Genomic DNA, 132,903 nt, shown 5'->3' with positions numbered 1-132,903 from the left:
GATAGACAGAAAGAAGAAAGTGTGAAAGAGAGAGGAGAATGGGGGGGGGGTGGAGGGGAAAGGAGAGGGGTGGGCAAAAGGAGCTGGGGAGAGAATAGTGAAACAGAGTGGAAGAAGAAGAGAGAGTGAAAGCAAGAGGAGAGGGGTGAGAGAAGAGAGCAGGAGGGGAAAAAAAGGAAGACAGAAGGGAAGGAGGAGAAAGACAGAAAGAAGGAGGGAGAGGGAGGGAAAAAGAGAGGAGGAGCAAGGGGGAGAAGGGGTGAGAGAAGAGAGAGGAAGGCGGAGAGAGGCAAAAAGAAAAGGAGGAAGAGAAGAGAGATTGACAGAAAGAATGAGGAAGAGAGAGTAAAAGAAAGGAGGAGGAGAGAGGGAGAAGGGAGGAGAGAGAACAGAGGGGTGAAAGAAGAGAGCCCAAGAAGAGAAGGGAGGTAACAGAAGGAAGGGGGGAAGAAAAGATAGAGAGTAGGAAAAGGACAGAAAGAAGTTAGAAGAGAGAGTGAAAGACAGAGGAGGAGAGGGGAGGAGGAAGAGAGAAGGGGTAAAGCGGAGAGGGGTAAGAGAAGAGAGCAGGGGGAGAGTGACAGAGAAAAGGAAGGAAGAGAAGAAAGAGAGAGGAGGAGAGTGACAGAAAAGAGGAAGAGAGGATAAAAGAGAGAAAAGGGAGGGAGAAGAGAGAGGAGAGGGGTAAGAAGAGAGAGGAAAGCAGGGGGAGAGAAGAGAGAGGGGAGGAGAACAACAGAAAAGAGGACGAGAGAGTGAATGAGAGAGAAAGGGGGAGAAGAGAGAGGAGAGCAGGGGGAGAGAAGAGAGAGACTGAAAGAAGGGGGAGAGAGAGGAGGAGAAGAGTGACAGAAAGAAGAAAGAGAGAGAGAATGAAAGAGACAGAAGGGGAGGAAGAGGAGAGGGGAGAGAAGGGGAAGGGGGAGAGAAGACCAAAAGGAGAGTGGGAGAAGAGGAGAGGAGATAGAGGTAGAAAGAGAGAGGAGAGCACAATAAATGAAGAGGGAGAGAAGGGGGTGAGAGGGAGAGAAGGGAATAGAGAGTAGAAGAGTGAGTAGTAAGGGGCGTAAGAGGGAGACAGAAAGAGGGGGAGGATGTGAAAAAGAGAGGAGAGGAGGGAGAGATAGAAAGGGAGAGGAGAGAGAGGGGGAAGTGGGATAGAGGAGGGAAAGATAAAAAAAAGAGAGGAGAGAAGGGGGAGAGAGAGGAGAGGGAGTAGAGAGTGAGAAGGGAGGGAGACAGAAAGAGGAGGAGAGGAGAGGGAGTAGAGAGTGAGAAGGGAGGGAGACAGAAAGAGGAGGAAAGAAGGGGGAGAGAGAGGAGAGGGAGTAGAGAGTGAGAAGGGAGGGAGACAGAAAGAGGAGGAAAGAAGGGGGAGAGAGAGGAGAGGGAGTAGAGAGTGAGAAGGGAGGGAGACAGAAAGAGGAGGAAAGAAGGGGGAGAGAGAGGAAAGGGAGTAGAGAGTGAGAAGGGGGAGAGAGAGGAGAGGGAGTAGAGAGTGAGAAGGGGGAGAGAGAGGAGAGGGAGTAGAGAGTGAGAAGGGGGAGAGAGAGGAGAGGGAGTAGAGAGTGAGAAGGGGGAGAGAGAGGAGAGGGAGTAGAGAGTGAGAAGGGGGAGTGGAGAGGGAGTAGAGAGTGAGAAGGGGGAGAGAGAGGAGAGGGAGTAGAGCGGGAGAAGGGGGAGAGAGAGGAGAGGGAGTAGAGCGGGAGAAGGGGGAGAGAGAGGAGAGGGAGTAGAGCGGGAGAAGGGGGAGAGAGAGGAGAGGGAGTAGAGAGTGAGAAGGGGGAGTGGAGAGGGAGTAGAGAGTGAGAAGGGGGAGAGAGAGGAGAGGGAGTAGAGCGGGAGAAGGGGGAGAGAGAGGAGAGGGAGTAGAGCGGGAGAAGGGGGAGAGAGAGGAGAGGGAGTAGAGCGGGAGAAGGGGGAGAGAGAGGAGAGGGAGTAGAGCGGGAGAAGGGGGAGAGAGGGGAGAGGGAGTAGAGAATGAGAAGGGAGGGAGACAGAAAGAGGAGGAGAGAAGGTAAGACAGAGAGGAGAGAAGGAGTATAGAGGAGATAGACTGACAGCCCAATTTGTGTTAGCGCTGAAAGGGATTCTAATCAGTAAAGCCGGATATGACAAATGTAACCAGCCTGCTGGCAGATCTTTGCATCCGTCTTTCCCATCAGTGATTGCTTCCTCCCTCACACGTTGGTTCTATGAGGATCAGTCCATTGAAGTGGAGTTGGATATCTGGCAGTATATGCCCCCCTTAGCTCAGGTCTAGGTTTTGACTTACTGTATGGCGCAGTGCAGGCAGCCCCTGGGGACGGGCATATTGGCCTTTTATAATGACCAACAATAATCCTTGGGTTGATCCCCCGTCTATAATTGGATTTGGATCCGGCTGCTCCCGGGTTTCTTTTTTCTTTACAACTTAAATATAGCCGTGATGTCTTGTCTGTATTCTGTTTCCGGCTGGGGACTTGGCCGGGACACACAATAAGGACGGTCACCTCCTCCTCACATGAGATCTGACTACAGGACAGGTGGGCTTCTTCATCTGCCCCGTCCTGAGGTCCCAGAAATGCTGCTGGAGCACTACAACACCCAGCATGCTCTACTCAGATAACATACATCTCCATAGGACCACATCATATTTCTTACCATCACCACAAATATTTTAAAGTTCATTAGGCAACACACTGACAAAGAAATGGAAACCGCGGCTTTGAAAAGTGTAGATGCCCCCCCTATGTCTAGAGTCCCTCTTTATATAGAGTCCTTATATGTCTAGCGTCCCTCTATATCTAGAGTCCCTCTTTGTCTAGAGTCCCTCTTTGTCTAGAGTCCCTCAATGTCTAGAGTCCCTATATGTCTAGAGTCCCTCTATATCTAGAGTCCCTCTATGTCTAGAGTCCCTCTATATCTAGAATCCCTCAATGTCTGAAGTCCTTCTATATCTAGAGTCCCTCAATGTCTAGAGTCCTTATATGTCTAGCGTCCCTCTATATCTAGAGTCCCTCTTTGTCTAGAGTCCCTCTTTGTCTAGAGTCCCTCAATGTCTAGAGTCCCTATATGTCTAGAGTCCCTCAATGTCTAGCTTCCCTCTATATCTAGAGTCCCTCTATATCTAGAGTCCTTCTATATCTAGAGTCCCTCTATATCTAGAGTCCCTCAATGTCTAGAGTCCCTCAATGTCTAGAGTCCTTCTATATCTAGAGTCCCTCAATGTCTAGAGTCCTTCTATATCTAGAGTCCCTCAATGTCTAGAGTCCTTCTATATCTAGAGTCCCTCTATATCTAGAGTCCCTCAATGTCTAGAGTCCTTCTATATCTAGAGTCCCTCTATATCTAGAGTCCCTCAATGTCTAGAGTCCCTCTATGTCTAGAGTCCCTCAATGTCTAGAATCCTTCTATGTCTAGAGTCCCTCTATATCTAGAGTCCCTTAATGTCTAGAGTCCCTCTATGTCTAGAGTCCCTCTTTATATAGACTCCTTATATGTCTAGCGTCCCTCTATATCTAGAGTCCCTCTTTGTCTAGAGTCCCTCTATATCTAGAGTCCCTTAATGTCTAGAGTCCCTCTATATCTAGAGTCCCTCTTTGTCTAGAGTCCCTCAATGTCTAGCATCCCTCTATGTCTAGAGTCCCTCTATATCTAGAGTCCCTCTATGTCTAGAGTCCCTCAATGTCTAGCGTCCCTCTATGTCTAGAGTGCCTCTATATCTAGAATCCCTCAATGTCTGAGTCCCTCAATGTCTAGAGTCCCTCTATATCCAGAGTCCCTCTATATCCGGAGTCCCTCTATGTCTAGAGTCCCTCTATGTCTAGAGTCTCTCAATGTCTAAAGTCCCTCAATGTCTAGAGTCCCTCAATGTCTAGAGTCCCTCAATGTCTAGAGTCCCTCAATGTCTAGCGTCCCTCTATGTCTAGACAGAAAATCATATGTGACACTTCCATCATTATGTGCCATGGATCTGTGTTATCATTGTGGTGCCCCCCAATCTTGTATGATACCACAGTGGCCAGGGCAGCTGTCCCTCCTGCCCACCCCCTGTCCAGGCCCTGGTTCTGGACATAGTCAGTGGAAGCTAGGAGGAGCTGCTTGGAATATTTATGAGGGCCTCAGCCAATCGCTAATGAATTCCTGATGTGCCTGTGCCCTGATGTGCCCCAGTCCCTGATGTGCCCTGTGCCCTGACGTGCTCCATGCCCTGATGTGCCCTGCCTCAATGTGGTGTGCTGTGATGGGCTCTGATGTGATGTGCTCTGTACGTGTTATGCCCTGATGTGCTGTGCCCTGTACCCTGATATGCTGTGCCCTGTACCCTGATATGCTGTGCCCTGTACCCTGATATGCTGTGCCCTGTACCCTGATGTGCTGTGCCCTGATGTGCTGAGCTCTGTACGTGTTATGCCCTGATGTGCTGTGCCCTGATGTGCTGAGCTCTGTACGTGTTATGCCCTGATGTGCTGTGCCCTGTACCCTGATATGCTGTGCCCTGTACCCTGATGTGCTGTGCCCTGATGTGCTGAGCTCTGTACTTGTTATGCCCTGATGTGCTGTGCCCTGTACCCTGATATGCTGTGCCCTGTACCCTGATGTGCTGAGCTCTGTACGTGTTATGCCCTGATGTGCTGTGCCCTGTACCCTGATATGCTGTGCCCTGTACCCTGATGTGCTGTGCCCTAATGTGCTGAGCTCTGTACCGTGCCCTGATGTGCACTGTACCCTGATGTGTTGTGCCCTGTATGTGTTATGCCCTGATATGCTGTGCCCTGTACCCTGATGTGCTGTGCCCTGTATGTGTTATGCCCTGATATGCTGTGCCCTGTACCCTGATGTGCTGTGCCCTGATGTGCTGAGCTCTGTACCGTGCCCTGATGTGCACTGTACCCTGATATGCTGTGCCCTGTACCCTGATGTGTTGTGCCCTGATGTGCTGAGCTCTGTACCGTGCCCTGATGTGCACTGTACCCTAATTTGTTGTGCCCTGGGCCGGTCTTGATGAAGTCCAGGGCCACATTTTTGTCCCAGTCCAGCCCTGGAAGCACCTGATTAGAGCCATAGGCTGTGGGCAAACGCGGGCATACACTGGCCATACACTAGAAGGATTTCATTAGAAAATGTTTCTTCTTGTAATTTTCTAATGGTTAGTGGGGGCAAAATAAAAAAAAAAAAAACATTTTTTTAAAAGCAGGATGGAAAATGAATGAAATGTGTCTGTCTCTTTGAGGTTCTTGCGTCCAGCCCCTTGAGGATGCGCATGCGCTGCAGTGCGCCGTTAGGGGGCCGTCTGAAAAAAAACATGAAAACACAGCTGGCCTCCGCCGCATGCACTGTAGAACGCCTCGCGCCCCCCTGGGATTCGTGACATGGATATCCCACAAGGCTGCAGGCAGCTGTTATATAATTCCCGTCTAGGTGAGGGAGGGGGTCCCGAGGTATTTTCCTTTCCCAAAAAAATAAAGGCCCAGATTCTCGTAGATTGGCGTAACTTAGGGCGCGCGTAACGTTTTTTATTTACGTTACGCCGCCGCAAGTTTTTCAGGCAAGTGCTTTATTCACAAAGAACTTGCCTGTAAAGTTGCGGCGGCATAGCGTAAATTAGGAGGGTAGGGGCGTGTAGCATTTAAATTAAACGCGTTCCCGCGCCGAACGTACTGCGCATGCGCCGTCCCTAAAATTTCCCGGCGTCATTCAAGGACGTCATTGGTTTTGAAGTGGACGTAAATTACGTCCAGCACCATTCACGGACGACTTACGCAAACAACGTAATTTTATAAATTTCGGACGCGGGAACGACGGCCATACTTAACATTGGCTGCGCCTCATATAGCAGGGGCAACGATACGCCAGGAAAAGCCTAACGTAAACGTCGTAACTTTACTGCGTACGTTCGGGAATTCGCGTATCTAGCTAATTTGCATACTCGACGGGGAAAACAACGAAAGCGCCACCTAGCGGGCAAAAAAAAAATGCAGTTAAGATCCGACGGCGTAAGAGCCTTACGCCTGTCGGATCTAATGGATATCTATGCGTAACTGATTCTAAGAATCAGTCGCATAGATACGACAGGCCCAGATTAGGACTTACGACGGCGTACATGGCGTTGCGCCGTCGTAAGCCCTTTGAGAATCTGGGCCAAAACCTGTTCAGGAGGAGGGCAGGAGGGTCACAGGAGAAAGTGGATGGTTTCTTGTGTGAGGGTTTTACCATTCCGCATTGGACTAGAACAAGGGTCTCCAAACTTTCTAAACAAAGACCCAGTTAACTGTCCTTTAGGAGTAAAAAAATGCACCATCTTTGTAATTAGGGGCAGAATAGTGCCCCATCATTGTTATCAGTGTGAGGAATAGTGCCCCATCATTGGTGTCAGTGGGAGGAATAGTGTCCCATCATTGGTGTCAATGGAAGGAATAGTGTCCCATCATTGGTGTCAGTGGAAGGAATAGTGTCCCATCATTGGTGTCAGTGGGAGGAATAGTGCCCCATCATTGGTGTCAGTGGAAGGAATAGTGTCCCATCATTGGTGTCAGTGGGAGGAATAGTGCCCCATCATTGGTGTCAGTGGGAGGAATAGTGTCCCATCATTGGTATCAGTGGGAGGAATAGTGTCCCATCATTGGTGTCAGTGGGAGGAATAGTGTCCCATCATTGGTGTCAGTGGGAGGAATAGTGTCCCATCATTGGTGTCAGTGGGAGGAATAGTGTCCCATCATTGGTATCAGTGGGAGGAATAGTGTCCCATCATTGGTATCAGTGGGAGGAATAGTGTCCCATCATTGGTGTCAGTGGGAGGAATAGTGTCCCATCATTGGTGTCGGTGGGAGGAATAGTGCCCCATCATTGGTGTCAGTGGGAGGAATAGTGTCCCATCATTAGTGTCAGTGGGAGGAATAGTGTCCCATCATTGGTGTCAGTGGGAGGAATAGTGTCCCATCATTGGTGTCAGTGGGAGGAATAGTGCCCCATCATTGGCATTAGCAGTCTCATCGGTGTTCATCAGTGCAGGATATCAGTGCCCATCAATGCTGCCTTATCAGTGCAGCCTCATCAGTGCCTCTTCATCACTCCCCATCAGTGCAGCTTATCAGTGCCCATCAGTGCTGCCTCATCAGTGCTAATCAATCCCACCTCATCATTGCAGCCTCATCAGTGCCCATCAGTGCAACTTCATCAGTGAAGTCTCATCAGGGCCCATCAGTGCCGCCTCATCAGTGCCCATCAATGCCACCTCATCAGTGAAGTCTCATCAGGGCTCATCAGTGCGGCCATGTCAGTGCCCATCAATGCCGCCTCATCAGTGCAGCCTCATCGGTGACCATCAGTGCAACTTCATCAGTGCAGCCTCATCAGTACCCAGCAGTGCAGCTTAATCAGTGCATCCTCATCAGTGCCCAGCAGTACAACCTCATCAGTGTCAATCAGTGCAACTTCATCAGTGAAGTCTCATCAGGGCCCATCAGTTCCGCCTTATCAGTGCCCATCAATGCCACCTCATCAATGCTGCCTCATCAGTGCAGTCTCATCAGTGCCCATCAATGCCGCCTCATCAGTGCAGCCTCATCAGTGACCATCAGTGCAGCCTCATCAGTACCCAGCAGTGCAGCTTCATCAGTGCCCATCAGTGCATCCTCATCAGTGCCCAGCAGTGCAACCTCATCAGTGTCCATCAGTGCAGTTTTCATCAGTGCCACCTATGAGTACTCATCAATGCTGCCTCATCAGTGCCTCTTCATCACTGCCCATCAGTTCAGCCTCATCAGCATGCAGCAGCGCAACCTCATAAGTGCCCATCAGTGCAGCCTATCAGAGCTCATCATTAAAGAAGAAAAATTACTTATTTGCAACAAATAAAAGTGTTTTTCTCTTCAAAATTGTTGGTATTTTTTTCATGCCACCAACAGAAAGCTCTATTTGTCTCCAAAAAATAATAAAAATGACATTTGTGTGCAGTGTTGCATGACCGCGCAATTGTCATTTAAAGTGCGAGGGCGACTGAAAGCTAAAGATTGGCCTGGGCAGGAAGGGGGTGAAAGTGCCCGGCATTGAAGTGGTTAAAGAAGAACTTTACTGGAAGCTCACTAAGAAATGTCAGGGTGGCATTCTGTGCCTCAAACCTTGGCTGTGCTGCTGGCTCCTCCTGCCTGAGAAGAGAGAACAATGGGGTGGATTCAGGTAGGGGCGCGCACTCTTACGGAGGCGCAGCGTACCGTTTTAACGCTACGCCTCCGTAAATTACCTGCGCTACGCTTCATTCATGAAGCAGTAGCTCCGTAATTTGCGTGGGCGCTCCGTAAAAATGGCCGGCGTAAGCGCGCGTAATTTAAATGATCCCGTAGGGGGCGTGGATCATTTAAATTAGGCGCGTTCCCGCGCCGAACGTAGTGCGCATGCTCCGCCTGGAAACTTTCCCGACGTGCATTGCGGCAAATAACGTCGCAAGGACGTCATTTGCTTTAACGTGAACGTAAATGTCGTCCAGCGCCATTCACGATTCACTTACGCAAACGACGTAATTTTCAAACATCACGACGCGGGAACAACGGGTATACTTAGCATTGGCTGCCCCTGCTAATAGCAGGAGCAGCCTTACGCGGAACCCGACGAACGCAAACGACGTAAAATGCGTACGCAGGGCGCGCGTGTACGGTTGTGAATCGGCGTGAGTATGCAATTTGCATACTCTACGCTGACCACTACGGGAATGCCACCTAGCGGCCAGCGTAAGAATGCAGCCTACGATACGACGGCATAAGAGCCTTATGCCAGTCATATCTTAGGCTGCAGTCGGCGTAACAAGCTTTCTGAATACAGAAAAGTCGTTACGCCGGCGCAACTAAGCAATTGCGCTGCGTAACTATGGATACGCAGACGCAATTGCTTACTGAATCCACCCCACTGAGCCCAAGAAGACGTCTTCATAGAAAGCCTGACATAGCCGGTGCTGCCGCCTGAGCTTTGATCCCGGATGCCAGTCATTGTCCCAGGCATCTGTCTGTTTACTGAGATCGGATGCCAACCGAAGAAAAGAGCAAAAGGTCCCTTCACATACTTCTTCCAGATGCCAACACGCACTTAGCTGCCATGGCAGCGCTCCTTGAAAGGCATTCTGTAAGTGGGTGACACGATGACTTAATGCTTTAATGGCAAGAATAGCCGTCCCTGCCACCCCCCCACCATAATTCACCCAATCCTTCTGTCCAGCACACGGCATGCCAGCCGTCTAAGAAAGAAGGTTGGGCATGCTGAAACCTGGAAAAAATAATCATTATACGTTTATATAGCTCTGGCATATGCCATATTGCTGAGCCAGTCTCTGCGTCAGAGGAGCTTGCACTCTAATGTCACCCCCACAGTCACACGCTATTATTATGATCAGGGCCGATCCTAGGGTCACAGGCGCCTGGGTGCAGAAATATTTCTGGCGCCCCCACATGGGCGTGGTCATTTTACTAACTCCTCCCCTTTACAAATGTATCTATGGCATAACTCAACCACAGAGATGCTCCCGCGCAAAGTCTTTATTACCCTGGGATCCTTACATGATCTCTTAACAATAAGCAAAATACAGGAGGAGAAGCAGAGTACATTATTGGGACCTGGAGGGGGCCTCTGTGATGGACACAGAGAGGGCTTCTGTTAGAGAGTCTGTTAGAAAGACCCCCAGACATACTACAGACATAGTACATGAGATGGTCAGAGACTGCAGACATGATACAGGAGATGGTCAGAGACCACAGACATAGTACAGGAGACGGTCAGAGACTTCAGACTTAGTCCAGGAGAAGGTCAGAGACTGCAGACACAGTACAGGAGATGATCAGAGACAGCAGACACAGTACAGGAGATGGTCAGAGACAGCAGACACAGTACATGAGATGATCAGACGGCAGACACAGTACATGAGATGATCAGAGACTGCAGACATAGTACAGGAGATGGTCAGAGACCACAGACATAGTACAGGAGGCAGTCAGAGACTGCAGACATAGTACAGGAGGCGGTCAGAGACTGCAGACATAGTACAGGAGGCGGTCAGAGACGGCAGACACAGTACAGGAGATGATCAGAGACTGCAGACATACTGTAGTACAGGAGATGGTCAGAGACTGCAGACATAGTACAGGAGATGGTCAGAGACACATCAGTTCTGGACGGGCACACACCTATGCTCAGAATCCCATGAAGTATGTGTCACGTACCTAGGGTTGCCACCTCATCCCTTTAAAACCGAACACATATTAATTACACAGGTTCTGTGGCTAATTAAGGTGGTAATTAGACTCATTTGGTGCCTTATCTGCATTAAATCAGCCACAGAACCTGTGTAATTCATATGTGTTCTGTTTTAAAGGGATGAGGTGGCAACCCTACACGTACCTGGCGGTAGAGCCTGATGTGCGGAGGACGGCCTCTCTTACAGCTCTGACTCCGAGCCCCGGGTAGAGCAGACAGAAAGCGCCTGGCAGGATCGCTGATAAAGTCAATGGGCTGAAACCTCTGAAGGGACCGCGGGAGGACACCGGTATAGGAGAAGACCAGGAGCAGCTGTTAGCAGATAGCAGGGGCGACTTCGTGCAGGAACACCACAGGCAGGAGAGCAGATGAGGCTGCAGATGGATGGGTGCTCAACAGGGGACTCAGAAGGACTGGAGAGATAGTGGATGCAGGCAGGCCGGGTCATACACTAGCGGGCGCGTCAGGGACAGAAGCGAAGGCAGGAGCGGAGTCAAGGTGCAGGCCGGGTCGGTATTGGGCTGGCAGCGAGGTAGCAGGAGAGGCAGGCAGAAGCAAGGTCAAACAAGCCGGGTCAGGTACAGGTAGAAGGCAGGAGCGTCAGGGACAAGCCGGGTCGGTTAACAGGAACAGGAATCAGATACCGGAATCAGGATACACAAACGCTGTAGAACGGACAGCACCTGAGTCCGGGAACTGACCCAGTTTAAATGGCCAGTCTGGCACCAAACGGTCATGGGGAGGACGCCTTGGCGCGCGCACGTGCACACACACGCGCACGGGCGCGCGTATGCGCACCAACGGCGCTCTCACAGGAACTGGAGTCACTGGCCGTCTTCTACGGCCGCCATCTTGGACGTTGGCATGCCCTTCCTGACAGTATGTTAATATTTAGCAAGCCAAAGCAATTACAATACCTGTTTAAGAGCAATTATATGTATCAGGTTTTCCTGTAGAACTACAAGTGAAATAATTCCGCGTTCCACGGTGGAACGCATGCGATCGCCGGCCGATGACGCCATTCCGGTTCCAGCGTGGAATGCATTACGGCACTGAAAGCTCCTGTTACACACAATCGCTGTGTTGCCCAGTTGTGCCAAGGGAGGGTTCGAGCCAAACTTCTGGGGTTGATAGGCAGAGCGTAGGCCCAAAATCCAAACCAGCAGCTCCTACGGGGGTAGTGCTACAGAAGAATGCTTATTGCATGCATTTTTTTTTTCTTTGCCTAAAGTTCCACTTTAATTGGTGACCTTCCTTTATCCAAGTAGAGTATGAAATAATACACAAAGTATGAAGGCCAAACACGGCCCATATAAGGCAGAGCAAACCAGAACACAAATATGTCTTCATAAGCTATATGCAGCGAACCCCATGACCAGCCTGAGCCACGGATATAACCCACTTGAGCCTCTCTAACCCCGCTCAGAGTTCCTTGACATTTGTCCCTTAATTCTCCTCCACCTGGTACAAATAGCACATGCCATCTCTATAAATGTTCACAGCTCCTTCGAGGGGACAGCAGGAGGAATGGCCACCACTTGCCAGACCCAGGACAATGGGTGCATGCCAGCTGCCAAGAAAGTCCGCCCGACCAGCGCTAATCCACAAAGGATTATCCAGTCCAGAATATAAAATTGCAAGAGTTCTATTACACCAGGAGACTGTTTACACTAGTCCCTGCACCACAAGAGCTGACAATCTAATCACCCCCCACAGTCACACAATGGGGTAGATTCAGGTAGAATTTACGCCAGCGTATCCATAGATACGCCGCGTAAATTCAAATCTGCGGCGGCGTATCTACTTTCTGTATTCAGAAAGCTAGATACGCCGACATTTGCCTAAGATACGACTGGCGTAAGTCTCTTACGCCGTCGTATCTTAGGGTGCATTCTGCCGCTGGCCGCTAGGGGCGCTTCCGATGTTGTCGGCGTAGAATATGCTAATTACCTAGATATGCCGATTCACAAACGTACGTGCACCCGGCGGTAGTTTTTTACGTCGTTTGCGTAACTCGTTTTCGTCGTAACGCTGCTCCTGCTATTAGGAGGCGCAGCCAATGTTAAGTATGGACGTTGTTCCCGCGTCGAAATTTTAAAATTTTACGGCGTTTGCGTAACTCGTCCGTGAATGGGGCTGGATGCCATTTACGTTCACGTCGAAACCAATGACGTCCTTGCGACGTCATTTAGCGCAATGCACATCGAGAAATTTTAGGGATGGCGCATGCGCATTACATTCGACGCGGGAACGCGCCTAATTTAAATGATCCACGCCCCCTACCCGGATCATTTGAATTAGGCGGGCTTGCGCCAGGGGATTTACGCTACGCCGCCGCAACTTTACAGGCAAGTGCTTTGTGAAGCAAGCACTTGCCCGTAAAACTTGCGGCGGCGTAACGTAAATTTCATACGTTACGCCGCCGCAGATTTGCCCGATTCTACGTGAATCTGGGCCAATATTATTAGCACTTTTTTATGGCTCTGACAAATTCTACAGAGAATGCTGAGCCAGTCACATTAGTCACGCAGGGCTCGCGTAACGTTGTGAATCGGCGTTAGTATGCAATTTGCATACTATACGCTGACCACTACGGGAACGCCCCCTAGCGGCCATCGCAAGAATGCAGCCTAAGATATGCGGGCATAAGAGCCTTATGCCACGCATATCTTAGGCTGCAGTCGGCGTAACGAGCTTTCTGAATACAGAACACTCGTTACGCCCGGGCAAGTAAGCAATTGCGCTGCGTAACTATGGTTACGCAGGCGCAATTGCTCTCTGAACTTGGGCCACTATTGGTATATATGTGAATATCAGGGTAGAGCGTATTTCGGAGATATCGGTCTCCGGAGTTCTCTGCGCGGTGAATTGCTCGGGATAAGCAGCTCACATGCTTCAGTTCATTTGATGCTGTCATTGCAGAAGAGGTGGAATTGGACACCGAGAAGAGAGTCAGAGGTTAAGCAAGCTGTCTGCACTCCATTTCCTTCCTAGAGGTGATAAAGGAAGAGATCTGAGGGCCGCACTTTATTAGAAAACAAAAATGAAATGTCACTTATCACCCTGAGAGAGACATATATATAACTAGACTGCAGTGTGCAGCGCCCGGGGATACAGAGGAAGGTTCCTACTAAAATATGATCTGACCAGAAGGGAACAGGACGAAAGATTCCAATCCGAAGACTGGCTCTTCCATCCTGAGATTACCCAAATGTGATAGTGTCTCATCTCCTGAAATACTCTGCAGTGCTGGAGGACTCTGTGGCCCAGGGCCAGATTCACAAAGAGATACGACGGTGTATCTCCTGATACGCCGTCGTATCTCTGATTTCCGTCGGTCGTATCTATGCGACTGATTCATCCGCATAGATATGCCTAAGATCCGACAGGTGTAAGTGACTTACACCGTCGGATCTTAGGCTGCAATTCCAGGCCGGCCGCTAGGTGGCGCTGCCGTGTCTTTTACGCGTCGAATATGCTAATGAGCATTTACGCCGATTCTGAAACGTTTGCGTTCGGCTTTTTCCGGCGTATAGTTACCCCTGGGTCTATGAGGCGCAGCCAATGTTAAGTATGGCCGTCGTTCCCCCGACGAAATTTGAATTTTTTACGTCGTTTGCGTAAGCCGTTCGCGAATACGGATGGACGGAATTTACGTAAACGTCGAAACCAATGACGTCCTTGCGACGTCATTTGAAGCAATGCACGCTGGGAAAATTTCCGGATGGGGCATGCGCTGTTTGATCGGCGCGGGGACGCGCCTGATTAGAATAGTACACTCCCCCTAGCCATGGAATTTGAATTCCGCCAGGGGATTTACGTTACGCCGCCGCAAGTTTTGAGGTAAGTGCTTTGTGAATAAAGCACTAGCCTCAAAAACTTGCGGCGGCGGATCGTAAATCAGATAGGTTACACGGATCTAAAGATCCGCTAACCTATCTGAATCTGGCCCCCAGATTCTCGTAGAATGCAGTAAATTTGGAGCGGGCGTAACGTATCTCATTTACGTTACGCCGCCGCAAGTTTTTCATGCAAGTGCTTTATTCACAAAGCGCTTGCGTGTAAAGTTGCGGCGGCGTAGCGTAAATCACCCGGCGTAAGCCCGCCTAATTCAAATTAGGCGGGTAGGGGGCGTGTTTCATTTAAATGAAGCGCGTCCCCGCGCCAAATGAACTGCGCATGTGCCGTCCCTAAAATATCCCGGCGTGCATTGCTCTAAATGACGTCGCAAGGACTGCATTGGTTTCGATGTGAACGTAAATGGCGCCCAGCCCCATTCACGGACGACTTACGCAAACAACGTAAATTTATAAATTTTGACGCGGGAACGACGGCCATACTTAACATTGGTTGCGCCTCATAGACCCAGGGGCAGCTTTACGCCGGGAAAAGCCTAACGTAAACGTCGTAACTTTACTGCGTCGGCCGCGCATACGCCCTAGAGGCTTAAAACAAACTCTTTCTGGTGACCAGATGCACTCGATATCACACCCAGAGAATTCCCAACTCATCGAAGAGTAAGCATTTTACGCCCCTTCCCTTTTCTATGGGCACAATGGAAGGCGGACATCAGCTGTATGTGTGCCAATGATGTTGGCTGGGTTGGCGGGTATTTTATGGTAGGTGTTGGAATGGTGGTGGGATGGTAGACATCTCTCCCCACCTCCTTCTCATAACACAACATCCGTGCATGTTATCTCTGTCAACCGTATATCCCTCCTAAATGGTGCAGTTACTGGCGGATGTTCAAGCACCACTTTGTCACCTTTTAAAGATAAATAAAATATTATCATCTGTCGTCGTACGTTCCGAAAACGAATAATGACTGCAAATGAAATAGTGCCATCGGTAGTGCCTTCGGGTATTAGCAGCTGCAGCTGTTTACAGTCTGTGAAAATTCACCATTCAATTACCGGCCCCTTGGACATCTCCTGGCTCGGCCCGCCATGATTCACGCGGCAGTGCGGCACTCAAAATCTCCTTCAGCCTGACTTTGACAGCGGAGTTATTTGTGGACCTTTTATAGATGGAGGCAGCGGTGCCAGGAGAATCGTCCAGGAAACACGCAGCAGATGGCGTCTTGGTAACACGATCTCCTCCTCCAGAACTCTGAAGAATGGACTTCAAAGGGCACGGTGTAATGAGGAAGGATGACATTGTGCGGCCACAAGACTGGACCAGCCGATAAGAGCCGCCAGCCTGCCCCCAGCAGAAGGAAGGGCGGGGGAGACCCCTGAAATGGCAGTGTGATCGTGGGGTCATCAATATAATAAAGGGCCACAAGAGGCCCTTAGAGGCTTCGATAATCCTGCGGGAAAAAAGTTTTTTTGTACTTACAGTTTTGGTGTCTTGCGCGGCGTCCATCGGCGGCCTTGTCGGGTCCGGCGTCCGTCTGCGGCTTCGGGTGCCCTCTTCGTCGGGTCCGGCGTCCTTCTGCGGCGTCCTCGCGTCCTCCCCGCTCGTTTCCCGTGCCGACATATACAGAGCGCAGTACACTCGTGTATCGTCGGGCAGGCTCGGCAACTCTCGCGCTGACGTCCTGTACGTCCAGGACGTCAGCGCGAGAGGACCCGAGACTGCCCGACAATACACGAGCGCACTGCGCTCGGTATATGTCGGCGCAGTATTCAAACTCGGCGCAGGAAAGCGGGTATCTGCGTATACCGCGCACCCACGATTTTGCCCTGATTTTCAGGGCAAAAAAGTGCGCGGTATACGCCGATAAATACGGTATATATAAATAAGCCACTCACTGCATGCACTCCAGTGATGGCTTCATTGCATTTTTCAGGGTGCTACACTACGAACCTGCCTATAGCCACGCTATAGTGAGGTTTCCCAAGTGTCATAAGTGATGTTATGCCCAAGTGTCATGAATAGGTTATTAGAAGGGCTTGAGCTATTGTCTTCTCCTCCTGAAATGCACAATTGAGTAGAGCCGGACCCCTGCTCAGCAGCCCAACTTGGATAATATAATTCATTAATGGTAGTAGCCCCTTTCTCCATGTAAGACACCAGATCAAGTCTTGGCTGAAGCCCTAAAGCAGTGGTCATCAACCCTGTCCTCAGGTCCCACTAACAGGCCAGGTTTGCAAGATAACTGAAATGCATCACAGCTGATATCATTTGTGCTCAGTGATTGCAGTATTCTAGTCTGCATCTCCCCCAAGGTAATACATAAAATCTGGCCTGTTAGTGGGCCCTGAGGACAGGCGTTGATGACCACTGCCCTAAAGGACCCCCTTGGTCTGGGTAAGATGACCCCTCAACCTAGCTGAGGTTCTAACGGATTGATTAAAAGGACTCATCCTGACCCCAAGAAGGTGATTTACAACCCCCCCCCCATAACCCAACAGAGGCTTTAATGGGTTCTCTAAGATGACCTGTCCAGACTCTGAGAAGATGACCCCATAACCTAGTTGAGGTTCTTATTGGTCTCCTTAGGAACATATGTTGTGACCCTGAGAAGGTGATGACCCTCCATCTCCCATTCAGGGCTCTAATAGGCTCATTAAGAGGACCTGTCCTGACCCTGAGAAGATATTGATCTCCTGTAACCTACCAGGGGCCCAAATGAACTAATTAAGATAACCTGCCCTGAACCTTGAAGAGATGACCCCCAAAACCTAGTTGAGGTCTTAATGAGCTTATTTAGAGATCTGTCCTTGTCCAAAGAAGGTGATGACTCTCTCATAGCACAGCCAGTGTTATGTCATATTATACTGTAATAGGCTCAGTCCTGTCCTTACCCACTGATAACAATCTGTGAAGTATCCCATACACTGGAGAACCTGGGGGATAAACCAAAGTGTCACCCTCAGTACTGAGAGTTCCTATGGGTGCAAGTATAGGACTGAGATGACACCCATGCATACCTCCCAACTTTTTGAAATGGGAATGAGGGACAGCTATAGGCAAAAATATGCAGGCATAGGACACACCCCTTCACACGCCCCCTTAAAGCGGATGTTCCGCCAAAAAAAAATATTAAAAGCCAGCAGCTACAAATACTGCAGCTGCTGACTTTTAATATTAGGACACTTATCTGTCCTGGAGTCCAGCGGCGTCCGCAGCAGAGGACGAGCGATCGCTCGTCACCCTGCTGCTCCCCCCTCCATCCACGCTGAGGGAACCAGGAAGTGAAGCGCTGCGGCTACCCTACGGCGCATGCGCGAGTCGCGCCGCACCCGCCGATTGGCTCCCGCTGTGTGCCGAGTGTTCCCAGCACACAACGGGGGGGGGCGACGGGATGTGACGGAATGCCCGTCTTTTGCCCGTGAATGCCGGGCCGGAAGTGGGTGCAAATACCTGTCTTTAGACAGGTATCTGCACCCCCCTCCCCCCTGAAAGGTGTCAAATGTGACACCGGAGGGGGGGAGGGTTCCGATCAGCGGGACTTCACTTTAGGGTGGAGAACCGCTTTAAAGGAGAATTGTACATATAACAATATTGGTTAAACCCACAAGAGCTTTTTTACCATTACTATTCCTTTATATTGGCTTTTAGAATTTATAAATGCAGCAATTTAGAAATCGGATGAAAGGTTTAGCACTGGGAAACACTTTTTGATAGATAAAACGTGCATTTTATACATATATCTATATAGATCAGACCAAAATGAGGAGGAATGAGGGACAGAGGGACATTGCTCCAAATCCGGGACAGTCCCTCCAAATCCGGGACAGTTGGGAGCTATGCCCATGGCCTGTATGGTGAGAGGGCGAGGAGGGGGTAAGTGTAAGATTGGAGAAGATGACATTTTTCCAGTGACTTCCTATGTCTGTGAATCCTCATAATAAGAGGAAGGTGAATCATCATGTTTAGTGCAGATTTTTGGCTGGTACTGTAGTTGGAAGTGATGTATAAGTTCACATACAGACAGAGCTCTCTATGTGTCACTGCCCCGCCTACTACAGGTGACTTTCCCATTGGTGGGTGCGTTGGCAGGGAGCGTGTCCTTTCTTCTGCTGCCAGTCATCGGAGGTGTGTGATAGATGGAAGATCTGCGGCAGCCAATCACCTTCCACCCTCGCTATCACCTGATGACTTTCACCCAATAGTCTTCTCATGAACATAAAGTGTCTCCATGTGGCTTCGGAAAGATGGCTGCCGCCAGGTAAAGTCTCCCTTCGCTCCGCCCACCTCGGAAGCTGAAGTAGATCTGACAGCTGTCATTAGGCGGACACGCCCTCCCCGTTGACGTCGGCGGAGCTCCCACGGGGAGACCTTTGGTTTGCCAGCATGGAAGTGGGCGTGGCGCGCCGGGGTCATGTGATGGAGCGGAAGATGGCGGCGCTGTGCTGAGGTGATGGTGGGGATGCAAGAGGCGGGGGAGACCAAAAGTATGTTCATCTGCCGGGCGCTGGAGAGGATCCTCACCGACCGGGAGCTCCGCAAGACCCAGCACGGGCAGCTCAGGAGAGCCTGCGAGGTGGCCCGGGGTGAGACATCCCCCACAATATGTACCCCCCCTCAGTACACCCCCCCTATATACTCAATGTATACCCCCAATATGTACACCCCCCTATATACTCAATGTATACCCCCAATATGTACCCCACAGTACACCCCCCTATATACTCAATGTATACCCCCCAATATGTACCCCACAGTACAGCCCCTATATACTCAATGTATACCCCCAATATGTACCCCACAGTACACCCCCCTATATACTCCTCTGTATACCCCACAATATGTACCCCACAGTACACCCCCCTATATACTCAATGTATACCCCCAATATGTACCCCACAGTACACCCCCTATATACTCAATGTATACCCCAATATGTACCCCTCAGTACACCCCCCTATATACTCAATGTATACCCCCAATATGTACCCCACAGTACACCCCCCTATATACTCAATGTATACCCCCAATATGTACCCCACAGTACACCCCCCTATATACTCAATGTATACCCCAATATGTACCCCTCAGTACACCCCCCTATATACTCAATGTATACCCCCAATATGTACCCCACAGTACACCCCCCTATATACTCAATGTATACCCCCAATATGTACCCCACAGTACACCCCCCTATATACTCAATGTATACCCCCCAATATGTACCCCACAGTACACCCCCCTATATACTCCTCTGTATACCCCCAATATATACCCCACAGTACACCCCCCTATATACTCAATGTATACCCCCCAATATGTACCCCACAGTACACCCCTCCTATATACCCTCCTACATACCCCTCAAATAATATCTCTCTCAATACACCCCCCTATATACTCCTGTATACCCCCAATATGTACCCCACAGTACACCCCCCTATATACTCAATGTATACCCTCCTACATACCCCTCAAATAATATATCTCTCAATATACTCCTCTGTATACCCCCAATATGTACCCCTCAATAAACCCCCCTATATACTCCTCTGTATACCCCCAATATGTACCCCTCAATACACCCCCAGATAATATATACCCCCCCTATATATCCCTCAGACACCCCCTATAATATACCCCCTCTACATACTCATGTGTACCCCCAAATAATATCCCTCAACCTATATCCTCCATACCCCCTAAATAATACCCCCCCCCCCTATGTACCCCTCTGTATTCTTCACAATACATAGTCCCCTCAATGTATACTCTCCAACACAACCCCCCAAATAATATACACTCCCCTATATACCCCTCCTGTATACTTCCCAATATCCTCCTACATACTCCTCTGTGTAAGCCACATATACTCCTCTGTAATCTTCCCAATACACACCCCTCCCCCCGATACCCCTCAGTACACCTCTCAATGTATACCCTCCTACATACACCTCTATATATACACCTCACAATACATACCCCCTATTTGTGTATACAGATACCCCCGCTATACCCCTCTGTATACTTCTTAATACATACCCCACAATACAACTTCTGTATACTTTCCAGTACATATCCCACTAATAACCCCCAGTATACCCCTCTGTACACACCCCTCTGTATGCCCCCTGTACTCCATACACACACCCCTCTGTGTACCTCCGCTGTACACACCCCTCTGTGTACCTCCGCTGTACACACCCCTCTGTGTACCTCCGCTGTACACACCCCTCTGTGTACCTCCGCTGTACACACCCCTCTGTGTACCTCCACTGTACACACCCCTCTGTGTACCTCCACTGTACACACCCCTCTGTGTACCTCCACTGTACACACCCCTCTGTGTACCTCCACTGTACACACCCCTCTGTGTACCTCCACTGTACACACCCCTCTGTGTACCTCCACTGTACACACCCCTCTGTGTACCTCCACTGTACACACCCCTCTGTGTACCCCCCCCCCAGTACACTGTATATACCCCTCTGTATACCCCCCCCAGTACACTGTATATACCCCTCTGTATACCCCCCCCAGTACACTGTACAGACTCTTTTACATGCCCCTGTGGACACACCCCTCTTTATAACCCCTGTACATTATACATACTCCTATGTAACTCTCTGTATATCCATTTGTATGCTCTACACACTCCCCTATGTACCCCCCTGTACACACCTCTTTGCATACCCCCCTCCCCCAACATTATACACACCCCACTGTGCATGCCCCCCTATGTACCACTCTGTACACTGTGCATGCCTCCCTATCTTCCTCCAGAGGGGGTGAGGTACACACAGGAATGGGGGGGGGGGGGGGGGGGACGGACGGACACATAGTAATAGAGTGGAGCAGAAATACCGGAATCTCTGTACTAAAGTTCTCATCATAGGAAGAAGACACGCAGTTCTCCAAAGGCCGACGCGTTTCAAGGGGTTTCCCCTCTTCTTCAGAGCCGGGCCTTTGGAGACCTGTGTGTCTTCTTCCTATGATGAGAACATTAGTACAGAGATTCTGGTGTTTCTGCTCCTGGTTGTACCGATGGTCATGTTTGTGTGAATAACAATTGCTCTATTTTATTAGTGTACAGAGGTAATGCGTTGGGCCGGTGCTCCCTCTGTGTTATCCCGATCCTCTCCTATACATCGTCACTGTGCCAGGCCTACGGTTCCCCCTCTCCCACATTCCTTCTCTGACTATAGTTGTGGGAAATAAATGTCACAATCGGCGTGGTGTCGGCGCGGTGTTCAGGAGCAGATTCTGCTTCCGCTCTGCTGGTTTTACCGGTTAGGCCAGTTCTTCGTGTTCATCGCGTTCATCGCTCACCGCGGGGATTCCGAGACCTTTTCAAAGTGTTCCCATTCAGTCATAAGATATCGCCCCTGGACAGGTATTTCTACAGCCGAGGGGATCACACCTTACCTGTTCTAGTAATTACTGGGATCCCAGTAGTGATCCTCATCCTCTGATGTGTACATCACCTGATATCTCCTTCTGGTATAGAAATACTGGAGCCAGGTAGTGATCCTCAGCCTTCAGTTTGATTTATTTATTTGTATTTCCCTCTGCTATTGTAATAATGGAGGGTGCAGTGATCCTCATCCTCGGGTGTGTAAAGGAAGGCAGTAGTGATCCTCGGGTGTGTAAAGGAAGGCAGTAGTGATCCTCAGGTGTGTAAAGGAAGGCAGTAGTAATCCTCGGGTGTGTGTAAAGGAAGGCAGTAGTGATCCTCGGTGTGTGTAAAGGAAGGCTGCAGTGATCCTCAGGTGTGTAAAGGAAGGCTGCAGTGATCCTTATCCTCAGTAGTGATCCTCAGGTGTGTAAAGGAAGGCAGTAGTGATCCTCAGGTGTGTCAATGAAAACAGTAGTGATCCTTATCCTCAGTAGTGATCCTCAGGTGTGTAAAGGAAGGCAGTAGTGATCCTCAGGTGTGTAAAGGAAGGCAGTAGTGATCCTCAGGTGTGTAAAGGAAGGCTGCAGTGATCCTCAGGTGTGTAAAGGAAGGCTGCAGTGATCCTCAGGTGTGTCAAGGAAAACAGTAGTGATCCTTATCCTCAGTAGTGATCCTCAGGTGTGTAAAGGAAGGCAGTAGTGATCCTCAGGTGTGTAAAGGAAGGCAGTAGTGATCCTTAATGCTCAGTAGTGATCCTTAGGTGTGTAAAGGAAGGCAGTAGTGATCCTCAGGTGTGTAAAGGAAGGCTGCAGTGATCCTCAGGTGTGTAAAGGAAGGCAGTAGTGATCCTTATCCTCAGTAGTGATCCTCAGGTGTGTAAAGCAAGGCAGTAGTGATCCTCGGGTGTGTAAAGCAAGGCAGTAGTGATCCTCGGGTGTGTAAAGCAAGGCAGTAGTGATCCTCGGGTGTGTAAAGCAAGGCAGTAGTGATCCTCGGGTGTGTAAAGCAAGGCAGTAGTGATCCTCGGGTGTGTAAAGCAAGGCAGTAGTGATCCTCGGGTGTGTAAAGCAAGGCAGTAGTGATCCTCAGGTGTGTAAAGCAAGGCAGTAGTGATCCTCAGGTGTGTAAAGGAAGGCAGTAGTGATCCTCATTCTCAGGTGTGTAAAGGAAGACGGTAGTGATCCTCCTCATTCTCAGGTGTGTAAAGGAAGACGGTAGTGATCCTCCTCATTCTCAGGTGTGTAAAGGAAGACGGTAGTGATCCTCATTCTCAGGACTCTTCAGGGTACATTACCTGTTATCTCCTCCTGTTATAGTAACAATGGCAGACAGTAGTGATCCTCGTCCTCAGATTTGTCTTATTTGCACCTCTGGCACCCCTTTATCTCCGATGCATTCTTACCAGAAATGAAGATCGGAGAGCAGTCCACCTATGGAAACTGCTGGTAATACCATTTATTCAATACTCATTTATGTAATTTAAAGAGTAAGTGAGTGAGAAACTTGTATAGCGCAGCACATGTGAACTGAATCGCCTCAGGGCGCTAGGTATCCATTCCCTAATGTATTTTGCCTTCAGAATAGATGAGTTTATTCCTGAAGGGCCTGGTGATTCACTTCCATTCGGATGCTGACTGGTAGTGCGTTCCACAGTCTAGGTCCTTGGACTGCAAATCTTCGTTCTCCTTTTGGACTTGTATCTGGCCTTGGGTATCTGGAGTAGTTTTTGGTTGGTGGAACGGAGAATGCGATGGGGGTTGTGGCATTTTAATTTTAATTGTTCGCATAGATATTGGGGGGCACTTCCTTGAACACATTTATGCGTCAGACAAACTCCACTTTTGTTGAAGAAAAAAATATTCCCCTCCAGCCACAGAACAATGTGCAAAATACCACAAAAACAAACGTTAAGTTTTTGACTATAAAATCTGGAAGCTGATTGGCTACCATGCACAACTGCACCAGATTTTGCACTCTCCAGTTTTAGTAAATCAACCCCTTAGTCTCTCAGCGCACTGCTGATGGGGCAGAGCAGACAGAGCTGACAGTGACCGGCTCTCTGCTAGCCGAAGACCGAGAACCGAATGATCAGCGGTCTTTGATCTCTAGGTTCTTGGTCTTTGAGGTGGTGGGGGACAGATGCAGCTTCAGATTGGGGGGGGGGGGGGTGTGTAGGAAGGTTCAGCGATCATGTGACCATTGTCCTAGCGATCACCGATCTTTAGTCCGCACCAAGAGCCGTCTTCCGCAGCTCAGTCTTTGCGTTGGGTGCACAGCGAGCACCGAGTACCGTTGTTGTAGGAAGAGACGTTGTCAGATGTATTATACTTATCTGTAGATTGTTGTGGAAGTAATTATTTACGGAGAACAAGGAGGTGAGTGTGTGACTTGGTGGGCCTCTAGCTCGGTATGTCCGGGGGGCCTGAGAAGAGAATACACTGTCACAAACAATTCAGTGGGAAGCTTGTCCCCTTACACTGGTGGCCGGCGGGAAGCTTGTCCCCTTACACTGGTGGCCGGCGGGAAGCTTGCCCCCCCCCCCCCTTGCACTGGTGGCCGGCGGGAAGCTTGCCCCCCCCTTGCACTGGTGGCCGGCGGGAAGCTTGCCCCCCCCCTTGCACTGGTGGCCGGCGGGAAGCTTGCCCCCCCCCTTGCACTGGTGGCCGGCGGGAAGCTTGCCCCCCCCCTTGCACTGGTGGCCGGCGGGAAGCTTGCCCCCCCCCCCCCCCTTGCACTGGTGGCCGGCGGGAAGCTTGCCCCCCCCCCCTTGCACTGGTGGCCGGCGGGAAGCTTGCCCCCCCCCCTTGCACTGGTGGCCGGCGGGAAGCTTGCCCCCCCCCTTGCACTGGTGGCCGGCGGGAAGCTTGCCCCCCCCCCCTTGCACTGGTGGCCGGCGGGAAGCTTGCCCCCCCCCCCCTTGCACTGGTGGCCGGCGGGAAGCTTGCCCCCCCCCCCTTGCACTGGTGGCCGGCGGGAAGCTTGCCCCCCCCCCCCCTTGCACTGGTGGCCGGCGGGAAGCTTGCCCCCCCCCCTTGCACTGGTGGCCGGCGGGAAGCTTGCCCCCCCCCTTGCCCTGGTGGCCGGCGGGAAGCTTGCCCCCCCCCCTTGCACTGGTGGCCGGCGGGAAGCTTGCCCCCCCCCTTGCACTGGTGGCCGGCGGGAAGCTTGCCCCCCCCCTTGCGATAGATGTCTGCTGTTCATTCTCCTCGGAGGTATGAAGACAGACGTGTGCTTGGATCTGATGTAACGGGTCCCCTTGAAGCAAACTGCAGTGGGCATTGCAGCAGCGCTCCAGTCACCTACATAAGCAGGTATTGCCGTGTCCTCTGCCGTGTTTGCTCTGTGCTGGAAACCTTATCTGATGTTTGCTCTCCCTGCTGCTTGTGGTTTCATGGCACAGATCCTCTCTAATGCTCTGCCAGGCCGGTGTGTGGATGAGGCCTGCAGATACTCTAATATTTTGAAGGTTCGTGTGCTAATGGCCACAAATACTCCATAATACTCCTTCCAGATCGGTGTGTGTGACTGAAGGCTCCGAATACTTCAATACTCTGCAAGCTGCTGTGTGCCTGATGGTCACAAACACTTTGCCTGGGTGGTGTGTGGCTGGGGGGCTCTTCCAGGCCGGGTGTGTGTGACTGGGGGGGGGGGGGGCACTTCCAGGTCCGGTGTGTGATTAAAAGCTGCAGATAATTTATAATAATCCTCTGCCTTTTATAATTCTCTCAGACTGGTGTGTGAAAATGGCGCTGAAACTCTACTATAGCCTTTTTCGACCCTTTTACACCAGGGGATCCTTAAAATGATTTCCAGGTCTCAGGGGCGAACACTGTCACAAACAATTCTGTGGGAAGCTTGCCCCCCCTTGCACTGATGGCCGGCGGGAAGCTTGCCCCCCCTTGCACTGGTGGCCGGCGGGAAGCTTGCCCCCCCCCCCCCTGCACTGGTGGCCGGCGGGAAGCTTGCCCCCCCCCTTGCACTGGTGGCCGGCGGGAAGCTTGCCCCCCCCTTGCACTGGTGGCCGGCGGGAAGCTTGCCCCCCCCTTGCACTGGTGGCCGGTGGTAAGCTTGCCCCCTTGCACTGGTGGCCGGCGGGAAGCTTGCCCTGGTGGCCGGCGGGAAGCTTGCCCTGGTGGCCGGCGGGAAGCTTGCCCTGGTGGCCGGCGGGAAGCTTGCCCTGGTGGCCGGCGGGAAGCTTGCCCTGGTGGCCGGCGGGAAGCTTGCCCTGGTGGCCGGCGGGAAGCTTGCCCCCTTACACTGGTGGCCCGCGGGAAGCTTGCCCCCTTACACTGGTGGCCGGCGGGAAGCTTGCTTGCCCCCTTACACTGGTGGCCGGCGGGAAGCTTGCCCCCCACCCCCTTACACTGGTGGCCGGCGGGAAGCTTGCTTGCCCCCTTACACTGGTGGCCGGCGGGAAGCTTGCCCCCCCCCCTTACACTGGTGGCCGGCGGGAAGCATGCCCCCCGTTACAGACGGCTAAAAAGATCATTGGTTTAATGTTGTCTCTGCCAGGAGGAGTTGGCCCCAGAATCATACAGGCACCATCAGATGGGTCAAACAGCTCAAGGAACCCCTAGCAACCTCTGGAGGAATCCTAGGGTTCCACAGAACCTGGTTGAGAATTGCTGCTCTAGAATATTTTGCCAGGCCAGTGTGCATCCGAGGCCCACAGATGCCCTATAATTCTATGCCAGTCTGGTGTGTGAGGACATTGAATACGCTTCCAGGCCAATATGTAACTGAGGTCTGCAAATACTCTATAAATCTCCTCCAGGCCAGTGTGTGACTGAGGTCTGCAAATACTCTATAAATCTCCTCCGGGCCAGTGTGTGACTGAGGGTTACAGATAATCTAGAATAATCCTCTGCCAGGCCAGTGTGTGACTGAATGCCACAGATCTTCTATAATACTCTGCCAGGGCGTTGTACGACTACCAGCCGCAGACACTTTTAGAATATTTTTTTTCGGGGGGTCCCTTTCACACTGATCACTCTTTCTACTCTTTTTGCCTTACCAAAGGCAGAAGAAAAATGCATGACTGTTAAATCCTATGGCAATCCTCACACCAGTCAGTTGCACTTGTAAAAGTCCTGCACGGTGCGTGTTCGGCGCAAGGAAAGAAATACTGTACACCCAAAAATGCCCCTCCCTATTAAAATGAGTAGAAAACGTGGCAAAAGCGCACCCGTTGTTGCACTTTTGGTGTGGTTTTTTTTTTTTTTTTGTCGTAGCCCATAATATATGCTAATATTGTTTTCGCCTTTTTGTTCTCTGAGGTTTTCATTGCCATTAATCCTTCTTTCTGTTGCAGATGAAATCAGGACTGAGCTGGAAGCAGAGAAGTAAGTGTTTCCTTTTTATCTTGTGTACATAGAGTTGGGGGAGGGATCCAAAACGAGACCCTCCAGCGCCGCGCTGACAGGGCTTCCATCTTCACCCGGTCTTCACCGTAACATGCATTGTAAGGTTGGATTCACACGTGTGTGGCGAATTCCAGCTACGTTTTTTTTTTTCTCTGTGGATCAGCTGAGCGTGGGGGGGGGGGGGAGGTGTAGTGAGGCAGGGGAGAAAATTAATTGTTACAACGGAATGCATCTGCGAATCAGATGCGTTTCCGTAGAAGATTATGTGCCTGTAGTTCGCACCGCAATGCCCAGAAAATGCACACATTTTTAAATGTCCTATGAATTGGAATGTGGTGTAAGCCCGCATCCAATTCGCATAGGTGTGAACCCAGCCTGATGCTGTTTACACACGATCGGATTTCTGATGGAATAAAATCTGATGGATTTTTTTTCATCGGAAATCCGATGAAGCTGACTTTCATCAGTCTTGCCTAAACACTATCAGACTATTGGGAGCTGCGGTGGCTCAACGCGATTGGCACTGCGCTGACAAGCCATTCACCTCTGCAGCTAGGGGTTCGGATCCCGGTCTTGGCTTCATGTGAATTGAGTTTGGTGGTCTCAGCCCGGCTCCCGGTGGGTGTGCTATGTGAGGTAAGCCTGCGCTTAGTACGCCCACCCCCCTCCCACAAAAACCACCACACCTACACACGCACTCTAAATTGGGTTAACACACGCACTTTGACCACGCGGTCTCTAAAAGAGAGGCGAAGGACTAATGGGGCTGGTTGAGCGGGCTAATCCTCTCACTCCCTTATAGGGAGTCCCTCTGCCCCGTTGGGCTTCAAAGCGGAGCAGGTAGGGCGGGCTGTGTGGGAGGACCCCCTCACACACCCGCCATTGCCACCCGGGGCATGGAGAAAGGTGGCAGATTGCCTCTGGGGGAGGCCTGCCTACTCCCAACTCCTGCAGTCCGGCTCCTCTCTCGAGTACACGCACAAAAATACACTTAAAAAAAAAAAAAAAAAAAAAAAAAACACTATCAGACTAAATTCCGACCGTGGTGCCAAAACGCGGTGACGTAAAACACTACAAGGAGCCGAAAAAAAATTAAGTTCAATGCTTCTGAGCATGCGTCGACTTGATTCTGATCATGCGTGGATTTTTCTCCGATGGAGTTCCACACAGATGATCTGAATTTACTATCGTTTTTTTATCTATAGGAAAAACCTAAAACTTGTTCCATTGTTTTTTTTTTTTTTTTTTTACACCGATGGGGGGGCCCACACACGATCGCTTCCTCCGATGAAAAGAGTCCATCGGACTGTTTTCATCACATAAACCGATTGTGTGTACACAGCCTTAGAGTTTGTGTAAAACGAAGCGTCTAAATACCATTTTTGCAGATATCTTCAGGCCTGTCACGTGACTCCTGGCCGCCCTTCTACTCTGATCCAGTGGGAGGAGCCGAGATCTCCCGCTGACGTCTGCCGGGAGGTCACCTGACCGTCCGGCTCCTCCCGCTGTAGCCTTTGGATGGGGAGCGGAGAGTGGCCGGGAGTCAGGTGTCAGGGCTCAGCCACCATGATATACAGTGGTCAGTTTACAGGGGGGGCGGCAGAAACTGGCAGGATCAGCCAGGTATTTCAGGTCATACAGGGGGCCAAATCGCACAGCACAAGCACTGTGCTGTAGAACATGCTTTAACCACTTCAATACCGCACATAGACATATGACGTCCACAGAAGGGATCTCCCATCCCGGGTGGACGTCGTATGACGTCCTGTACTTTGTGCAGTGATATCTGAATGATGGGTGCAGCTAGAGACATCAGTCAGATATCATTGTGTTCGGCGGCGATCCTGCGCACCATAAGAACAATCATAGCGGCGGTTCCACCGCTTGATTGTTCTTATAGGCGGCGGGAAGGGACACCCCACCCCCCACCGCCATCCGGTGCTTCTCGGGCCTCTCCCGTGCCATCAGGGGCCCGGAGAAAGAATCGCCCAGCGCCAGATAGGAAGCATAGAGATGACTGGTGACCATCTGACATCATGACCGTCGGAGGCCCAGGCACGATGTGATGACATTACGCCCGGGTACCGGAATTTAAACAAAGCCGCAATTGCGGCTAGTAAGCATGAGTTTGTGAAAAAAAATTCACGATCTCATGCTTTCCAGCCTGGAGGAGAGATGCGGGGTCTTATTGACCCTGCATCTCTCCTTAAAGTGGACCTGTCACACACCTTTCCTATTACAAGGGATGTTTACATTCCTTGTAATAGGAATAAAAGTGATCAAAAAAACTAAATGTAAAAAAAGTGTGTATATATATATATATATATATATATATATATATATATATATATATATATATATATATATATATATATATATATATATATATATATATATATATATATATATATATATATATATAATATGCTGATAAAACAAAGTCTGTGTTCTCCAGATCAGTCCTAAGCCCTGGGGCCCCTCACCATGTGTAAATGATAAATCTGGGTGACTCAAACTGTAAACACGGTTATATGTATACACACACGGTATGATAAAATGTGTGTCCATTCTAGTGAATTTGTTTGTGTCTCAGTTACCAGGTAAAGTTTATTTATTTTTATTTTTTGTACAGCGTGTGACTCTGAGACGCTGTTTGCACAATGGGTGTGAATATACGGGGTATTTAATCTTTATCTTGTGATGCCTTTACTCAAGCTCTGCAGACTGTTTATATATCTCTGTTATCTTTCCTGCTCCCGGTATCCGTGTGCTGGGCACTGCCCGCTGTACAAGATCAATATTGGGGGGGGGGGGGGGGGATAAATACAGATGTGTACTTTCCATATCTCATCTCTGTCTATATCTCATCCTTCCATTGCAGACATGGATCAGAACCGCTGTCCAAACCAAAATTCATTGAGGCCGACAAGTATTTCCTCCCATTTGAGCTGGCTTGTCAGACAAAGGCCCCCCGCATTGTCAGCACCTCCCTGGACTGCTTGCAGGTAAGGTCTGGGGTAACTGTACCCCTGTATCGCTCTATGGAAGATAAATGTGGCGGTTCTTGCTGGATTTAGGTTTTCATGTTATGACAATCCTTTGGAAAGAATTACCGTATTTATCGCGGTATAACGCGCTCTGGCGTATACCGCGCACCCCCAAAGTGGCCCCCAATCCTGTGGGAAAAAAAGATTTTTTGTTTTTTTGTACTTACAGTTTTGGTGTCTTGCGCGGCGTCCATCTGCGGCCTCGTCGGGTCCGGCGTCCTTCTGCGGCTTCGGGTGTCCGTCTTCGGCGGGTCCGGTGTCCGTCTTCGGCGGGTCCGGTGTCCATCTTCGGCGGGTCCGGTGTCCATCTTCGGCGGGTCCGGCGTCCATCTTCGGCGGGTCCGGCGTCCATCTTCGGCGGGTCCGGCGTCCATCTTCGGCGGGTCCGGCGTCCATCTTCGGCGGGTCCGGCGTCCATCTTCGGCGGGTCCGGCGTCCATCTTCGGCGGGTCCGGCGTCCATCTTCGGCGGGTCCGGCGTCCATCTTCGGCGGGTCCGGCGTCCATCTGCGGCGTCCTCCCGCTCTTTTCCCGCCACGACTTTGAATACTGTGCCCGCATATAGCGAGCACAGTACACTCGTGAATCTTCGGGCAGGCTCGGGCGCCTCTCGCACTGACTTCCTGTACGCTCAGGACGTCAGTACGAGAGGCGCCGAGACTGCCCGAAGATTCACGAGTGTACTGCGCTCGCTATATGCGGGCGCAGTATTCAAACTCGTGGCGGGAAAGCGGGTATCGGCGTATATCGCGCACCCACGATTTTGCCCTGATTTTCAGGGCAAAATAGTGCGCGGTATACGCCGATAAATACGGTACTCCTTTTTGCTTTCATTTCTTCTGCCTAGTTGTGTGGCCAGGCGGCTTGAGCTTGGTAGAACATTTATCGACATGGAACTGGGAAGCAAGGGTTAAAGTGGTTGTGAAGGCTGAAGGTTTTTTACCTTCACTTGAAGAGTGAAAAAAATTCAGCTTAACGGTACCACTTAAGCCCCGGACCAAAATGCAGCTAAAAGCCCAGGCCAGGTTTTGCGATTCGGCACTGCGTCGCTTTAACAGACAATTGCGCGGTCGTGCGACGTTGCTCCCAAACAAAATTGACGTCCTTTTTTTTCCCACAAATAGAGCTTTCTTTTGGTGGTATTTGATCACCTCTGCGGTTTTTTATTTTTTGCGCTATAAACAAAAATAAAGCGACAATTTTGAAAAAAATTAAATATTTTTTACTTTTTGCTATAATAAATATTCCCCAAAAAAAAAAATATATATATATATATATATATATATATATATATATATATATATATATATATATATATATATATATATATATATATATATATATATATATACACACACACACATACACATACACATACACATACACATACACACACACACACACATACACATACACATACACATACACATACACACACACATACACATACACATACACATACACACATATATATATATATATATATATATATATATATATATATATATATATATATATATATATATAATAAAAAAAAAAAAAATTTCCTCCAGTTTAGGCCGATACGTATTCTTCTACATATTCTTGGTAAAAAAAATCGCAATAAGCGTTTATCGGTTGGTTTGCGCAAAATGTATAGTGTTTACAAAATAGGGGATAGTTTTATTGCATTTTTATTAATTTTTTTTTTTTTTTTTTTTTACTACCAATGGCGGCGATCAGCGTTTTTTTTTTTTTTTTTTTTTTTTTTTTGTGACATTATGGCGGACACTTCGGACAATTTTGACACATTTTTGGGACCATTGTCATTTTCACAGCAAAAAATGCATTTAAAATGCATTGTTTATTGTGAAAATGACAGTTGCAGTTTGGGAGTTAACCACAGGGGGCGCTGAAGGGGTTATGTTTCACCTAGTGTGTGTTTACAACTGTAGGGGGGTGTGGCTGTAGGTGTGACGTCATCGATTGAGTCTCCCTATAAAGGGGTGACACATTCGATGCAGCCGCCACAGTGAAGCACGGGGAAGCCGTGTTTACGTACGGCTCTCCCCGTCCTTCAGCTCCGAGGAGCGATCGCGGGGGGGTGGCTAGAAACAAATAGCCACCCCCTCATCCCGGATCGCTACTGACCGCCGCATGGCAGGGACATATGGGTACGCCCATCTGCCTGTACGTGCCATTCTGTGGACATGTATATATACACGTGGCGGTCGTTAAGTGGTTAATCACCTATTTTTAGCCCCCCCATTGCAAGATATGACTAATAATTATATGTACCTCCGGGAGCCCCAGGAACACACTGCCTAAGAGAGCGACTTTAAAAAGTTTGAAGTTGAGATCTTTTCTTTGAGTCCAGCGACTTAGCACTACTTTATTTTTATTTTTTGATAAGCTACTAAGCAAACACCGTGTCATACTGTATAGAGCATTGAAGGCCATTTCCTGACGTGTAAGCTCTGGCACAGAGAAACCTAACACTTTATGACTTTTTATGGGTCTCTGAGAAGGCGGCTGTATAACGATCTCCTCTTCTTCTTGCAGAAATTGATTGCATATGGGCACATCACCGGAAATGCTCCGGATAAAGGCATCGCGGGGAAACGACTCATCGACCGCATAGTGGACACCATCTGTAACTGTTTCCAGGGCCCCCAGACAGATGAGGGTGTACAACTTCAGATCATAAAGGTACAAGAATTTGTATTTTATTTTTTTACGATGAGCGCTGTTTGTGTAATCCTACCCTGTCCTCTCCCTGAAAAACACATTCTCTTCTAAAACACGCCCTAAAAATAAAAATCACCTCTTACCCGAGCAATCCTTCAAGTTACAATTGAACTGCATGTTGCATGATCCATCCATTTTTAGGGTGCAGCATGTAACATGTTCCCAATGCTGTGGCCGCTGCCCACCCCTCCATGTGGCAGCAGTACAGGAAGAAGTTTCCCGTACCAACTGTCACTTTTTTTTAAATCTGCATGGCCATGCGGGGCTTCGCCCACACAGCTCTGCATGTGAATGAACTGCAGGCCCCGACACCTTAGCGGCTGTCGGCTTGTAGTCCTCAATTAACTACCGCGGCCTTGTGGAGCCTTAAAGTGGTAGATCTCCACCACTTTAAGGTTGCCTACACCTGCTTTACAAGCTCCAAAATAAAAATATAATGCACATTTTATTTTTATTTTTTGCAGTCCTTTTTCTTTTATTTTTAAAGGTAAACTTATCCTTTTACCTCTCCAAGGGACCAAGTTCATATAGCATAGAGCGATCAGTGCTGTTAGGCTATGTCCTGTGCACAGACATGCACACAAAAAAAAATAAAGGAGATGTAGAGCCAAAGCTCTTGACCCTTCTTCTCCTGGGTCACAGGAGTGCAATTAGATCTGCGCTCCTGTGACCCAGATTCAGCCGACAGCAGGCGTCACTCACCCGCTCCAGACTCCTGGAAAGATCCCGACTTTATTATCGGGATCCACCCTGATACCTGGACTGGCAGCTGACTCAGCCTCTCTTAGTGAGATGCTGAAAGCCTGAGTCAGATGCTCTTGTCCCCTTTACAGCCTGGCGCCCCAGTGAGCACTGGAGGGGCAGAGAGCCGATGACTGACACTGAAGACCGAGCAACCAGCGGTCTTTGATCGCTCGGTTCTTAGAGGCGACGGGGGGGACACATGCGATATGTATGTATGTAGGTTTTTTACTATTCCCATACGTCTTTCAAATTTTAACATTTTCCACTAAAACACAAGTAGGTAGATTCAGAAAGAGTTAGGCCGGCCGGCTTATCAGTAGATAAGCCGACCTAACTCAGAATCTACGCCGACTTATGTTTAAGCGTATGCTCAAACAGAGATACGCTTAAACAAATCTAAGATACAACGGCTTGCGCCGTCCTATCTTAGATTGCAATATTTCGGATGGCCGCTAGGTGGCGCTTCCATTGCGGTCGGCGTAGAATATGTAAATGAGGAGATACGCCGATTCACGAACGTACGCCCGGCCGACGCAGTACTTTTACGCAGTTTACGTTGGAGATAGGCTGCCTAAAGTTGGAGCTTAGCCCTCATGGAATAGTAATGTCAAGTATGGCCGCCGTTCCCGCGTCGAAATTCGAATTTTTTACGTTGTTTGCGTAAGTCGTCCGTGAATCGGGATTTACGTCGTTTACGTCCACGTCGAAATCAATAGGCCCGTGTGGCGTACTTAGCCGCAATGCACACTGGGAAATGTAGGCGCCCGGCGCATGCGCAGTTCGAAAAAAGACGTAAGGTCAAGCACTATTAACATAAAACACGCCCCCCCCAAACACATTTGAATTAGGCGCCCTTAGGCCCGCCGATTTTGGCTACGCCGCCGTAACTTAGCAGGTAAGTACATTGTGAATCATGTGCTTGCCTAGCTAACTTACGGCGGCGTAGCCTAAACACACTAAGCTACGCCGCCGCAAGTTTACACCATTGTGTGTGAATCTACCTAAAGGTCTCTGGGAACAATGTCACATGTCTGATACTGCTCCTTTTTTTGAGGTGAGCATGTAGGTTTATCCCAAAGATTCAAATGTCATAAAAGAACGTTCTGGCAGCATGGAGCTTCCTGGGCTGCTAAAATAAGATTGCAGAAGATCGATCGAGCAGTAAAGTCCTTCACGGCAGTTGTAAACCATGGGCTGGATTCAAGAAGCAATTGCGCCTGTGTAACCATAGTTACACAGCGCAATTGCTTACTTGCCCCGGCGTAACGAATGCTCCTGATTCAGGAACCTCGTTACGCCGACTGCAGCCTAAGATATGCGCGGCATAAGGCTCTTATGCCCGCATATCTTAGGCTGCATTCTTGCGATGGCCGCTAGGTGGCGTTCCCGTTGTGCTCAGCGTATAGTATGCAAATTGCATACTAACGCCGATTCACAACGTTACGCGAGCCCTGCGTACGCAGTTTACGTACGGCGTTTTTCGCGTAAGGCTGCCCCTGCTATTAGCAGGGGCAGCCAATGTTACGCATACCCGTCGTTCCCGCGTCGCAAAATTTCAAGTTTGCGTAAGTGATTCGTGAATGGCGCTGGACGCCATTCACGTTCACTTTGAAGCAAATGACGTCCTTGCGACGTCATTTGCCGCAATGCACGTCGGGATAGTTTCCCGACGGAGCATGCGCTCTACGATCGGCGCGGGAACGCGCATAATTTAAATGATTCCCGCCCCCTACGGGATCATTTAAATTGCGCGCGCTTACGCCGGGCATTTTGCCGGCGCGCCCACGCAATTTACGGAGCTACTGCTCCGTGAATCAAGGGCAGCGCAGTAAATTTGCGGGGGCGCAGGGCAACGTTTTTGTAAAACGTTTTTGTAAAAAAAAAGCGCAAATCTACCTGAATCCAGCCCCATGTCTCCTGCTTTGTGTGGTGACAAGCTGCTTATCGGTTCCGCCATGGAATGACGTGGGATATGTATCCTCTGACCCATGAGAAGGGATATGAAATGGGATTTTAGATGTTTTTTTTTCCTTTTTCAGGTCTGAAAAGTGTTGCTGGTTTTAATGTCTCCTTAATTTTAGGCTCTGCTGACGGTCGTCACCTCCCCGTATGTGGAGATCCATGAGGCCACCATTCTCCAGACTGTTAGGACCTGTTACAACATTTATCTGGCCAGCAAAAACTTGGTGAATCAGACTACCGCCAAAGCTACACTGACCCAGATGCTGAACGTCATCTTCGCCCGTATGGAAATGCAGGTGATAAGAGACATACAGGCTCATGTCTGGGTGATGGAGGGGTTTACACCTGATTCGTGTGCAGTGATGTATGGCTGGAATGTTCTTGGATAATTCGGAAATCTCACCTTTTGCTAATGATGGAGGTTTTCATTGGTGGAAGAAGACTACTAAATGTGTTTGTTTTTTTTTTTTTTTCCTCCTCCTACAGTCCCAAGAGTTCCAGGATCATGAAAAGCAACAACTGAAGCTGTATTCTCCTGCGTCTCAGAAAATTGCTGGTTCTCCACAAGTTACACCCAGATTACACAGAGGCCAGCTTAGTGGATCCCCTATACCCAACAAACAGGATGTCACAAATGGTGTTCAGAACCAAGAAGAGGTTTCACAAGTAGATGGCAGGACAAGTGGGGAGACACCCCCTGTAGTGTCAGGTAAGGGTTTGTCTGCTGGAATTCTGTGTTTTGATTTCATTGAAAACTGTCTAACTGATCATGTGTATGCAGGACTGGAGAATATGACTGCTCCTGTAGAGGAGATACCATCTCAACAGCAAGGGCTGCAGGAGGCTCCATCTCCTCACGGTGGGCAGCAGCAGCAGGCTCCATCTCCTCACGGTGGGCAGCAGCAGCAGGCTCCATCTCCTCACGGTGGGCAGCAGCAGCAGGCTCCATCTCCTCACGGTGGGCAGCAGCAGCAGGCTCCATCTCCTCACGGTGGGCAGCAGCAGGAGGCTCCATCTCCTCACGGTGGGCAGCAGCAGCAGCAGGAGGCTCCATCTCCTCACGGTGGGCAGCAGCAGGAGGCTCCATCTCCTCACGGTGGGCAGCAGCAGGAGGCTCCATCTCCTCACGGTGGGCAGCAGCAGCAGCAGGAGGCTCCATCTCCTCACGGTGGGCAGCAGCAGCAGCAGGAGGCTCCATCTCCTCACGGTGGGCAGCAGCAGGAGGCTCCATCTCCTCACGGTGGGCAGCAGCAGCAGGAGGCTCCATCTCCTCACGGTGGGCAGCAGCAGCAGCAGGAGGCTCCATCTCCTCACGGTGGGCAGCAGCAGCAGGAGGCGCCATCTCCTCACGGTGGGCAGCAGGAGGCGCCATCTCCTCACGGTGGGCAGCAGGAGGCGCCATCTCCTCACGGTGGGCAGCAGGAGGCGCCATCTCCTCACGGTGGGCAGCAGGAGGCGCCATCTCCTCGCGGTGGGCTGGTCCCACAGAGTCCAGAATCCTATACTCAAGGTTTGTATGCCCCCTCTGTTTGTATGCCCCCTCTGTTTGTATGCCCCCTCTGTTTGTATGCCCCCTCTGTTTGTATGCCCCCTCTGTTTGTATGCCCCCTCTGTTTGTATGCCCCCTCTGTTTGTATGCCCCCTCTGTTTGTATGCCCCCTCTGTTTGTATGCCCCCTCTGTTTGTATGCCTCCTCTGTTTGTATGCCTCCTCTGTTTGGGTGTGTTTAGTGATATTGTTAAAAAACCTAATACTTACCTGAGCCCATCTCCATCCAGCGATGTTGGAGTGTCTCGGCTGCCCGGGACTCTCCCTCATTGGTTGAGACGGCCGCATGGTGGCATTGTTTGATTAACAGCAGGGTAAAACAAAGTCAGTGAGCCAATGAGGAGAGAGTGGGACTGAATGGACACAGAGCAGGGACTCAGTTAGGGTGCCCCCATAGCAAGCTGCTTGTGTAGGGGCGCTCGGCAGGGGTGAAGAGCCAGAAGCGCCAACGAGGGACCCATGTGTTGTGTTTTTTTTTTTTTTTTTTTTTTAAGGAGTATTTGGGCTGCTCCAAAACCACTGCACAGAGCAGGCAAGTATAATATGTTTGTTATTTTTAAAGGAAAAAAATGCTGAGACTTTAGTGTCACTTTAAATATCCAGCAGAGCTTCTCCTGGCCACTAACGTATTGAGATCTAATGGGAGTTAGGATGAATGTTGTCAGAGAAGTCACTTGTTGGTAATGAGTGCGCACACACATATATATATTATTGTATATATCTTTGCAGACGTGAAAGTACCAATCAGTGTTCCGGGTGAGCCAGAAGTTGCTGGCTTTTCTCCCCCTGACAGTGTTCAGACCAATGGGATCGCAGACGACAGACAGTCGGTGTCTTCTACAGATAATCTGGTATGTGGTATATGGCAGAGTATCCACTGAGTTTGTACTTTTGTTCCCTATTAAAGCGGAGTTCCACCCAAAAGTGGAACTTCCGCTTTAAACACTCCTTGCCCCCTTACATGCCACATTTGGCAAGTATTTTTTTTTTTTTTGGGGGGGGGGGGGCTTCCTGTCCCACTTCCTCCTTCCTTCTACGGGCCGCCTAGGCGGCAACTCCTCTCTCCCTAGGCAGTTCCTCCCTCTAGGCCAGGGGTGTCAAACTCAATTTCATTGTGGGCCGCATTATGATTGCCCTCAAAAGGGCCAGTTGTATCTGTAAGATTAGATGTCCAGTGCATCCCCTCCCCTTACATTAGATGTCAAGAGCCTCCCCACCAATAGAAGTTGAGTCCCCCACTCTCGCTTACATCACAGTGCACCCCCCTTACCTTATGCTGCTGCTGGGAAGAAGCTGGATGCATTGCTTGAAAGCAGAAAGTAAGGGTCTGGAATAGGACCAGAAGAGAGCTGTTGCATGAAATGGCCTGGAGGGCTGGATTCGGCCTGCGGGCCTTGTTTTTGACACCTGTGCTATAGAGGAATTTGGTCTGGAACTGTTTCTACCTTTTAAAGTGGCCACCTGCATAGAGTGGGGAACCCTTCTATGTTGTATGGCTAAGGAAAGTGATTGCACAGGAATTCAGCTGGGAAGACGACCCACCCTTGCTGTGACCCCTGATCTGCTGGATAAGAGGTTTCTCCCTGCCCCTCTGGGGTAGAGCCAGTAGGGTAGGTCTTGGTGCCCAACCTACAATCATCAGTACATATACTCCATTCATCATTCCAATTTTCATCAGCTTTCCATAGGCAAGACATATACCCTGCCATTAATGCCATTTCCCTATTGGTGAGATACATACTGCACCATTAAAGGAGAAGTCAAGCCTGAGCTTTTCAGGCTGGACTTCTCCCCTGGGTCACAGGAGTGTAATTTTGTTTTGCACTCCTGTGACCCGTTTTTTTTTCAGCGGAGATCGGTCTGAAGTCCGCTCTCCGCTGACGTCGCTGCCATAAGTCTAGGCAGTGCGTCATCCCAACTTCAGAAGTCTGGATCCCCCAGCTGCCTTGATTGATGGCAGCCTCAACATCTCAGCGAGCTGCTGAGACGGCCTCTCCCTGCCCCTCCACAGCTCAGTGCTCCAGTGAGCGTGGAGGAACGATGCTGACTGACAGTCGACAGCTATCCTCTCGGATCTGTGAAAACCGAGCCATCGACTGTGTTCGGTAGCTCGGCTCTCAGTGCAGAGATGGCGAGGGACAGCTGCAGCGTCGGTCTGATGCTCCATCCACTGAGGTAAGTATGAATAAGAGGGGAAAAAAAAACATACTATTTTTTTTTTAATGCCATTTCCCCAGCATATGCATAGGTGGGATACATACCACACCATTAATGCCATTTCCCCAGCTACCCATTGGCAGGGCAAATACCCCATATGTGGTCCTGTTTTTCCACTTGCCCATAGGCAGGGCATATACCCCATTCTTCTTGCCACTGCCCTAACCTCCTATAGCCTATCCATCATGCTGTTTTTCTAGCCTCCCATGGGTGGAATATATATATATATATATATATATATATATATATATATATATATATATATATATATATATATATATATATATATATATATATATCTATAATTATCCATCATGGTGTTTCCCTAGTCTCCAATAGGTAGGACATACGCCCCATCAGTCACGCTGTTGCCCTGGTATTCTTGGTAAAAAAAAAAAAATTACTTGCATTACATAAAAAATAACCTTGTTGCCGTTCTGTTTTTTCATTCTCGGGAATTGCCTATTATTATTATTATTATTATTATTATTATTATTACTAAACCCTTGTTGCCGTTCTGTTTTTTCATGCTCGGGAATTGCCTTTTTTATTATTATTATTATTATTATTATTATTATTATTATTATACCCTTGTTGCCGTTTTTTTTTTTTTTTTTTTTTCATGCTATGAAATTACTTATTATTATTATTATTATTATTATCTGTGCAGGAATTGGACTCCCTACCCGGCCAGCATGCTGGTGCTAAATTTAGCCACATTCTCCAGAAAGATGCTTTCTTGGTGTTCCGTTCACTCTGCAAGCTGTCCATGAAACCCCTGGGAGACGGTCCCCCGGACCCCAAGTATGTCGGCTTTCTTTTCGTTGATTGGAGAATACTATATGTCATACAATTTGTCTGAAGTTGTCTTGCGTGTATCGAGCCAAAGGTTGCCTAGTTTTTCAAAGAGTAGATCAGAGTGGAAATGTTTTGATACTGTTAAATTGATTGGGTTTAGTTCCACTTTGATTTACTTCTGCTGGGGCTCTGGGCTTCAGCAAGAAGAAACCAGAGCAATGCTGGGGGTAATTTACAGCACACACTAATATTGGTAGCATCATTAATGTGGAATGTATATTTCCTGCTAAAGAACATTATTTTTAGCAAGTTGTTGCGGGTAAAGTTCCGCTTTAAAGCGGAGGAGTAGAGCAAGAGAGTCTCTGCTCACGGAGCTTTGAGAGCCGAGCGATCGGTGGTGTTCGATTGCTCGGTTCTCAGTGTCGGGGGGAAGTAAATGATGTGTAGGATGTGGCCCAGCAGATAATTCTGTGTTGTTTTTTTTTTTTTTTTTTTTTTATCCTTTGTTCAGATCTCATGAACTCCGCTCCAAGGTCATCTCCCTGCAGCTCCTCTTGTCAGTATTGCAGAGTGCCGGCCCCGTCTTCAGGACCCATGAAATGTTCATCAATGCCATTAAGCAATATCTTTGTGTAGCCTTATCCAAGAATGGTGTGTCTGGCGTGCCTGACGTCTTTGAGCTGTCCCTGGCCATATTCCTGAGCCTCCTCTCCAACTTCAAAATGCACTTAAAAATGCAGGTGGAGGTAAGCTTGGTCCAGCTATACTCTACAGTAGATGTTTGATCAGCACAGGCAGCCAATCGGCAGCGGAGAAGTCCTGAGATCAGAGTACAATAGCGCAGCGGGGAGGATTCCTCCATCCACCTTAAATGTGTGGATGTGGGAATCCTTTATTTAATTTTTTTTGATCCGCTGTTTTATTCACTGTGTTCTCCCGGCTGGGATGACCATTCTATGAATGAAGGTAAAAAAAAAAAACCTGTGTGCATCAGCCCCCCTAATACTTGCCTGAGCCCCATCTCGAAGCAGCAATGTCCACAAGAGCCTTGCCTCCCCGGGACTCGCACTCCTGATTGGGTTTTTGGCAGAAGCCATTGGCTCCCGCTGCTGTCAATCGCAGTCAGGGAGCCAATCGGGAGAGGATGGGGCTGAGCCACGGCTCCATGTGTGAATGGACACACACAGCCATGGTTCAAGAGCACGCGTGCTTGGGTGCCCCAACCAGCAAGCTGCTTGCTGTGGGGGCACCCGGCAGGAGGGAGGAGCCAGGAGCACTGTTGTGGGACCCGAGATGAGGAAGATCGGGGCCACTCTGTGCAAAACCATTACACAGAGCAGGTAAGTATAACATGTTTGTTTACTTAAGGCCCCTTTCACACTGGGGCATTTTTCGAGCAAATCCTCATCTGCAATCCCAATGTGCTGGTAAAGCACCGCTAAGACCCTAACGTTTAGGGCGTTTTTACAGTGCCTCAGTGTGAAAGGGTAAGGCGTTTTTACAGCGCTTTCAATTCATTACTATGGAGAGGGGCATTTTTGGAGCGTTTTTTTTTTCAGCGCCCAAAAGCTGCTCCAAAGATGCTGCTTGCAGGACTTATCTCAACGCAGCGCCAGTGCAACGCCTCAGTGTGAAAGGGTAAGGCGTTTTTACAGCGCTATCAATTCATTTCAATGGGGAGGGGCGTTTTTGGAGCATTTTTTTCAGCGAGCAAAAGCTGCTCCAAAGATGCTGCTTGCAGGACTCAGTGTGAAAGGGTCCATTGAGATGCATGGAGAGCGTTTTAATGGCGCTATTTTCAAAGCTGTAAAAACGCTTCAGTGTGAAAGGGGTCTAAGGAGCAGCAGCCACCGCAGTTGTACTTTGGCAAAGTGGCTGCTTCCCGTGAATCGCCATCATTGTACATCGGCTCGTACACGGCCAACTGTGTGGACGTGCTGGCACTGGCCATCAGGGGAGCCAATCAGCGGGTGTGGCGGACTCGATGTCTGCCAGTCACCCGCGATTGCCAGTCACCCGCGATCGTTCCCCCAAAGTGACAGAATGGCCATTCAGGGGGAAAATCTTCCAGTCCTTAAGTGGTTTAAAAAAAAAAAAACACCGGACTTTAATATCACTTTAATTTCTGTAATCTCTTTCATTGTAGGTGTTTTTTAAAGAAATCTTTTTAAATATATTGGAGACCTCATCAAGTTCCTTTGAGCACAAGTGGATGGTGATCCAGACGCTGACCAGGATCTGTGCAGGTATCTCAAAGCCAACATCCGTTACCAAATTCCTCTGTGATTTCACTCTCCCATCCAGATCATGGAAAATCTACTGGTGTCTCATGTGACATCGGAACGGTGGTGTCTGTGTTTTCGAATTTGCAGAGGCACCCTGTGATTTCACCCTTACATCCAGACATGGGGAGACCACTAGTGTGTCATGTAAAATCATCAGAACTAACCGCGATCTTCATGTTTTTTAAATTTTGCATTACAGCAGACGTCTAGATTGTAGGCGGTCGGATTTTCCAACAACGGATTATCCATTAGGAATTGTGTGATGGCAGGCCGATCGCGTGTACGAGGCTTTACTCTGTCACCAGAACTAGTGTTCACATTTGAAGATCTTCCATCTATTCTTCTGGTGATAATTCTAAAATTTGGGATTTTATTTTTATTGGTGATGACGGTAATTAGGAGAAATGGGGTGAATCTCACAAAGGACCACACAGGTGTTGTAATCCCACCTCACTAAATCTGAAACAAAAAAAAGTGTTGCTTTAAAGCTTCACCCAAAAAACAAGTATATAACATTACATTCAGTATACCTCAAACATGTACAGTATGCCGTGTTTTTTTTTTTTTTTCTTTGGGGGGGGTGTACATACGGTATTATCGGTATTTTCCTCCCGGCTTCCGGGTACTCGCTCCCGCGGGAGTGGACGTTCCTGTGCAGTGCCGCAATGTCATCTGGGACTTTGCCCATATGATTGACGTGCCTGAGAAAAACTCCCCCCGGCTGATAAGGAGCGTCACGACTTTCCGAAAGTAGCCGAACCGCGAGAAGCCGTGTAGAGCTGACTGCGAAGGCGCCGTATAGAGCCGACTCGCGGTTCGGCTACTTTCGCAAAGTTGTGACGAAAGTTCCCAATGACATTGCGGCACTGCACAGGAACGCCCACACCCGCGGGAGCGAGTACCCGGAAGCCGGGAGGAAAATACCGATAATACCGTATGTACACCCCCCCCCCCCCCAAAAAAACGCATACTGTACATGTTTGAGGTATACTGAATGTAATGTTTTATATACTTGTTTTTTAGGTGAACCTCCGCTTTAAAGCAGAAAATTAAAAGTCAGCCGCTACGAACACTGTAGCTGCTGACTTTTAATAAGGACACTTACCTGTCCTAGCCGCCAGCGATGTCTGCCCCCGCCGAGGCCGATCCTCGATCCTAGCAGCTCCAAGCGCCGCCATCCACAGTAAGGGAAACAGGCAGTGAAGCGGTACAGCTTCACTGCCCGTTTCCTACTGCGCATGCACGAGCAGCGCGGCGCTTTGTGAATGGGCCGGCTGCTTTCTGGGACACACACAGTTCCCAGAATGCAGCGCGCCCCATTCACAAGAAGACACCCAGTGTAGGAGGAGGAAGAGAATCCACTGCAGAGGATGAAGAGGCAGATTCGGCACTTCCGCATAGCAACAGCTATTTAGGGTGTGTAAAAAAAATGTTTTTTTTTTTTTTTTTTTGGTGGAATATTTTTTTTCAGGTGGAACCTCCACTTTAAAGCGGGAGTTCACCCAATTCCTTTTTTTTTCTATTTTCCCCTTAGATTCCTGCTCGTTGTGTCTAGGGGAATCGGCTATTTGTTTTAAAATATGATCCGTATTTACCCGTTTTCGAGATGCATCTTCTTCCGTCGCTTCCGGGTATGGGTCTTCGGGAGCGGGCGTTCCTTCTTGATTGACAGTCTTCCGAGAGGCTTCCGACGGTCGCATCCATCGCGTCACTCGTAGCCGAAAGAAGCCGAACGTCGGTGCGGCTCTATACTGCGCCTGCGCACCGACGTTCGGCTTCTTTCGGAAAATCCTGACGCGATGGATGCGACCGTCGGAAGCCTCTCGGAAGACTGTCAATCAAAAAGGAACGCCCAGTCCCGCAGCCCATACCCGAAAGCGGCGGAGAAGATGCATCTCGTAAACGGGTAAGTACGGATCATATTTTAAAACAACTAGCCGATTCCCCTAGACAAAACGAGCAGGAATCTAAGGGGAAAATGTGTAAGCTATGGGTGAACCTCCGCTTTAAGTACAAGAAAATTGGTAATACTTTAGTAGAATTTTTATTCGTACTATACGATCTGGATTTTTATTTTATTTTTTTACACAAAATGTTTATGGTAGCTTTTTCCCAAATAGTAATATCGTTTTGCAGATTTTGGTGATGTGTATATTGACTAAATTCATCTTTTGTAACCTGGGTCTATTACATTTTCATAATAAAGAATAGTAATAATAACCTAAAGAATAACCTAATAAAGAATTCTGTAACATCTCTGCATTGTCTTCTGTCTCAGATGCGCAGTGTGTGGTGGACATCTATGTGAATTATGACTGTGACCTCAATGCTGCTAATATTTTTGAACGACTTGTAAACGACTTGTCCAAAATTGCTCAGGGAAGAAGTGGCCATGAGCTGGGGATGAGCCCCCTGCAGGTGAGGGCGGGAGCAGGCAGTAGGTAATACTGCTGGTTGGATTATGTCTTGATTTTGCTTATCACCTGGTCATCATGTCACCCTTGTGTGTCCTCCATACAGGAGATCAGCCTGAGGAAGAAAGGCCTGGAGTGTCTGGTCTCCATATTAAAGTGTATGGTGGAATGGAGCAAAGATATTTACATCAACCCCAACCACCAAACTACCCCCGGTAAGCTATTCTTTACTGGTGCTTTGTTTTATATTGTCAGGCAATTGCGTCATAGCTGCGGTTTGTTCAAGAATGGTTGCAATGCTCCCAATATTTAGACCGTGGTTACAGACTGACTTGCGATCTCTTCCGAATTCTTCAGGTCCAGAGAAACCCTGCGATCCTGAGACCAGTGAAAATAAAACACCGGAAATATTGGGCCGCAGAAGCAGTGCCAGCTCAGTGGATTCCTCGGTGTCTTCATTGATTGGAAGCGCGGGCTCTCAGACCTCCGTCCCAGATTACCCGGAACAGTTTGAGGTCATCAAACAGCAGAAGGAAATCATTGAGCACGGCATTGAACTGTGAGTAGAAATTTTTACACAACGTTTTCCTGCAGATCCTGGAGCTTTAAGCTGCTTTCACATTGGGCAGCGGAGGTGCGGTGACGGTATAGCCGCGCTATTTTTAGCGCGGCTATACCGTCGTATTTACCGCGATATTCGGGTGCTAGCGGTGAGGTTTTAACCCCCGCTAGCAGCCGAAAAAGGGTTAATACCGCCCGCAATGCGCCTCTGCAGAGGCGCATTGCGGGGGCTGGTATTACCGTGGTTTCCCATTGATTTCCATGGGAAGGCGTGGTATAGGAGCGGTAAACACCCCGCTCCTATACCGCTCCAAAGATGCGGCTAGCAGGACTTTTGGAGCGGTCCTGCTACCGCACCGCTTCAGTGGGTAAGCCTTCGGGCTTTCACATTGAAGCCTGCATGGCAAGATATATTCATGCGGTATAGCAGCGATATTTTTAGCGCTGTACCGCATGAATAACGCCTCAATGTGAAAGGGGCCTCACTGCTTGCCTGTGCAGTGGTAACAATGTATGACTGGTGTACAGAATATTAGAACCCTATTGGCGCTTTCCTAAAATAGTGGTAAGATATTTCAGTGAGAGCTGCTACAACATCAGATTACATGCAGCGTGTTCATTTTTGTATATTTATTTCACTTTGCTAACATTCAGATTAAATCACCAGATATCGCTGTGTATTTTTAGCTGCTCGCATCCCTTTTAGCTGATTTTTTATTTTCTATTTTAAAGGTTTAATCGGAAGCCAAAAAGAGGGATTCAGTATCTGCAGGAGCAGGGAATGCTGGGAAATGCACCTCCAGACATTGCTCAGTTTTTTCACCAAGAGGACCGGCTGGATTTTGTAAGTGCCTGCTATTCCTGTCCACTATTGCCAGAGCAGTGTTTTTTTCTTGGGGGTAACAAGGCTTTTCCTCATCGTGCATCAGCCTGTCTGTGGGAGGATAAACACTGGGACTGACTGCACCCCCATAGACCGGCACTAGGGGCTGTTGTTCTTCTTTGTTATGCATAGAATGCATTAAGATTAACCACTTCAGTCCCAGACCTTATTGCTGGTCAAAGACCTGAGCACTTTTTGCGATTCGACACTGCGTCGCTTTAACGAACAATTGCACGGTCGTGCGACGTGGCTCCCAAACTAAATTGGCGTAATTTTTTCCCCACAAATAGAGCTTTCTTTTGGTGGTATTTGATCACCTCTGCGGTTTTTAGTTTTTGCGCTATAAACAAAAATAGAGCGATAATTTTGAAAAAAAATGAATATTTTTTACCATAATAAATATCCCCCAAAAATGTAAAAACTATTATTTTTTCCTCAGTTTAGGCCGATACGTATTCTTCTACACATTTTTTTGTAAAATCTGACTTGTTATTGACGCAGTACAGGCCTGTAGATGGTCACTCCTGTGATTTTGATTCTCTTCCAGACTATGATCGGAGAATTCCTGGGAGAAAACAATCGCTTTAATAGAGAGGTGATGTACACCTATGTGGACCAGATGGATTTCCATGACAAGAACTTTATCTCCGCGCTGCGACTTTTCCTGCAAGGATTCCGATTACCTGGAGAAGCCCAGAAAATTGATCGGCTGATGGAGAAATTTGCGGCGAGATACTTGGAATGTAACCAGAGGTAATGCATAGGCTGTACATCTCTAGAGGGTGAAATCTTCGATGTCTATAGCTATGAGCTCATTCAGTTACAAATAGTTTAAGAATCAAAGTGAGAATTCACATAGGTCATACCATTTGTAACCATACTTGTTATTTGTACCGAAACTTCCTTTCATATGCCCATTACAAACATGCATAATTTTATATTTAAAATCTTTCTAATTTATGATAAAAACTACCCTTTGTGAAGTCTGACGTCATAACTTGGATGCAGAAAGCCCAGCTACAGCTGGACAACCGATCGTATTAAGAAAGGGGGTGGTGATGTCATGATCTCCACCTCATCCAATCGAAGAGGGCCTTGTAGTCATTGGAAAAAAATCCTAGGCCTTCTCTGACTGGCGGCAGTGCCGAGCGATCACCTGTGGTTACTAAGCGCAGCCACTCGGACCTGGAAGATTTTCATCTCATCCAGAGATTGGCATGGTATGAGATATGCACACTTACATTGGTCCAAGCTGGACCAACCTTATTATGCTTTAAAAATCTTACAAACGTCAGCATTGAAAGTAAGAAATTACCTATCCAAATATGTGATTAAAATTTCTGCTTTTTAGGTGTCTGATTTGTCCACTGCGATATCGAAGTCCCACTTTAAGTCGCTGATCGCCGCTATTACTAGTAAAAAATCTATCCCATAGTTTTATAGAGACTATAACTTTTGTGCAAACCAATCGATATACGATTATTGGGATTTCTATTTTTTTACCAAAAACATGTAGCAGAATACATATTGGCCTAAACTGATGAAGAGATTTGATTGTTTAAATTTTTTTATTGGATGCGTTTTATAACAAAGTAAAATAAAATATATATATATATATATATATATATATAAATATAAAATAAATTAATACATTTATAAATTTTATAATTTATTTATATATTTATATAAAACATTTTTTTGCTTGTAGCGGAATAAAATTAAAACCCAGAGGTGATCAAATACCACCAAAACAAAGCTCTATTTGGGGGGTAAACATATACTTTTTTTGGGGTACAGGGTCGCACGACCGCTCTATTGCCAGTTAAAATACCACAGTGCCGTATTGCAAAAAATGACCTGGTCATGAAGGGGGGGGGGGGTGAGGTTTAAATCTTCCGGACCTGAAGTGGTTAAATTTAAGTTTTACTCCAGGTTTCTTGTGACTTTTAAATGGTTCTTGAGGGCTAACCTGGTTAGGCTTTAATGGTGTATAATAACGTACCAATCCAGACTCTCCTTAAATCGGCATAAAGGTGTCAGAATGACAGCTCATTACCATATGTATGCTCTCTCAGATATTGAATGTGCTTATAGATTTACTTTTCTCTCTCTCCTCTAGACAGACGTTGTTTGCCAGTGCCGACACCGCATATGTCCTGGCCTACTCCATCATCATGCTCACCACAGATCTTCACAATCCTCAGGTGCGTTTTTATTGCACCCTCAGAATGTGTCGTCCTCATCCGTCCTCCAGATCATATAACAGTCTGTCTTTTTATTTTGCCAGGTGAAAAATAAAATGACGAAAGAACAATATATAAAAATGAACTGCGGTATTAATGACAGCAAAGACCTGCCTGAGGAGTACTTGTCCTCCATCTATGATGAGATCGAAGGCAAGAAGATTGCCATGAAGGAAACGAAGGAGCACACCATCGCCAACAAGTCTACAAAACCAGGTTAGTGTTTGGGGCATTGGGTCTTTATGATGTTGGCCCACCCAGAATTAATATTTGTATTTGGGTGGATGTCCGTGTTGAGTCACTTCCAGGTGCATGTAACTTTTTAGAAGATGGTTGTCTTTTTATATAGCAATCTTTTTTTTTTTCTCTATAATTCATTGAAGGGTATAGCTTAGTTTGTAGCTGTGTCCTTCTATGAACTCTGAGAAAAAGATTTTACGGTGAGTACAAAAATCAATTTTTTTTGCCTGGATGGGTTAAATTCTCACACTCTTATTTATTCAGGTGTTCCCAGTGAGAAGGAACGTCGCTTGTTGTACAATGTGGAGATGGAGCAGATGGCCAAAACAGCCAAGGCGCTGATGGAAGCCATTTGTCAAGAGAAAGCCCCGTTCACCAGCGCCACGCACCTGGAGCACGTCAGACCTATGTTCAAAGTAAGTGGTGTGTAAGCGAGACTTAGCCGCTGTATCTGCCTCCTTATACATTGTAGTGTATATAATACCCACACCCACCTAACAACTGTCCCTGAGCCACCCCCCATCAAATCATTCTCTGCAGCTATTACCTTTTGTACCACCACCATCTCCCTTTAGAATATCAGCTCTACGAGCAGGGCCCTCTTGTACCTTCTGTATTGAACTGTAATTGTGCTGCCCCCCCCTCTACATTGTAAAGTGCTGCGTAAACTGGTGGCGCAATATAAATTGTGTATTATAATAGAGCCACGGAAGTGTAGAGTACTCTGTGTTTTTATTATATTTTATTTCTTCTCTGCAGTTGGTATGGACTCCGCTGCTGGCTGCCTTCAGCATTGGCCTCCAGGACTGCGATGATAATGAAGTTGCTTATCTTTGTTTGGAGGGGATCCGCTGCGCCATTCGGATCTCGTGTATCTTCAGCATGCAGGTCAGTGCCTTCACTTTGTATTTACTTTCAGGTTTTATGAATGAGGAAATAAAATGAACAGCCATGACTAGGTAGGAATGGACGGAGATAATTGACGCACCCAAGACATCAGCCAAGATGGAACTGCTTACGGCCTCTACAACAAGGGGTGGGGCCTGATGTCAAGAAAGCAAGTTTCACTGGCTTAGGCTGGTAGTAGGTGCATTATGAATCATTATTGAGTCCATGGCACCTTCAGTATGCAGATCTGTATCTTGTAGTTGGAGCTCGGACACAACCTCCTGCTTCCACCAATGATCTGTTCACACCATGCTGGAATGCCCGCTTTGCACTGTGGCATATGCAGCTGTGTGATGTGCGACATTCCAGCTCAAAATGGAATTGCTGTATGCATCAGCCGCACTCCAAAACTTGTTGCTTTTATTGTAAAACAAAAAATACGGGGTACAAGCTGACGCGTTTCACACCAAACCTTCGTGCTTAGTCATAGCTTAGTAAGCTTGGTAGAAACAAAATTAATGGATCAAAAACGTTAAACGCTGGCGAGCAAAATTTTTTAGCGTTTATCGACGCTTGAGCGTTTTTACAGCTGAAGAACGTCTCTCGGAACCCACTAGTTTGTGGTTTTATTTACTGCTCAAAAATGCCACTGCCCAAAACTGCTGCTTACAACCTATTGGGTAGATTCAGGTACAAGAGCCTATAGTTACGGCGGCGTAGCTTAGCGTGTTTAGGCTAGTAATGATTCTCAATGTACTTGCCTGCTAATATACGGCGGCGTATCCTAAAGCGGGCGGGCGTAAGGGCGCTGAATTCAAATGTGTGTAAGGGGGGCATGTTTAATGCTAATAAGGCTTGACCTTACGTTTTTGACGTTTTCTGGTTACTGCGCATGCGCCGGGCGCCTACATTTCCCAGTGTGCATTGCGGCTAAGTACGCCGTACGGGCCTATTGATTTAGACGTGAACGTAAACGACGTAAATCCCGATTCGCGGACGACTTACGCAAACGACGTAAAAATTTCGAATTTCACGGCGGCCATACTTGACATTACTATTCCACTAGGGCCTAGCTCTAACTTTACGCGGCCTATCTTTTACGCAAACGGCGTAAAAGTACTGCGTCGGCCGGGCGTACGTTCGTGAATCGGCGTATCCCCTCATTTACATATTCTACGCTGACCGCAATGGAAGCGCCACCTAGCGGCCATCCAAAATATTGCAATCTAAGATACGATGGCTTGCGCCGTCCTATCTTAGATATGTTTAAGCGTATCTCTGTTTGAGCATAGGTCAGCGTAGATTCTGAGTTAGGTCGACTTATCTACTGATAAGTCGGCCTAACTCTACCTGAATCTACCTATCTGTGTGCATGGACACATCGGATAACATGATGGAGAGTTTTTAATGACTGTAGAAAAAACATCTACTGGCAAAACCGCTGCTGTAAAAACGTCAAATATCCAGTGTGCATGAGGCCTAAAAGTGTTCTTAAGCTCCCATGCTTAGGAGCTCTGTTCCCCGTCATCCTTGACTACAGAGGTCCTCCTAGCTCATCCTGGAACCGGCTGCTTTCAAGTGTAAAGACCCAGTGACTCTACTTACATTGTCAGATCAGATGTCTTAAATACTTCTATGGACTCTTTCACATTCTTTTGACTTTTTAGGATCTTCTCTTTTGCGCGCCAATTGTTTATTCATGTTCTTTCTCCTTCTGCAGCTGGAACGAGATGCGTATGTCCAGGCTCTGGCTCGCTTCTCCCTGCTGACCGCCAGCTCAAGCATCACCGAGATGAAGCAGAAGAATATCGACACCATCAAGACGCTGATCACTGTGGCTCACACCGATGGCAATTACTTGGGCAATTCCTGGCATGAGGTGTGTAGAGTTTAACAGGGATTTGTGTTTGTTCTACACATCTCTTCTATCAGTGTTGTACATCCAGCCAAGGTCTGTGTGCATAGAGCAGCTCATAGCGCACTCCTGGCTGGACAGAGCTAGACAGTCTTTCTATAGGAGAGGCTGTATGCTCAGAGCTGACAGGGTGTCAAAGAACTACAACCCGGGCCTCAGTTTGGGCAGCATACAGTATCACTGTATAATGGAAGGCACTCAATGACCATAAAGGTATCTACAAAGAGGTGCAACCAAGCAGACCCCCCTTTATCCTGCATGTGTTCTGTGATATACTGGGAATGTCTGTATATAAAGGGATGACATGGAAAGATCAAATGTATTAGAACAGTGGATATAATACAAAATGTGACTTTGGAAGGATATCGTAGAACAGCCCTCAAAAATTCCACCGCCTGCTCGCATTTTGCGAGTAGATTTTGAGGGCTGGCGAGTTTGGGCTGCCTGGGAGCGGAGGTGGGGGGGGGACGATCACCGCCAGCAGCCTTTGTTGTATGGGAGCAATCGTAAGGGAAGAGAGGAGAGCCGCCGCCTGGTTGATTAGAGCACTTGGAACAGAACAGCTTTCCATAGCTGTGTGTTTCCCACCGTGCACCGTCGTATACAGCCCCACCCCCTTGTCCATGAAACTTTGATAGATTACCCGTCCCAGGATTGGATGGGTAATCTGCCTATCAAAGTGCCCAGGGGGGGGGGGGGGGCTGTATATGACGGCATGCGGCAGGGAACACACAGCTATTGATATGAAAGCTGTTATGTTCCCGGCGCTCTAATCAACCAGGCGGCAGCGGCTCTCCTCTCTTCCCCTACACAGGTAGGCTGCATTGGGGACACCTGGCTGCACTGGCGGGCACAGGCTGCATTGGTGGACATGGGCAGGCTGCATTTTTGGGCACGGATAAAGTTGTTGTTAATATTTTTATAACCTAATTCTGCATAAAACTTTTAAGTGTCATTTTATGAGGGTGTGTTTTGGGGAGGGATTAGGGGTTGGGCGGGGCAACTGGTGGCGAGTAACCCTTGAGGCCTGGCTAATGGCTCAGGACTTGAAATTTTGAGTCCATTTGTAGAATATCATAAGTGTATATAGAGCGATGTCATAGGAAGGTGGCTATGATCTAGAAGTGTGTATATAGAGCGATGTCATAGGAAGGTGGCTATGATCTAGAAGTGTGTATGTGTATATAGAGCGATGTCATAGGAAGGTGGCTATGATCTAGAAGTGTGTATATAGAGCGATGTCATAGGAAGGTGGCTATGATCTAGAAGTGTGTATGTGTATATAGAGCGATGTCATAGGAAGGTGGCTATGATCTAGAAGTGTGTATATAGAGCGATGTCATAGGAAGGTGGCTATGATCTAGAAGTGTGTATGTGTATATAGAGCGATGTCATAGGAAGGTGGCTATGATCTAGAAGTGTGTATATAGAGCGATGTCATAGGAAGGTGGCTATGATCTAGAAGTGTGTGTGTATATAGAGCGATGTCATAGGAAGGTGGATAAGATATAGAAGTATATAATATGGTACGTTTATTGCAGATCCTGAAGTGCATCAGCCAGTTGGAGCTCGCCCAGCTCATTGGGACGGGGGTTAAGACACGCTACATCTCCGGAACTGGGCGAGATCGTGAAGGAATTAAGAGCTTCACATCTGGAGGGGAGGAGTTTATGGGCATCGGAATTGGTGAGTATGACGTTCTGATTGGTGATGAGGAGGTGAGGTGAAGCTGAGTTGGCCTGTGACTCACTGGTGATGTCTTTCAGGCACTTTAGTTGGCAGCACAGCGGACAGGAAGCAGATCGCCAGTATCCAGGAGTCTGTTGGAGAGACCAGCTCACAGAGTGTGGTTGTGGCCGTCGACAGGTAAGAACCTTTACTGAGAGGAATGCAAAGATGGCCATTGCTGACCTTCTAAAAAATGCAAGACGCCTGCCCTGGAACAAGCTTGCTGTCAACGACATCAAAGGGCATATGCTTAGCAGGACACTCAGGGATTCAGTATGTTCAGAAGGCAGCTGATATTGCTTCAGAGGTGACGACTCAGTGATGGTGAACATCGGCACCCCAAATGTTTTGGAACTACATTTCCCATGATGCTTATGCACTCTGCATTGTACTTTAGCACCATGGGAAATGTAGTTCCAAAACATCTGGGGTGCCAAGGTTCGTCATCGCTGCTCTAGGGGGTTTATTTACCAAAGCTAGAGTGTTCAAAATTAGTCACAATAATGCATATAAACCAATTCGCTTTCAGGTTTTAATGCCAAAGCCCAATTGAACAAGCTGAGGTTAGAAGCTGATTGGTTTCTATGCAGAAATGTGACTGATTTTGCACTCTCCAGCTTTAGTAAATAAGCCGCTAGGCGTGTGTCACCTGTTACCCGACTGCACCAACTTGTTCTTGTTCTGAGTCAGTGACTCTAGTAAGTGAGGAAAGGATGACAGTCCCAGGGCCTGTCCACATGTTTATCAGGGGTATTGGAGATGATGGTCCAGACTTGTACAGCTACTGTTCACTCAGTGGGAGGATTGGCCCACTCGGACTACTTTTTTAAAGTGGATGTAAATTCAAATTTACATAGAGTAATTATGTAGAGTATAAGATTTCCTATCATCTGTGCCCAGTCTTGCCACACAGAGTTAATCCAGCTCTGAGCAATCCTCTTTTATTGTTCAGTGAAAATTAACAGACTTCCAGATAAAAACCTGTCTAAATAAAAAGTCCTTTCCTCTCTCCTTGCTTTGAGTGACAGGTTATTTACATATTTAGCTTGGACATGTTTATCATATGTTATGTTTATCATATGAGGTGATCCACGCTTCATTGTATATTACCAGGATGTGTTATCACTTTTTATACTGTGGATCACCTCATATTATGATTAGCATAACATGATAAACATGTGTTGTATAGTATTTTATTTTCCAAGTTTGCCCTATATCTAAATGATGAAATAAAATACTGCGGAGAAGCTTCGTTAACATTTATACCTTTTTTTTCTTGTTTTGTTTTACAGAATATTTACTGGATCAACGCGATTGGATGGAAAGGCCATAGGTAGAATATGTACTATATATATATATAATATTTTATTTATTTATAATGTGGATGCCCTGTGCTTTTTTTTTTTTTTAGCTTCTGGGTGTATGAGGTGCCTGTACATCATTTTAAGGGAAAGGGGATCCTGCTGAGACTGGCATACATTGCTTACATCCACTGTGACCTGTGTTGTCATCCTGCAGAATCTTATGGGGGATCACCCCTCGGCATTGATCAAATAACACAGCTTATAATGACTGCATGTAATAAAAGTAGAATTAAAGAAAATGTTCTAGTGTACACACTCCATGTTGGGTAATCTCAGTTGTAGGGTCTAGTTGTTATATACAATGGTGATCTGGTCACTTCCTGAAGTCTGCACAAAACACATAAACACTTCCAGCGCATAGTTCTGCCTCGGTGTCTACTTGTGCAGTGGATCATCAAAAGCAATGGAATAACATCCTTCAGGTATGTTTTGTCAATGCAGCCCTTCTCGGATCAGGGAATCTTGTGGACAATTGTAAAAGGGCACATGTGCCTAGTGCATTACCGAAGGTTTATTGTATAAAAACAAAACATACAGCCAAATGGATACTCAAAAAAAAAAAAGTATATAGATATTGTATGACACTATATCTCAATACAGTGCAGGAATAGCGTGACCAAACTCATTGTAACACTGTGCTGACAAGCTGACGCATTTCAGGGAACCTGCCTCCTTCAGAGCTCTGAAGAAGAGGGTGCATGCCCAAAATGCGTCGCCTTTCTAGCGCAGTGTTTCACACATATACATTTATTTTCGTGAGTATCTATTTGGTTGTATGTTTTTTGTTTTATACAATAAACCTTTGGTAATGCACTAGGCGCATGTGCCCCTCATGTGTGCTCTTTTTACTTCCTGGAATCTGCACAGAGCGACCTCCCAGTATTATACCGGCATGGTCTAGTCACCCCTATAGAATCTGCACTCTGGGATCTCACAGTATTGTACAGCGAGTGTATAGTCATCCCTATAGAATCGGCACACAGTGATCTCCCAGTATTGCACAGCGACCGTATAGTGACCCCTATAGAATCTGCACTTGGTGATCTCCCAGTATTGTACAGCGATGGTATAGTTGCCCCTATAGAGTCTGCACTAGAAGATCTCACAGTATTGTACAGCGATGGTATAGTCACCCCCCTATAGAATCTGCACTTGGTGATCTCCCAGTATTGTACAGCGATGGTATAGTCACCCCCCTATAGAATCTGCACTCGATCTCTGAGTATTGTACAGCGATCGTATAGTTGCCCCTATAGAATCTGCACAGAGTGAATGCCCATCTACGGAAGTGTCACATATGCTTTTTTTTTTTTTTTTTATCCAGTTGACTTTGTGCGCTGGCTGTGTGTGGTCTCCATGGATGAGCTCGCCTCCATCCATCATCCTCGCATGTTCAGCCTGCAGAAGATCGTGGAGATCTCCTACTACAACATGGACCGAATCCGGCTTCAGTGGTCCAGGATCTGGCAAGTGATTGGTGATCACTTCAATAAGGTAATCCATTGGTTTCCAGGCTCCTTGGATGTCATTTCTTCTGTGAAATGTTCTCACCCTTCTGGGAGATAAAAATGCCACCTCTGTGAAGCCATTGCAGTAATGAGTGGAATAAAGATGGTGTTCAGGTAGATCCTCTAATTCAGCTCTGATGGGTGAGGTTATGGGTGGGAAGGGGGGGTGTTCTGTTGTCCAGGGGGAGAGAACTCTGGCAGAGCTGACAGTGCTTTGGGTGTCCTTGTATTAGAGGTACTGTGTTGTCAACTCAAACAGGAAATTAGGCGTTCACTGGATTTCTGGCAGATCAGCAGGTATTTTTCTGTACTTGCAGCATTTTTAAAGACCACATAAGGAAATGTGCTAACCTTTCACTCCTGTATAGGTCGGCTGTAATCCGAATGAAGACGTGGCCATCTTTGCTATCGACTCCCTACGTCAGCTGTCTATGAAGTTTCTTGAAAAAGATGAACTGGCCAATTTTCGCTTCCAGAAGGATTTCTTGAGACCGTTTGAGCACATTATGAAGAAGAACAGGTTGGTGCAGTCTGGGGGGGGGGGGGGTTGGGAGATATTTCTAAAATGTTCTGTCAATCTAATGTCTTTCTGGCTTCCAGGTCTCCAACCATCCGGGACATGGTCATCCGCTGCATCTCCCAGATTGTCAACATGCAGGCTGCAAATATCCGTTCCGGGTGGAAGAACATCTTTGCTTTATTCTATCAGGCCGCCTCTGACACAAACGGAAACATTGTGGAGCTGACTTTCCAGTCTGTGGGTCATATTGTCAGTAAGTAGCCGCTCTCGTGTATGTAGCAGTGGTGAGGGTGACTATATTCAGGAGATGGATGGAGAAGAAAAAAATAAAAACTTGTTTATCTGTAGTTCTCTCTCGCCTCTACAGCTATTCATAATCTAGAATTTACACAGCATTCCTGAGCCCTAGAAGGCAGGAGGTGGGGATCTGATGTCGCACACTGTACAGCAGGGGTCTTTAAACTACGGCCCTCCAGTTGTTGACCACTTGAGATCCGTGCTATAGCCGAATGACGGCCACAGCGCGGACCTGAATTGCTGGGAGGCCGTCAATAGACATCCTCCCCTTCACACGCTCCCCGCGCGCTGTCATCACTGAGTCACTGAGACTCAGGTGATCACAGATCCGAGTAAGGGGCCGATTCCAGCCCCTTACCACGTGATCAGCAGTCAGCCAATGGCAGCTGATCACGTGATGTAAACAAAAGCTCGGTAATCGTTTTTTTTTCTCCTCAAGCTGAAAGCGTGACGAGAAAAAAAAGCCAATCACCGTCTTATGTGCAAGGGACATCGGTCCCGAAGAGGAAGCGGCAATTCTGCCTCATCTGTGCCAATCTGTACTCCCTGCCAGTGCCAATCAGTGCCCATCACTGCCAGCTATCGGTGCCCTTTCAGTACCACCTCTGTGTCACCTCTCAGTGCACACCAGTGCCGCCTTATTGGTACCCATCAGTGCAGCCTCATCAGCGTACATCAATGAAGGAGAAAAATTACCTGTTTGCAAAATTGTATAACAAAATAATAAAAAAAAAAAAAAATTATATATTATACCCCGTTTCCCCAAATATAAGACCTACCCTGAAAATAAGACCTAGCGTTATTTTCCAGGAGGGTTGCAATATAAGCCCTACCCCGAAAATAAGCCCTAGTTAAAAATGCTTGTAAAATCCTATAATCCTCTCTATTACAGTAGTTTATAATGTACAATGTGTGTGTTTCTGTAATATAATTGCGGGGAAGAGAGCTCCGGCGGGTAACAGAAGTGCAGAGCAGCGATGTAACGAAGGTATTTGGCACAATTATATTACAGAAACGCACACATTGTACATTATATAATACTGTAATAGAGAGGATTGTAGGATTTTACAAGCATTTGAACTCAGTTCACACTGGGGATTCCTGACAGGCAGGGAGGGAGAGGGGGAGAGAAGACAGCACATTACATGGTAAGACCTACCCTGAAAATAAGCCCTACTGTGTCTTTTTGTTGGCATAATTAATATAAGACCCGGGCCTATTTTCGGGGAAACACGGTATATGTATGTGTGTGTGTGTGTGTGTGTGTATATATATATATTACACACACATACATACACACATACATACATATAAAATCAGTCTTTAACTGCTTGCCGACCAGCCGCTGCAGTTTTACGGCGGCAGGTCGGCTCTGCGGGGCGCGCGATCACCTCCAGGCACCCGCGATCGCTCTTTACACACACAGCTCTCGGTCCTGTCATGGGGGAAATGCCTGACTGTCTGTTCATACAATGTATGAACAGCGATCAGTCCTGAAGTATCCCCCTACGGGCTATGTTTTGGGCACTTCCGTAGTGCTGCGCTGGCAAGATAAAATGGCTCTTCTCAATACTATGTCATTGATATTGCTGTTGCCAGCGGTTTAGACATTAATGGCTGTGCGTTGCGTTATTTTGAGAGGCGACAGCAAATGTACACTTTTATACAAACTGTACACTCACTACACAACATTGTAGCAAGTGTCATTTCTTCAGTGTTGTCACATAGAAAAAAGATAGAAGAAAATATTTACAAAAATTTGACTTTTGTGAGCTACTGTAAATTGGATTTTCCTGAGTTTTGTGAGGCATGTAATAGTCCTTTTTTTTCTTGTAGCCAATGTGTTCCAGCATCACTTCCCAGCCGCCATTGATTCTTTCCAAGACGCCATAAAATGTCTCTCAGAGTTTGCATGTAATGCTGCCTTTCCAGACACCAGCATGGAGGCCATCCGCCTCATCCGACACTGTGCAAAGTATGTCTCTGAAAAGCCTCAGGTAAGTGAAAGAAAATTGTGTTCTGTGTACCCAAAAAGAGTCGTGATTATAAATAAAGTTAAGAAATGTGCAAACTCTCAGTACTGTCTCTCTAAAGAGGTATCTAAAGCCAATTTGTCTTGTCCATTGAGGGACCCAGATGTCTTGAACCTTGGCTTATGCTGCCGACTACTAGTGCACTATATTACCAAAAGTATTGGGACACCTGCCTTTAAACACATGAAATTTAATGTCCTCCCAGTCTTGGTCTGTAGGGCTCAGTATTGAGTTGGCCCACCTGATAGAGGGGAAAGACGGGATGGACAGCTACACTCCAAAAAAAAACAAAAGGTTGTCTTTATTGTAAAAATTTTTATAAAAAATGCACTACAAAGCAAGCAGAACACAGGGAAAACAGCCTACGCGTTTCACACTCCGATTATGGCTAGATGAGTTGGCCCGCCCTTTGCAACTAGAACAGCTTCAACTCTTCTGGGAAAGGCCGTCCACAAGGTTTAGGAGTGTCTATGGGAATGTTTGACCATTCTTCCAGGAGAACATTTGTGAAGTCAGGCACTGATGTTGGACAAGGTCTGGCTCGCTGTCTCCACTCTAATTCATCCCAAAGGTGTTCTATTGGATTGAGGTCAGGGCTCTATGCAGGCCAGACATGTTGCTCCACCCCAAACTCGCTCATCCAACTTTGTGGGAACAGTTTGGGGATGGCCCCTTCCTGTTCCAACATGACTGCACACCAGTGTACAAAGCAAGGTCCATTAAGACATGGATGAACGAGTTTGGGGTGGAGGAACTTGACTGGCCTGCACAGAGTCCTGGCCTCAACCTGATAAAACACCTTTGAGACGAATTCGAGTGGAAACTGTGAGTCAGGTCTTCTCGTCCACATCAGTGCCTGACCTCACAAATGGGCTTCTGGAATAATGGTCAAACATTCCCATAGACACACTCCTAAACCTTGTGGACGGCCTTCCCAGAAGAGTTGAAGCTGTTATAGCTGCAAAGGGTGGGACAACATATCATATTTTTTTTTTTTTTTTTTTTTTTTTATGTACGAATTTGGCAAGATCCTGTTTAGGGGACTGTGCTGGGGACTTGTTCACAAACTTTTCATGTCAGGGTGGTTGCTCTTCACCCTACACTAAATCTTCTACTCCTGTAGTCATCTGTCCTATTACTGACCACATGACATCTGTCTGTTCCAGGCACTGAGGGAGTACACCAGCGATGACATGAATGTGGCCCCTGGGGACCGTGTCTGGGTCCGTGGCTGGTTTCCCATTTTGTTTGAGCTTTCCTGCATCATCAACCGCTGTAAACTTGATGTTCGAACAAGGTAAAGTTCTGAGATAAAGATTGGATTCCTGGGGGAGGCGTCCTTCCTAGGAGCTTGCCTATGAACCTGCTGTGAGGGATTTGCTCTCCTTTCAATGGTTCAATATGAAGCTGTTTTTGAAACTCGGTTAACCACTTAAACAGAAGAATTCCCCCCTCAATGCCCAGGCCATTTTTTGCAATGCGGCACTGTCATTTTAACTGACAATTGCGCTGTCATGCAACGCTATACCCAAACAATTTACATCCTTGAGATTTTTAGAAGGTTCAGTGCTATCAATATGCACTGATTACTGTGTAAATGTCACTGTCAGGAAAGGGGTTAATCCTTGGGGGCGATCAAAGTGTTAACTGTGTTCCCTGCTAGGCGTTTCTAACTGTGGGGGATGTGACTTGCTAGAGGAGGATCTGTGTCTCCTCTCCTGACAGAATGGTGTGTGTGTATAGACACACACACATCCCCGTTCTGGCTCTCGTGCCAGCGGACATAGTGCCCCCCCCCCCCCTGGCATGCATCGCGCACGCATATGGCTCTTAAAGGAGCCGATGTACAGCTATGGCGAGTCACGGAAACGTGCTGACCTGTCACTGTAGAATGACGGCGGCTGGTCGGCAAGTTGTTTAAAGCAGAAGTTTTTTGTTTTTTATTGAAAAAAATAATTTAAATTCACGTTTTTATTGCAGGTAAAAAAAAAAAGTGCATTCGTTTTTATTTTTTACACTGGAGCCTGTAAAGCATTGCACCTGTTATCAGCCGATCGCAGGTGCAATGCCAGGATCCTGCAGACCCCCAGTAAACTGTCTGCCTGTACCTCCAATATATTCAGGCTCTTACTGAATTGCAGGGAGAATTAATGAACTACAAGAGCGCTCCCCAGCACCCTCGCAGTTGAATAAGCACTACAAGCCAACCATTCTGCAGTACTTGTAGTTTATTCATTCACAGAACTCCTTGAATTAAATGACACGGTCATGTGGGTGGATCTGTTTTTAAATTGTGGTAGTGGGTGTGGGGAGAGGATCCCCTAGCTGCTGTCCCACCGAAGAGGAGAGATTGGGTTCAGGGAGAGACTAGACAGGAGCTGAAACATGTTACATGTTCAAAGCTAAATACATGTCGACATGTAACATGTTTCAAAAGTGTACTTGGCCTTAAAATATCTCTTTCTACGTCATGGCCATATTTCACCTAATTAAAAAATGTATAAATTCACCCAAACACAACTATCCAGGGCTAGACAAGATTATTTGGTGTAGATCTGATTCTCCTTTCATCATTTTTCTGCAGAGGCCTGACGGTGATGTTTGAAATTATGAAGAGTTACGGTCATACCTTTGAGAATCACTGGTGGCATGACCTCTTCCGAATCGTCTTCCGAATATTTGACAATATGAAGCTCCCGGAGCAGCAGACGGAGGTGAGCGATGTCGATCAGACTGGGGTGATTCCTTCTTTACAGTCACATGACGTCTTGTATCCGTATCCAAATAGCTTCCATCACCTGCCTTCTCCATGAAGCTTATTGGATATCTTTATATTTTCTGAAAGCGGTAGAAAACTTTCCGTTTTAAGCAGCTAAGCCACAATGTCAGAGCTCTGAAAGGACGGATTGGAGTATGCTGTCCCATCAAAGCGCATGCACTGGTGATGTCATTGGCTGCTGAATCTGTGAATATCTTTTAAACGGTGCACATTTAGGAGATCTTCTTTGTACCTACATGTAAGCTTTATCATAGGCATACCTGTAGGTACAAGGGTCCAAGCGGTGTTTCAACTTTTTATCGGTACCATGATTGAAAGTTGGAGCCATATAGACTCAAATACATCTGTGTGTAAAGGGTATCAAAATAATTTATAATAAGTTTCCTTTTTTGGAGCTGTTCGGCGATCAGTCCTCATGTCCTATAGATCATGTTGCAAAAATAAACGGGTGAAATAATCCAAATGATATTAGATTGAGTGTTTTTTTCTTCACATTTAACACCGCAAACAATAGTGAATAACATCAAAAGAAAAGCCCGGATTCACAAACGGCGGCGCATATTTATGCCGCCGTAGCGTATTTTCTTTACGCTAGGCCGACGCAGCGCAGAGAGGCAAGCACTGGATTCTCTAAGCCAGTGCTGCCAAATCTGCGCTGGGTTTCCTAGGCGTAAGCCGGCGTATGTGGAAGTGGGCGTGACCCCATGCAAATGATGGGCTGAGGCTCAGACAGATACGTATAATCAACGGCGCATGCGCCGTCCCGTGGATGCATCCCAGTGCGCATGCTCAGAATCACGTCGGATCTACTCCCTAATATACAACGGATCACTGCCTACGGCGTGAACGTAACCTACGCCCAGCCCTATTCACGTCCAGCGTAAACGACGTAAAATACGACGGCTTATGTTCCCTGGTGCAGCCCTTTGCATGGATGCTGCTGAGTTACACCTCCTTTTATGGGGCATAACTTTACGCCGACCGTATGACTTTACGCGCACTGCGTCGGACGGACGTTCGTCAATCGGCATATCTCCCTCATTTGCATATGTGAATAGAAAATCAATGGGTGCGTCAAATACGTCCAGCGTAAATATGCGCCCACTCTACCCTGGCGTAGGCAAGTTATGTCGGTCGGATGAAGCCTATTTTCAGACGTATCTAGTTTTGTGGGCACGGCGCACAGATACGACAGCGCATATTTGCACTTACGCGGCGTATCTCGAGATATGTCGGCGCAAGTGCTTTGTGAATCCGGGCCAAAGTGTTTAAAGTAATAGTATAAAGTAGAGTTGTACCGATACTAGGATCGGGACCGATACTGAGCATTTGTGCAAGTACTCGCACAAATGCTCCAGATGCTTCACCCAATACCTGGGAATGCGGCAGAAGTCGGCAGGAGGAAAATGGATATTTTACGTATCGGCCTAAAATGAGGAAAAAATATGTTTTTTTCATATATTTTTGGGGGATATTTATTATAGAAAAAAGTAAAAAATATTGCATTTTTTTCAAAACTGTCGCTCTATTTTTGTTTATAGCGCAAAAAATAAAAACTGCAGAGGTGTTCAAATACCACCAAAAGAAAGCTCTATTTGTGGGAAAAAAAGGACGTCAATTTTGTTTGGGAGCCACGTCGCACGACAGCGCAATTGTCTGTTAAAGCGACGCAGTGCCGAATCGCAAAACCTGGCCTGGGCCTTTAGCTGCCTAAAGGTCCGGGGCTTAAGTGGTAATGCTTGTTCATAGGCATGTTACAGATCACCATATGTTTTAGGGAATTTCTGTAACAGATGGGAAATCTTTTCCTACTAAAAGCCCCAATGAAATCTGATAATTTTGCTCACACACAATCTGCCTCCTTTAATAAATGGCTTCAATTATGTGCTGTAAACCAGGGCAACCCATCGGAATCCATGAAGTGCTGGTCAGTGGTAAATTTGGATTGGTTGCCCCTCATTTATTACATACATATAGTACATCTGTGTACTTGGCGTGAACTTTTTTTTTTTTTTTTTTTTTGGGTTCTGTCTTGCAGAAGTCCGAATGGATGATGACGACCTGTAACCACGCCCTTTACGCAATCTGTGATGTCTTCACGCAGTTCTATGAAGACCTCAATGGCATTCTCCTTTCTGACATCTTTGCCCAGTTACACTGGTGTGTTAAGCAAGGTTAGTCTGCTTGGATGTGTAAGGAGGGCTGTTATGTTAGGATAGAAATTGCCATCCATATTTTTTTATTTTTTTGTTTCTACTAAAGAAAAGTGTTTTATAGGCAGAAATATTGGAAATTCTGAAGTGATTCTAAAGCCTGAAGGTTTTTGCCTTTTTTAAAGTGTTATTTTTATTGAAAAAAAAAAAAAAAGTCTTTACAAATCAACCATGTTATTTATACTTTTAGATTTGCACAGAGCAGCCCGGATCCCTCCGCCACTTCTCTATCTTCTGTGCTCCTGCCCCTCCCTCCTGAGTGCCACCGCAGCAAGCAGCTTGCTATGGGGGCACCCGAGCTTCAGTCCATTCAGACACAAAGCTGCGGTTCGGCCCCTCTCCTCTTTCCTGATGGACTTTGACAGCAGCCGGGAGCCAATGGCGCCACTGCTGTGTTCCAGCCAATCAGGAGGGAGAGTCCCAGACAGCCGAGAGACTTGTGGACAGTGCTGGACAGAGAGGGGGGTGAGGTGCTCAAAGTATTAGGGGGACTGAGGGGGGCTGCTGCACACAGGAGGCTTTTTATCTTGATGTATTAAGATAAACCTTTTGACTTTACAATCATTTTAATGCATTCTCTGCATTAGGGTATAAAACCTAGTCTCTCCCCCCCCCCCCCCCCCAAATACTTGCCTGAGCCCGATCTCGATCCAGCGATGTGCACAAGAGCAGAGGCTTTCTCCCTCCTCATTGGCTCACACAGAAGCAGGAGCCATAAGCTCCTCCTGCTGCTGTCAATCACAGCCAGTGAAGGTGAAGAGGGGTCAAGACTGAGATGTGCTCTGTGTCTTTTGGATACACACAGGTGGCCTAGCTTGCTATAGGGGCACGGGAGGGAAGGGGGTGCACCCAAAAAGGGGAGGATTGGGGCTGCTCTGTTCAAAACAATAACACAGAGCATGCAAGTTAAAAAAAAAAAAAAAAAAAAAAAGCAGCAGCTCTGTTTCTGAAACCCAACCGCCCACCTTGTACCCACAACCTGCTTCCCTCCTATACTGACAGTCCCAACCCAATACGCTGTCCAAATGGTGTTCAGTCCACCTGTATCCCTTTTTTGTCCTCGTTTATATCGGAAATCTGTTACTGTGCTTGAATTTTTCCCCTCAGCTCTCTTTTATCCTTCCCGGGAATAGCCAATCAGAAGAGATGTCATCTGATTGTCTGTCCAATGTGGTTTGGTGGCCCTGGACAAGCAAGGGAAGCTCTGATCTCGCATTGCTTTACCAGCACTAGGTGACACCGGAATAGATCAGTGACCCGTCCAGCACCTGTATCATTTGTCGGGTGACCTAATTCTGGATGCTGAAAGGTTTGGAGGAAAAAAAAAGTTGAGGGATTCTGAAACTTTTCATAAAAGTAAAAGCTAGAAGTAATTGTAACGTTCCTGATAATAAACAAAAAGTGTGAAAATTTCCAGGATTCTGCCCAAGACCTCAAATTTGTGTTCTCTCATTCCAGACAACGAGCAGCTGGCCCGATCCGGCACCAACTGTCTGGAAAATCTGGTGATCCTGAACGGAACCAAGTTCAGTCCTGAGGTTTGGGACCAAACGTGTAACTGTATGCTGGACATCTTCAAGACCACCATCCCCAGCGTGTAAGTGTCGGCCATGCCGTTCTTTTTATATCCGGTCCGCCTATGGTGGTGCTTTCAGAGAAGGGCGGAAGAGCTAAAGGAAATGTGTTTTTTTTATTTATTTTTTTATTTTTTTTTATGGCCTGTTGAGAAACGCATGAAGTCCTTTAACCTTTGGGTTTTACTGTTGACTATCGGTGTTAATTTTAGCAGCAAATTTCGTTTCAGTCTTAGGCCTTGTACCCTTGTACACACGGTCGGACAAAACCGATGAGAATGGACCGACGTTCAGTTTAATCGGTCCGAACCGACCGTGTGTATAGCCCATCGGTCTGTTGTCCTTCGGTCCAAAATTTTAAAACCTGCTTTAAAATCGAACCGATGGACCGCTGTCCGATCGGTCCAAACCGATGGTTAGTACAGAAAGCATCGGTTCAAAACCTGCTCAGAATCAAGTCGACGCATGCTTGGAAGCATTTAACTTCGTTTTATTCAGCATGTCGTGTGTTTCATGTCACCGCGTTCTGACCCGATCGGTTTTTGGAACGATGGTGTGTACACACATCAGACCACTTCAGCGGTGAACCGATGGAAATGTCCCGTCGAACCATTTTCATCGGTTTGGAACGACCGTGTGTACGCGGCCTTAGTCTTGGGACTAAAACGTCGTTTTAGTTCCATTTTTGTCTTCTGCAATTGTTTTAGTTGCAGTCGTATTTAGTAGACGAAATCTCCAGTATATTTTAGCTGACTTAAATGTCCTATGTTTTAGGAGACTAAGACCCCTTTCACACTGGGGCGGGAGCCGCGGTGGCGGTATAACGCCACTAAAAATAGCGACGCTATACCGTCGGATTTGCCGCAGAATTCGGCTGCTAGCGGTGCGGTATTAACTCCTGTTAGCGGCCGATAAAGGGTTAATGCCGATCGCAATGCGCCTCTGCAGAGGCACATTGCGGGCGGTATTGCCGCGCTTCCCATTGTTTTAAATGGGAAGGAGCGGTGTACACACCGCTCCTCTCACCGCTCCAAAGATGCTGCTGACAGGAGATTTTTTTTCTCTCCCGCCAGCTCATCGCCTCAGTGTGAAAGCCCTCGGGCTTTCACATTGAGTATGCAGTGCAGGAATTTTTCAGGCAGTATAGCAGCGCTTTTTTTAGCGCTGTACCGCCTGAAAAACTCCTCAGTGTGAAAGGGGTCTAACTAATTTTGGTTGTCTAAAGTCGAATGGGTGTAATTCAATTGTAATGCATTATTTAACATTTCTCTACAATTTCCAAACTCATTATATACGGCTGGAGTGAAAAATCTCCCATGTTATTATTTATGGTATTGAGGTTTGAACATGCACTACAGACCAGTGTTCATTTTGAAGTCAAATTTCAATTTTAGTTATGTCTTTTTTTTTTTTTTTTGCTAATGTGTTAGTAGGATGGGTATCAAATAAAAATAAAGTTTTATTTTAAGTTTCTTTTTTACATAGCAGAGCTGAAAAAACTGCACTACTATGTAAAAGACCAACATTAATTATTATTATTAATAATAATAATAATTATTTATTAATCCGCACCCTGTTTTATTCTTACAATAGTAAGATTGGTTGTTTTTGCGCATTTTTAGTTTATAGTGGTGTTAACTTATTTAATTATTGGAGCACTCACAATAGCGATAATAACTTTTGAGAGACAAAGTTGTTGCGCAGCATTTTTTTAATTTATTTTTTGTTTAGTGAAAGGTTCTTGTAAAAAATAAAATCTGACACTTCTTTACTGTTCCAGGCTCTTGGCATGGAGACCATCCGGGATGGAAGACGATTCTTCAGACAGGCGTTATGTGAGTGTTTGGTAGGATGTGATTTGCACGGTTTCTTCTATAAGGTGCCTGCTGCTCAGGAATTTCTCCCTCATGGTATTTCCTGATGTAGGAGTAGTGGGATTCCACCGTGATTTAGGTGGCACTCTGTAAGGGTCCTTTCACACTGCCTAGCGCCCGGCGTCGGTGGTAAAGCGCTGCTAGTTTTAACGAAGCTTTATCGCTGTTATAGCGGTGCTTTTCGGTCGCTAGTGGGGCGCTTTTAACCTCCCGCTAGCGGCTGAAGAAAGGGTTAAAAGAGCCTGTGTTGCGGCGTTGCCAAATCGCTTTGCAGTCGCTTCGGCAGCGCTGCCCATTCGATGGGCAGGGCATTTTGGGAGCGGTGTATACAATGCTCCCGCACTGCCCCAAAGATTCTGCTTGCAGGACTTTTTCTCGTCCTGCAACGAACCGGCCCAGTCTGAAACCACTTGGGCTTTTAAACTGGGGAGACATGAGAGGCGCTATTTTTTAACGCGAAAACGCCTGAGAAACGCTTTAGTGTGAAGTGGCCTAATGAAAATTAGATTAACATTTCTTGGTCTAAGGTACCATACCTGGAGGGAAAAATCGGCCATTCCTGGCACACAACAAAGACATTACACGGATATGCCTTTTTATTTATTTTTATATATATATATATATATATATATATATATATATATATATATATATATATATATATATATATATATATATATATATATATATAATATAGACAGTGGGCAAATGTACAAAATCAGCAGGGCACAAATACAATTTACAGTGGGGGGGGGGGGTGTGTAACGCAGTGCCGTATCCCAAAAAATGGCTTAGTCATGGGGGGGGGGGGTGAATCTTCAAGAGGCCAAGTATTTTAGAATTGGGGGGGGGGGGGGGGGGGGGGTCAGCCTGCCAGGGTTGTGTGTGAATTTTTCCATGACATGATGGTGTTTTATGTGTCGGTCATTCTCTCTGTTTTCCAGCAGGATCTGGATATCGATCACCAGTCAATGAGCAGCATGGAGAGGAATCCATCGGAGAGGGCACAGAGTCAGGTCTCTGAGGAGAACTGGAAGGGGAAGAGCAGTGAGAGTGAGTCCTGTGTTCTTGTCCCCTCTCACACAGGGTATCCCCGTCCACAAGCTGACCACCATTGTCTCTCCACACAGGGCTGGCTGATCAGAAGCTGTTTGCTGGTCTCCTCATCAAATGTGTCGTGCAGCTGGAATTGATTCAGACCATTGATAATATCGTCTTCTTCCCTGCTACCAGCAAGAAAGAGGATGCTGAACACTTGGCTGCAGCGCAGGTAAAGGATCAATGCTTCTGCAGAATGTAACATATATGTATGTCTGAATTTTTCATCAACGGGGGACACCATGCTGTTAGAAAGCATGACCGTATGCCTTGCCCCCATCCTCACTTAGAAACAGGCATTGCATGGGGCTTCAGGTTAATAAACACTGCAGAAGCCCTGGGAGACCAAGAACCTCCAGCCTACATGTGATCATTGTCAAAGTGCACATTACATAACCAAGAATCACTCTGATTGGTTCCCCATCATAAGTGGTGACCTGCGTTGTCAGTGATCACTAGCGGATATGGACAGAATCAGATGGTAGCTGTCATGGGGGGGGGGGGACTGTTACCAATCCATCAGTATAGGGTGTTGTAGAAGGAGACCCTAATCTTCAGCAGGAGTCTGCAACCTTTTCTACATTGTGCCAGTTTTCAAGCATTGGACAACCGGTGTGTCAGTGAAAAGCATGGCTTAGATCTCAGATCAGCCTTCCTTCCTGTGCCATCAGACCTCTGAGCCCCAAATCCCTGTACCATCAGACCTCTGATGAGAGCCCCAGTTCCTGTACCATCAGACCTCTGATGAGAGCCCCAGTTCCTGTACCATCAGACCTCTGATGAGAGCCCCAGTTCCTGTACCATCAGACCTCTGATGAGAGCCCCAGTTCCTGTACCATCAGACCTCTGATGAGAGCCCCAGTTCCTGTACCATCAGACCTCTGATGAGAGCCCCAGTTCCTGTACCATCAGACCTCTGATGAGAGCCCCAGTTCCTGTACCATCAGACCTCTGATGATAAGCCCCAGCTCCTGTACCATCAGACCTCTGATGATAAGCCCCAGCTTCTGTACCATCAGACCTCTGATGATAAGCCCCAGCTCCTGTACCATCAGACCTCTGATGAGCGCCCCAGTTCCTGTACCATCAGACCTCTGATGAGCGCCCCGGTTCCCGTACCATCAGACCTCCCGATGAGCCCCAGTTCCTGTGCCATCAGACCTCCCGATGAGCCCCAGTTCCTGTGCCATCAGACCTCCCGATGAGCCCCAGTTCCTGTGCCATCAGACCTCCCGATGAGCCCCAGTTCCTGTGCCATCAGACCTCCCGATGAGCCCCAGTTCCTGTGCCATCAGAGCTCCCGATGAGCCCCAGTTCCTGTGCCATCAGAGCTCCCGATGAGCCCCAGTTCCTGTGCCATCAGAGCTCCCGATGAGCCCCAGTTCCTGTGCCATCAGAGCTCCCGATGAGCCCCAGTTTCTGTGCCATCAGAGCTCCCGATGAGCCCCAGTTTCTGTGCCATCAGAGCTCCCGATGAGCCCCAGTTCCTGTGCCATCAGAGCTCCCGATGAGCCCCAGTTCCTGTGCCATCACTACTCTGGTCAGTCTCAATTTCTACACCTTCAGACCCCATGGCTGAAGTCCATTCCACCAGGAATAGCAAGAGGGTGGGCAGGTGTGCCTTTTAACTTTACGATGTTCACAGCTGCAGGTGGGCCTACATTGGTACTAGGAGGAGGGCTGGCATGTAAACTTCAGTAATGTTAGGCAGGCCTCTCGGAAACATCCTGGAGGTGGGCCTCAGGTACAAAGGGTCAGGCCAGGTTTTGTAATTGACAGCCTGGTGAGCTGCCAATCACAGCCTTTGGCTGTGACACTACATTGGTAGTATGCAGGCACCCGGCTGAGGATCTTTTGGTCCTCTGGTGGGCCATGGAGCGCTGGAGAAACTCCCCTCCAGGTGAGACAATTAAACCTGTAGACTCCACACATGGGTGTTCGCCTCTGTGTAGCATGTACTGGGAAAAATAGCTGCACACCACGGCTGGTCCTGAATCCTTTTATTTAAACATCCCAAAGTGACACACACAGGACACTGACAGGTACAGATGTTTGACGCGTTTCACACAAATCTGTGCTTAATTATAACCAAGTCAGTCTGAGCCCGCGCACATGCGACTTGATTATCTTCCAGGTGACCATAAAATTGGGTTCCCTTGCGTGACCACCCTGGTACTTGTGCCTTGGGTTGCCTATCTCTGGTCTACAGATTGCAGTTAGGAAGAAGTTAATTCTAGAATCCATGTATATGAACCTGTAATAATAATACATGTTTGTATATTCTGTACACGCAGAGGGATGCCCTGGACGAAGAGATTCACATTGAATCGGAAGATCAGGGAATGTACAAGTTCATGTCAACTCCGCATCTCTTTAAACTTCTAGACTGTTTGCAGGAGTCGCATTCTTTCGCCAAAGCATTCAATTCCAACAACGAGCAGAGGACGGCGCTGTGGAGAGCAGGTAAGGCAGGATCGCATTGTGTCCCCTATAGGAAATGCAGAAGGGAGTTTTTCTGATGGCTTTTTGTTCCGTAGGCTTCAAGGGGAAATCCAAACCCAACCTACTGAAGCAGGAGACCAGCAGCCTGGCCTGTTGTCTGCGGATTCTATTCCGGATGTATACAGACCCGCAGAGGCAAGACTCCGGGGATGTGATAGAGCAACGACTCTTAACGTAAGACTCTGTTGGCGGGCCCCCCCCCATCCCATCTTCAGTCTGTACATCTTACACAAGCATTGTGCGCTAGATAGTCGCAGCCTATTTAAAGCTTATCAAATGTTTGTGTGTAGTTATATCTATAGAGATTGAAGTACCATATTTATCGGGGTATTGCGCGCTCTGGCGTATAGCGCACCCCTAAAGTGGACCCGCATTCCTGTAAAAAAAATATTTTAGTACTTACAGTTTTGGTGTCTAGCGCGGCGTCCATCGGCGGCCTCGTCGGCTCCGGCGTCCGTCTGCGGCTTCGGTGGTGTCGTCCTCGTCGGGTCCGGCGTCCTTCTGCGGTGTCCTTCCCGCGCTGAGTTTGAACCACTGCGCCGGCCTATACCAAGCGCAGTACACTCGGGTATAGTCGGGCAGGCTCGGCTCCTCTCGCGGTCACGCCTTGTACGTCCAGGACGTGACCGCGAGAGGAGCCGAGCCTGATTTTTAGGGCAAAAAAGTGCGGTATACGTCGATAAATACGGTATAAAAAAATAAGGAGAGCTAATGGAGCAGCTAGGGAGAAAATAAATCCCCCCCCCCCCCCCCCCCACCTTCCTTATATCTGTTTTCCGACATCGGACTGTTTAACCACTTCCATACCGGGCCTTTTGTGGCACTTCTCTCCTACATGTAAAAATCATAATTTTTGCTATAAATTACTCAGAACCCCCAAACCTTATATATGATTTTTTTTTTTTAGCAGACACACTAGGGAATAAAATGTCGGTCATTGCAACTTTTTATCTAGCACAGTATTTGCTCAATTTTTCAAACTACATTTTTTTAAATAAAAAAAAAAAAGCCCATTTTTATTTTTCTATAATGTGAAAGATAATGTTGCGCCAAGTAAATAGATACCGACCATGTTACGCTTTAAAATTGCGCACACTCTGTACTTAAAAATCTCCATAGGCAACGCTTTAATTTTTATTTTTTCAGGTAGCCAGTTTGGAGTTACAGAGGAGGAATCTATTGTGACGGGTCCTCTTTATGGAGAGATGGGGGGGTCAATAAGACCAGGCTGGAAAGCATGAGATCGAGGGGGAAAAAAAAAATTCACGGATCTCAAGTTGACATCCGGGAACCCGGGCTTGACATCATAACGGCGTGGCCGGGCCTCCGACGGTCATAGAGATGACCGCACAGAAAAATGCGCTGGATGCCATTAATTTTAGTGGCACACTGGAAATCGCACCTGCACTGGGAACTGCACTGCATGTGCAGGCTGCGATTCCAGAACTGCTGCAGGGGCCCCCTTACATTGGCGGTCTGTGGCGAGGGGCCCCCTTACATTGGCGGTCTGTGGCGAGGGGCTCCCTTACATTGGCGGTCTGTGGCGAGGGGCTCCCTTACATTGGCGGTCTGTGGCGAGGGGCTCCCTTACATTGGCGGTCTGTGGCGAGGGGCTCCCTTACATTGGCGGTCTGTGGCGAGGGGCTCCCTTACATTGGCGGTCTGTGGCGAGGGGCTCCTTTACAATAGCTATCATGGTAGAAGGGGCACCTTACATTGGCAGTCGGTTAAATGGCCCCCTTAAATGATTGGTTTCATTGTTACCTGAGATATGGGAGACCCTCTGGTCTCTCACAATTGGCTCTGGAGCTAAAGGCGCTGTCAGGTGAATGGTCACTTCAGGGACCCCTGGCAACCTCTGGAAGGAATCATACGTTTCATGAAACCCTAGTTGAATAGGCTGCTTGCTATAATAAATATAACTCTGTCTTGGCTCAGTTGCATCCTGTTTTAAAGATTCTCCCACAAGAGACCCCCCCCCCCCCCCCCCCGATCCCAGGTTGATGTCACATAACTTTTGCATTGCTGCCATTATTGGGAAAGGAACACATTCAAGTGTTGAATGCGGTCCATTTCCTTTCTAATGATCTGTGTCTGTCATTGCAGCGTGTGTAGCGAGGCCCTCGCCTATTTTATCACTGTAAATTCAGAAAGTCATCGAGAGGCCTGGACCAATCTACTGATGTTACTTCTTACCAAAACCCTGAAAGTTACAGACGTGAAGGTAGGTACATTGATTGTATAATGACCCCCCATCCCGTTCCTTCAGCAGTATCGCCCTCACAATTTCCTCCAATCACTCTGCACTGCCCGTCCCTCATTCAGGCCGCTCAGGTCACTTTGTGACAGCAGAGTTGAAGGGGGTGTCATTCATCCTGTCACTGATCTTCCTTTTATAGAGTCATTGCGTAGTATAATGGCAGAACGATCCTGTGTGGTAAATTGTCCAATTTCTGTAGGTGATTTGACCTCCCGGTTTCAGGGCTCCTTCCTTTTGCCTCCTCCAAGGAGGATAGATGAGACCATTATGTGAAGGGCTCCTACATTTCTTTAGATTTAATTGGGTACAATACAGATTTCTCTTTTATGCATCCTTTGTTTGGCTCAGTTCCCACTGGCGCGATTTGGGATCCAACTTCGTGTCTTAACACTACAGAAGTCGCTGCGATTTTTATAATGGCTTCCTGTACTGGTTCAAGGCAACTTCTATCCGACTTGTGCCCATAGACTTTAATGGAAGTCGCCTTTTTTTTTTTTTTTTTTTTAAGATTTATAAATGCCTAGGTGGATGCCGCATCGGTCCCCTGGGGCCTCTGCACTGAAAACTGAGCGATCGAACACCGGCGATCACTCGGACACACAGAGCTGCAGCCCAGCTTGGGTGCCCCCATAGCTTGCTGCGGGGGGGCACTCGTCAGGGAGGGGTCAGGAGCACCGAAGAGGGACCCAAGAAGAGGATCAGGGCTGCTCTGTGCAAATCGACTGCACAGACCAGTTAAGCATAACATGTTTGTAATGTCTCACTTTGTTGTTTTTTTTTTTTTATATAAAAAAAAAAAAAAATCACTTAAAGCGGTGGTTCACCCTCCATAACAACATTTTAGCATAAAATTAGGCTTAGTAGCGCGAGCTACAGTATGCCTGTATTTATTTTTTGAGCCCGGTACTCACTGTGCAATCGTATATTGAAGATTCCGACTCCCCGCAGGGAATGGGCGTTCCTATGGAGAGGGAAGGTGATTGACGGCCGGCTCTGGCATGTCACGCTCCCCGAAGACAGCCGGAACAGGTCTCGGCTCTTCACGGCGCCTGCGCACAGACTATGCGCAGGCGCCGTGAAGAGCCAAGTCCTATTTCGGCTATTTCCGGAGAAGCGTGACGTGCCAGAGCCGGCCGTCAATCACCTTCCTTCTGGATAGGAACGCCCATTCCCCGCGGGGAGTCGGAATCTTCCATATATTTTTTTATAGGGTGAACCCCCGCTTTAAGATTTCCCAAAATCCTTTTCATCCAATTGGGGAATTGGCCTGGAGCGTCTTATAAAAAAATTGCAGAAATGCTCAGAACATCGATATTCTAATTCTGTGAACGTCATCAATAATCTTCTAAAGCAGCCCCTCAATCCCGGTATGCTGATCCCCCGACTCCCACCTACGTGTTCCGTCTGATCCCTTGTGCCTTGCATTGTCTGCCCACTGCTCCACCTTTTGCGCGGTGCGTCCCTAACATTTTCCTTTTTGTCTCTGCAGTTTAAGGCACACGCCTCCAAGTATTACCCCCAGCTGTGTGAGATCATGCAGTTTGATCTGATCCCCGAGCTGCGTGCCGTGCTGAGGAGGTTCTTCCTGCGGATTGGGGTCGTCTTTAAGATCTGGAGCCCAGAAGAGGAGCCACAGGTGAACAGCATGAGTCGGTTATGATTGGTGCTGCTGCTGGGACAGTTATGGTGGATGGACAGTACGGTGGCGAGTGCTGCTTTGAAGACTGATTCCTCTGTGTATTAGTCAGACGACCGGCCTACCTTTTTTTCATCCAGTATTACCCGCCATGTCTGCCCCCAGCCCGGACTGTGGGCAACAGAAGTCAACCCGTCCCCCTCGTGGAACGTAGGTTTTAGGAACTTGTTAAAGCGTCTCTTATGTTCTCCGCAGTGTTCATACTCGTTCTAGTTCTTAGTTGGATGGAGATAAATCTATAATTTTATTTTTTCTACTTGGGGGTAAAGCTTTTCATAATCTGATTTTACTCTTTTATTTATTGGTCACCCCCCATGATGACCTTGCCGTGGTACCAGATGAGGATTTGGGGTTTGTAATGTTAGATATTTATTGGTAAACGTCTACAACACTGTCATCATGTGTATAGGTCGAAGGTCAGGTTTATAGGGGGGTCCTACTGGGTTCAGCAATTGTGTACCCTGCTGGGTGTAACTGAGACGTTGGCTACGCAGTGCGCCTCCTGTGCACACAGCTCAGAGGCACATCGGCATTACCCAGGCCTGGTTCACATTGGGGCAATCCTATTAATTTCTGTAATGAGAGGTCAGATCTGATAATGGCTCTAGGTTTCTCAAAAAATGGGTCATTCCTGGCAATGCAATCTATCCCTCGTGAGCCCGGAGGGTATAACCAGTGTGCATATACTCCAAAATTAATTCCCAGCAATCAAATGCCTATATACAGCCATCAATCCCCTGAACTGGAGCAGTGTCCAGCTAGAAATTTCATAGCAGCTCTAATACTGTACCTGCTAATGTGTATACTGATCCAGTAGAATACTTTTCCCATTAATGGGGGAGCCCCCCCATTCCTGCATTAAATGTATGGGTTTGCACACCTGCTGTGCCCATTATGAGGGGTTCCCACCCTCCCTGCACTAAGTTCCTGGGTCTACAAACTGGCTGTGCCCATTTATAGGGGTTCCCACCATCCCTGCACTAAGTTTCTGGGTTTACAAACTGGCTGTGCCCTTTTATAGGGGTTCCCACCATCTCTGCACTAAGTTTCTGGGTTTACAAACTGGCTGTGCCCATTCATTCATAGGGGTTCCCACCATCCCTGCACTAAGTTTCTGGGTCTAACAACTGGCTGTGCCCATTCATAGGGGCTCCCACCATCCCTGCACTAAGTTTCTGGGTCTTCAAATTGGCTGTTCCCATTCATAGGGTTTCCCACCAGTCCTGCATGAAGTTCCTGGGTCTACAAACTGGCTGTGCCCATTCATAGGGGTTCCCACCAGTCCTGCTTTGAGTACCTGGGTCTCCTACCTGCTGTGCTCATATGCCTACTGGTTGTTTTAGTCTTATGGAGACGGTAATGGGAGCAGCTGGAACACACCAAGGTGGGTGGAGACACCAAAACTTCCAGCTGGACAGGAACAAAGCTGGGGAATCATGGCAGAGGGTTGCATAATAGATCAGTGCCACTCCAAGCCTGAAGTATCAGTCTCCCAGGTTTCCACTCTATATTTAGGTGCTGGCAGAGAAAGCGCGTATCACTCCAAATTATAATATGGGATGCAGGTACCGCCGCACCCTGTATTAGGCTGGACTCGCACCTATGCAGTTTTGGCGCATTTTGCAGATTTGCACTACAGAACGTGTTCCATAGGAAACAATGTTAAATGGACTGTAGTGCAAATCTGCGAAATGCACTAAAACAGCATAGGTGTGAATCCAACCGTACACTCCAATGTAAAGTCAATGAAAGATGCTTCAGCTCAAATCCCAGTCCATTGGTCACTCCCCTCTGACCAGTTTCACCCACACTGGGCTTAATTGTAGAGACTCTATGACTAAGCCCAGTGTGGATGAAACATGTCAGAGAGGAGTGACCAATGGACTGGGATTTGAGCAGAAGCCTGACATTAGTGTTAAGTACAGTGTGTTGTGGTACCTGCATGCCATATTGTAATATCCAAGACTTGCAAAAAAAGAAAATGGACCTTTTGTCAATTTTCCTCTATCTGTCAGCCCTCCTCCTCATTAAAACCCACTTTGTAAAAGTGAACCCAAAAATGTAAATGTACTTTTCCTACCTGGCTAGGTGAAGGTGACTTTACGTGACTGCACCACAGGATTCTGGGGGACACTGAAAATCAAAAATCCCATGAAATGTTTTTCCTTGGGAGGTTTAGTATTCTCAAAGGATCTTGTGGGGAGGACTACAGGAAACAGCCGAGTCTTATTTAAGGCAAAGCTCCACCCAAAAGGTAAGTACCCTCCACTGCCACATTTGGCTCTTTTTTTTTTTTAGGGGGGAGCAGGTAGCTGCTCCCACTTCTAGGTAAGATCACCGCAGGGAGCTCCAAGTATTTGTGCCCCCTCCTCCCGCCATATTCTTGGACCTGTGCGTAGTAGGGTGGTAGTATGCATGCAGTAGGCAATGGCTGTGAAGGCTTCACTGCCAGTTTCCCTCAGTGAAGATGCCCATGCCTGCACCTGGAACAGACTGAAGAATCTGCTTGGGGTGCTGACATTGCTGGGTTCCTGGACTGGTAAGTGTCCTTATATTAAAAGTCGGCAGCTACAGTATTTGTAGCTTCTGACTTTACATTTTATTTATTTTTTGCCCAGACTGGAGCCCCTCCTTTTTATTCAGGGAGTGGTAGTGAATGACTATTCAGTTCAACCTTAGACCCCTTTCACACTGAGGATTTTTTCAGGCGGTACAGCGCTAAAAATAGCACCTAAATACCGCCTGAAAAACTCCTGCCCAGCCTTCTCAATGTGAAAGCCCGAGGTGATGCGCTGGCAGGAGAGAAAAAAAATCCCCTGCAAGCAGCATCTTAGGAGCGTTGTGTATACCGCTCATTCCCATTTAAAACAATGGGAAACTGCGGTAATGCGCCTCTGCAGAGGCGCATTGCGGGCGGTATTAACCTTTTATCGGCCACTAGCAGGGGTTAATACCGCACCGCTAGCGGCTGAATCCTGCCACCGCGCCTCCCGCCCCAGTGTGAAATGGGCTTTAATGGATAATATGTAAAAGTGTCTGGACAACTTTTTTCTGGTACAATAAATGCAAAAGAGGGAATAAGAAGAGGGTTCCCCCAGACAAGAGGGAGGAAGAGATTACCCAAACGAGTCGGGTGCTGAGCTAGAAGGGCATAGGACCACCATGGGCCCCCCCCCCCCCCACACCTTGAGGAAATTATTGTGGGAGTCATGGAGGATACTGGTCATCAGGAGGCTTTCACATAAATTGGTGTTGATGTTATAAAGCAGGGATAAGCAATTAGCGGACCTCCAGCTGTTGCAAAACTAGTCCCATCATGCCTCTGGTTGTCATGTTTATAGCTGTCAGAGTCTTGCTATGCCTCATGGGACTTGTAGTTCTGCAACAGCTGGAGGTCCACTAATTGCATGTCCCTGTTATAAAGGATATTTAGAATGCAATGCTTTTGGTTTGGGTGGAGTGATCCTTTACATATAAAGTAATATCCTTGAAGCTCTCGTCAGTTTCCTAAGCAGGTCCGCGTCTTCCACCTTCATCCATTTTTCCACCATCAGCCAGCAATTCTAAATGTTTAATTGCATCCATACACATCTCCTGTGAGACCGATGCAGAGTATTGTGTAGAGCAGGGACATGTAGTTTTGCAACAGCTGGAGCTCCACCAATTACAAGTCCCATCATGCCTCTGCGTGTCATGCTTGTGGCTGTCAGGGTCTTGCTATGCCTCATGGGACTTGTAGTTCTGAAACAGCTGGAGGTCCGCTAATTGCTTATCCCTGGTGTAGAGGGAACTGATGTGGCTGGAAGGGAATTGTATTTCCAGCACCCTTTTGTGTGCCCAGCCGTATGACGTCCCCACCCTGAGATTCCACATAATACTATGAGCTGTGTGTGATGTCGCCTCTGACCGCATCTCTTCCGTCCATTATGGCCGAGTCCTGCTAACCCTCTGCTGCACATGACTACATCTTATCCCTTCTGTTTATTATGTGTATGCCAACAGCTCTACTATCCATGTGTAGGCCTAGTCCTAGTTGACCACATCCTCTCCCCAAGCCCTATTCACCAAACCTGTACACATCCTTACTGCACATCTCCTGCCACATATGCTTGCCACATCGCTCTAAAGCAGGGATATGCAATTAGTGGACCTCCAGCTGTTGCAAAACTACAAGTCCTATCATGCCTCTGGGTGTTACGCTTGTGGCTGTCAAGTCTTGCTATGTCTCATGGGACTTGTAGTTCTGCAACAGCTGGAGGTCCACTAATTGCATATCCCTGCACTAAAGCCTCATACACACGATCGGATTTTTGGCGGACAAAGTGTAGGACTTTTGTCCGAAGGGCGTTGGCCACGAACTTGTATTGCATACAGACGGCAAAGAATTGTCGGCCAATAAACACAAAACCACATGGTTTTTCAGCGCTTTAGCGCCACCCTTTGGCCAACGTCTGCTAATGTTGTGTTGAGCATTGCTTCTGAGCATGTGTGTTTTGTTCAAAGGACTTCTATACGCACACAATCAGATAATCCAACAAGACACATTTGTTGGCGGACAATTTTAAAGCATGCCATCCAACATTTGTTGGCGGAAAATCCGACAACAATTGTCCGCTGGAGCATACAGACGGTTGGATTTTCCGACAACATCTTCCCATCCCACAATTCCCGTCGGATAATCCGATCGCGTGCATGAGGCTTAAGGCTTGGTTCACACTAGTGTGACTTGTGAGACCGGGAGGGGTTGATTTGCTAAAGGGAAACCCACTTTGCACTACATGTGCACTTGCTGTAGATCCGAAGGGAGACATGCAAGGAAAGTAAACAGCATTTTTGCTTGTACATGATTGGATAAAATCAGCAATGCTTCCCCTCAGATCTACAGCGACTACACTTGTAGTACAAAGGTGCATTCAAAGGTGCAAATCAAACCCCATAGTCGCATGACAAGTCAAAATCCATTTATTCCAATGGCACCGTTCTAATCTATGTGACTCGGTCACATCGGCTTCATATTTTGAGGCAACCTTAAGCCTCGTACACACGATCGGATTTCCATCGGACAAAGCCGCGGAATTTTGTGCGAAGAGCATTGGCCGTGAACTTTGTATTGCATACAAACAACAAAGAATTGTTGGCCAACAAACATGAAACTACGTGTATTTTCAGCTCTTTAGCGCCACCCTTTGGGCTTCTTCTAGTGTTGTCTTCTGGTTAGCATTGGTTCAGAGCATGCGTGTTTGGACTTGTGTACATACGATAGGATACTCCAACATCACACATTTGTTGTCGGAAAATTTTAAAGCATGCTATCCCACATTTGTTGTCGGAAATTCTGACAACAATTGTCTGATGGAGTGTACAAACGGTTGGGTGAGTGTACAAACGGTTGGGTTGTCCGACAACACAATTCCCGTTGGAACGTCCGATCGTGTGTACGAGGCTTCAGACTCGCATACGCTCTAATGTTGCATGGAAGTTGCACGACAATGGGAGTCGTACCAGTGTGAACCAAGCCTTATGAACCTAATCTGCAAATGATCCTGGTAACTCCTGAATTGCATGTTGATCAACCCTGAATGGTATCCATCTTGGAAAATTACAATGAATACAGCTGACCACAATGGGTGATCATGTGACACTCATGCATGGGGCTAGTCCAGTGATGGCGACCCTTGGCACTCCAGATGTTTTGGAACTACATTTCCCATAATGCTCCACTACACTGCAGCGTGCATGAGCATCATGGGAAATGTAGTTCCAAAACATCTGGGGTGCCAAGGTTCACCATTATTGGGCTAGTCGGATTTGTGGCTCCTCCCATCGTCAGGGACAGAAGGGGACATATTATTATTATTAGGATTCCTGTACCTCAGTCTATATAAATCTATGTATAATATAATATTTCCCCCCCTCATAATGTGTACATTTCTTATTTTCTCTGATTTTAATTTTTGCTCTAAACTGTGTGATGTGACCGATTTCTGGATGTAAACTTTCTGAATGATAAAAGGCTGTAAAGTTTTCTATGTAAGATATTATAATGTATCATATTGTTATAATATATTCTGCTTTAATCGGGTGATAAATCGATCAATAAAGCTTTAATGGTGATTGCGGCCGGGGGGCTTCTTCCTGAACACACCAGATGTCACGGCTATGAGAACAAAGAGCGAGGCTCCTGATTCCAAGAGATTGATGCCTCGTCACTAGGCTCACAGATATGGTGAAGAGGGCCTGTCTGCCTGGTCACACCTTTTTGTGCTTTAACAAAAATAAAACAATCAACCAATTTATGAAAAAAAAAAAAAAAAAAAAAACATACGATGGCCTGTAACGGTCAGGGGTTAACACCGTTTACGATATTCCATTCCACTCCACTAACCCAAGACAGCTTATCCGACAATCCAGCCGACAGGATTCATTCCATTCCCCAGAATAAAGAGTCAAACGAATGAATACTTTTAATGGTACACTCAGCTTGTTTTATACAGTTACAAGCATGCTACAGGGACTATGAAACCCTCCACCCAAAACATCACACAATGGGCCCTTAATGAGTTCCCCCTCAATCCCAGACAGACATTCTGGCACCGCATTTAGGGTGCATTCACACCTGAGCGTAGCGCTTTGCGGCGTTTTTTTACCGCGATTTGCAGCGTCAAAACGCAGCGTTTTTTACCTCGATTTGTCGCAACAAAACGCAGCGTTTTTTACCGCAATTTTTTACAGGTCTAGGGTCACCACTGTAAAACGCCCAAATTCAAGCGACAAAAAAGGGTCCAGAACTTGTTTGGGCTTCAGGCGTTCGGCGTCAGGCATTTTGTAGTGGAGATGTGAACCATCTCCATAGAGAATAATTTATTTTTTCTCCTCTAGCGTTTTGGGGCGTCGCGCTTCAGGCGACAAAACGCTCAGGTGTGAATGCAGCCTTAAAGGAGCTAATTTTTACAGCTGACAAGTCGCATTCCACATCTTATCATCAATAGACTTTTCACACAAAACAGTGTCATTAGCATCACACAATGAAAAGGTCTGTAGAAGCAGACCTAATTAGCACAATGGACACAGAATGCACGTAAACATCCCATAATAGGCAGCCAGACTGGCTACCAAGCTCCAACTTACATCACCACAGTAGCAGACTTAATTAGCATCTCAACAGTCTACGTTACACATTGGATGAGACATTCTTATTGACCTGTAATATGTCAAGATCCTGCAGTACATGAATTATCATTAATGTCCCATCTCATGTAATTCATGATATCAGTTCTTAGTCATCCTATGCCCAAAAGGGACTCCTGTTACATGCCCCATCCCAGTACAACTGTCCAAAACCTATTTGGGAATCAATCGATTCCATTAATAAGTGAATGTAAAGGCTCCATACCAGAGGCAACATTAACACAATTAAAGGGGTTGTAAAGGCAAAAATAGCTAAATATCTTCCTTTACCTTAGTGCAGTCCTCCTTCACTTACCTCATCCTTTCATTTTGCTTTTAAATGTACTTATTTCTTCTGAGAAATCCTCACTTCCTGTTCTTCTGTCTGTAACTCCACACAGTAATGCAAGGCTTTCTCCCTGGTGTGGAGTGTCGTGCTCGCCCCCCCTCCCTTGGACTACAGGAGAGTCAGGACAGCCACTAACACACAGCTCCTTTCTCTATCTGCAATGTAGAGAGCGTCCTGACTCTCCTGTAGTCCAAGGGAGGGGGTGAGCACGACACTCCACACCAGGGAGAAAGCCTCACATTACTGTGTGGAGTTACAGACAAAAGAACAGGAAGTGAGGATTTCTCAGAAGAAATAAGGAGCAAAATGGAAGGATGAGGTAAGTGAAGGAGGACTGCACTATGGTAAAGGAAGCTGTTTAGGAAATAAAAAAATTACCTTTACCACCCCTTTAAGAAGTAGAAAAATATGATTTATATTAGTATTATACAGTAAAACCTTGGTTTGAGAGCGTTTTTGCAAGACGAGCAAAATTTTTAAATAAATTTTGACTTGATATACAAGCGATGTCTTGATATACAAGTAGCGTCACGTCACAAGTGACTATCAAAGAGAAGAGCGGCCCCTCTTTGTGTAGCGATATGGTTACATTTAATGAAGGTGCAACATATTGCTACACTTAGACCCCTTTCACACTGCCGACGCCCATAGAGTCGACGGGAAAATAGCAGTAAAATGCTGCTATTTTACCGTCTGATTTGTGGTGCATTTCGGCTGCTAGTGGGGAGCTTTTACCCTCCCCCCGCTAGCGGCTGAGAAAGGGTTAATACTGCCCGCAATGCACTGCTACAGCGGCGTATTGCCAGCGGTACGGCAGCGCTGCCCATTGATTTCAATCGGCAAGAGCGCATTGGCAGCGGTGAGTTCACCGCTGCGTATGCGCTCCAAATAAGCTGCTGGCAGGACTTTTCCTGACGCCCTGCCAGCGCATCGCTCCATGGAGACTATAGAGCAGCTGTTTTAGGGCGGATTGCAGGCACTATTTTTTTAACGCTATAGCGCCTGCAAAATGCCCTCAGTGTGAAAGGGGTCTTAGAGGCGCCTCTCTTCTCTTTTAAACTCTGTACCGTTTTTCTCCGAAAATAAGCCCGGGTCTTATATTCATTTTGGCAACAAAAAACACAGTAGGGCTTATTTTTGGGGTAGGTCTTGCCATGTAATGTGCCGTATTCTCTCCCCCTCCCTCTCCCTGCCTTCATCTGCATTGTGGGTCAGTGACTTCAAAAAAATAATTAATTAGTGGATCAGCAAGCCAAACATCTGACATTGTGTGGGTGAGTTTACACCTTGATGATTGGTGGTATGACGTTAGAGGTGGAGGAAGCACAGATTCACAGAATGGATAATGTAGAAGGAAGGAAATCCTTCCACTGCAGTTCCTCAGGTAGCGCTTCCTCTCCAGCAAGAACACTGAGCAACACAGTAGCAGTCGGAGGGAGCAGTGCCTTCGATGATCTCACACTACAGATTTACCGCAATGAGGATATGGAAAAAGAAAGTACCTATGCACAGGAAGTGCCGTTTTTTTGGGGGGTACTACTTTGGCATAATTAACATTTCTAGATGTTCCCTAAAACTATCTTTATTGTAAGAAAAAAAAATTGTGATTCTCTTTTCAGCCAGAATCGTGCAGCTCTAATATCTGGTACAGCCAGAAGAGCAGCGCTTTCAGGAGAAGCTGCGCAATGGCGGCTTTTGTATATCAGAGGACAGGTTTTCTTGAATATCTCAGTCAATGAGATGGAACAGGTAGTGAATCTGTTAATTTGGAGCTTGTACAAGGATTATACACCCCATCAGTCTATCTTTCTCTCCAGGAAGACCTCGGACCTGATGGGCTGGGTCCTCTACGGAACTGAGAACGTTCACATGTGTAGAGTGTGTAAACCAGTTCCTTGCTTGATACAGGGAGCCTCAAGTGCAGTACCAGATATAATATTTAATAAATGTAAAACTACTACAAGAGATGGTCAGAGACTGTAGATCTACAGGAGATGGTCAGAGACTGTAGATCTACAAGAGATGGTCAGAGACTGTAGATCTACAAGAGATGGTCAGAGACTGCAAACCCACTCCAGAAGATGATCAGGGACTGAGGACACGCTACAGCATATAATCAAAGATTGCAGACAAGCTACAGTGGACAGAGGCTGCAGACACGCAACATCCAACTGATAAGAGACTGGGCACACACTACAGGAGACAGCCAGAGACTATAGACACACTACATAAAACTGATAAGAGACTATAGACATTCTACAGGACACGGCCAGAGACTGTGGACATGCTACAGGAAAGGGTCCCTGACTAGGAACATGCTATAGTGGATGAAAAGAGACTGGAAACAGGCAACAGGAGACCGATGGAGACTGGGAGCATGCTATGGAAGACGGTCGTAGAATGCAGACACACTACAAGGGATAGTCAGAGACTGGACATGCATAACATGATGAGATTGTTAGAGCAGTGTCACAACCAGGGTGTCCTGGCACCTTGGGGTGCTGTCCTGATTCCCCCAGGGCCCTGTGGGAACAGTACCAAGTTTACCCTGGATCGATTTCATCAGTTGCCATGGTGCTGGTGGGCCAGCTGCTCCATAACAACCAATGGCGTTCAAAGGCCAAGGCGCTAGGAGTCATTTGGTGCTATTATAATGTTGGCTGGCTCGCTAGCAACGTGGAAATGCCTGACTCTAATTAAGGGCAGGTGCCATGCAGGGCCACCCCCAGCTTTCTGGCCAGGAAGTCTGCCTTCTCCAGACCCCCTAGACTTCCCACGATCTGCCTCCTCCAGACCCCCTAAGACTTCCTACATTCTGCCTCCTCCAGGCCCCCTAGACTTTCCATGCTCTGCCTCCTCCAGACCTCCTAGACTTTCTGGGCTTTGTCTCCTCCAGACCCCCTAGACTTCCCTCACTCTGCCTCCTCCAGACCCCCCTAGACTTCCCACATTCTGCCTCCTCCAGACCCCCCTATATTTCCCACATTCTGCCTCCTCCAGGCCCCCCTATATTTCCCACATTCTGCCTCCTCCAGGCCCCCCTAAACTTCCCACATTCTGCCTCCTCCAGACCCCTTAAGACTTCCCTCATTCTGCCTCCTCCAGACTTCCCTAAACTTCCCACATTCTGCCTCCTCCAGACCCCCCTAGACTTCCCACATTCTGCCTCCTCCAGACCCCCCTAAACTTCCCACATTCTGCTCCCTCCAGACCCCCCTAGACTTCCCACATTCTGCCTCCTCCAGACCCCCCTCGACTTCCCACATTCTGTCTCCTCCAAACCCCCCTAGACTTCCCACATTCTGTCTCCTCCAGACCCCTTAAGACTTCCCACATTCTGCCTCCTCCAGACTTCCCTAAACTTCCCACATTCTGCCTCCTCCAGACCCCCCTAGACTTCCCACATTCTGCCTCCTCCAGACCCCCCTAGACTTCCCACATTCTGCCTCCTCCAGACCCCCCTAAACTTCCCACATTCTGTCTCCTCCAGACTTCCCTAGACTTCCCACATTCTGCCTCCTCCACACCCCCCTAAACTTCCCACATTCTGCCTCCTCCAGACCCCCTAAGACTTCCCTCATTCTGCCTCCTCCAGACCCCCCTAGACTTCCCACATTCTGCCTCCTCCAGACCCCCTAGACTTCCCACATTCTGTCTCCTCCAGACCCCCTAGACTTCCCGCACTCTGCCACACAACTGGAATTAAAAGGTAGAGCTCTGATGTTAGGGAGGCCTGTATGGTGGGTAACTTTGATGTGACGGAGGACTGTGTCATTATGGGGGGGGGGGGGAGTCCGACACTCTGGTGTGATGGAGGGCTGTTTCATTTATTGGGGGGACTCTGGTGTGATGGGAGGACTGTGTCATTATGGAGGGACTCTGATGGGGAAACTTCTTATGTGAATTTAATTTCAGTGACAGGAAGCAGAACAGGCTGGCAGGATCCACGAGGATTTACAACTCATTCATTTATCAAATTATTTAAAATCACACTTTCCTAGAATTTAGTCTAAGAAATAATTTCCTCCAATGACCGCAGTATGCACCAAGGTAAAGAAAACACAGACTAACCAGAGGAGTAAACCTTTGCCGGAAGTGACATCACATGTGTTCTACAAGTTAAGACTTCCGGGTGTTGCATTTCACACTTATTTTTAACAGTAATGGGAGCTTATAAGGTGAAATACAGGATTTGGAAATCAGACGGATTGCTAAAATGTTGAATTTTAAAAGCAGCGGCAAGTCTGCTGATATGACAGGTTTGCTAATCTGACAGAACATGTAGAACACCTCTGATTTTATAATTCAACTTGTTAACAGTCCAATGGATTTCCAGATACTGTATTTCACCAGATATGCTCCGTTTACTGTTAAAAATACCTGTAAAATGCAAAACTCTGGTGGGTGTAACAAGATGTCCGCTTGCCACCTTCTCGGTGTATCATTACTATGAAGGAGTGCAGGGTGTGGCAAGATGGCGGCGGTGTAACGTCACTTCCGTAACGATTTCCGACGGGTCGCCTAATCTGATGAAACATCTGTATGCAGTCATGTACAGCGCGTGAACTGTGGGCGGAAGTGGCCCGGAACTCCCTGAGTACGGTTGGGCGCATGTGCGGGACGGCTGGGGACGCTGGGAGGGGCTGGACATGCGCATTGCGGAGAGGGCGCCATCGTGAGCAGGTTTGAATGTGAAGTGCGAAAGAGGAGGCAGAATAGTACATAGATCCACCCGGGAGAGCTGAACAGGTGAGAGACCCCCCCACATATCACCCCATCCCCTCCCCCCCCAAGAATCCCCCCCATCACCACAGATAGACTCCACCCTCCTGCACATCACCCCCCAACACACAGAGCATGACAGGTAAGGAGACTTCATGTAACACCCCATAATATTACCCCTCCCCCTCATATATCACCCCATAATATTACCCCTCCCCCTCATATATCACCCCATAATATTACCCCTCCCCCCTCATAGAACACCCCATAATATCACCCCCTCCCCCCTCATAGAACACCCCTCCCCCTCATATAACACCCCATAATATCACCCCTCCCCCTCATATAACACCCCCCCCCTCATATAATATCACCCCTCCCCCTCATATAACACCCCATAATATCACCCCTCCCCCTCATATAACATCCCCCCCCTCATATAATATCACCCCTCCCCCTCATATAACACCCCATAATATCACCCCTCCCCCTCATATAATATCACCCCTCCCCCTCATATAACCCCCCCCCCCCTCATATAATATCACCCCTACCCCTCATATAACACCCCATAATATCACCCCTCCCCCTCATATAATATCACCCCTCCCCCTCATATAACATCCCCCCCCCTCATATAATATCACCCCTACCCCATAATATCACCCCATAATATCACATCACCCCATAATATCACCCCTCCCCTCATATAATACCCCCATGATACCACCCCCTCTCTTATATCACCCCATAATATCACATCACCCCCCAAAATACCACCCCCCTCATATAACACCCCATAATATTACCCCCCTCATATAACACCCCATAATATTACCCCCCTCATATAGCACCCAATATTACCCCCCCCCCCCTCATAACACCCCATATTACCCCCCCCCCCCCCTCATATAACACCCCATAGTATCACATCAGCCTATATCACCCACCCCTCATATATCACCCCCCCTCATATGTCACCCCATAATATCACCCCCCCCCTTCTCGTATATCACTTCATAATATATCACCCCATAATTTTACCCCCTCACATAACACCCCCATAATATTAACACCCTCATATAACATCCCCCCTCTTCATATCACACACCCCCATATCACTCTCCCTCTATTCTCCCCATATCACCCCCTCCTCATGTCCCCCCTCTCGTCTCTCACAGGAAGTGATGGGGATCTCCCCACTAACAGACACATCCCACCATTCCACCCTCTCTATCAGTGGCGGGGAACCTGACAATATATATGGTGGCCCTAAAGATCGGCCCCAATCCTGTCTGAGGGACACACAATAGTGACCCATTTCTGTGCATTATATCAGGATAGGCGGCCCTACCCCTCCCCCCATCAATACATGTGCCGGAATATTCCTCAACACCCCCAAACTGTTTGGTGCCCCGTCATTGGTGTCAGTGGGAGGAATAGTGCCCCATCATTGGTATCAGTGGGAGGAATAGTGTCCCATCATAGGTGCGCTGAGTGTCGGGAGGGGGGGAGTAGGTGCGCTGGGTGTCGGGGGGGGGTGTTAGGTTGCGCTGGGTGTCGGGGGGTAGGTTGCGGTTGGTAGGTGCGCGCTGGGTTTTGGGTTGGGTAGGTGCGCGCTGGTTGTTGAGGGGGGGGGGGGGTTTTAGGTGCGCGCTGGGTTTTGGGGGGGTAGGTGCGCGCTGGGTTTTGGGGGGGGGGGGGGTAGGTGCGCGTTGGGGGGGGGTAGGTGCGCGCTGGGTGGGGGGGTAGGTGCGCGCTGGGTGGGGGGGTAGGTGCGCGCTGGGTGTCGGGGGGGGGGGGGTAGGTGCGCGCTGGGTGTCGGGGGGGAGTAGGTGCGCGCTGGGTGTCGGGGGGGGGGGGGGTGGTAGGTGCGCGCTGGGCGTCGGGGGGGGGGGGTGGTAGGTGCGCGCTGGGTGTCGGGGGGGGGTGGTAGGTGCGCGCTGGGTGTCGGGGGGGGGGGGGGTAGGTGCGCGCTGGGTGTCGGGGGGGGGTAGGTGCGCGCTGGGTGTCGGGGGGGGAGTAGGTGCGCGCTGGGTGTCGGGGGGGGGGGGGCTAGGTGCGCGCTGGGTGTCGGGGGGGGGGGGCTAGGTGCGCGCTGGGTGTCGGGGGGGGGAGTAGGTGCGCGCTGGGTGTCGGGGGGGGGGGGGGGCTAGGTGCGCGCTGGGTGTCGGGGGGGGGGGGGCTAGGTGCGCGCTGGGTGTCGGGGGGGGGGGTGGTAGGTGCGCGCTGGGTGTCGGGGGGGGGTGGTAGGTGCGAGCTGGGTGTCGGGGGGGGGGGGGGGGGTAGTAGGTGCGCGCTGGGTGTCGGTGTCGGGGGGGGTAGGTGCGCGCTGGGTGTCGGTGTCGGGGGGGTAGGTGCGCGCTGGGTGTCGGTGTCGGGGGGTAGGTGCGCGCTGGGTGTCGGTGTCGGGGGGGGTAGGTGCGCGCTGGGTGTCGGTGTCGGGGGGTAGGTGCGCGCTGGGTGTCGGGGGGGGGGGGGGGGGGTAGGTGCGCGCTGGGTGTCGGGGGGGGGGTAGGTGCGCGCTGGGTGTCGGGGGGGGGGGGGGGGGTAGGTGCGCGCTGGGTGTCGGGGGGGGGGGGTAGGTGCGCGCTGGGTGTCGGGGGGGGGGGGGTAGGTGCGCGCTGGGTGTCGGGGGGGGGGGGGGTAGGTGCGCGCTGGGTGTCGGGGGGGGGTAGGTGCGCGCTGGGTGTCGGGGGGGGGGGGGTAGGTGCGCGCTGGGTGACGGGGGGGGGGGGGTAGGTGCGCGCTGGGTGACGGGGGGGGGTAGGTGCGCGCTGGGTTTCGGGGGGGGTAGGTGCGTGCTGGGTGTCGGGGGGGGGGGGGTAGGTGCGCGCTGGGTGTCGGGGGGGGGGGGTAGGTGTGCGCTGTGTGTCGGGGGGGGGGGGTAGGTGCGCGCTGTGTGTCGGGGGGGGGGGGTAGGTGCGCGCTGTGTGTCGGGGGGGTAGGTGCGCGCTGTGTGTCGGGGGGGTAGGTGCGCGCTGTGTGTCGGGGGGGGGTAGGTGCGCGCTGGGTGTCGGGGCGGTAGGTGGGGGGGGTACTTGCGCGCTGGGTGTCGGAGGGGGGGGGTAGGTGCGCACTGGGTGTCGGGGGGGGGGGGGGGTACTTGCGCGCTGGGTGTCGGAGGGGGGGGGTAGGTGCGCGCTGGGTGTCGGGGGGGGTAGGTGCGCGCTGGGTGTCGGGGCGGTAGGTGGGGGGGGGTACTTGCGCGCTGGGTGTCGGAGGGGGGGGGGTAGGTGCGCACTGGGTGTCGGGGGGGGGGGGGGGTACTTGCGCGCTGGGTGTCGGAGGGGGGGTAGGTGCGCACTGGGTGTCGGGGGGGGGGTACTTGCGCGCTGGGTGTCGGAGGGGGGGGTAGGTGCGCACTGGGTGTCGGGGGGGGGGGGGGTACTTGCGCGCTGGGTGTCGGAGGGGGGGGGGGGTAGGTGCGCACTGGGTGTCGGGGGGGGGGGGGGGGGCTTGCACGCTGGGTGTCGGGGTTGTATTGTCTGTGTCGGGTATTATTAGATTGTAAGCTCTTCTGGCAGGGCCCTCTTATATTTTATTGTATGGTCTCCTTTTATACTGTAAAGCGCTGTGTAAACTGTTGGCGCTCTGTAAATCCCATATAATAATAATAATAAGTGTGGATTGTATGCTGCTCATTGATTGGCTGTGTAGGGACAGCGAGGGGTTAATCTCCTCTGCAGTCGGCTTCCCTTCTCTCTCTATATCTGGTGGGCGGGACATGAGTGATCCTCAACCAAACATCCCTGTCTGGCTCCTCCCCTGTAGCTTCCTGATTGGTTGGCGGGTGGAATCCCTGTCTGGGTTCATCTCCATGCTTCTTGCTCAGTGCCTGTTGGAGGGAGATGTGAGTACCTGTCATTGTGGGGCAGTTGGTGGGATTTCTGCCCCCCGGTGGGGGGGAGGGGGAGGTGTGGGGGTCAGTCTGCCTGTTATTACACGGAGGGGACATTCTTCTTCTCTGTCAGGGATTGCAGTGCTCAGTACACATGACAGGCCAGCAGCAGACAGGGGGAGCCTTGTGATGTCACCGGTGTCCTCCATCCCCCTGTGTGTGGTCACATCTCAGGACAGTCGGCTGTCACATCCCCTGGAATGGCAGACCATGGGCCTCATGCAGGAGAATGCTGATAGGATAATGTGTCCACACTCTGGGATCTCATTGGCTGCTGTCTGATTTCTTCCCTTGTGGCGGCTTTTTCCTGAATTTCCCCCTCTTCTGGATCGGCGTGCGCTCTCCGCTCTGATATAACGCTATAAATCCATTCCAGGAGAATATGCCACATGTATGGGGTGCAGAACCCATCGAGGAAACCCACCCCACCCTCCTGGATGACCCGTCCCTGTTGGGGCTTCATCGGTAAATAGAAGACATGTGCGATAATTGGTGCGAATATAGAACAGACTCCGCCTACTCTGACCACATAGTATTTATATATAAATTCAGTTTTCACTTTTATTCATTTTTTTATTTTTCTGTCTCAAGATCTCGTAGCTCAATCACCAAATGAACACTAACATTCAAATGTAACCGACAGATAACTGGGGGGTGGGCTGACGTGCAGGAGGGGATGAAGACCAATGCACAGAACTGGGGGGGGGGGGGGGGGTGAAGACCAATGCACAGAACTGGGGAGGGGGAATGAAGACCAATGCACAGGACTGGGGAGGGGGAATGAAGACCAATGCACAGGACTGGGGGGGGGGGGTGAAGACCAATGCACAGGACTGGGTGAGGAGAGAAAACCAACAGTCAGGACTGGGGGGGGGGGAGACCGGCGCATAGGACCGTGGGGGGGGTGTGTGTGAACACCGGCTCACAGGATTAGTGGGGGGGGGCAGCTCACAGGACTAGGGGGGTGATGAAGACCAATGCACAGGACTGGGTGAGGAGGGGAAGACCGGCGCATAGGACCGTGGGGGGGGGGGCCAGCTTACAGGACCAGGGGAGTGATGAAGACCGGCAGACTGGGGAGGGTGAAGACCGGCGTGGGGGGGATGGATGAAGAATGGTGCATAGGACGTTGGAGAGGGGGGCTTAAAGACCGATGGACTGGTAGGGGGGAATGAAGATCGGTGCATAGGACTGGTGGGGGGGGCGGTGAAGACCAGGAGGGGATGAAAACCAATGCACAGGACGGGGATGAATGAAGACCAACGCACGGGGGGGGGGGGGGGGAGAGATGACGACCAATGCACGGGACTACAGGGGGGGAGGGGGAGATAAAGACCAACACACAGGACTGGGGGGGGGGTGAAGACCAATGCGCAGGACTGGGGAGGGGAGAGAAGACCAACAGTCAGGACTGGACGTGGGGGGGCGGGGGGTAAATACCAACGGACTGGAGGGAAAATGAAGACCAATGCAGAGGACTAAGGGGGGGATGGATGAAGACCGGCGTGGGGGGGGATGGATGAAGACCGGTGCATAGGACTTTGGAGAAGGTGGGGGGGGCTTGAAGACCGATGGACTGGTGGGGGGGGGGGGTGAAGATCAGCACATAGGACTGGTGGGGGGGGAGGGGCGAAGATCAGCACATAGGACTGGTGGGGGGGGTGGTGAAGATCTGCGCATGGGACTGGTGGGGGGGGGGGGTGAAGATCTGCGCATGGGACTGGTGGGGGGGGGGGGTGAAGATCTGCGCATGGGACTGGTGGGGGGGGGGGTGTGAAGATCAGCGCATGGGATTGGTGGGGGGGGGGTGAAGATCAGCGCATGGGACTGGTGGGGGGGGGGGTGAAGATCAGCGCATGGGACTGGTGGGGGGGGGGGTGAAAACCAGGAGGGGATGAAGACCAGTGCACAGGATGGTGGGAGATGAAGACCATCGCACAGGACTGGGAGGGGGGGCGGGGGATGAAGACCAACGCACAGGACTGGGAGGGGGGACAGGAAGACCAACGTACAGAACTGGGTGGGGAATGAAGATCAACGCACAGGACGGGGGGGGGGGGAGAGGAAGACCAACGCACAGGACTGGGGGGTTGCATGGTGTCCCTCCTTTCTGATTAGGGTGGGGCTCTACAGTTCCAGTCTCCATCCTCAATAGTTGCCCTCCCCCAGGGCACACCGTGGACCTGATTTTGTGGGGTCTTGCCTTTTTCCCTCATTTTATGAAGATATCAGATTTTTTCCTTATTTTCCCTTTAATCTTTTTTTTTTTCAGATACAGAAGATCTGCCAGACATCTGTACAGGACTTTATCTATACATTGAAATACCACAAGACACTAAAGGTAAGCTCCAGACTGGTGTAAGGCCATAAAACCCGGAAGTGTTTGTTATCCTGGTCCATACACTGCAAGATTTAAGATTGTGGGAACTCTCCCCTTCCTCTGTGTAGAACAATGGAGCTGAGCGATGCCAATCTCCAGGGTCTGACCGAATATCTCCGGAAGACTCTGGACCCAGATCCTGCTGTGAGACGTCCTGGTATGTACAGCGCCACAGTATACATCATAGATTTCTATTTCTTAGTCCTTGGTGTGACGAGTCAGTGGGTGATATCTCATGTTCTCCTCTATGGAGATACAATTATATGAACGTTGTAGTCAGTAGATGTTCTCCTCTATGGAGATACAATTATATGAACGTTGTAGAGTCAGTAGATGTTCTCCTCTATGGAGATACGATTATATGAACGTTGTAGAGTCAGTAGATGTTCTCCTCTATGGAGATACAATTATATGAACGTTGTAGGGTCAGTAGATGTTCTCCTCTATGGAGATACGATTATATGAACGTTGTAGGGTCAGTAGATGTTCTCCTCTATGGAGATACGATTATATGAATGTTGTAGGGTCAGTAGATGTTCTCCTCTATGGAGATACAATTATATGAACGTTGTAGGGTCAGTAGATGTTCTCCTCTATGGAGATACAATTATATGAACGTTGTAGTCAGTAGACGTTCTTCTCTATGGAGATACGATTATATGAACGTTGTAGTCAGTAGATGTTCTCCTCTATGGAGATACGATTATATGAACGTTGTAGGGTCAGTAGATGTTCTCCTCTATGGAGATACGATTATATGAACGTTGTAGTCAGTAGATGTTCTCCTCTATGGAGATACGATTATATGAACGTTGTAGGGTCAGTAGATGTTCTCCTCTATGGAGATACGATTATATGAACGTTGTAGAGTCAGTAGATGTTCTCCTCTATGGAGATACGATTATATGAACGTTGTAGAGTCAGTGGATGCTCTCCTCTATGGAGATACAATTATATGAACGTTGTAGAGTCAGTAGATGTTCTCCTCTATGGAGATACGATTATATGAACGTTGTAGGGTCAGTAGATGTTCTCCTCTATGGAGATACAATTATATGAACGTTGTAGGGTCAGTGGATGTTCTCCTCTATGGAGATACGATTATATGAACGTTGTAGGGTCAGTGGATGTTCTCCTCTATGGAGATATGATTATATGAATGTTGTAGGGTCAGTGGATGTTCTCCTCTGTGGAGATATGATTATATGAACGTTGTAGGGTCAGTAGATATTCTCCTCTATGGAGATACAATTATATAAACATCAATGGCGATATCACTTAATGCTCTTGGAGAGTGTGACATCTGGGGGGAGCGGATGGTACCAACCTGACTTCTTCCTGATTTCTGTGACTTTTAGCTGAAAAGTATCTGGAGTCCGTAGAAAGCAATGCCAACTATCCCCTGCTGCTATTAACCCTTCTGGAACGTTCCCAGGACACCGTTATTAAAGTGTGCTCATCTGTCACTTTCAAAAATTACATCAAGAGGAACTGGAGGGTTGTGAGTACCTGTGTGTGGGGGTCTGTCCCTGCCCCGTGTGTGGGGGTTCCTAGATGTCTGTCTTTTCCTTATGTATTTGGGTTTCCATCTCATTCCTTTCTGTGGCGCTTCTGGGCATCCATCTTCTGGAGGTTCCCCCGTAGTGTGTGAGGGCTTTAGAGAGTTTACCTCTTCCCTCTGTGGGGAGGGGGTCTGTCTCTGTGTGTTGGGCTCCCTCTTCTCCGGTGTGTGGGGCTTCTGGGGGTCCCTCTCCTCCCTCTGTATTGGGGTCCCTCCCTGCGTGTGGGGCTCCATCTCCCTTTCTGAGTTCTGGGACCCTGTGGCTTCCGTGTGTGTGTGGGGGGGGGGGGGGGTCTGTTTTTGCAACTCCTTGGGGTCCTTCTGTGTGTGCACGGCTCCTGGGCGGTCTCCCTCCTCCATGTGTTTTTTTTTGGGGAGGGGCTGTCTCCTCCCTGTGTGTGGGGGTTTCCCTTTCCTAGCTGACCTTTTGGGGTCCGTCCCTCCCGGTTGGGGAGGGGGGGGGGGTCAGCCTCTTACCTGTGTTTGGGGCTCTTGGGGGGGGGGGGGGGCTGGAAATGTCATGTCTCCTATGTGTGCTGGTCTCCCCTCTTATGTGCAGAGTTTCAGGGGTACCTCTTTTCCGTGTGGGGGGGGGGGGTTCCCCCTTTCTTCCTCTTATGTGGGGGTCTGTCCCTTTTAAAATTAAGGACTTTGGGAGTTTGGATGCACCAAGGGCAATGTGTAAAGTGGGTTAGTATGATCAGCTTCCTTTGCAGCCTTATACAGGTCAGAATAGGAAGAAGAAATGGGCAAGGATTTAGGGAGAAGGGATGGGGAATAGGCAAGGATTTAGGAAGAGGGGATGAGGAAATGGGCAAGGATTGAGGAAGAGGGGATGGGGGTGTGGGCAAGGATTGAGGAAGAGGGGATGGGGGTGTGGGCAAGGATTGAGGAAGAGGGGATGGGGGTGTGGGCAAGGATTGAGGAAGAGGGGATGGGGGAGTAGGCAAGGATTGAGGAAGAGGGGATGGGGGAGTGGGCAAGGATTGAGGAAGAGGGAATGGGGGAGTGGGCAAGGATTGAGGAAGAGGGAATGGGGGAGTGGGCAAGGATTGAGGAAGAGGGGATGGGGGTGTGGGCAAGGATTGAGGAAGAGGGAATGGGGGAGTGGGCAAGGATTGAGGAAGAGGGAGTGGGCAAGAATTTATGAAGAGGGGTTGAGGGAATGGGCAAGGGTTTATGAAGAGGGGATGAGGGAGTGGGCAAGGATTGAGGAAGAGGGGATGGGGAATGGGCAAGGATGGAGGAAGTGGGGTTGAGGGAATGAGCAAGAATTGAGGAAGAGGGGATGAGAGAGTGGGCAAGGATTGAGGAAGAGGGGTTGAGGGAATGAGCAAGAATTGAGGAAGAGGGGATGAGAGAGTGGGCAAGAATTGAGGAAGAGGGGATGAGAGAGTGGGCAAGGATTAAGGATGAGGGAGTGGGCAAGGATTGAGGAAGAGGGGTTGAGGGAATGGGCAAGGATTTATGAAGAGGGGATGAGGGAGTGGGCAAGGATTGAGGAAGAGGGGATGAGGGAGTGGGCAAGGATTTATGAAGAGGGGATGGGGGAATGGGCAAAGATTGAAAAAGGACTGTTTTACCCCAAACAAATTGTGTTGTAGTTTTTATTAGAAGTATCTTTTTTTAGATTGAAGATGAGCCGAATAAGATCTGTGAGGCGGACCGTGTCGCTATTAAAGCCAACATAGTAAACCTGATGCTGAGCAGCCCGGAGCAGATTCAGAAACAGGTAAGTTCCCCTTTTCCCCCGGTTCTGGTGAGCCCAATCATTGGTGTTGATTCTCGTCCTCTAACCTCCACTCTCTCTTTAGCTCAGTGACGCCATCAGTATCATTGGGCGAGAGGACTTCCCTCAGAAATGGCCGGATCTACTGATGGAAATGGTCAATCGCTTCCAGAGTGGAGATTTTCACGTGATTAATGGCGTCCTTCACACCGCTCACTCATTATTCAAGAGGTACAGAGTGCCCCTCTTCTTCGTGTATTGTGTACCCTTGTGTGTGTAATTTAGGTAAAAAAATAAAAAAGTGTACCTTAACTCAGAAAGCAAAGATCTGCTGAGTTAGGCTGGGTCCACACTACGATTTTCCCGTCCGTCAGCCGCATACGATTTCAGTATTGAAAACGTACGGGCCCGTACGGGAAAATGCATACATAGACAATGCATTGCAAATCGTATGCACTCAGATGCATCCGGGTGCGTACGATTTGCTGGCAAAACGTTTTTTAACAGTACGCAAAACCGTGTTCAACCACGGTTTTGCTGCCGTTTTTGAAACCGTATGGCAAACGCATACGTTTTTTTTTAACATTAAAGTCAATGGAAAACGCACATATGTGCGGTTCCATACGTTTACGTCCGTTTCAGCCGCATACGTTTTTTCATATAAATCGTATGCGCTGACGGACGGGAAAATCGTAGTGTGAACCCAGCCTTAGAGAGAACATCTAGAAATATTTTTTGTGCCTAAGCTGTACCATGAAAAATTAACTTTTTTGTTTTTAAATCCTCTTGATAAATTTTAGTACAATTCCTGTGCTTGGTCACGCTTGTTCTTTGACCTCATAGCTGTATATGTGCAGTGTGGGTTGTAAGGCACTGCTGTCTCAGCAGATTTGGAGTGAGATTTAGTGATGTCTTCTGAGCTGCTCACTGTTCTACTTGCTGGAGTGCATGCTGTGCCTGAGAACCTGCCATGCAAGGATCTCCCTGCTTCTGCTTGATCCATTCAGTGGATCTTTGCTTCCTCTACGTCAAATATCACCCAACTAGTCATGAAGGGGACAGCTCTAACGTGAGGAAGCAAAGCCCTGCTCCTCTACCAAGATGTCTTCCTCCATACGGAGGAAGGCATGCTAAGTCAGTAATGGGGAAGAATCGCCTGCAGGGAGACCATGGGCAATACTGGTGACCAGGCCTCTGTCCTCTGCCTACCTTTCTTTTGGGCACAACTTTCACAGTACAGGTTCTCTTTAATATCTTTAGAAGTATAGTTATTCTTTTAGCAACCTTTGGTTATGAAGGTCTCACAGACTGAGCTTATTGAACACCCTATTCTGAGGGTAGTGTGGGACCACTTCATAGCCAGAAATGCCCCCCCCCCCAGATAATGCCTGTTCTACATTATTTAATAACTGAAGAACTTTTAGACTGTTTACACAGACACAGTTGAAGCTCTTTCTTTTCCTGTAAGCTATTTCTTCTTCCTTTTAGGTATCGTCATGAGTTTAAATCCAGCGAGCTGTGGACTGAGATTAAGCTGGTGCTGGATACCTTTGCTGCTCCCCTCACCAACCTCTTCCAGGTACTTCTATGTACTATGCATGTCCAGAAACCCCACCAGGGATTTATTACATAGAGGGGTTCCCGCATAATACATGAATGCTCATACTCTATAGTTCAGTGGTCTGAGCGAAGTATAATGATAGATCTCCCTGCTCTCCTGTTGCTAGTAAAGGAGACTTCGTCATATCCCCAGGTGACTTTCACAGTAGATATGAAACACCCCGGGTGCAATTTACAGTAGATGTGACCTATTCCCCATACCCCGGGTGCAAGTCACAGTAGATGTGACCTATTCCCCCATACCCCGGGTGCAAGTCACAGTAGATGTGACCTATTCCCCCATACCCCGGGTGCAAGTCACAGTAGATGTGACCTATTCCCCCATACCCCGGGTGCAAGTCACAGTAGATGTGACCTATTCCCCCATACCCCGGGTGCAAGTCACAGTAGATGTGACCTATTCCCCCATACCCCGGGTGCAAGTCACAGTAGATGTGACCTATTCCCCCATACCCCGGGTGCAAGTCACAGTAGATGTGACCTTTTCCCCGGGTGCAAGTCACAGTAGATGTGACCCATTCCCCCATACCCCGGGTGCAAGTCACAGTAGATGTGACCTATTCCCCCATACCCCGGGTGCAAGTCACAGTAGATGTGACCCATACCCCGGGTGCAAGTCACAGTAGATGTGACCCATACCCTTAGACCTTAGATTGTAAGCTCCTTGAGGGAAGGGACTGATGTACAATGTATATATAAAGCGCTGTGTAAATTGACAGCGCTGTGTAAGTACCTTAATAATAATATACCCCGGGTCCAGGTCACAGTAGATCCAGAATTTACCCCTATACCCTGGGTGCCAGGCACAGTAGATCTGGAATATATTTCATACCCCTGGCACCGGTCTGAGTACATTTTTTTTTATTTTTTCTCTTCCTCCAGGCAACCATCGGTCTGTGTAATACTCGTGCCAGTGATGTGGCTGCCTTAAAGGTTCTTTTCTCCTCGTTGATTCTGATTGCCAAACTCTTCTACAGCTTAAACTTCCAGGTAAGCTCTCCATAAGCGCGGCTGTACAGGTGAACTGTGCAATGTATGGCTCTGCAGAGTATTGTGTAGACCTTTCTGTGCTTCCCCTGTCTCCAGGCCGGCAGTGTATACATTGATAATTGTGTTAGTCAGCCATGGAAAGCTGCGTGAGTAAAGCCGGGTTCGCTTTAAATTGGTTCACGTAGCAGATACCGTTGCCCCCCCCTATTGATCCATTCTATTGGAAGTGAGGAGAAACAACCCGATGGAAGCTGCAGGATAATTCTAGCTGGAGATTGCATAGATTTGAGGACTTTGTCCCCGTCCTCATGTGTTCACACCGCTATCTGAGTGATCAAGCACCAGCTTGATGTCACAAGGCCAGTCACATGCTCAATTTCCCCACATGCAGCTATATTTCCCTTTTCTCCTGACCACAGGGAAGGCGAGTGTATGCTGGACATGGGCCACCATTAAAGGGCACCCGTTCTCAAAGCACAGGCTCACCCATGGGGGTCTTTCCACCCTAAGCTGATATTTCAGTGTTTGGCTGCCGAAGCGTTGAACCACCTGATGTTTTGTCATCCATTTAGGATCTTCCAGAGTACTTTGAAGATAACATGGAGACCTGGATGACCAACTTTCACAGTCTGCTAACTCTGGACAACAAGCTGCTGCAGACAGATGTAAGTGCTCCACCTTTTATGGAAATGAACACTAATCCTGTAAAATACACTTTTGGATCTATATCTTGACTAGGGTTGCCAACTGTCAGTAAATTTACGTTCGTAAAAATCTGTGACACTTGCAACTGTCCGTAAAGATCAGGGTCTGATAATTTGCTATGCTGTGTTGGCTTTTGTTAGTGTAAACCAGGCAAATTACTGTATTTATCGGGGTTATTGCGCGCTCCGGCGTATAGCGCGCACCCCTAATGTGGACCCGCAATTCCTGTAAAAAAATGTTTTTAGTACTTACAGTTTTGGTGTCTTGCGCGGCGGCCTCGTCAGGTCCGGCGTCCGTCTGCGGCTTCGGTGGTGTCCTCCCGGCTTCTCCTGCGCAGTCTCCTCGCCGAATCACCGCTTCCCGCGCTCAGTTTGAACACCTCCGCCGACGTATACCGAGTGCAGTACATTCGGCCAGGCTCGGGTTCGCTCGTGCTCACGCTCTGTGACGTTTATGCGTGAGCACGAGCGAAGCTGAGCCTGGCCGAATGTAGCCGAGTGTACTGCACTCGGTATACGTCGGCGCAGGCATTCAAACTGAGCGCGGGTATCGGCGTATATCACGCACCCACGATTTTCCCCTTATTTTAAGGGGAAAAAAGTGCGCGGTATACGCCGATAAATACGGTTATTACTTAGAACCCCCAAAGATTATATATTTTCCTGAAAGCAAAGTCCCTGGAGAAAAAAAAATGGTTGAATTTTTTTTGTTACGTGATATTTGAGCAGCGGTTTTACAAAAGCAATTTTTTGGGGGATAATTACACTTTAATGAATTTGAGTGTACACAAACACAATATAATCAATTGTTTGGTAAGAAATAAAATATGTTACACGAGTAAACAGATGCCTAACATGTCACGCTTTAAAATTGCGTTTGCGCGTGGAATGGCGACAAACACTTAAAAATCTTCATAGGCGATGCTTTAAAAGCCTTTACAGGTTACCACTTTAGAGTTACGCAGTGCTAAAACAATATCCCTGGGACATGTGCAGTGATGCCTCACATCTAAGGTGCGATAATCGTTTTACATATGCATGCTGGACCGGCGTGTGTATTTGTATTTGCGTGGGGGAGCAAGAGCGTGTTTGTTTTTTATTTTTTTCACCTACCACGTTGTTGTGTTTTTTTTTTTTTTTTTTCATTTTACATCCCTTATGATAGCTGGGACAGTGACAGGTTTTCTTTACTGAGATATTTGGGGACTATTAGATCCCTGGTCTCTCCTGTGCCCTCAAAAACATCTGACGGCAGAGAAGAGACCTGGGGTCTAATCAACCCCAGATCTCTCAACTTGCCCATGCTTTACAAGCCGATAACAGCTTGTGAACCACAAACCGAAAGGGGCAAAATCCTTGTTGCTTCCGTTTTCATAGACCATAGAGATTATCGGGGAACAGAAGTTTTTTCTTCATCTCTATAGTGTGTCACACCGACTGCTGGTTAAAGTCTTAGTCAGCCCGGTGGAACGGGAGAGCCGGCAAGATGGAGGTAGGAAACCACCACATGTAAAATTGATCCCTTCTGACAAGAGAGGAAATATTAGTATTAAAGCGTTTAACTGAAAAAAAAAAAAAAAATGATGTTATATGTATTATTTGGCTCCCTGTAACACCTAAAATACCTGGCTGATCCTGCCTGGCTCTGCCCTCCCCTCTGTAAAACTGACCACGGTGTATTATGGCTGCTGAGCCCTGACACAGTGGTCGATCTATGTCCCTCTGTCATCCGCAGCTCTCCTGTCTCTCCTCTGTCGTCGTCCTCCCTCCTCCCCTCTCATCTGTCACCCTCCTTCCTTCCCCTCTCCTCTATTGTCCTCCTTCCTTTCCCCTCCCCTCTCCTCTGTCGTCCCCTCCTCTCTCCTCTGTCATCGTCCTATCCCCGCTCCTCTGTCGTTGTCCTCCCCCCCCCCCCCCCCTCCCTGCCTGTCTGCTCCTGTGTCAGTACCCACCGCCTGCTGCTGAAATAACATTTCACTGTCTTGTTATCCTAGGTGCTCCTGTGTCTGTGTTTTATTAAAATAAATGACTGCTATAGCTTATTTCAAAAAGCAAAACAGCGTTTACGTGACCGGCCGACTCTTTCCTCCTCTCGTCCCGACTTGCATCACCTGGGAAATCTTGGGCCCTCCCGCTCTAAACATCAGATGGAGAGGGAAGAGAAGCGGCCAGTCACATGAGCGGTGCTCTGAAATGAGATATAGCAGGCATTTTATATATATATATATATATATATAACACACAGAAGCACCCATGATTGTATAAAATGTCTCAGTGGGTTAACAACCATTTTAAGTTTTGTGTTTTGGAGGTGGGGAATATACATTTTTATATGTAGGGGGGAGTACAACACTTGATGGTGAATGCTCATAAGTGACACATTTTGGACAGTCACTAAAGTTCACCATGGCCTTGTCTCCCTATAAATTCTGGTGAATGTAATTTTCATTGTAGGAGGAAGGAATATAACATACGCCGTGGCATTATATGTTGCTGAATGTCATTGTCACTGCAGGACAAGGAGGGAATATAAAATAAGTTGCTGCGTTTATATTCTGGTAAATGTCATTCTCATTGCAGGATGAGGAGGAGGCGGGACTGCTGGAGTTACTTAAATCGCAAATCTGTGACAACGCCGCTTTGTACGCCCAGAAATATGACGAAGAGTTCCAGCCTTACCTACCACGCTTCGTTACTGCGATATGGAACCTCCTGGTGACTACCGGACAGGAAGTGAAATACGACTTGGTAATTGACGATCTTCCTCAAAGGGAATTGGTACACACAGAATTTTACTGTCTAATGTTGCAATAGAATACCCGAGTCACTCAGGCATGGACGCCTCCAATCAATTCCTGTAGAGTCTAGAATTCTTTGCTCCATGACATTCTTCTTGCCGACAATATGTATACCAGGAGAGGGTCCACAAGTGTTTAAAGCGGAGGTTCACCCGCACAGGACACTATTTCCCCCTAGATGGATGCTCGTTTTGTCTAGGGGAATCGGCTAGTTTTAAAATATGAGCCGTACTTACCGTTTACGAGATGCATCTTCTCCGCCGCTTCCGGGTATGGGCTGCGGGAATGGGCGTTCCTTCTTGATTGACAGTCTTCCGACGGTCGCATCCATCGCGTCACGATTTTCCGAAAGAAGCCGAACGTCGGTGCGCAGTATAGAGCCGCACCGACGTTCGGCTTCTTTCGGCTACGAGTGACGCGATGGATGCGACCGTCGGAAGACTGTCAATCAAGAAGGAACGCCCAGTCCCGAAGACCCATACCCGGAAGCGACGGAGAAGATGCATCTCGTAAACGGTAAGTACGGATCATATTTTAAAACAACTAGCCGATTCCCCTAGACCAAACGAGCAGGAATCTAAGGGGAAAAGAGAAAAAAAAACTAATTGGGTGAACTCCCGCTTTAAGTCCAGGGGGGCTTAATTTAAATCGGCACATTACAGCAGAAGAAGAGCCTTTGACATGTTTCGCACTTAGTCCTAAGGTTTGAGGTGGGAAGCTGGTGAACAGGGGGGAGTGTGGTTTCTGTCCAATCCCCTAGCAGCAGCAGCAGCAGCAGCCATTGTTTGTCCTCATACTGACAAGAGGAATTGTCTGTATATTCTAGTCCATGACATAAATGGTTACATATATCTTTATTGCAGTTGGTGAGCAACGCCATCCAGTTCCTGGCATCTGTATGTGAGCGGCCGCACTACAAGGTCCTGTTTGAGGACCCCAGCACCCTGACCAGTATCTGCGAGAAGGTTATCGTCCCCAATATGGAGTTCAGAGGTATGAGGATTTGCTTTCATTTTACTCATTGAGCCCAAGCTGAAGTCAGCAAAAAGCTTTGTAAAGTAATTGTGTGTTTATCAAATGTCTGTGTTGGGTGGGTGCAATTACCTTAAAGAGAACTTAAGGAATGCAGAAAAAAATGTATACGCACCCAGGTGGAGGTGAGCAATCCGATGCTGCTAAGAACGAGAACTGAGCGATCAAAGATCGCTGTTCTCAGTCTTCAGTGAGCAGAGAACCGGTAACTGTTAGTCACTGGCTCTCTGCTCTGCCCCTCCAGCGCTCACTAGAGTGGGAACGGCTGGCTCAGGCTCTTAGCGGCTTGCTAACGGGCTCAACAAGCTGTAAAGTCGGGATCTCTCCAGAACCTGGACCGGCTCAGTGGCGTTCGGCTAAATCTGGGTCACAGGAGTGCAGAACGAAGTGCACTCCCATGACCCCCAGCAGAAGTACATCCAAAAGAGCTTTGGCCCTACTTCTACTTTAGTTTCACTCATTTATGCTACTAAGTTGTTTTGGCATTTAGTGAATGCAAGAATTTTTTAGTAAAGCCCTGTTCCACCTGAAGTGCTGGTCATTTTGATGTGATATAAGTCTCTGGCCACCTCCTGTAGGATGCCTGCAGTCTCTGGCCACCTCCTGTAGGATGCCTGCAGTCTCTGGCCACCTCCTGTAGGATGCCTGCAGTCTCTGGCCACCTCCTGTAGGATGCCTGCAGTCTCTGGCCACCTCCTGTAGGATGCCTGCAGTCTCTGGCCACCTCCTGTAGGATGCCTGCAGTCTCTGGCCACCTCCTGTAGGATGCCTGCAGTCTCTGGCCACCTCCTGTAGGATGCCTGCAGTCTCTGGCCACCTCCTGTAGGATGCCTGCAGTCTCTGGCCACCTCCTGTAGGATGCCTGCAGTCTCTGGCCACCTCCTGTAGGATGCCTGCAGTCTCTGGCCACCTCCTGTAGGATGCCTGCAGTCTCTGGCCACCTCCTGTAGGATGCCTGCAGTCTCTGGCCACCTCCTGTAGGATGCCTGCAGTCTCTGGCCACCTCCTGTAGGATGCCTGCAGTCTCTGGCCACCTCCTGTAGGATGCCTGCAGTCTCTGGCCACCTCCTGTAGGATGCCTGCAGTCTCTGGCCACCTCCTGTAGGATGCCTGCAGTCTCACAGTTTTCTATAAACTTCACATTTGCTTAAAACTAAGTGTGTCAGGGGTTGCACTTTAGGTCCACTATATCAAATAAATTGACCACCGCTGCAATAGGAAGTTGTGAGAACATATGAACTTGTATTGAAAGAAGACCAGAATGACATCATATTCTGAGGGACCTCTAGAGGGAGGTTTTGTAAGAAAATGGTAAGCCTGCACAGACTTATCAGGGTTCACCAAAAACAATACAAAATGTCTGATTTGTGTAAGACCAGGAATATGTCCTCTAAATATTCTCCAGCCTGGATAATGTTAGACAAGTGTAATAGGCTGCATGGACCACTGCTCTGTGTACTTACTCCTGGAAATATTGCAACACCTTTCTCACCTGTTCACACTCCCTGTCTCTCATTTTGCAGCTGCTGATGAGGAAGCATTTGAAGACAATTCAGAGGAATACATCCGGAGGGATCTGGAGGGATCCGGTAAGATTCTTACATGATAGATGTGCAGGATTTTCCTTTGTGATGTCAGAACTAGAGGCTTCTTGTAAAACTTGCTTCATACAGATTGTGTTTAAAATAAATATTTATCTTTTGTAATTGCTCCAGATATCGATACCAGGCGGCGAGCTGCTTGTGATCTGGTGCGTGGCCTGTGCAAGTTTTTTGAGGGACCCGTTACCAACATCTTCTCCTGTTACGTCAACTCTATGCTTCAGGAGTACGCTAAAAACCCCAGCATCAACTGGAAACACAAAGATGCCGCCATCTACCTGGTGACGTCGCTGGCGTCCAAAGCCCAGACTCAGAAGGTGAGTCTAGAACATTAAAGAATTTATGAACACAAATTGGTGGAACAAAGGAAATCACAGTGCGTCTTCACCCACCCCTCTTCCCACCCAAAGGGCAGTGGCTCTATACTGCTACAGTAAATCAAGAGATCGGTGTGAGAAGAGTATTGAGCCATTGTCCTTTTGCGTGGGTGGAGGGAATGGAGCTGCTGTCCTTTGGGTGGAAGCAGGGGTGGGCGGAGGGAATGGAGCTGCTGCCCCTTTCCGGTGGGCGGAGGGAATGGAGCTGCTGCCCCTTTCCGGTGGGCGGAGGGAATGGAGCTGCTGCCCCTTTCCGGTGGGCGGAGGGAATGGAGCTGCTGCCCCTTTCCGGTGGGCGGAGGGAATGGAGCTGCTGCCCTTTTCCGGTGGGCGGAGGGAATGGAGCTGCTGCCCTTTTCCGGTGGGCGGAGGGAATGGAGCTGCTGCCCTTTTCCGGTGGGCGGAGGAAATGGACCCGCTGCCCTTTTCAGTGGGCGGAGAGAATGGAGCCGCTGTCCTTTGGGTGGAAGCAGGGGTGGGCAGAGGGAATGGAGCCACGGTGGGTTAAGGGAATGGGCGCCACTGTTCTTTGGGTTGAAGCAGGAGGGGGTGGAGGTAATGGTGCTGCTGTCCTACTTTGGTGAGCGGAGGGAACAGAGCCGCTGTCCTTTTCTGGTGGGCGGAAGGAATGGCCCCAGTGCGCGGAGATAATGGAGCCGATGTCCTTTGGGTGGAAGCAGGGGTGGGCGAAGGGAATGGACCCGCTGCCCTTTTCGGTGGGTGGAAGCAGGGGTGGGCGGAGGGAATGGAGCCACAGTGGGTTAAGGGAATGGCGCCGCTGTCCTTTGGGTGGAAGCAGGGGTGGGTGGAGGGAAGGGAGCCACAGTGGGTAGAGGGAAGGGAGCCACAGTGGGTAGAGGGAAGGGAGCCACAGTGGGTAGAGGGAAGGGAGCCACAGTGGGTAGAGGGAAGGGAGCCACAGTGGGTAGAGGGAAGGGAGCCGTAGAGGGAAGGGAGCCACAGTGGGTGGAGGGAAGAGAGCCACAGTGGGTGGAGGGAAGGGAGCCACAGTGGGTGGAGGGAAGAGAGCCGCTGTCCTCTTTTTGGTGGGCGGAGGGAATGGAGCTGCTGTCCTTTTTCGGTGGGTGTAGAGAATGGAGTTCCTGCTTTTTGAGTGGGGGAATAGATCCTGTTGCCCTTTTAGGGTCATGGTGAAGTACATGTAGTACCCTGTCCTAGGGCCCCGTGTCCCAGGTAAGGGAGAGCGGGCAGTGTATTTGGGGTGGAGTAATTTGTTAGCACTGGGTTAGTAAGAATTTTCTTTGTCTTCTCAGCACGGGATCACACAAGCAAACGAACTTGTCAACCTTACGGAGTTCTTTGTGAATCACATTCTTCCTGATCTGAAGTCTTTGAACAGTGAGTATCAGCTGCTCATAGCCTGGCTTTGTGCACCTCAGAGGTGTTTGTTGTCTTAGGCTGACTTAGGCTGTGGTATCTCTGTCTATCACGGGTGGTGAAAGCTCTAGTTCTCCTCTGAAGGCTCTAGTTCTCTGGGGGGGGGGGGGGGGGGGGGGGGTGCCTGCTCTGTTTCTGTAGTCACTGCTGCGGTTATGAGGTGTCACTCCTGAGACATCCGTTTATCACCCATTGTAATGTTGTGTTTTCTCTGCAGTCAATGAATACCCCGTACTGAAGGCAGATGGGATCAAATATATCATGATTTTCAGGAATCAGGTGAGCGGCTGTAAAGGAATCATCTCGTTCTTGCTTTATATCATTATTATTATACAGGATTTATTTAGCACCAAGAGTTTGCACAGCGCTTTACAACACAAAGGCAGACAGTACGGTTACAATACAATTAACCACTTCAATACCGGACACTTTCACCCCCTTCCTGTCCAGTCCAGCTTTCAGTGCTGTCACATTTTGAATGACAGTTACTCAGTCATGCAATACTGTAAACATATGAAGTTTATTATCATATTTTTTAGACCGCTTTCTTTTGATGGTTTTTAATCACCAGTGGGGATTTTTATGTTTTGCTAAATTGGAAAAAAGTTTTTCTTAGTTTCTGTTATAAAGTTTTGCAAATTAGTAACTTTTTTTTTTCTTCTTCACTGATGATCAGTGTAAACAATGTACTCACTGTGCACTGTCAGATTGGCTCTTCTTTCCTCATACACTGTCTCTGTATGTGAGGAAAGGAAAGCCTATAACCGGCAAGTCTGTTTACATGTGAAGAAGATTCGAGAGAAAATGGATAGCCGCACTCCAGATGAACTTCGGAAAGTTGTCTTTATTTGATAAAAGTAGGCATACACAGCCACAGAATGGGACAGCCGACATGTTTCGCACTACATTAGTGCTCAATCGATTAAGCACTAATGTAGTGCGAAACATGTCGGCTGTCCATTCTGTGGCTGTGTCTTGCCTACTTTTATCAAATAAAGACAACTTTCCGAAGTTCATCTGGAGTGCGGCTATCCATTTTCTCTCGAATCTTCTTCATTTGCCTTGTGCATTGCCTGCACCTTGGTTTCCTGAGAGGTTCCTAAATTGCCTACAAGATCCAACTGGAGCGGTGACTCCTTTCCTCTGTTTACATGTGACCAGCTGTGATTGGACGCAGCTGATCACATGGTAAAGGGCCGCTGTGATTGGCTCTTTACCCCGATCTGTGATCCGCTGTGTCCAAAGCACAGAGCAGTCACGGCACAGGCTCCAGAGGGAGTGCTGGAGGCACTCACATGGTGGGAAGTCCATGGACCTTCTTCCAGAACTGGAGGCTCACGTTGAAAGGCCAGAAAGTGTTTAAATAAAGGAGGAATCTCTGTGTATATTATAAACAGGAAGCATTGTGTCCAGCTGTGAACTCAGAATCTGACACTTTGCCATATGGCTGTAAATACCGTATTTATCGGCGTATACCACGCACTTTTTTGCCCTGAAAATCGTGGGTGCGCGGTATACGCCGATACCCACTTTCCCGCGCCGAGTTTGAATACTGCGCCGACATATACCGAGCGCAGTACACTCGGGTATAGTCGGGCAGTCTCGGCTCCTTCCGCGCTCACGTCTTGGACGTACAGGACGTCAGCGCAAGAGTTGCCGAGCCTGCCCGACAATACACGAGTGTACTGCGCTCTGTATATGTTGGCGCAGTATTCAAACTCGGCGCGGGAAACGAGCGGCGAGGACGCCGCAGACGGACGCCGGACCCGACGAAGAGGACACCCAAAGCCACAGACGGACGCCGGACCCGACGAAGAGGACACCCGAAGCCGCAGACGGACGCCGGACCCGACGAAGAGGACACCCGAAGCCGCAGACGGACGCCGGACCCGACGAAGAGGACACCCGAAGCCGCAGACGGACGCCGGACCCGACGAAGAGGACACCCGAAGCCGCAGACGGACGCCGGACCCGACGAAGAGGACACCCGAAGCCGCAGACGGACGCCGGACCCGACGAAGAGGACACCCGAAGCCGCAGACGGACGCCGGACCCGACGAAGAGGACACCCGAAGCCGCAGACGGACGCCGGACCCGACGAAGAGGACACCCGAAGCCGCAGACGGACGCCGGACCCGACGAAGAGGACACCCGAAGCCGCAGACGGACGCCGGACCCGACGAAGAGGACACCCGAAGCCGCAGACGGACGCCGGACCCGACGAAGAGGACACCCGAAGCCGCAGACGGACGCCGGACCCGACGAAGAGGACACCCGAAGCCGCAGACGGACGCCGGACCCGACGAAGAGGACACCCGAAGCCGCAGACGGACGCCGGACCCGACGAAGAGGACACCCGAAGCCGCAGACGGACGCCGGACCCGACGAGGCCGCAAGACACAAAAACTGTAAGTACAAAAAAAACTTTTTTCCACAGGATTCGGGGCAACTTTAGGGGTGCGCGGTATACGCGGGAGCGCGTGATACCGCGATAAATACGGTAAGTATGAACAACCAATCAGATTCTCTTTTTATTAGACATGTTTTTTTATGGCAAAGACACATAACAAAAAATGTACTCAAGATTTACCAAAAATTTGGTTGGAACTCCGCTTTAAGGCAGAATCCTAATGTCTTTGTGGCAGGTACCTAAAGATCAAGTATTGGCAGCCCTTCCCCTCCTGATTTCCCACCTGCAAGCGGAGAGCGTTGTGGTTCACACGTATGCAGCGCACGCCCTGGAGAGGCTCTTTACTATGAGAGGAGGATCCGCCAACACCACCCTGTAAGCATCTCTCCTGCCCCCTTTATAAGAGCGCTGTGCTCCGTCTGCGAATGTTTCGTCATCACATTCTCCTCTCTTCCCGCAGAATCACTGTAGCTGACATGTTGCCATATGTGGAGGGGCTCCTCTCCAATCTGTTCAAAGCTCTGTCATTACCCGGCTCCTCGGAGAACGAGTACATCATGAAAGGTAGGAGACGGGGCAGAGGAGGGGGGTGCATTATATTATAGTGTGTGTGCCATAGTGCAGAGATGATGTATTGTGTCCTTTTGTGTCCCAGCAATCATGAGAAGCTTCTCGCTGCTGCAGGAGGCCATCATCCCCTTTATCCCTTCTGTCATCACTCAGCTCACACAGAAGCTGCTGGCTGTCAGTAAGGTAAGTCCTGACCTACCATGTTTCTACTACAGCTGTGGTCAAAAGTTTTGAGAATGACACAAATATTAATTTTCACAAAGTCCGATGCTTTAGTGTTTAGATCTTTTTGTCAGATGTTACTAATGATATACTGAAGTATAATTACAAGTGTCAAAGGCTTTTATTGACATGTTTATGTAAAGAGTCAATATTTGCAGTGTTGATCCTTCTTTTTCAAGACCTTCGCAATTTGCCCTGGCGTGCTGTCACTCAACTTCTGGGCCACGTCCTGACGGTTGGCAGCCCGTTCTTGCATTATCAATGCTTGGAGTTTGTCTGAATTTTTGGAAGTTTTCATCCGCCTCTTGAGGATTGACCACAAGTTCTCAACGGGATTAAGGTCTGTGGAGTTTCCTGGCCATGGACCCAAGCTTTTGATGTTTTTGTTTCCCAAGCCACTTAGTTATTTTATTGTTCCTCGCCAAACTGTTCTTGGATGGCTGGGAGATGTTGCTCTCGGAAGATGATTTTGTACAATTCTTTATTCATGGCTGTGTTCTTGGGTAAAATTGTGAGTGAGGCCCCCCCCCCCGGAACCCCCTCTTCCCCATATGAATGGTCTCAGAATGCTTTACTGTTGGCATGACACAGGACTGATGGTAGCGTCGCTTTTTCTTCTCCAGACCAAGTTTTATCTGGATGCCCCAAGCAATGGGATTCATCAGAGAAAAATTACTTTACCTCAGTCCTCAGCCATACAATCCCTTTATCTTTTGAAAAATATCAGTCTGTCCCTGAAGTTTTTCCTGGAGAGAAGTGTCTTCTTTACGGCCCTTCTTGACACCAGACCATCCTCCAAAAGTCTTCACCTAAGGCCCCTTTCACACGGGGCGTATCAGTAATGATCCTTGCTCAGCGGGGATCGCTCCGTTAGGGTTCTTTCACACGGAGCGGATCCGTATTGATCCGCCCCGTGTGTGTCCGTCTGCTCAGCGGGGATCATCCGTAAATCCCCGCTGATCTGTCGGCGGCCAGGGTGGTCCCCGCACACTGTGCAGAGACCGCCCTGTCTTTCCTCCGCTCTCCCTTATGGGGAATCGGATGAATATGGACCGTGTGTCCGTATTCATCCGATCCGTTCCGCCAGACGGAAGAAAAATAGTTTTTTTTTTTCGTCTGAAAAAACAGATCTTTGTGGAGGCGGACGTTAGCGGATGCTCAATCCGTAAACGGACCGTTTGTCTGCCCGTGTGAAAGGGCCCTTAATCCCAGCTGAGCTGGCGGGTGACAGGGCGGTCCCCGCAAACTGTGCAGGGACCGCCCTGTCTTTTTTTTCTGCTCTCCCCTATGGGGGGATCGGATGAACATGGACCGTCTGTATGTGTTCATCCGATCCGCAGACGGAAGGAAAAATAGGGTTTTCCTCCATCTGCAAAATCGGAGGAATGCGGAGGCGGACAAGATCGGGTGTCAGCGGAAGAACATAGGGACCAATGTTATGTCCCTTTTTCATCCGCACACGGATGGATGAAAAAGCGGACATAAGCGTCTGCAAGTGTGAAAGGGGCCTCAATGTGCGTGTAGATGTACTCCCACCTACCTGATGCCATTCCTGAGCAAGCTCTGCACTGGTGGTGTCCCGATCCCCCAGCTGAATCGGCTGTAGGAGACAGTCCTGGCGCTTGCTGGACTTTCTTGGGCGACCTGAAGCCTTCTTCACAAATAAAGTGGAATATTTTTTTTCTATGGTTTTTAAGTTCATTTTTATTGTAAAGAGGGACTTTGTAATAAATTGCAATTCATCTGATCGCTCTTCATAATAATCTGGAGTATGTGCAAATTGCCATCATAAAAACTGAGGCAGCAGACTTTGTGAAAATGTTATATTTGTGTCATTCTCAAAACTTTTGGCCACGGCTGTACAGGTTCCTTGGTCTCTAGAACTAGCTACAGATCCAGAATCGCACAAGAAGTAATTGTTATAAAATGTCACACTGACGTCTCACATTGTGTTATAATCGCCATCATTCACGGAGAGAAAAACAAATAAATCTGCTGATTGTCTTGGATTTGTTTCATCCCCCAGAATCCCAGCAAGCCTCACTTCAATCACTACCTGTTTGAATCCATCTGCCTGTCTGTGCGCATCACCTGCCGATCCAACCCCGGCACTGTGAGCAGCTTCGAAGAGGCCCTGTTCCTGGTCTTCACTGAGATCCTGCAGAGCGATGTACAAGGTACATAATGAATGTGATATAATACTAGCTGCACATTGCCACTGCTGTGAATGTGATCCAGGTCATATTATTAAATTAGTAATTGAATATTGCAATAATTAAAGTATAACCAAAGGCAAAACTTCTTTAGTGGAGAGGATTTGAACACCTGTTAGGCTTTTATTGCGGTCTGTGCCCCTCTGTATTTGCCCCGTTTTACTGTGGTGATTGAAAATGATCCCAAAATGTAGGAACAGGAATAGAGGGGAAATGTTCCAATGGGGACACTGGTTCTGGAGACCACCAGGGATTTCTTCACTTGGCGGGATTTACTTTCACTTCCTGTTTGGCTAAGGGACAGGAAGTGAAGGGAAATTTCTCCAATGGGTCACAGATGGCAAAATAAATAAAAACTGACAAGTTGGGGCCCTTTCACACGGAGCGGATCAGTAATGATCCGCTTCGTGTGTCCGCAAAGCTCAGCGGGGATACTCCGTAAAATCCCCGCTGAGCTGGCAGCTGACAGGGCGGTCCCCGCACACTGTGCAGGGACCGCCCTGTGTTTCCTCCGCTCTCCCCTATGGGGGATCGGACAAACACGGACCGTATGTCCGTGTTCATCCGATCCGGCAGACGCAAGAAAAATAGGGTTTCTTCCGTCCGCAAATACGGATCTTTGCGGAGGCGGACAAATTACGGGTGTCAGCGGATGTTCATCCGCTGACACCGGTAATCACATAGGGACCCATGTATGTCCCGTTTTCATCCGCAAACGGACGGATGAAAATGTGGACATATGGTCCGTACGTGTGAAAGGGCCCTTATACCGCTTCCTTTATTCTATCTAAAGTTAAAGGATAAGTTCACTTTTAATGCACTTTTTTTGCAGGTAAACAAAATTTCCATTTATTTATTTTGGAGCCTGTAAAGCATCGCCCCAGCGATCAGCTGATCACTGGTGCCGTGCGGGTCTCCTGCAGATCTGTCGGTGTATATGTGTGCTTGTACATCCCATATTTTTGGTAAAGAAAAAGTCCCTCTTGAAATTTTTTTTTTTTTTTTTTACTAGTAATGGCGGCAATCGGCGACTTATAGCGGGACTGCGATATTGTAGCGGACAATCTGACGCTTTTTGGGGACCAGTGACACTAATACAGTGATCAGTTCTATATGCAGTGAAACTGCACTAATGACACTGGCTGGGAAGGGTTTAGAAATCTAAGGCAATCAGAGGGTTAAATGTGTGCCTAGCCAGTGTTTTGGTTTACTGTGTGAGGTGCTTTCACTAAGGGAAGACATGGATTGTATTCCCTGCTTTGCGGGGAAAGATAATCTATTACTTCCTCCCTGACATACCGGAGCTCTGCTTTGTTTACATAGGCAGAGCTCTGTCCTGTGTGTCTTCACGACGATTGACGGGTGTCCCGGGGGTCATTCTTTGGCCTGCGTCTGCTGTGTATAATCGCAGCTGGCGGTCCGCCTTCGCGTGCCCTCTTCCCCAAAAGTGCCGGATCACGTACCTGGTACGTGATTTAGCACAGCAGAGGCACCATGCCTGCAAATGATACGGTTAAACAAGCAGTCTGATGGTAGCTAACAGTGTGTTGGTCTGTTTGATATGGGGACATTAGACAGGAGCTATAAATCTGACATAATACATTGACAGACATGATGTAATAATATAAATTCACTTCTCCCCTTCTCTGCAGAGTTTATGCCGTATGTCTTTCAAGTCATGTCACTGCTCCTGGAGATGCACAAAGATGAAATTCCCAACTCCTACATGGCGCTCTTCCCGCACCTCCTGCAACCTGTTCTGTGGGAGAGGACGGGTAACATCCCGCCTCTCGTCCGCCTCCTTCAAGCTTACCTGGAAAGAGGATCCAACACCATAGCAGCCAGCGCAGGCGATAAGATTGTAAGTGGCCCCCTCAGAGATTGCATGCAGAGAAGCCCACTGATTGCCCATGATAAAGCAGAGGGGCCCCGCCCCAGAGAGGCAATATTGGGCAGAGACGGAGGGGCCCAGCCAGGGCAGAGGCAGGGGGTCCCATCATATGCTGGCAACACAATTACATGCTGTGTTCTACAGTATATGCCTCTATGAACTGTACAAAATCATTTTGATTCTGTATGTTTTTATTTTTTTTTCAGCCCGGCCTTCTTGGAGTCTTCCAGAAACTCATCGCCTCCAAAGCCAATGATCACCAGGGCTTTTATTTGCTGAACAGTATCATCGAGCACTTACCTCCGTAAGTAGCACCCTGAGGCAGACACCAACGTTCCTTTCATGTTCATAAACGGGCGTACACACCATGCTGGAATCGGACGAGCTGCATGTCAAAAACCAGCAACATCTCCTATTCGGGAGATTCCAAATCCCCATAAAGTGTATGATTTGTTCAACTCAGACTCAAGTGTCAGCACTAGTAATTCACCCATCAACAATTTTTAATCTTGGGCACTAATCAATACAATTTTTAAATCCGTGTTTGCATGGCTGCTATGTCTCCTCCGTCTGCAGTGTGTACCTGGGCTGTCGCTGAAGCTTCAGGACAGAGGGAATGTTAGCCAGTGATCTCAGACTGGCAACGCAGGTCAGAAAGCAGGGAGCCATGCCAAAGTGCCATGAGTAGGGGAGTGAGGGCATAATGGTGACAACACTGCTATGACATTGGCTGCCTGGGGTTGGTGTCGGTTGAGTGCAGGAAGTGACATAAGCACCAGGAAAATGGCAGGATCTGCAGATACCGTTTCAAAAGGAGTAAAGAAAATCCTAGATTGAACTGTACATAATGAACAAGACCAATTTATGTTGAAAGCTTTCATACGTTTTAAACACACATTGCACATACCGTATATACTCGAGTATAAGCCGACCCGAATATAAGCCGAGGCACCTAATTTTACCACAAAAAAAATGGGAAAACGTATTGACTCGAGTATAAGCCTAGGGTGTCCGTCTGCATGCCTCACTGTGCCCATGACTAGACTGCTGTTTAACATGGGAGTCTATGGAAGGGGTGCCCGGCTTTAAAAAATCGGTGCTCCCCAGCCATAGCCCCCCAGACAATAAACTTTGCACACTTGTAGATGAGAAATGGGGCTATATGTGTGCCAAGTTCTGGGTCCAGGATACCTACAACCGGCCGGTACCGGTCCCCAAATCACTGGAGAAATTACCATTTAATATATATAACTGATAAACTACAGCGCTACTAAATCCAAAATACACCACACAATTAATAAATAAATGTAAAAAGCTGCAGTATGTGAAAAAGGTTACCAACCAAACAACAAAATGTGAAAAATATAAACATATGCGCTAAAAACAACTAATTTATGTGATACCTTACTAAGATCAATCCAATTGTGATAATAATTCAAAACCCTGAATAGGGGCTTAGTCGTGTTGCCACAGTGGGGTGAAGCACACAAAATATATATAGATGAGGGAAAAAAATAATAATTAGTGTATAAAAATTAATTAATAAATTAATACAAAGCTAATTAATTCAGAGCATCAAATAGTACTCAATCTCAGAATACCGTCCCTGTAGAGTAGATGGTAAAATAGGGTTAAACAATGTTGATTAGCAGCAGCGTGAGAGTGTCACTGGATACAACAGCTCTGTGAAACAGGTATCTCATACTCGGCTTCAAATCACTTCAGTAGCTCCAACGACATAGCCTTGGTCATTAGCGATGGTGCAAAAAACAGGCTTCAGCCCCCCTCTTCAATACACCACAACAGGGAACTTCCGACAGATCTCGTACAGCAGACTCCTCCCCCACGCGTTGCGTCACTTGCCACGTGACTTAATCATGGGTAAAGTCCATAGAGCAATGCTCTATGGACTTTACCCATGATTAAGTCACGTGGCAAGTGACGCAACGCGTGGGGGAGGAGTCTGCTGTACGAGATCTGTCGGAAGTTCCCGAGTGAGGACCTCTACACTTTTCGTTACTGAGTGGCTTGATTCAAAGACGGGGAGAGCGTGAGTGGATCGGCGCATAGCATTGGCAGCGGTATTGTCGTGTCTGGCTGTATCACACTATTGTGTTTCCCTTTTTCTTACATGTTCCACACCTGTTGTGGTGTATTGAAGAGGGGGGCTGAAGCCTGTTTTTTGCACCATCGCTAATGACCAAGGCTATGTCGTTGGAGCTACTGAAGTGATTTGAAGCGGAGTATGAGATACCTGTTTCACAGAGCTGTTGTATCCAGTGACACTCTCACGCTGCTGCTAATCAACATTGTTTAACCCTATTTTACCATCTACTCTACAGGGACGGTATTCTGAGATTGAGTACTATTTGATGCTCTGAATTAATTAGCTTTGTATTAATTTATTAATTAATTTGTATACACTAATTATTATTTTTTTCCCTCATCTATATATATTTTGTGTGCTTCACCCCACTGTGGCAACACGACTAAGCCCCTATTCAGGGTTTTGAATTATTATCACAATTGGATTGATCTTAGTAAGGTATCACATAAATTAGTTGTTTTTAGCGCATATGTTTATATTTTTCACCGTTTAATATATGAGTCTGTGGAAGGGGAGCCCGGCTTTGAAAAATCGGTGCTCCCCGGCCGTAGGTCCCCTGGACGACAAACTTTGCACACTTGTAGAGGAAGAGTGGGGCTACGGCCGGCCGGGTCCCCAAAGTCCAGGAGATCAGGCGCAAAAAGGTGACTTGAGTATAAGCCGAGGGGGGTATCTTCAGCACCAAAAAATGTGCTGAAAAACTCGGCTTATACTCAAGTATATACGGTAGTTTATAAACCCTAGCCTGCACCTTCCCCTGATTGTAATACCATTAAATCTGTATAATACACAGTGACAGATCCTCTTTATAGATTTAATCTATAGCTGCATGTTACATAATGAAAGTGCCTCCTTTTTTTTATAGATCTGATTTATAGCTGTATAATGCATGGTGTCCAATCCCATTCACAGCTATGATGTACGATTTTGTATCGTACACAATGACAGGTCCTCTTTATAGATCTGATATTTGTCTGTTATGTTTTGCAGGGCGTGTTTGGAGCAGTATAAGAGACAAGTCTTCATCGTACTCTTCCAGAGGTTGCAGAGCTCCAAAACCACAAAGTTTGTGAAAAGTGAGTGGTGATCCCGGCGCACGAGGCTGCTTCCTTTTCAGGCCGTACGTGGCGGCCATCTGCTGTTCACGTTGCACGCTGTTTGGTCACATTCCCTAGATTAATGAAATGGTGAGATTAGACCGAGGAGACCTAATGGGAGAAAACAGTGACCCCTCCAGGAGGAGCTTTCTCCTCTGTGTCCCCTTAGCTGATAGTAATGTATTATGACCAGTAAATTACTGGTAAAAAGTTATGGGAAATCTTTATTAATAGGATTTTTTTCACAGTGAGTTTCTCTGGTGTAATGCAAATATGGAGAAATTAGAAGAGAAATTGTCCAGTGCAGCTTTATAAATAAAGGAGACTGAACAACGCTGAGGAAAGATGACCCTCCCCTTATGGCAAACACCACCACACCAGACACCCAACACGGTCTATTGGAATATGGTCATGGAGGAAGGTGCTCCTGCCCCATGGGCTGTGACCCCCCCATACATCTGACACTGAGCTCTGACCTCTAATAGAGTGGACACTGATAAAAGGTGCCCCTCCTCTGTGGGTCCCATAGAGTTCCAGCAAAATGTATTTGGCTGATTATATGTTTTATAACCACAGTTTCCAAACTTGACAAGTAAAGGACCAGATTCCTGTCCTTCAGACTTTAGGGGGGGGGGGGGCAGACTGGCCAGTGGGAGTAAAAAAAATGCCCAAGTGTCAGTGGGAATAAACCATGTCTCAGGTTTGGTTGTCAGAAGTAGAAAGAATATTTATATAGTGCCTTTGGTCAGGAGGAAGAGGAATAGGGACCATCAATGGTATTAGTGGGAGGAATAATGCCCCATCATTGGTATTGTTGGAAGGAATAGTGTCCCATCATTGGTGTCAGTACGGGGAATGGTGCCCCCCCATTGGTATTGTTGGGAGGAATGGTGCCCCATCCCTGGTATTGGAAAGAGGAATAGTACTGCATCACTGGTGTCAGTGTAGGAAATAGTATACCATTGTTGGTGTCAGTTGAAGAAATAATGCCACATTGTTGGTGAAAGGGATTGTGCCACATTGTTGGTGTCAGTGAATAGGAGAGTGTTGGGGTCAGCAAATGGTGCCCCATTGTTGGGGGTCAGCGAATGGTGCCCCATTGTTGGGGTCAGCGGGAGGAGTGGTGCCCCAACAGCCGGATAAAAGCAAGGAAGGGGCTACATTCAACCATTGTTGAATGTAGCCCCTTGCAGTTTGGAGACCATTGATTTACAACATCCTAATACTGTCAGCATTATTTCTTCAGGTTAATGATGATGTGATTTTTTTTTTCATCCTCCAGGCTTTTTAGTGTTTTTAAACCTGTATTGTGTGAAATACGGAGCCATCGCCCTGCAGGAAATGGTGGACAGTATCCAACCCAAGTGAGTAGGGGGATCTTTTTATATGGCTGTGTGCGCGAAGTGACGTGGAATGCTTGTATGGTGGGGGGGGGGGTGTTACCTGAGAGCACAGGATGCCGTCCGGGACTCTCTGATGACCCTGTAGGGCAGTGGTCATCAACCCTGTCCTCCAGGGCCCACTAACGGGCCAGGTTTTATGTATTACCTTGGGGGAGATGCAGACTAGAATAGTGCAATCACTGAGCAGCAAATGATATCACCTGCGATGTATTTCAGTTATCTTGCAAACCTGGCCTGTTAGTGGGCCCTGAGGACAGGGTTGATGACCACTGCTGTAGCGCATAGGTGGCAAACACAAGGCCCGCGGGACAAATCCGGCCCTCCAGACCATTTCATGAGAGCCCCAGCCCTCCTCTGGTCCTACACCAGACCCTTACTTTCTGCTTTCAAGCAATGCATCCAGCTTCTTCCCAGAAGCAGCATAAGAAAAGGGGGGTGCACTGTGATGTAAGGGAGAGTGGGGGACTCTGATGGTGGGGTGGCTCTTGACATCTAATGTAAAGGGAGGGGATGCGCTGGACATCTAATCTTACAGGTACAACCGTGACTTTTGAGGACAATCATAATGCTGATACGGCCCATGATGAAATTGAGTTTGACACCCCTGCTGTATTTGAGTTTTATCCAGGAGTGACCTGTGATTCTTTGTGGCAGGATGTTTGGCATGGTGGTGGAGAAGATTATTATCCCCGAAATCCAGAAAGTATCGGGCCCCATAGAGAAGAAGATTTGTGCTGTTGGGATTACAAAAGTCCTGACGGAATGTCCCCCCATGATGGACACGGAGTACACAAAGCTCTGGTAAGATGGCCGCCTCTTGCTGGAGGAAATCTAGTCACTGTTGTCTGATTCCTCTGTAATTCCGAGTAATATGTTGTTGGGTCCCTTTTATCGCTGCCAGGACGCCTCTTCTCCAGGCTCTGATTGGCCTGTTTGAGTTGCCTGAAGATGACACCATTCCAGATGATGAACATTTCATCGACATAGAGGACACTCCCGGCTACCAGACCGCCTTCTCCCAACTGGCGTTTGCAGGCAGGAAAGAACACGATCCAATCGGAGAAATGGTTAATAATCCCAAGATCCTCCTGGCACAGTCTCTTCACAAGCTGTCCACGGCATGTCCCGGGCGGGTGAGTATCCAGAAATACGTGAGGAGATGATAGCTACTCATAGCACACAGCTTACACAGACGCATGGCTTCCTCTGTCCCTCTTACAGAGGAGAAGGAGAACCGTAAATGTAAAATTGTGTAGCACTACCCATATACCTTCATAGTGTACCACAAATACAGTAAAACCTTGGTTTGAGAGCGTTTTGCAAGACAAGCAAAATGTTTTAATACATTTTGCCTTGATATACAAGCGATGTCTTGATATAAGAGTAGCGTCGTGTCACAACTGAGTATAAAAAAGAAGAGAGGAGCCTCTAAGTGTAGCAATACGGTTACATTTAATGAAGGTACAACATTTAGCAACTTATTGCTACATTTAGATGCGCCTCTCTTCTCTTTTATACCCTGCAAAAAAAATGCTTTGATATACAAGTGCTTTGGATTACAAGCATGTTTCTGGAATGAATTATGCTCGCAATCCAAGGTTTTACTGAATCTCATTCTCAAATAAAGTAGCATACTCCAATATTGATAAAAACAATAGCCAATGCACAGAACTGAGAAAAATAAATCCAGAAACAAAAATAAAGGAAAGTGAGTCCACAATCTCGGTGCTGTTGGTTGGAGAATAACCATTCAACAAAACGGACCTTCTTAAAAGCTAAAATCCAGTGACGCGGTGCGCCGAGGTGGCGGTGCCGAGTGATACAGTGAGCGGCTATGGCCGCTCGCGGGAGCGCGCCCGCAAGGACTCAACACCATGCAAGCTCTCGCATGAATGTGGTGAGTTCTTGCAGGGAGGACCAGAGACAGCCCCTGAGGGACCCCAGAAGACGGGGATCGGGGCCACTCTGTGCAAAACGAACTGCACAGTGGAGGTAAGTATGACATGTTTGTTATTTAAAAAAAAAAAGGGGGTTGTAAAGCCTTCTATGCATTAAGGTGAAAAAAACACCTTGCACTGTGCGGCCCAACAGTCCCCCCCCACCCCATTTTACTTGCCTGCGCCTCAAACTTCCATAGGCGCGATCCCACGTCGTTCTTCCCATGGCTTTTCGGCTCTTCATTGGATAGATTTATAGCAGCGCAGCCATTGACTCCCTCTGCTGTCAATCAAATCCAATTGACCCGGGGGTCGGTGCCGAGTCATGCACTCAGCGTCTATGAACGCAGCGTATATGACAGGAAGCGCGTCCGCAAGGTAACCCCCTTGGGAGAGAGCTTCCCAGAGGGGGTTATCTATTGCGGGGAGGAGCCGAGAGAGCTGCCGTGGGACACCAGAAAAGGACGATCTGGGCCACGCCGTGCAAAGCTAACTGCACAGTGGAGGCAAGTATGACCTGTATGTTGTGTTTTTTTTTTTTTTTTTACTTTAAGTGTCGGTTTGCCGCCCCCCAAAAGAAGAACCCACCAGCCGCCCCTAATCGTCTTATCTCTGGAGTCAATCCCCTTTTTTATGCAAGCTAATATTCTGCTTGCCTTGCTGGCATTACAAGCCATTGCTCATCTACTAGGACCCCAGATCCTTTCTCCATCCCCCAATGGTTTTGCATTCGTATTTTAAGCCCATGCTCTGCGTATTGCATATTTACTAGGGATTCTGCATTGAAACCAGAGCTCTCCCAATATAATCTCTTCTTTCCTTTTCTCAGGTCCCTTCGATGATTAGCACAAGTTTGAACGCTGACGCTCTCCAGTACCTTCAGGGCTACCTGCAGGCGGCCAGTGTTACCCTAGTCTGATGGCCTTGTCACTGGTTTGTATGAGGAGCCAGGCGCGGACAGTCGGGGACTTCAGATGCGGTCATGCTGTTACTGTAGTGATGAGCATGAATGAATTGGACATGTTCCCAAGACATAGCCGTTAATTTATTGTACAGTTTAACCATTCGAGTCTCTTTTTTTTTTTCCCTCATTTGCTGCACTTATTAACAAAACACTTATAATGTCTGACCCTGTCCCAGGGTGCCGAAACTTTTCTATTTTCAGTCTATGTTTGTGTTATATTTTTTTTTTTTTTCTTCTCTGAACTGTGAATAAATGAGAAGCATTTGCTTAAATCGGTTTGGTGACGTGTCATTCTTTCGTGCACAATGGTCATCCACTGTAAATATTGTGCGACTTTCCTCATCTGTGCTGTCCTGACACACAACAATCGTGACGGTACATGCACTTGCCTGTATATCCCAATTGCTGCTGGTAAAACCAGCTCCATAAGATTTTACCCCCTTCATGACCAGGCCATTTTTTGCTATTCAGCACTGCGCTATTTTAAATGGCAATTGCACGGTCATGCAACTCTGAATTTTTTTTATACATTTTTTCACACAAATGGCTTTCTTTTGGTGATATTTTGATCACCATTGGGTTTTGAATTTTTTGCGATATGAGAAAAAAAGACCAAACTTTTTTTTTTAGATTTTTTTTTTTTACTCTCTGCTATAAGACACATCTAATTAAAATATTTAAAAAAAAATCTACCATATAAGACGACCCCCTATTTTTCTAGGAAAAATTTTGGTTTTGGGATATACTCGCCGTATAAGACTACCCCCTTCCTACTAGTCTGTCTGGAAGCTGAGGGGTAGCCAGAACAACCACTGACAGAAACAGGCTTTTTTCAAATCTCACTGTGCCGTGCCATTGCATGCCCCACTGTGCTGTGCCGTGCCATTACATGCCCCACTGTGCCGTGCCATTACATGCCTCACTGTGCCGTGCCATTACATGCCCCACTGTGCCGTGCCATGCCCCCACTGTGCCGTGCCATGCCCCCACTGTGCCGTGCCATGCCCCCACTGTGCCGTGCCGTGCCCCCACTGTGCCATTCCATGCCTCCACTGTGCCGGCCAAGACTATCTCCCTACCTTATTTTTTTTCCTGCGGACATCCATGTTTCAGGCTGCGGGCATCCATGATTCAAAAGCCGCGCCTCTTCCTCAGACTACGGTAATACGGTACTTTCTTTATAAATACGGTAATTTCTTTATAAATTTTGTCCAAAATGCATTTTGCTACATGTCTTTGGTTCAAAAAAAAAAAAATCCCAATAAGTATACTGTATATTTATTGGTTTGTGAGAGTTTTATCGTCTACAAACTGATATATACACAAAATTGGACAATAGAAGATCGGAAAAACGCTGCCTGGTCTGATGAGTCTGGATTTCAGCTCCAACATTCAGATGGTCGGTCAGAATTTGGTGTAGGATGAAAGCATGGAACTATCCTGCCTTGTATCACCGGATCAGGCTGGTGGTGGTGGTGTAATGGTGGGGGGGGGGGGGGGATATTTTCTTGGCACACTTTGGGCCCCTTAGTACCAATTGAACATCGTTTAAACACCACGGCCTACCTGAGTATTGTTGCTGACCATGTCCATCCCTTTATGGCTACAGTGTCCCCATCTTCTGCTGGCGTCTTCCAGCAGGATAATGCACCGTGTCACAAAGCTCCAATCATCTCACCACTGGACCATGAGGTCCCTGCATTTCAATGGCCTCCACACTCGCCACATCTCATCCAATAGAGCACCTTTGGGATGTGGTGGAATGGGAGATTGGCATCATGGATGTGAAGCCGACAAAGCTGCAGCAACTGTGTGATGCTATCATGTCACTTTGGACCAAAATCTCTGATGAATGATTCCAACACGAAGAATGAAGGCAGTTCTAATGGTCAGAAGGGGGTCCAACCTGATACTATCAAGGAGTTCCTAAAACAGTGGCCGGTGAGTGTATATTGGAATGTTTATTAAAGCGGAGTTCCGGCCACAATTTCACTTTTTAAATATAAATACCCCTGTAATACACAAGCTTAATGTATTCTAGTAAAGTTAGTCTGTAAACTAAGGTCAGTTTTGTTAGGTTGTTACAGCATTTAGACACTTTATAAAATAGAAATTGACTGGGGCCATCTTAAGTGTGGGCATCATGAAGCCAGACTGTATGACTTCCTGGATTTCAGCCTTGCAGATCTCGCACATGCTGCACAAGCAGTGTCAGATCAGGTTTCAGCACCTGTGCTGTCCAAGTCACATGATTCTTTGAGACTGGGGAGTGCACAGACTCCTGGAAAGTTACACCCACTACATTCTCAGGAGTCTGTGTGGTGTAGGTTAGGAAGCATTAAGCACCTAGGTGCAGGAAGTGGGAAGATTAACTATTCTGCCTAGCAACAACACTTTGAAGGCATCTAAAAAAAAAAAAAAAATTTGTAAAGGACTAATGACATTTTTTTAAAACTACTGATGTAATGTTATATTTATGGGTGGAACTCCACTTTAATTGTTTTTATACTACTAATGGTGATCCACAACTTGTAATGTGAGTGTGATAGTGCGGCGGGCATTCTGCTGGCGGGGGGGGCGGGGGGCTAACTGCCACTGATATAACCAGTGACACTAATGCAGTGATCGGTGCTAAAAATATTCACTGTACTAATGACACTGGATGGAAAGGCCTCTAACATCCAGGGCGATCAAGGGGTTAAATGTGTGCCTAACCATATGTAATGTGTGCTGTTTTTACTAAGCAATGTGCTGGTTTGTATTCCCTGCTTAGCAGGGAGAAAAAAAAAATATGCACACCGCTGCTGTCTGTAGGGAGCCCTGTGTTGTTTACCTACACAGGGCTCTCTTCTGTCATTCGCTCAGCGGTTTCTGGCCATAAATCATTAGCTGGGACCCGCTGATTGGCCTGTGCTGCAGCAAATTACTGTGGTGGACATGTCCCCTAGCCTGACATATTGAATCGTATACATGTGTGTGGTTTGGCACAGCAGGGTTGCCCTGCCGCAGTATAAGTGCAGTGGGCTGTCCCGAAGCGGTTTATAATCTGCTCACACGCAGTTACAACTGAGGACACATGACAGCTGTCCAACAGTGTCCCTGCGGACCACAGTCCTCCATCAGTTATTATTTCTGTATTGTATTACCTTAATGAAGCTAAATGTCTTGGCTGTCCAAATTCCCCCACCCTGTAAGGTCTCTACTGTTCCCAGCATTCGTTAATCTCTTTTTCATTATGATGTTATTTATACTGTATGACAGGGTTTGACAAATTAGCTTGGAATCTAGGAGCCAGCTAAAAAAGTTAGGAGCCAGAAAGCGTGCCCCGTCCCGCCAAGCTTGCGCGCGGAAGCGAACACATACCCGAGTAGCGCCCGCATATGTAAACGGTATTCAAACCACACGTGAGGCATCGCTGCAATCGTTGGAGCGAGAGCAATAATTCTAGCCCTAGACCTCCTCTAACTCAAAACATGCAACCTATAGAATTTATTAAACGTCGCCTATTCCACGAGCGGACGCAATTTTAAAGCGTGACATGTTGGGTATTCATTTACTCGGCGTAACATTATCTTAAACAATATAATTTTTTTATTTTTTTAAAAGTGTATTTTTTCCCCAAAAAAGTGCGCTTGTAAAACCGCTGCATAAATACGGTGTGACAAAGTATTGCAACGATCGCCATTTTATTCTCTAGGGTGTTACAATAAAAAAATATAATGTTTGGGGGGTTCCAATTAGAGGGAAGGGAGATCTCGGTGAAAACGGTAAAGAAAACACATTAGAACTGCTGTTTTACTTGTAATGCCAACAGCCACCACCAGATGGTGCAAGGTCACAGAAGTAAGCTTGGGCCTTCACAAGTCTGCAAAGCTGCGGCCTCAATTACCGGCCGCCGGCGGGAGGTGGGGGCGCACGGAGACACAGGATCCTGTGCCTCCGTGCGGCCACGACAGACGGTAATTACGTCCGCGGCCTTGTAGGCCGCAAAGCCGCGGCCTCAATTACCGGGGGGCACCAGGTCACAATTTCTTATCGCAATTGCGACTGGGCGCCCGGGTATTGTCGAACCCTGCTGTATGACTAAAACTTAATTTTTAGGAACAAATCACAGTAAGCTGCCACTGGGCAGTCTTGCCACCAGGATTCTGCCTAGGACTGCTCTTGCCTGGAATGAACACCTCTTCTGGGGATTCCTCGGTGCTGGATGGAAGACTTGGCTGTAAGAAGGTTTGAGAATGTGTTTTCAATTTCATTCTGCCACTGAGCCAAGACAGAGAGCACATTACACATCAAGACCCCCTTAGCCCTGGATACTCTCCATTCTTCAGTTGGCTGATACATTTCAGCAATTCTCACTCACGGGCTCATTTACCTTTTAAAGAGCAATGCAACACTGTAAGAGCAAGAATTGCCCATGCCAATGAAGAAATCCCAATCATCACAGCCCATCTAGTATCTATCTGAAACATTCACAGTGCCTAAAGATAATCGGTTCACTGATATGTACAATACCCAAGGTGAAATGGTTGCAGTGGCACATGCAGAGCCCCTCTAGCTCCCTTCTTGCCTCCTCCAGGACTTTCCAGAACCTCTCCCATCCTCTGGAACTCCCTACCAGTATGTCCGATCAGCCCCTACCATTGTCCGCCTTTAGGGACGCCTATACCACCTCCACCTAAGAATCTGTACTTGAGTCAGCTCCATCTGTGCAGCTATTACCTTTTGTACCGCCTCTCTTTAGATAGTAAGCTCCATGAGCAGGGCCCTCCTCTTCCTTCTGTATTAAGCTGTGTTGTAATTGTACTGTCCCCCTTTATATTGATGTGCAAACTGATGACGCTATATAAATCCTGTAACTTAATAATTTTAAGTGATATTTCTTCACAATTGTCTTTTGAATTTGCTCCAGCAGATTTGGATCAGGATCTCGTTGGCTATGAAGCAGGACCTATGGTGGTTGATGCCTCCAGTGGAAATACAGTTAGGTCCATACATATTTGGACATATGCACAATTTTAGTTTTTTTCAGTTATTTACCAAAACATATCCAAGCTATAGTTATATAATGGATATGGGCTGAAAGTGCACACGCTCAGGTTTAATTTGAGGGTATGTACATCCAAATCGGAGGAAGAGTTTAGGAATTACAGCTCTTAATATCCACCCCCCCCTTTTTCAAGGAACCAAAAGTAATTGGACAATTAAATCAAAAGCTGTTTCATGGCCAAGTGTGGACTATTCCTTCATTATTTCTTCATCCGTTAAACAGGTAAAAGGTCTGGAGTTGATTCTGAGGCCCCGTACACACGACCGAGCTTCTCGGCAGAATTCAGCCAGAAACTCGATCGGAGCTGGATTCTGCCAAGAAACTCGGTCGTGTGTACACTTTTCACCGAGGAAGCCGACGAGGAGCTCGTCGGGCCAAATAGAGAACATGTTCTCCATTTCCTCGTTGTTCAATGAGGAAAGTTGGCCCGCCGAGATCCTCGGCGGCTTCAACACAGAACTCGATGTGTTTGGCACGTCGAGTTCCTCGGACGTGTGTACGGGGGCTGAGTGTGGTATTTGGAATCTATTGCTGTGAACCTACATTATGCGTTCAAAGGAGCTGTCCATGCAAGTAAAACAGGTCATTGTATGGCTTCAAAAATTAAACATCCATCAGAGAGATAGCGGCAACATTGGGAGTGGCCAAATCAACAGTTTGGTACATTCTGAGGAAAGAGCAACGCACTCAAGGGGTTCCTTACCCATGAAATGGATACAGCGCTCAGAGGCGATTCAGTTCGCATGTGTTGCGCTTTACAAGTCACTCACTCACTGGTGAGCTCAGCAACATAAAAAGGCCTCGACGTCAACGGAAGACAACGGTGGTGGATGATCGCAGGATCCTCTCTATGGTAAGGAAAAACCCATTCACAACATCCAGACAAGTGAAGGACACTCTCCAGGAGGTGGGCGTATCATTGTCATAGTGTACAATCAAGAGAAGACTTCACCAGAGCAAATACAGAGGGTTCACCACAAGGTGCAAACCATTCATAAACCTGAAGAATAGAAAAGCCAGATTAGACTCTGACAAAAAACATCGAAAAAAAACAGACTAGTTCTAGAAAAGCATTCTTTGTACGGATGAAATTAAGAATAATCTGTGCCAGAATGACGGGAAGAAAAAAGTTTGGAGAAGGTTTGGAACAGCTCATGATCCAAAGCATACAAGTTCATTTGTAAAACATGGTGGAGCTTGCAGTGTGATGGCATTGGCATGCATGGCTTCTGGTAGCACTGGGTCATTGGTGTTTATTGATGATGTGGCAGAAGCAGCCGAATGAATTCTACAGTGTTAAAAGATATACTGTCAGCCCAGATTTACAGCCAATTGGACGGGGCTTCACCGTACAGATGGACAATGATCCAAAACCACACTGAAAAAGCAACCCAGGAGCTTTTGAAGGAAAAGAAGTGGAATATTCTGCAATGGCCGAGTCAATCACCTGATCTCAACCCAATTGAGCATTTCACTTGCTGAAGGCAAAACTAAAGGCAGAAAGGCTCAAAAAACAAAGAACTGAAGATAGCTGCAGTTAGAGCCTGGCAAAGCATCAGAAAGGACGACACCCAGTCTTTGGTAATGTCCATGGGTTCCAGACTTTAGGCAATCGTTGCCAGTAAAGTATTCTCGATGAAATATTAAAAATGAATGTTTTATGATTATATTCATTTTTCCAATTACATTTTGAGCCCCTAAAAATGAAGGGTGCTTCTCTTGTTTGTTCTCTTGTGCTGTGTTTAAAAATGGTTGCAGTTCCAAAAATGTGTGTTCAATCCTTTGAATTGAAGCTGAAAGTCTGCACTTCAAATTAATTTGGATTGTTTGGTTTTAATTTTATTCTGGCGGCATACAGAGCCAAAAGTATGAAAATTGTGTCGGTGTCCAAATATATAGGGACCTAACTGTGTGTCACTTACTTTGGCCAATGTCTTGGCTACCTCTGACAATATTTGTTGGTCTCCAAACTTTCTGGAGAAAGGGCCAGTTTATGTCCTTCAGACTTTAGGGGGGGGGGGGGCGGGGAGACTGTGCCCAGTGGGTGTAAACATTGCCCGATCTGTGGTATTAAGGGGAGGAATATCTGGTGTGAGTGGAAGGAATAGTGCCCAAGTGTTGGTGGCAGGAATAGTGCCCAAGTGTTGGTGGCAGGAATTATGCCCAATTGTTGGTGTTGGTGGCAGGAATTATGCCCAATTGTTGGTGGCAGGAATTATGCCCAATTGTTGGTGGCAGGAATTATGCCCAATTGTTGGTGGCAGGAATTATGCCCAATTGTTGGTGGCAGGAATAATGTCTCAGTAAAGAGCCGCGGTTTGAAGACAACTGGTCTACATGGATGGGGTGCACACTGCCACAAGAAGATGATGTAAGTTCGATGGCCTATTAGTATCGGAAACAGTGTCCAATGTTCTGGAAATTTAGGGCAGTCGGTGTCCTCTATATATCTCAGAGAAAAGGCAAAGTTACAGATCGACAAAGGCGATACCCATAGCTAGATTCACAAAGAGTTAAGCCGGCGTATCGGTAGATACGACGTCGTAACTCGGAATCTAAGCCGTCGTACATTTAAGTGTATTCTCAAATTGAGTTACACTTAAATGTAGCTAAGAGACGACAGCCTGCGCCGACGTATCTTAGCTGTCTAGTTCCGCCGGCCGCTAGGGGCGTGAACGCTGATTTACACCTAGAATGCGTAAATCAGCGAGATACGCCAATTCACGAACGTACGCTTGCCCGTCGCAGTAAAGATACGCCGTTTACGTAAGGCGTTTTCAGGCGTAAAGTTAGTCGAACAAATAGCTGGCCTTGCCAATGTTAAGTATGGACGTCGTTCCCGCGTCGATTTTTGAAAATTTTACGTCGTTTGCGTAAGTCGTCCGTGAATGGGGCTGGACGTCATTTACGTTCACGTCGAAACCAATACGTGCTTGCGGCGTACTTTACAGCAATGCACACTGGGATATGTCCACGGACGGCGCATGCGTCAATCACGTCAGGTCACGAATCATTTACATAAAACACTCCCCCCTGTTCCTCATTTGAATTAGGCGCGCTTAGGCCGGCCCATTTACGCTACGCCGCCGTAATTTAGGAGGCAAGTGCTTTGTGAATACACCACTTTCCTCTCTGACTTACGGCGGCGTATCGTATATGCGATACGCCGGATCAAAATTAAGCCAGTCTTTCTGAATCTGGCTACCAGTCTTTCTTTGGAAACTGAATCCCATAATAATCTGGGCTTATCACCGCCTATATAACAGCAGTGTGTATGCCAGAGATCCGGATCGTGGAGGAAGGCCACCTTTCTAGACAATTCTCCTGGAAGTTATTGTGAGTCTGACTCCTAAGAAATGATGGGGATCCCAAAGGGGATTTGTTTTCTTCCAGCATAAACCGCAAAATGCCTTTTTTTTTTTTTTTTTTTTTTTTTATTATTTTTTTGCCGACGAGCAGCACCAACAGATGCACAGATCTCCCTGATGTCTCCTTTGCCTTGCGCACATGTTCCCTATAGTCCCATTAATAAGTTTTTTTTTTTAAAGGCAACAAAACAAGATCGGTTATCGCAATAATTTCATTTAGGCTACATAGGCCTCTCCCTTTTAAAGTGGAGGTACACCAAAATCCTATAAAAAAAAAAGAAAAAAAAAATGTTTACTTGCCAGAAATGGCGGTTGCTATGTAGACATTCCTAATCTGCCTCTTCCCATACCGCGGCCGGTCTTCTTCCTTGTCCTCCCCGCATTGTTTTCTGGGGAATGGGGCGCGCTGCCTTCTGGAAACTCTGTGTATCCCAGAAAGCACCCGCCCATTCACAAAAGCGCTGCGAGTCTCGCGCATGTGCAGTAGAAAACGGGCAGTGAAGCCGCAAGGCTCCACTGCCTGTTTCCCTCAGTAAGGATGGCGGCGCCTGGAGCTGCCTCGGGGGGGGGGGGGGGCCCCTACATCGCGAGTGCCTAGGACAGGTAAGTGTCCTTATTAAAAGTCAGCTACAGTGTTTTCTGCTGACTTTAAAAAAAAAAATGCTCTAATGTTGAAAGTGGAACACTGCTTATTTGTAACGGTTATGCTGCTAGAATTAAAAATAAATAAATAGGAAATTACCGTATTTATCGGGCTATAACGCGCACCCCCGAACTTGAAGGAAAATTCCTGCAAAAAAAAAAATACTTAGTTTGGATGCCCCTCCTCGGTGTCTTGCCCGTCGTCCATCGCGTCCTGCCCGTCGTCCATCTGCGGCCTCGTCCGGTCCGGCGTCCTTCTGTGGCCATCGTGGTGTCCTCCCCGTCGATCCCCGCTTCCCGCTCTGTGTTCGAACCACTGCGCTGACATATACCGAGCGGATTACACTCGGGTATAGTCGGGCGCGCTCGGCTCCTTTCGCGTAAAGGACTACAGGACGTGACCGCGAGAGGAGCCGAGCCTGCCCGACTATACCCGAGTGTACTCCGCTCGGTATATGTCAGCGCAGTGGTTCGAACACAGCGCGGGTATCGGCGTATATCGCGCACCCACGATTGTGCCCTGATTTTCAGGGCAAAAAAGTGCGCGATATACGTCGATAAATACGGTATATCATGTTTACTTGTTTGAAACTTATTTTTTTTCTTTACATTGCTTTAGTTACTTCCTGGTTGCCCGCTTAGGCAAATTATGTCATATATTCCTGGAGTCTTCAGGTGAGGGTCGGGGGGCTTCTCAGCTCAAGCATGCAGGAGAATGTGCTTGACTAAGGGCAGATGGATTCCAGGAAGTAAATGCTACATCAGGGGTCGGCAACCTGTGGCACTCCAGCTGTTGCAGAACTACAATTGTAAGTGCCAAACTGCCAACCCCATCATGCCTCTGGGAGTAATTGTAACTGCCAACCTTGCAATGCCTCATGGGAAATGTAGTTCCACAACAGCTGGAGCACCGAAGGTTGCCTACCCCTGTGCTACATGAATCATTTGGCCTTACTAAAGATGGCAACAGCCAGAAATGATAGGGGTTGTTTTTCAAAGTGATTTCTCAACAAAATAAACCAGAGACACTTGGATGGGTGGGGGAGTTTGCGTTTGAATATTACATTTATGAAATGGTGTTTCTGTTCAGATACAGTGATGATCCTCTTGAATATCTGACCCCCCAGGGGCCAGTACTTCATTCATGTGCAGCCAACTGAGTGAAAAACGTATATAGCGCAACACATCCGAATCGCCTCGGGGCGCTTGGTATCGATTTCCTCCTACACGTTGCCTTCACAATAGGTGGGTTTTGAGTTTTCTTCTGAAAGCCTCGAGATTCACTTCCGTTCGGATGCTGGTTGGTAAAGCGTTCCACAGTCTAGGTCCTTGGACTGCAAGTGGCATGGCTGCTGAAAGGAAATAGCGAACACGTTTTCGATATTCGGGTAAGTTGGTTCCAGAGCAGTGAGTGCTAACAGACCTACATGAGAATTTGGGCAAGGTTCAGCAAACAAGCCAGGAAAGACATCTTTGTCTAAATCTTGAGATTTATAATGTGTTGGACTACTTCCAGAAGGGTTAGATAAAGACTTTAGTCCCAGCTCCCTGAAGACCCCAATTTCCACCATATCCGCATTCGCTAACGCATGGAGGTCAAAGCACGATCTAGTTGGCATGTTTACAGTGGATGTAAAAAGTCTACACACCCCTGTTAAAATGTCAGGTTTCTGTGATGTAAAAAAAATGAGACAAATATAAATAATTTCTGAACTTTTTCCACCTTTAATGCAACAGTTTTGCTCCCAGACTCCTCCTTGGTTCATTACTTTTGATTTTAACAAATGTCAGAAAAAGATTTGGACTTTAACCTCTTGACCACTGGGCACTTAAACCCCCTTCCTAACCAGACCAATTTTCAGTTTTCGGTGCTCTCACAATTTGAACGACAATTACTCAGTCATACAACATTGTGCCCATCTGAAATTTTTGTCCTTTTTTCCCC

At 48.0% G+C, this 132,903-nt stretch overlaps 2 protein-coding genes across 6 annotated transcripts; both read left to right on the top strand.

Moving 5' to 3' along the window:
• Positions 1-18,440: 18,440 nt before the first annotated feature.
• On the top strand, positions 18,441-75,938 carry ARFGEF2 (ADP ribosylation factor guanine nucleotide exchange factor 2). Of its 4 annotated transcripts, XM_040330871.1 has the most exons (41): positions 18,441-18,662; positions 26,787-26,817; positions 29,720-29,843; positions 32,426-32,572; positions 35,437-35,613; positions 35,804-36,026; positions 36,099-36,193; positions 36,320-36,712; positions 36,773-36,827; positions 37,595-37,716; positions 39,753-39,886; positions 40,392-40,626; positions 42,027-42,126; positions 44,444-44,583; positions 44,686-44,794; positions 44,937-45,138; positions 45,873-45,984; positions 46,571-46,776; positions 48,143-48,227; positions 48,311-48,482; positions 48,771-48,922; positions 49,266-49,394; positions 51,115-51,273; positions 52,851-52,995; positions 53,076-53,175; positions 54,330-54,370; positions 55,726-55,895; positions 56,278-56,429; positions 56,510-56,682; positions 58,563-58,723; positions 59,926-60,056; positions 61,344-61,473; positions 63,577-63,712; positions 65,210-65,348; positions 67,106-67,160; positions 68,144-68,252; positions 68,330-68,469; positions 70,592-70,760; positions 70,835-70,973; positions 72,906-73,023; positions 74,549-75,938. In XM_040330871.1, the coding sequence occupies exons 1-41, from the start codon at positions 18,530-18,532 to the stop codon at positions 74,717-74,719; spliced, it is 5,814 nt and encodes a 1,937-aa protein (XP_040186805.1). In that variant the 5' UTR covers positions 18,441-18,529; the 3' UTR covers positions 74,720-75,938. The 4 variants fall into 4 exon arrangements, with proteins under 4 accessions (XP_040186805.1, XP_040186802.1, XP_040186806.1 ...); XM_040330868.1 differs by having other exon boundaries at positions 36,320-36,827; XM_040330872.1 differs by having other exon boundaries at positions 18,442-18,662; positions 36,680-36,827.
• A 10,963-nt stretch (positions 75,939-86,901) lies between these two features.
• CSE1L (chromosome segregation 1 like) lies at positions 86,902-122,170 on the top strand. 2 transcript variants are annotated; one of them, XM_040330866.1, is made up of 26 exons: positions 86,902-87,020; positions 93,167-93,235; positions 93,343-93,431; positions 94,633-94,775; positions 96,466-96,567; positions 96,650-96,795; positions 98,053-98,143; positions 99,067-99,174; positions 99,747-99,839; positions 102,459-102,626; positions 103,540-103,669; positions 105,232-105,297; positions 105,424-105,626; positions 106,961-107,045; positions 107,302-107,363; positions 109,730-109,869; positions 109,955-110,058; positions 110,150-110,247; positions 112,313-112,463; positions 114,152-114,360; positions 114,597-114,694; positions 117,488-117,573; positions 118,877-118,958; positions 119,652-119,798; positions 119,899-120,130; positions 121,764-122,170. In XM_040330866.1, the coding sequence occupies exons 3-26, from the start codon at positions 93,347-93,349 to the stop codon at positions 121,851-121,853; spliced, it is 2,919 nt and encodes a 972-aa protein (XP_040186800.1). In that variant the 5' UTR covers positions 86,902-87,020; positions 93,167-93,235; positions 93,343-93,346; the 3' UTR covers positions 121,854-122,170. The 2 variants fall into 2 exon arrangements, with proteins under 2 accessions (XP_040186800.1, XP_040186801.1); XM_040330867.1 differs by lacking the exon at positions 86,902-87,020 and adding an exon at positions 90,759-90,846.
• Positions 122,171-132,903: the final 10,733 nt, after the last annotated feature.

This window comes from Rana temporaria, chromosome 12, assembly GCF_905171775.1.
Source record: "Rana temporaria chromosome 12, aRanTem1.1, whole genome shotgun sequence".
In the NCBI taxonomy this organism is placed as follows: domain Eukaryota; kingdom Metazoa; phylum Chordata; class Amphibia; order Anura; family Ranidae; genus Rana; species Rana temporaria.
Note: the sequence above shows the minus strand (reverse complement) of the source record. Positions and strands in the feature narration are given on the sequence as shown.

What these genes read in the sequence shown, in the direction of transcription:
- ARFGEF2 (XM_040330868.1), top strand. Translation starts at nt 18,530, where the DNA reads ATGGTGGGGATGCAAGAGGCGGGGGAGACCAAAAGTATGTTCATCTGC. An exon ending in CGTGTATCTTCAGCATGCAG is followed by an intron (nt 49,395 to 51,114) that starts GTCAGTGCCTTC and finishes CTCCTTCTGCAG; the next exon opens with CTGGAACGAGATGCGTATGT. An exon ending in ACACTGGTGTGTTAAGCAAG is followed by an intron (nt 63,713 to 65,209) that starts GTTAGTCTGCTT and finishes CTCTCATTCCAG; the next exon opens with ACAACGAGCAGCTGGCCCGA.
- CSE1L (XM_040330866.1), top strand. Translation starts at nt 93,347, where the DNA reads ATGGAGCTGAGCGATGCCAATCTCCAGGGTCTGACCGAATATCTCCGG. An exon ending in AGCTGCTGGCTGTCAGTAAG is followed by an intron (nt 110,248 to 112,312) that starts GTAAGTCCTGAC and finishes TTCATCCCCCAG; the next exon opens with AATCCCAGCAAGCCTCACTT. An exon ending in ATCATCGAGCACTTACCTCC is followed by an intron (nt 114,695 to 117,487) that starts GTAAGTAGCACC and finishes TATGTTTTGCAG; the next exon opens with GGCGTGTTTGGAGCAGTATA.